The sequence below is a fragment of the Triplophysa dalaica genome, chromosome 13 (genome assembly GCF_015846415.1).
Source record: "Triplophysa dalaica isolate WHDGS20190420 chromosome 13, ASM1584641v1, whole genome shotgun sequence".
Lineage (NCBI taxonomy): Eukaryota > Metazoa > Chordata > Actinopteri > Cypriniformes > Nemacheilidae > Triplophysa > Triplophysa dalaica.
Window position 1 is genome coordinate 12,921,947 of NC_079554.1, and position 119,541 is coordinate 13,041,487.

Consider the following 119,541-nt stretch of genomic DNA (forward strand, 5'->3'; position numbering starts at 1 on the left):
TTCTGTTTTCTGTTTAATTTTAGAAAATTTTCAAACGAGCAATGTAGCGATTTTAACAAAACAGCAGAACGTCAGTAGAAACTGTGGATCTCTATTATTGTCTGAGTGTAGGGCCTTACGTCCTTTTAGTGAAGGGTTGTGTTAACGTATAATTGTGCTGTTTTCGATATAATATAAATGGTACGATTAAATCAGATTGCGCATGGTCAAACGATTTAGGCCTCATGTGAATCGAGAGAAACAAATCAATAGTGACAAAGACAGACGAGATCAAACGAGAATTTAAGAAAAAAATACAGAAAGAACAGAAAAGAGAAGAGTGAAACCTAAATAAAAGTCACACAAATACGTCTCTTTGTGTGCAAGGTCAGCCCGAGGCGACTTGACTCTGTATGAAGGGCTTAAGTGCCAAATGCATTACAGGTGCGTGAGTGCAGTGTTAAGGGCTCGTGCCAGTTAAAAGGTGTCTTTGTTGCCATCAACTGCGTGTTTCAGGCTTAAGTTGCTCGAAAGGGGAATATGATATAGCAGAGAAACCCTTGTACGTGTCGAACACACTTTAACCAGATGCAGATTTCTCAATATGCCTCAGAGGTGTGTTTATTTTGTTTCGTATCTTGCGTGAAATCCGGTGTGACATACTTAGCCGTCTTTGTGTGTGCACAAATATAGCCAATTTAGTTTTCATTACTGACTGATAAAAAAATCTGTTTTGTCAGGTGCAAAGGAGTAAGCACGCGCTTTCGCAGGCTAAATGCAGGAAGATGCATTTCGATGCATTGTTGAATATTAATTTAATTGCTCACGCGATGCATTTCTTTTTTAGGTGCAGTATATTTTGAGAGGATAAAATCCAGAAGGATATAAAATATAGCCTATATTAAATAATAATTAAAATAGTAACAGTAACAAAAAGATCAAGTTGATTTGATGAAATAATGCATTTATATCTATTTATTTTTTGATATTTTAAACCATTGCAAATCTTGTTGTAAAATATTTTTTATAAGATCATAATAAAAAACTGGTGCCTACCTGGCCTAAACCAAAGTCACACAATGCCGACAATGCAGTTTGTAATTGGCCTATATCTCAATGTTATTTAGCCTACGTTACGATAATTAACCTAGCACCTGCTTCATCTCTTTTCTTTTACACGCCTAGACACACGACTACATAAGTGAAAAATAAATATGACAATGAAAGGTCCATGCAGCAGTTGAGGAATAAACGATCCGCACTCACCAAGAGGATTTATTTTAGTATTACATAATACGTCACAATATTTATCCGATACATTCAAAGTCACCATTGAAAACCGTATGAAAATAAAATACAAATCTACTCCCTATATTGCTGATACCGGACAACAATTAATTCAATACTGCACTAAAATATAAATGTCAGCTTACCAACTTAATAATATCAATCTAGTAATAATTATATTTAATAAATAATGTCATTATTTCCGAAATTACAATTAGCAAACACAATCCGTCGGTCTTTCAAAGGGGTCAGAAAAAAGGCATTTTTGGGTCAATCTGATTTCAAATGAAAAACAAAGACGAACAATACAGTTTATGATACGTGTCTAAGTATGTAATTTTCTTCTCAATTCTCTTTAGCCGCCTTTTCAAAATAGAAAATAAAATATGAATAGTAAAATATTAGCTGGTGGTAGAGCCTACATCTGATCAGAAAATTGTTTAGGATATTTATTAAAATTAACGAATAAAATGATTGCAATCCACTACATGATGTCACATTTACAATAATTAAACAAGCAAATCATTAGCCGCGCATAAATCTACATTAATCGATAAGCTTAAATATTTTAGAAATGGAAAAAGGAGGAAGGAGAACCACTGTTGATAAATTAAATTTGCCTCCATGAAATAGTCTAAAGCTGTGCGCAATACTTTTGTGGCTCATGAATAATTTTTGTTCGTATGAAAGAGTAGTTGTACGTCTCTATTTTATTTAGCGATTAAATGTGTATTTGACAATTAACAGCGTTTCTTTTTCTTCAGTTTTTGTATTATTATAATCAGATGTCGCGCGCATATGATGCCCTACCTGAATTCATTTGAATCTTACTGGAAATCTAATGTTTCACCACTGCTTTTACGGGAACTTCATCATAGTTGTCAAAGCAAAGACCAGAAATTTCCTCGCTCAAATAAATTTGCTAAGACATATAACGCAGTTAGTGGCTGCTCGGCGGCCCGTGCACCTGTATGTGGTAGAGCGCGCGACCCCGGCCAGTGGAAAAGTGCTTTATTCGCTCGCGGAGTATCTAGACACGTCTGGCTTCAATCAGGCCTGCGCACACTGGCGCGCTGTGTAAGGAACTTAAATGCCACTCTTGATGGACAAATACACACACATCGACCGCCCTCACTATCGCCTCGCCTGTCTTAAAAAGGCAACTCATAGACCCCGCTTTCTTTAGACGTCGGTGTCAAATGATCTTACCAGGAATTGGGCACTTGAATTAGCATGGAATAGGCCTAGTCGTTTAAGTGACTGATCTGACCGCTTTTCTCTCCTCTCGTGGAGGATACGAGCCACGCTGACAGAGGTCCTTTGAAGCTGTTGTTACGTTGATGAGCACGAACGCGTCACCGCTGTAAATAAACACACCGGAGGATTTTCGCACGACGAAATTTTTCGCTGTCAGGCTTCAGTGGCCCAGCTGCGCCCGACGTCAGAGGTGATTTAACATGAGCCGCTTTACAAGGCCGAATTACGGCTCCCTGAGCTGCTCACGGTGGGCCGTGCAGGAGCATCTGGAATAGACGAGGCCTCGCGGACGCGCGATCCTCTCAACACAAGTGAGCGGTTGTGCTCGGCGCTAGATGACCGCCAGGCAACCCGCGAGAGCTGGCACGGGCCGGTTTCTGCGCATTTAGCACTGCGATAGATAACTGAAAAGTACTTAAAATACAACGACACAGGCCGATATAGTGCAATCTCCTTATTATATAAATGGTATCTTGTTTGAATGTCCTTTGGTTGATCTACAAATTATACATTTCAGACATTTAACGTCATGGTTGATTTAAAATCATTTGGGTGTGTAAACAAATCGCAGGGTAAAAATACGTTCAATAAGTATATCTGAATTAATAGAGCCATTATGCTTTACTTCAGAATTATGTCACAAATTATAAGGAAATTGTTACATTCAAACTGTTGATTGTTACTTTGGATCAAGGGATTAGGAAGAAAAACAACAGAGGCCTTTGAAAGATCTAGAAAATCTTTTAATTCTTAATTCTTAAAATTTTCATCAATTATAATAAAAACACCTTCATAAAAATGGACAGAAAATAATTAGACAAAACAAACAAACAATTCATACACATAACCTGAAACATGACAGCAGAAAGGCCATACCAGGGTCCCTCATAAAATAGTGGGGTAAAAAGGCTAAAAATGGGGAGAAAAATTAAAGATGAAAAGAACTGCAGTAGATAGCTTCTTCCCGTGGCCGAATCACAGACACACAAACACATGAAAATCGCTCCTTTGGCAAGTGTGGAGGCTTAAGGCGTGTGAGCTCAGGCATTCGGGTTGTTCCGCATGAGCTCAATATCTGCGTCCACCATTTCTTTAACCAGCTCCTGCACAAATACACAAACGCACCGGTAAATTGATCACATTTCGAGAGCGAATGAAGCGTATGGCTGAAATTTTGACAAGAACGCTCACCTTAAACGTCACGCGTGGTTTCCAGCCCAGCAGCTTAAAGGCTTTGGAGCTGTCTCCCTGTAAAAAGTCCTAAAAAAGAGACAAACAAGAATGAAGGGAAGAAAAAGTAGAGGGGGTGGTGTAGTTCTTCTTTATTAACAGGACCTCCCAACCTGTACGTACCCCACCCCATGCCCCCCCCCCCCCCACCACTCTCTTCTTCACTCACACACACCCACGCAATCGCCAGCACCACACACACAGGTGTCAGGGTTTGTGTCTCTGGGGGAAGGTGAGGGCAGAGGCAGGCCATCCATCCAGCACCCCCACTTTCCAGCCCTCTCCCATTGCCAAAGCATGATGGATTATGTGACTCTTGTAGCCCTTCTGTTCTTCTGGAGGGACTGCAACACTCACACACACTTAGACAGAAGTTGATTTTTAAGGGGTGCTTCTTGGGGTGGCAGTAAAAGGTTTGAAGGTGTCCTGATTACACTATGGCTCTAAGGGTTCTAAGGAACCAGAACACACACACACACATTCACAACCCGCTTTTGTGTCTTGACTCGCATGTAAAACATCAGCTGGGAGATGTCGTTCCAAAATATTTTTTGAATCCATCCTAGAGAAGTTACAGTCAGTAACTCATGGTTCCATTTTAACTCCAATTAAATCATTTATAATACATAACGAATTATCCAAATAGTGTTCATTCTTCAATACATGAAACAGCACGCAACCATCATAATCAAGGCCCGCATTGAAGCAACAAATTAATCATAATTAGTCGTTCTGAAAGCCAAATTCATCTCAGCTGCTTCTGTCACACATCCAAATCTTCACATGCAAACTACCACAACAATGCAAACGGACAATTTAAAGTTACAAAATGAAGCATTTACCAGCGATAAAACTAGAGTTGTAACAATTTGATGAAGATGACAGAGGCATTGCCCGTGCGTGTGAATCGTCTTAAACAGAAAGTCAAGCAAGTCAAGACAAAGTCCAAGAGCAAGTTGACATGCAAATATTAGTTACAAATCATGGGATTTTTTTAAAAGAATTATATGTACAGCACGGTCTGGGTGGAAAGGAAAATCAGTACCTGCATGAACAGTATGTTAAATAAAATGTAAACAGACAATAAATAAAAGCGATAAACATCATCTGGGTAGAGTTTTATTGTGTGTGACTATGTACTTAACGTAAAGGAATTTAGTACTTTTGGTGGGACAGACCTTGACAAACATCAAGCAACCTTTGTTATATCTCTTCTACAAAGAAAACCCACAACATGACTGAGCATGACGTTAAAAAAGTCTGTAAATACGGATAAAATAAGTTTCTGATAGGGCTTTTAATATTTTTGGATAAAAATAACATCATCTTCGGATGTTCAAAGGGTCAAATCCACAAAAATATGACCTAATTTAGAATATGCCCAAAGTGGCTGTTGGATGTCCTGTGATAAACAGATCTATTTAGAAATATGTGCATGACGTGTCTCTTCGCTCCTTTTAGAGTTGTTTTTAATCTAGATTCCAATATATCATGTTATCTTTATAGCTAAATAAAATGTATTTACAGTGTGACAATGAACTCCCAACAAATTACAAATACACTTTGCTTTAAACATTTTCATGTGTAAAGAAGACAATGCAGAACTCTCTGATCTGTATCAACACAAGGGAGAACATTTCTATCTCAGATTCTTGCTTCAAGCGTTTAATAAATATTTATATGATCATGTAAACCCACTCCAGTAAAGAGACACGGACCCTAAGTGTCAGACACTTTATATGCAAACATGTGCGAGACAGAAAGAAAAATGAATTCAACAGCATACATTAAAACTACATGGCAAATTTAAACCTAAAATCTGCGACGTCGGGTGAAGCGCTGTGCGGTTCTGTCTGTGTGTTTGAGTATATGTGTGTTGTTTGCCCCGAGATGTTGTAAACTGTAGGAGGGATCAAAGCCTCTAATGATTTCCCTTTTTAAACAACAGTCAGTCACCCACAGAACAGGAAAACTATATAAAGAAAACAAAAGATAGAGAGCAAAAGTCCATGTGAATTTTAAAACAATACGTTATTGAACTTTGTGTTCACGTTTACTGCTTTAAAACAATGAAACGCTCAACATGCAGTCTGGATATTAGCGAGGATTTGTGTGTGCCTATGTAGGTATGATGGAGATTTGTTTACGTGTTTACAAACATTAAAGAGCTGTTTCTTCTCGGGCATGTTTTGGCAGGGTCATCGTCACGGAGACGAGCCTACGAGAGTCCTGCCTGCCAAGCATGCTTATGATTCACCTCATTCAATTGACCCAAATACAAATTCATTTTTAACCTTTATTTTCACTTAAACATGGGTGGGGAGAAAGAAGAGCAATGACAGAAATGCTCAACACACAGACAGCCTCGGAGGCAATAGGTTTTCATGCTTAGATAATATTTCCTAACTTCCACAGAAACCTAGTGACATTATAAGATATAAAAAACGAGATTTGCCCAATTTTTGAGTTTTCTTTATCTTTTTTGGGACATTTGTAAGTGCCAAACTTACACAGACAGAACAGGAGGCGAGAGAGTGAAGGCAGGAATGACATGGAGAGAAAGGAAAATGATGATAAATTGAAAGCTTGGCGAGACGAGCCGAGTTAAAGTTAGAGAGCGAGAGGGCAGAAAGCGCGAGAGAGCGAGCAAGGAATGCGAGGTGTCAGGAGTTCAGCGGTCTGACAGAGTGTGGGTAAGAGCGCCGAGAGCCAGAGTTAATTACTCAATCACGATAACCAGCCGGGGACGAGCCATTTACAGAGGGCAGCCCACAATTAACCTCCCCTCTCCCGCTACACACAGCCGTGAAAGTGCCAACACTTACGAGCGCGCACACACACGTCAGCTAATTATGACACATTATGGCTCAAAGAAGCCAATTGAGGGAAAACAAGTTAGGTTTTTACATTTACGTGTTTGTCAAGCAACTTACAGCGTATGCAAGCTATGTCATTTATTATCGTGTGTTTGTGTTCAATGAGAATCGAACCCATGACCTTTGTGCTGCGGACACAATGCTTTACCATGTAATTACAGTCAAATATAGTTCAAAAGTATGGTACATTTATATTCTTAGAGACACTTGCCTTACAAAAACAGCAGATTTAGATATTACATAACAACATTATCTAATGTGACATCTTTTTGCACATTTATGCACATTTATGCACATTTATGCACATTTATGCACATTTAGCTAAAACCAATTCAACAAATTTGAATCAAATCACATTTCCGCTGTTTTTCTAAAGTAACCTACACAAATGATAACTCAACAAAAGCTTAGAAAATGACAAAAATTCACCTGTTTACCAGGATGCTTTACATCTGACTTGCTTTTTAAGTTAAATTCTCAACTTTCTTTTATAAAACCTCTTTCTCGCTCTTTCCCCTCTGTGGGGCCCAGGGTGGTTCCGCTTAGTCAAAGTCCTTCAGGAAATACCAGAGAGTAGGCCAGGGGAGAACATACACCCCACACTCCCTCTTTATTTTTTTAGTTCTGTACTCTCCCTCGCTCTCTCTTTCTCTCGCTCTATCTCTGATGCACCTCTCTCGCTGTCCTACATCTAAAGTCACAGCAAGACAAAGTAGCACGGTTAAAGAAAACGTGCAGGGGCGCGGGGTAAAAAGACACCAAGTTAAAATGTGCCACGAAACATTATGAATGTCACATTTAAGCTTTACCGTAAGGCGTGATGTATATAAAAGTGGATGTATATACGACCGTCACGAGGAAAGTTTGTACGCTAAGCGTGCGGCTTTATTGCAGGCTTGAGTTCCACCTGGCCCCCGGCCAGAGTCTTTACAACATCATTCACACTCAACTTTAACAACTCTGACCTATTACACTGCATATCACCGTAAAACTGTCACATAGAGCCAGCCTCTCAAACCACAGCTACAATACACAGAAAACCCACAAGACTGCATTACCCATAAAGCATCACGACAGACAACGGAGGCTATACTCTGCTGAAGGTGGGAGACCTGCATTTCATGCACATAAATCCAAAAACACAGCTCACGCTTGCAAACACACACACAAAACGGGCCAGTGATGTAAAGGAGTTCACATTTTGGCCACCAAATCTTTCATTCAAATTAAAAGGCAAAGCTGCAGGTAAGTGATGATGCAGCTGTGTTTTGCATGCTGGTACTATGACGCCCAGTATGGGTCAGATAAGACAAGCTCCTGCATTGATGGGGTGAGGGCCTCCATTTGTGTGTGTGTGCTGCTCACTACGGGATGCTTTTTATCTCTCTTCTGACCTCTGCCATGAAGCAGATAAGATCAGCCCATCCTGATCCTTGGAGTGAAAGGTCAAAGCCGTCTTTCATTCTAACAGAAACCAAAACGCAAGCACTTACATGTTATGTAAACAGTAAAGAAATGTTCTACTTAATGTGCCTGTGTCACTTATAACATATATTGATTTAAGTGATTATCACATATAATGATGCAGACTGTCAAATTAAATTTATTAATATCTTAAATAAAATATGTTTATCCATGTATTTATCAAATATCACATATAATAATTTATGTGTTAATCAAATATCAAATATACTTGTTTAGGTATAAATCAAATAATGCCTTATTTACATAAAGCAGTTTTGAAAGTCATCAAAAGAAAAAATTAAATATTTAACATTTTAAAGCGTGATAAAATGTTGCGAGAGAAAAACATTTTTGCTTTTATTGCTGGAAATTTAAAGAAAATGACGTGGTACAGACTTCAACTGGTAAAGCTTTGCCTGCAGTCAGGAATTTTATTTATTTATCTAATAAATAAAATAAAGGAGCTAATGTTGCGGCACTCAAAGATTTGTAAAATAGTCATCATCTAAAAAACATTATATAATAATATCATCTTGATATATTCAATAATGAGTGAGTAAAACCGTGTCAAATATTAAAATCTAAGTGAAATCAATGGTTGAAATTAAATTAGCTCATTCTCAAAATTAGATTATGTGGTGTTTTCCCAGACATGGTTTAAACCTAGTTTAAAATGTTAGGGGCGTCTTGATCGAAAACAACTTGCAATGACACATCTTTAAATATATCAGTGTAATTTGTTTTGTCTCAAGATGCACACTAGTCATGTTTTTTTTTTAAGTATATTTTAAAAAATGATTTACATAGTCAGGCCTAGTCCTGGTTTAACTTCTGTCTGCTTATAACTAGGTTAACTTCTGTCTGGGAAACTGCCCCTGTAATACTTTAGCCTGGTTTGCACATGCAGGGTCACAAATTCTCTAAAAGAGAAGAGCGCAACATGTCTTTGAGATGCTGGAGTGCAATATAATCCTAATCCTTCATAATCTGCATATTTCCATCTGTACGTGAGGGCAAAACCTCAGAGTCAACAAGTTTTGATTCGCTAAAATACCCGCATGGTGAACTGTACTCCGTGTTGCCTGAGCATTTGGTCAAACTCTCATGCACACTCACACGCATACTTATGTACTTTACGTTACATTTATATCCTTGGCAAGCGTGTCCTTCCTAAATTAAGCAACTTGCATGCACTGTGTTGTGACTGCTTCATTTCAGAAGGTAAACGAATGCTCATTTATACACAATGCTACTGAATTCCAATAAACCTTGTTGTGTATTCCTCCCCACACCCCATATTCAGTAATACATTCTCGAATCCTGTAAAAACACAGTTAAACGTTAATTTATGCGGCAGCTGAGGTTACACCATATAACAAAATGACCACAGCACTGTTTACGAAGGAATAAATCTTAACGTGTCCTTTTGAGAAGATGTGCACATAAGTTTAGCAGGGCAGGATATAAGCAAAGTCACAGAGTTACTAAAATAAATGAGTGCTGCAAACTCGCTATGGAGTTTGTTGCATTAATCAAAACTTTTTTCGAGTTCAGCCTTCGTTATGCCCCCTCTCTCACTCTTTAAAATGAAAAACGAAGAGAAAAAAATGATGAGGGTCTCCTAGGGACTGTCTGGAAAATAAAAAATGAAAAAAGACCCTTTGGCAAACTTTGGTCCTCCTTCCCCAAAGAGCCTCCTAAAAATTGTTTAATTCAGCATCCGCACAAATGAAATGGATGTGCAAAATCACATCCACTGAAGGCTGAGCGGAGAGCGCCGGGTTCACGCAGCGGTCTGAGGCGGCTGTCTGGGGCCCACATTCATCAGAACCTTCTCTATTAAACCCCCTCGAACAGCTAAAAGTGAAAACGCTCAGTTTTGATGTGTTCTTCTTCTGTTCACCCAAACTGTAACTGACTATATATGCGTGTGTAAAAATAAAAGAAAGAAGCAAAAAATGGCCACTATTTACTTTACAACCAACTCCTTCTAGAAACCGTAAAAGTTACTAAAATTCACAAGAATATTTTAGGCTTCAATTAAATCTCTGCATTTCTCGGCCTTAAAAAGAAGTCAGCAAAATAATTCAATGTGCACACACATCCCCCTGGTGTGTGAGTAGATGGCGTGTGACGGATAGACAAGGCCAAGTAGTTACCTGCTTTTCTCATTGTAAAGCTAAGACTACGCATACCTCCTGAAGCAATGCGAGCGAGTGTGTGTCAACAGCAGGATACGGCATTTTCTTTTCTTTTAATTTGCGCACACAGATATGCTTGCTATGAGATCTCTAAAGGTTATGCAAATAAGGAATGCCGAATTTGCGCACATCCAACCACTAGCTACGTATGCCACGATACCCATCACCCATTGCTTTCAAATGTTGATTTTGGGAATGATAATAATGCGTGCAGCCATTCATCCAAAACCATGTTGGGTGTGACGGATATTTTTAGCAGTGCTGTGGAATTTTTCAGTCAGAAGAGTATTAGTCAGTCAGTAATTACTTGCTTTTATTAAAATGCAAGAGTTAATTCAACAAAGAAACGATAAATAAGTGTGTGTTTGTCAAATATTCTCTCATCAGGTAAAGCAAGCATGCTCATAAAGAGCACTAAAAAACATAATAATGTACGAAATTAAAGTAGATTCATGTTATCATGATTTGGAACAACTAGAGGATGAGAAATTGATGACAGAATTTAAATTTTTGGGTGAACTGTCCCTTCAACCGAATGGTTATAAATATGTTGAAGTGTAACCTTGCAACAACACAATTGTAAATTTCTCTTCCTCACACACACCCACTCGACTTAAGTCCCGAAAAGCCTTGATTTACTTCCTATCGCAGAGGTTAAAGGTCAAATTCTCATTTCACCTCTCTTGACGGATGACCCGCGGTCAGTTCGTGCCATCTAAAGTATCTTAATCTGATGTTATATAACTGATGCATGTTGAAGTCATCAGGTACCTGATTCCACAACTATTTATTAGCTCGGTTCACAAATAACAAGCGCGTGAGTCTGCAGGTCAACTCAGAACCTTTTCACACCGGTTCTTCCTAATCCCTTGATGTCACTCATCTCCAGACTAACCCTAATCCTGCATCTCACTCGTTGGCCATAACATGATCCTTTCTTCTCAGTGAAAGAGCTCCTGCTGACCCACGCTAGGAGAAAACCTCTGATCTGTCAACAATCATTTAGTGCACATGTTTTCTTAAAAGATTTACTGGCCTTTCTCATTCCGGAGTGACCACCCACCATACACAGACACTCAAATAATCTATATGTTTGAAAAAGAGTAATGTTATATAAAGGTTAGAGTGGGCATGGGAGTTTTGATCTACTTTTTTGTAGCTGAACTGGTAGAGCAGGGTGCTAGCAATGGCAAGTAAAGGGAAAAAAAATGGGTCGTGCCTGCCAAAATACATTGCATCACATTGTATCAAGCAAAAAAAATATTTAAAAATCCATAAAACCTTATTAGTACTTAGACTTCTGCTATACACAACAAAATAAACCAGGGTTGATGTTAACAAGGACTTGGCGATGAATTATTATATCTGGATGAAATGTAATTCTTGGTATTAGAAATTCAATACAGTGAGAAATGTCCAATTTCTTCCCTCCATCTTAAAGGGATAGTTCACCCAAAAAAGACCCCATGTCATAACACTTCTGTAAGGCTTTCTTTCTTCTGCAGAACACAAAAGAAGATATTTCGAAAAATGTCGATAACCAAACTACATCGGCCCCCATTGACTTCGATTGTATGAACACCATTTCTCAAAATATCTTCTTTTGTCTTCTGCAGAAGAAAGAAAGCCTGTAATGTAAGTTATGACACTGGGTCTTTTTTGGGTGAACTATCCTTTTAAACACAATATAAAAAAACACAATTTTTGCCTTTAAAAAAAGCTTTGAATACACAGCAACCTGCAAACACAAAAACTCACCACTTCAGTTGGCCGGTAGTACTTTGAATCAACCTTCACATGGATGGTTCCTGTCTCCTGACAGCGGCCCACCTCCTTCTCATCCTTCCCCTCCCACCTGAAAGACAGAACAAGACCTCTCAACACATTCCTTCATCTTTCTTTCTCCGCTTCGCAATTCAGCTGTCTGCAAACATTACAGATTTATAATATTTATGGTGTGTTTGTGTGAATCAAGACCAGATGGGCCATATTAATCAGATGGGCTAATATCTGAGGTGTACTTGTGTGTGTGTGTGTGTGTGTGTGCGCTTGATCTCTTACACTATGGTTTTGCCCACGTGTTTAAAGGCGTCGACCACGAACTCCCTCACGCTGTGCACGTCTCCTGTCGCTATGACGAGATCTTCAGGGGTCTCATGCTGCAACATTAGCCACATAGCCTGTGACAAAATGACACAAAGATAGATAAAGTTATTAAGTCATTTGCATTTCATTACAACTAGGTGACACATATGATGTCATGATGACATTATAAGATGGAGATTGACTTAAGAATGCACGCTGTAATACAGTAAAGCAGTGTTCAGGCAGCTTTGTTTTTCTTAGATTCGTATTTAGAATCACAAATCAAGACTTGAGAAGATTTAATGCAGACGCATCTGGTCCCAGCAGTATGCGCTTTTATGTGGTTATGATCTTACACACACCCCGACACACAAACACACGTCCATCCCTGTCCTGACGTCAACACAAAGCCTCGCGGGATATAAATTGTGGGAATGAGGCGCTGGGTTCCCAGGTCCATACAACCACCACACAACGACCCAAACACAGATTACATTTACATGGTCCTTGTGGTGATCCAGATGAAAGAGAGAACGAATTTCTAAAGCTTTCTGAGAAATAAATAGCGAGATACTTAAAGCAAGAGCGCTTGCCAGCAGGTCAATGGGTCAATATCATCAGACTCTCTTGTCTCCTTTCCCTCTTCGGCTTTAGCTCTCTCTCCCCCTCTCTCTTACACACACATATTTTTGACTCCAGCGCTTTAACTTTCAGCCAGTTGGCTGGAGAATAAGTCCAATCCCTCGATAGGACTTCACTTTATTTCTTCCCGTACGCTTGATGGAGGGATAAAGACCCCATCAGCACGTTTTATACGCTGCAGTGGGAACGCAAGACTTGGCCGTCCAATTGATTCTTATATCACTCATGCTGCAGTCAATCCAAACCTCTCAAATGAGATAACAGACACATGGAGAGCTTTGGGATTTTAGCACAATACAAACAATCAAACTGAATCATGAATATCCAAGTTAATAAAAAGAGTTGAACCAAAAAAAATGCAGTCGTCATTTATTCACCCTCATGTTGTTCAGAACCTCTATATGACATTTTTCTGTAGAGCACAAAATATATTTTAAAATAGGTCTTAGTGGTTTTGTGTCCAAACAATGGAAGTCAGTGGGGTTAGCAATGTTGTGGTAACTGAGGTTCTTCAAAATATCTTATTTTGTGTTCTGTAGAAGAAAGTAATTTCTATAGTTGTTCTATATCGCACAACAAACATGTAGAATTGTTGCCAAACTATCTGTAGTGGCATCTACAGGGCTGAAAAGATAACACAAAAATAAAATGGCTACAATTTTTGATGTTGAAACATCAGTCTCAAGAGATTTTGGGTATTTCTTGCGGTGCGTTAAAAGGAGTTAAAATACATGCTTGATATGAAAACTATTACCCTGCTTTATTTTACACAATCTTTACATATAATACTAACCCATTTTTAAATGACCACCATGGGATGTGACAATAAAGAAAGGTTAAATGGTTAAGCTCAAGCTTTCAAATTTCATCAGTAAAAGCTACCAAATGATGAAACCTACGGGTGACTGAGGTGACCATGTGTGTGTGTATAAGAAAACAAGAGCCAGACATAGCAAGAAAAAGAAGTCAAGCAAAGTAGAAGCATTCTCTGATCTTATTTTAGTCCCAGCAAATGGCATTCTTTTTCACTCTTTTGTTTCTCACACCCACACAGGGAAGTGAAGCGCAGTATAACGTACGTTGCTGAAATCTCAACCTTTACAGACAATGTTCACTTTCTGGATGTCTGTGTTTGGAAAGTGAGGTGATTTAGCGCCACAGTAAACATTCGACAGGAAAAATATTCATACTGGAAGCAACAGCTCTGGCTGCGTCTAACATCCCTCGCGTCTCCATTTCTTCCTCTCTCCGTCTCTCTCTCCGTCTCTCTCTGTCTCTTACTCTGTCTCTCTCTCTAAGGATCATTAGCGCTGTGACGGACAGCTGAGAGGCCTGCAGCTCGACTCCCTTCCCCTTCCTTCCTGTTCACACACTCCACGGCTGGAATGGGAGGAGTCTGGTCGCTCCAACGCTGTCTGGAGCAAATGTAATGCTATGCGTCTTTAAAGTACTAAAGTCAAGATTTTATTATTGGGTTTTAAACGGACTACACGGTTTGGCACCACTGATCTGAAATATTATTCACCTGACTACGTTTCCAAGGTCTACAAACAGTGTTTGATGATCGATAAACTTAAAAGCAGCATAAAGCAGCTATTTATATACCTTATCCAAGAATGAACCCAAGACGTCTGCATGAAGATCAGGAAACGCACACGTACATCTGTTTTACCAATCCCTTTAAAGCCCACTAGACAGGTCAAAGAGGTAAATAATAACGGAAGGTTTGAGGGCAGATCTCATGTACATCAGTTTCGACTATGTAAGCAAATGTAAACTTCATCAAGCCACAGGACGAGGGTGTTTAAAGACACATAAGGTGAAATTGAAAACAATGGATAAACTGTTATGACATCCTCTTATGGGTGTCAATGCCTCTTTTGTTTTTGTGCATCAGGGTATATGTGTGACTATATTCCCCTGCAGGCTCTTTAGAATGAAGTATCTTGAAACATTCAAATCAGTTTGGCATGGTACACTACCAGAGATTACACAACTGCTGGTCATGTGACTGCACACATCCAATCAGAATTCTCAACTGGAAGGTTGATTGTGTGGAAATGTGATGAGCTTGTATATTATGTACACTCCCAAAAGGTTAGAAGCGCAAGCACGTTCTATCTTATTGGTTTTTCCCAATTTTTGATTAAAACATATACATATAATAATTATACAAAAAAAATTATACAAAAAATACAATACTCCTGCAAAATTACTAAAATATTCCAGGAGTTCCCATGTATGCCGGGCTGCATTTGCTTCATTTCAATTGTAATATAAAGAAAACAATTTTAATTTTGGGAAAACAATATAATACATAGCCAAAGATTTTGTGGGTGCAAAATGTATTACTTGATCGCTATTAAATGTAGAATAATAATAAAAGTAATAATAATAAATCAAAATATAAAATAAGAATAAATATAAACAAATAAAATTAAAATACATTTAATAACTAATCAACTTAAATAAAAGAGGAAACAAAACGCAGACTCGCATAAAAGAAAACATAAAATAAGAACGTCAGACTCATAAGGATGTATTATAGAAAAAAATATTGCAGAACAAAAGACTGTATAAAGAACCATATATCGCTTCTGAATTTTTGTTATTTTCATTTTTCCTATAAAGCATTATTAGTTACCCTTTATATTTGTGACTGGGATTTGCAAATATCAATCCAAAAGCAGCATCCAAAATTGTTGTCAACTATTTAGAAAGTACAGTGTTTATTCTATTTCCTGGAAAACAGCAAATTTGGACACCCATGGCTTGGAAAGGACAGCGACGATATACAAACCCTTATATAAAAAAAAACACTTTATTAAAGCATTGACAGTCCTTTCTTTACGCCCTGTGAGGTAATTGAGACAGCCCCTGAGACTTGTGACCCCAGCAACACTCTTCTGAGACTGGTTTCATTAACCCTGTCGTATTATTTCACATAGATAAAAATCTCAAGAAAAAAAGTCATGTCTTTTTAAAACACAAAATTTCCTTTAATTCAATGATGGGCAAACATGGAGAGGACGGCTGGACCGCTTCACTGCAGCAGTTTACATTGGTTTTAGGTTTTTTTTCTCTGATCCAAACAGTCCTGCACATGCTCCGTTTCGACCAAATACACGTTTACGACTGTGACACAAAAACTAAAAGACACTGTGCCCACACACAGCAACTTGCTTCATGCCATGTAAAGAATTCCTCACCCAGGAACTGGACAAGTCTTTCAGGTAGATCCTGCCCGGTAATAATAAAACTATTCATAACCATCCACCAACAAGGGCACATACACATGCGCACGCACGCACACATACCCTGGAACTGACTCTATGGCTCCAGGAATCATTGGTTTCTAAGGGGGCCTGTTTTTAAAAGCCTATTTTTATTTTTGGAGCTGCTGAAAGTTTAAATACTCCCCTCTACCCACCACAACACACACACAGACACAGTGTTTTTTTGTCCGGAGCACAGAAGTACTCTGTTTGAGGCAGGTGGTTTGAATTAGGCAGAGACGGCCTGTCATAGTGTGACACTTGCTCACACACACATAGACGGAACGAGAAAGAGAGTGTGTGAGACAGGGCAGACAAAATACAGGGAGTGTGTTTTCAACTGCAGATCACCTGGTTACTTTATTAACCATATTTTCAAGGGATTTTTTCCACAAGGGTCATGTTCCTGCAGTCACTCGATACGCGGCACACTGATGTTATAGGAACAATTCAGCGCAAAAATTCATTTATCCATCCTCATGCCGTTCAAAACTTGTATACGACTCTTTCTTCTGTTGAACACAAAGATATAGTTTTGTCTCTACACAATAGAAGCCAATGGGGGCCAATGTTGTTTGGTTACAAGTGTTCTTTTGTAAAATATATTTTGTGTTCTGCAGAGGAAAGAAAGGCATACACGTCTGAAATGACACGAAAAAATGATGAAATCTTCATTTTTGGATGAGCTGTCCCTTTAACACGAATACATCTGTCTTTTGGTCAATATTGGCATTACTGGAACACCTCATAATGCATTGTTTCGTAATGTGTTGGTTCTTTATCAATATTTACATTTGGCAGATGCTTACATTCTTAGTGCATAGTGATACAATATAGGAATCAATGTACAAACATGAAACTATAATTTAACCTGACAGAGGATGAAGATGCAGTTTATTGACTTCAAATTATATGCATCCAGACAGTGGAGTGTGTGTGTGAGAGAGAGAGAGAGAGAGAGAGAGAGTGAGAGATAGATAGAGAGAGAGAGAGTGAGAGATAGATAGATAGAGAGAGAGAGAGAGAGAGAGAGAGAGAGAGAGAGAGAGAGCAGTCGAGATGGTTATCATGGCCGTTTAGCCCCTCGTTGAGAGCAGATTGGTTACAAATTGGAAAATGAGGAACAGGTGTGTGTGCAGGAACACACACTGTCACACACATCCATTAGCAGCGCACACAACTTTGGGACCGCAGAAATTCTGCAAGCAGGAAAACAGAAGAGTTCAACACCGCCTTCTATAAATGTTCGCAATAAACACAGATGCAACGACATGCACACTCTCTCACCCCCTCTCTCTCCCTCTCTTTTCTGCTGTCCGTTTCACAGGTGGCTTCATTTTGTGTGGTCATATAAAACTGAAAGGTCAAGCCATAACACTGACAGGACATTTTTCTCGCATATTAGGACAACTTTAATTGTATCTGTGTGTGTGAGAAACGGGAGAATGAACCTTTACGCGGTGTGTGCGTGACAGAGTGATGACAGTTGTATTCGTGGAGGCATGCTGTGCTGGCGAATCTTTGTGCTGATGTTTTCCCCAGGTGAGTTTTTACTGCCTGGAGTACAATGAACAAAGAGAGGTGTGTGTGTGTTTCCTGCCTGTTTTAACACACTCACAATGACAGACGTACAAAAGTCTTAAAGAATCTGCCTTCACTTGGTTAGAGGTGCTCCGAAATGCAACGCAGCAAATGCTCACGAAAAATAAAGCGAGTCTGATTTAATCTGAAATTAACTATAAAACAGAAACAGCCATTCAGAACTCTGTGTCAACTTTCTATAAAGCGTTCATATTTTACTACATTATAAAACGATTTTTCACATTCTTTTAACGTAGAATTAACAGTTACTTCACTTTTAGTATAATATTTAAGATTTTACTAAATGCATATTAATTAATATTTAATGGATATGTTTAGCATTTCCTTCACTATACAATTGTTATTTTCAACCCAGCATTGGGTCAAAAGGAATGAATGTAACCACTGGGTTGTAAATTAATCTATACTGTTTTGCTTCAACCCACAATTCTAGGTTGTTTTAACCCAATGTTGAGTCAAATATAAACATTTTCTGGGTTAATTTAACCTAACAGCTGGGTTGGTCCCATTCTGACCCAACACTGGGTTGAAAACAACCAGAATGTTGCTTTAATGTCACTCATAATGTCTTGCAATAGACGTTCTTGTCAGCTGTGTACTCTCGTAGACAACGATAACCTTTATTTTAACTGTTAACTGTTTCATTAATAAATATGTATTTTAAATAATAATCGATAGATACAGGTTTCATTGTTGATGTGCTAATACCACTCATCTCATTGTTACATGTATGGAAAACTTTTGCTGAAAGGAAACAAATACACAGAATTTGTCATCTTTTATGTCCACACTTTTTTTTTTATGTTTATGAATTTGCCTCCCATCGCTCTTGGAATGTTAAAAAATCCACTTCACCCAATCAAAAGTTATTACGCTCTGCTGACGGCCTGAAAAAATATGAATCAGATTTCAGGAATAAAATTCTAACTCAAAATGAACTTCCACCCGTATGTGTGTCAAGGTGTGTATAAAACCAACAAATCGCTTATTTACAAAAGGAATAACAGCAAGCTGGCATGTGTTTATACTGGATTAAAAGAATGGCGACCATGTGAGTTTAATGCTCGTATATAAACAAATGACACAGTGAAAATGTTTATCTGAAGATAATCACGTGCATGTACACATATAATCATCTTACTTTAACAACAGCCAGGCTTACACAATCACCGGCACACATCCACACCTAGCCAAACCTTTAATCTCCAGATTACCAGCGATATTCACAACACAAAAGAAGCCTCCGAAAGGAAGCGAGAGGAGATGAAAATGAAAGGTCTCTGTTTCAGGTGTTTACGAAAGTTGCATGCAGGTAGAGAGGGAGCTGGTTCCTGACGAACGTTTGAAACCGCCTCGCGAGAGGGGCCAAAACGTGTCGCCAACCAATAAGCTGTCAAAGACTTTCGTCTGAAGAATAAGGAAGAGAAGACAAAAGCCTTGTCAGTCTTCTGCACTTGGCCTGAGGTGCTGGCAGGAGAGAAGGTATGTACAGAATGTGCTGTTTTGATAACTGTTAAGATCAGCAGCGTGGCGAGGCTGATGCTCGGATACCTGTTTGTTTAATTCGTTTCTAATATCTGCAGCGTTTCAGAACCCGATAGAAAGGGATCTGATTTCAGTAGGGTGGAGTCAGACATCCGATCCGGGACGGTTTAACTTCTTGTCATTCCACTTCAAATATACAGCTTTAAACCTTATTAAAACCTTATTAGCCGAGCAAAAACAGCTTAAGTAAAATAAGACGCACATGTAAAGCTGCTGCACTGGACTCCTGCAGACTCCAATGAAATCGGAGAAGTAAAAAGAAACAAAGCGAATGCTAGGAAGGAGCTCCTCTGGAGGTGTTTTCGTAAAATATGCTGACAATTCCCAGGGTCACCCGGACCACCTCTGAGATCGTCATGTGTGTATTAAAAAGTGTTTAACAGTGTAAGTGAATCAGTGAGGAAATTTGCTGTGTTTATGTGAATGCGGCGGCTTTGGTGCACGTTTGTGTCTGTAGACCACAAGGAACATATTTTTGTCCAGTTCATTATTCTGTGAGATTCAGCAGTTTTTTAAATTAACTTATAAAAAATGACAACAGCTAAAACGTGGAATGTGCGTATGTGGGTTTGACGGCATCTAATCATTCAAGCAAAATGGTCATCATGAAAAAGGATCAGCTGTTATCCATTAACACAAATAACCATCACTGTCAAACACACACAGTTTTACACGAATGCCTCAAGGTTATTGCTGAAAATGTGTGTGTTGCACAATGAAAAATACCAGGATTTTATAAACATTTTATATTTCATATTTATATTTAATTATTATTTTGTCTATAATACTATGAAAAAATATTTTTTTGTTATATCCAACTAAAAAGAAAGAAAAGAAAAAAAAGAAAAAAAAGAACAACAAAAATAAAATGACACGCTCCAAATTAAATCAGTCATCAAAACCTCAAAACTCAAAGTACAAAAGGTGAACATCTTGTATAAACAAAAAATATACTGTTGCAAATTACACAAGATAATATCCTAATAAAAGTGATACAATCAAAAATAAAATGGGTGATAAAAATAATTATGGCTGATACAGATATGGTCAGCGGTGCAATGAATACATGTTTGTGTGGACTTGAATGCATGAGGTTGTGTGGCAGGAATGCTGAGTAAAATTCGACTCTTCACTTTTAAATAGATGTTGGTCATGGAAATCTGGAATTCAGTTATTTTATACTCCCCGTGTGTGCATGAGAGGATGTGTATCTCAGAAGCTAATGCATTCTTAATAAAAAGCAACAATTCAGTTTTTTTATTTGAATAGCAACATAAAATAACGTTATCTTATCTTCCAATAAAATATTTCTGAAGTCAACAGGTAACAATGAAAGACACAATTTATTAGAAAAGGCTGCAGACTACATTAGCAAAAAACGGCATTAAACGTTCATTCAAAGTTAAAACAAGTAGTTTTAAAAAGGTTCAATAGTTACTGACAACCGCTGAAAATCTAAAAGAGAATCCTAGTGTTTATTCCACGCAAACTATATGCTTAAACATTCTGATACCACAAAGACCTATAAACTCACATTCCTGCCGAGACAAACCTTCATCTCAACAATCTGAACAGAGAGGAAATACCATACTTAGCAACCTACACACACAATCCCATACAAACCCAATGCTCTCCATTCGCCTGGTGAGAAGTAAACAAACACATTTAACGAAGCATCCAACCTTATGGCCGCCCTTCAACAAGCGTGTACGCAAACTTAAGTCAAAAATATATGAAGCTATAATGAAATACATTTTTTTCATATTGGATTTGAAGGCCCTGAAATCAAAATCATATGTTGCAATTTCAGCGAGACGGACCGTGATATGTTCAACCTGCAGGGAGGTGTGTGTGAGGCAGGAGTCAGACAGCACGTGTGTGCGCGTACGAGTGTATGTGTGGATGGCTGGAGGAGAAATACCAGACTGTATACATTGAAGAGGCTATAGATCATGAACATGATGGTGTGTGTGATTCCTCAACACCTGTACTGCATAAATTCTGATCTACGGCAGCAGTTAAACAGAATTCTAATAACCCAGAGAGAGAGAGAGAGAGAGAGTGCGAGAGTCGGCTACTGTAAAGATCATAACAAGAGCCAGCTGTGTGTGTAGTATGATCAGGGTTCCTGCATGCCCTACATGGCTTGTGTGATCAGGTTTTGATTGCGTTTGGCTGCGTGCGACTGAAACGAGACAAATGGCTTTTTGATTAAACATGGAAAAGAAAAATAAAGAACCGGGCAGTTATGAAGAAATCATAATGATTATTATGCTGATAATCATAGCAAACAATCTTAAAACGCAATAAATCCACAGAGGACGGATTCCAGAGTACAAAAAAGACGTATTTGCTATTTAAATATATGCTCATTTTCATAATAAAGGCCAACACATTTTAAGACACACAACTACACATACGTGTGTGTATTAATATATTATGTAGATATCAAGATAACACACGCAAACACTCACACTCTTGTTCTAAATGACCTCTCTCTTAAAAGCCGGCACTTCCTGTTGAGACAGGAAGCACTCACTCGGTCCAGCAGCCAGTCTCTACTGATTTCCTGAGATTTAAACAGAGGAACCATTCAGTCCATTTACACAAATGTTAACATTCTTTCTCTCCCTTGCTTTCTTTATCGCACACGCTCAACACAATAATGAATTGTATTGGTGTGACAGCACTTCTGTCAAATACTGAATCAACTACTTGACACCATTTATCAAATGTCATAATTTAGCATTTCCAGATTGAGAGCGAGACCAATAAAACAATAAAATACGGTATGAAGTTTGTTCAGTATAGCAGAGATTTTGAGAGAGAGATAAGTGTGTGTGTGTGTCAAGTAAAAAAAAAAGAAAAGTGCATTAAAGTGAGTTTGTTAACCCGCTCTGTGTGTGAATTTACAAGTAATCATAGAACCTGCCATCCACCGAAACGCACGCACATACACACACACACACACACACACACACACACACACACTGGTCAGATTTAATGGGCAGAGCAGTGTTTGACCTCTCACCCCTAAACCCTAAAACAGAAACTTTGACCATTAAACAGTCCCAGCAAGCCTATTATCCAATCAAACGCATCAGCGCTCACATCTGGATGCTGCGTGAGTGTGTGCGAGAGTGTAACGTAAGAGTGCAGAGATGATTAATGCTGGAGGTGCAGGACAGACTGCTGTGCCATTAAGATGTTTAAAGCTGACATGAGAAAGTGCTCTGGTTTCACTGGCTCAAGATGAACCTTCAAACTACTGTGTGTAGCACTGCGAGGCTTGGTGGAGGAGCTGTTATTCACAAGTGTGTGTGTGAATTAAAAACGTAAAAGAGCAAGAAAATAAGGAAAGATATGAGAATAAAAATAGGAAATGTAAAAACAATAATGAGGAGGCAGATATGCAGAAAAAAACAATAATGAGGAGGCAGATATGCAGAAAAATTAAGAAATGTGTATTTGTATGTCAACTATTTTTTTTAAAGAATTGTAATTTTTCTTCAATTAAACTCTTTTGACAAATTCAAGTTATTAAAGACAGACAGAAGTGACGAATGGGAAAATTTCCGAAGAGTAGGAAAGAAGCGAATACAATGCTTTGTTACAAATTCACAATTTCACTGTTGTCTGTATTGTTTAGTGCAAGTTTTCATAAATTTTTACTATGCATAAGTTTTGTTTAAATTCATTGTTGGATTCAAGATTTAAAAAAGTATCATAGTCATATGTACTTTCAATGAAGTTCCTGTTTTGTTTATTCCTTCCCTCACAAGAAGTTTATTACAAGTAAATTTAAAGACATTTGCTTATAAAAAAGAATATGTAATTAAGGACAAATGGTAACACTTTAAAATAAAGCTGCATTTATAATGCATTAACTAATATGAACTAACAAAAAGCAATTTTGTTTTTAAACATTTATTAATTTTGTTAAAGTAAGTTAGTATTGATGTTAATTCATGGTGCATTAACTAAAGTTACCACTTCATATGTATTGCTAAATGCTGAAGTTAACTAAGGTTAATAAACACTGTAGTCTTGTTCATTGTTAGGTAATGTTAGCTAATACATTTACTTACTGTATGTTAACAAATACCAGACAAAATACAAAATACAAAAAATAAGCAGAGACGATAGCAAAAGGTACCTTTTCATTTTGTGCACCTTACTAAAAAGCTAAACCTGACATCGAAACATCACTTGAAAACACATCAAAAGTGTTTCCCTGTAATGACCCCGAACCAGCAAAATCATACAGACCCTCCAGAACACTAAGTAGTTGACAACATTGCGTATTTACGTTCAAACATGGAAATCCAGGACCCTGCGTGAAGTTCAGAGTGGGTCCTGCTTCTTCGTGTATGGCCGTATTTGTTATTTCTCTTATTTGAGACCAATGTAAAAGCCAAGAGACAAACAGTGGTACACCTGTGAAACGTGCCCCCAGGGAAACACATGGCTCTTCAGCTATTTCCTGGCCCTGAGGGAGGGGCAAAGCAGAACCAGATGACAAGGTGACTAGATCAGCCGGGTCAGATCGGGTTGAATAAGTACGTGCGCGTGAACCCACGTGCATGCGCATTTAGTAAGGTCACCGCGTTCGTTTCCCTGCCGTCTCAACAAGAACTACCGAACCCAGACGTGCAACAAACACCCCACAATCTACACACACAAATGTGACGAAAGATCACAACGGACCATGGACTCCTAAAAACATCATTTATAACATGTCTGTTAAGCATCTGTGATGCTCTATTAGATGCAGCGGGTGAGAACAAAACTCATTAAGTCACTTATCACCTCCTCACATACACACACGGGCACTCAAAGGAAGGCCGCTTACATTAGTCTGTAGTCATCGTAGGGATGCTATCGAGTTCTCGAGGCGGGCACACTGACAGACATACAACAGGCCACGGTATCACCCACATGTCTAAACATACTCGCACACGCAAATACACACACAAACGCACACGGCATGTCAAGGCCCCACCAAACTTTTTTCTACATCGTGACGCCGGTCTGGTGGTCATCGGCATCCATCACACTGTGTGAGATATTAGGGTGAAGAGTTAACGTGGCTGTGCGTCGCCATGGCAACACGATCCTTCGCCAAAGCCTGTCATCGTGCAGATTACAGAGGCTGACTGATGACTAAACAGCAGGCCGCGCAAAAGCGCTCAGCACACACACGCTCTCACAGGGGGAAAGTTGAGCTCGGCTGTTTCGGTGAATGTGGGCCGATCAGTGGGGAGCAACTTCAGGATTTATTACATTTTACATTCGTTCTGCAGAATACAGAGCACACACACACTGATGTTCTTTCATCACACCTCAGGCTAGATAACTCGAAACAAAAGCTCTTTGTTGTTAAAGTTACATACATGGGTTTAAAAGAGGCACGTACTGGGGTTGAATCCAAAATGTTGGTGTTGTACAATAACAGCCTTTGACACCTCCGTAGTGATATTAGATCAACTTTTTTGTCATTGTCCTTTTTGTCATTCTAGACAACTTCTTGTCATTAATCATTAAATACATTTTTATGCTTTAATTACAAATATGACTATGATTTCTATAAAACAGTGTGCTCCGTCTTTGACAACTTTCATTTTTTTTGCAGAAAATCATTCAAAACGTTCATCAATAAGGATCAATTCTTTTTATGACGCCATTGTGGACTTCAGCATCCAGGTCGTGAGGTAAACTAAACGCTACTGGCTGCTTCAAAAGCAAGCAGAATATTTCCCCCCCCTAACTTCCCGTTTCAGTGGAAATTAACTGATCAACTCATCCAACAAAGCAGTGTATCATAAGGTACTTCAGTGGGTATATTAACAAATAAACAAAGAAACTGATGAAATGGGTAATATGCATACAAATAATTTAATAATAATTAATCAATAATTCACAATTATTTTTTCATTTACAATTTAAAAGTATCATACTTTTTTCTATCACACTTTAGAGGTGCAGGAAAACTACTTAGAAAAGACAAAATACAACTGCACTCACGTTTAACTTCAACTACAATTAAAGTTTTGTTACACAAAAAGTGCAACAAATTTATATATTGTTAAACATTTTATTTGGATGTTTATACATAAATTATATAATAACCAATGACCAACAGAATTAATAAATATAGTCATGTGACAACAGCATATCATAGAAATAGACAGAATTGTTTATTATTATTGTTGATTATTCATTACTTCACATATTTTCATAGTACGCTGTGATATATTGTACACACTGTGCAAAATACTGCAGCAACACTACGCAAACCCCTAAAATGTACTGTAAACTGCAAACTTAATATTCTAACAGTACTAATAGTGTTTTTACTAATAGTAAATATAGTATGCATCCCTGCAGTAGGCAGTACATTTAGACGTACAGCTCACAGTGAGGTCAAGAGTACAGGACACACACACTATGTTCCCTTGATGTTTCCAAAATGCTGCATTACAGTACTACTCTGTTCTCTGCATACAGATGCTGTTTGGCAAACGGCCTCTTTCTCTTGACCACAAACACACACTGAACCTCTCTTCTATGTCACTTGTTCGCCCAGTCTTTTATAAACCGAGGGCGACTTTGTGTGCGTGTCCGTGTGACATATGCTGCCCTAACAACCGCTGTTTTCCCTGGTAAACCCCGGACGTTACCAAGAAAAGTGCGCTTATGTTTTTCCATCCAATAACGTACAGCATAAATGGTCTTTCCTGCTCATTAATAATTTATGACAGATATAGAATGTGTGTGTGTGTGTGGAAAAATAAATGATGAAACAGGTGTGACAGATACAGAAACATCTGTCAACTTAACAGGATAAAACCCAAAGACACAGGCGAAAAAGAGGGAGAGGGAGAGAGAAAGCAAATATGAATTATTTATAAGTGGAATAACGTGACAGATGTGGGATATTTTCATTTCCAGTAAGTAAACGCAACTCACAAACACACGTACACACACAGAATTCTGCATCACTTCAAACAGCGCGGTCTGGACTTCATCTCACGCTCTAATGGACAAACAAGACCCGTCTCAGACCTTCACATACATACAAACACACACACCTGTAGCTGTGGGACTCTGAGAATCTATGTCAAAATGTTTTGTGATTTGGGATTAAGTTTTAAGTACTTCTTTTTAATCCGTCTAAATCCCTAACAATGATGGCAGAGCACAATATAAACATTACTAACTAGATGACATGAAATGTCAAGCAGTGTCATTCAGAACTTTATTTAAAACTATTTAAAACTTTTTTTTTTAAAAGCATCTCTGTTTCCACACACTTTCAATTACATTGAATTAAAAGAAATGTAACACATCCCATTTGGTTGTTATTTAAAGCACAGTATTTTATTTTTAAAACCCGTCTTTATAATAAAACAGCAGACGCACGGCAAACAGAAACTTGAACAGAGCTTCTTTCTGAGAGAATTAACTTTGCGGTAATGTTGTGTCACGGTTCGACCCGCCAGTGTGGAAAACTGCTGTGCTAACATGGAGGCAAGAGGGAAAATGTGGGCTGTTACAAACCATGATACACATGGTCATGAATGGCACAACACACACGCACACGCTGTTGCTTTCTGTGGTAAGTCAACAGCGGGTTAGATTTACTTATTTGGTCCGAATGTTGCAAAAGACAAAAACTCAGCCGCTTAATATAGAAGCTGTCAGTGGAAATATGTGACTGTGCTGAATGATGGAGTGTGAATAAATATGCGTGTGCGTGTCTCCGCTGTAATGACAGACTTTGGCTGCTGACTGCGCAGAAGAAGAATGGAACGGACAGAAATATGGAGCAGCCTTGGAGGTCTGTAACTCAGTGAGACAAGGCAAGGTGAGAGGTGACGGAGGGGTCAGCCAGGTTCGGGATCGAGAGCGGTTGTGGGTGTGACTCGGCGCTAAGAGAAAACAGACGTCAGCTGAGGCTGCCTGATATTACATTGGTATTAAAGTTGGTGGCGAGTCTTCATATCTATTCCAGAGAATGAAGTGACCGCAGACCATTAGACTGGATATGTCCCTGGAGCCATTTATTTGAACGAAAAAGAAACTTTGTGTGTGTGTGAGAAGAAAGAGTCACAAGTTCTGTTCCAAAATCCAGTGAGCTGCATCACTGCCTGCTGGCTACATAATAAGCTGCCATTAAAGGCCAGAATCATATTTCACTCGAGTTTGCATGCGCAAAAATGCGCTTTTGCGGTATTCTGATATAACCTCCAGTAGCTTTATTGCAAAAAAGTGACTTTGGTTAACTTTTTTTGTTCAAACTTCAAAATTAAACTATGACATAAGCTGTCATTTGCTTAAAAAGAAACTGATCATTGACTAATGTTTGTTATAGCTCCCCTTGTGGCAAAACTGAGAATGCACCTCTACCAACATTAAATCCAAGCAAAAAAATCTTAAAAGTGAACAACTTGAAACTAAATCAATCTATAATTTTACCGACCTTCTCTGGATAATTCGCAGCATTTCATAAAATGTATGTGTTGTGTTTGCTTAGGTGGGTTATATTTAACAAGAAGTGGAGGACAAACACAAGCATTAGACATGCTGGATATTACAGTATGTCAATAAACGTAATTCATGAATATTAACAACCATGATTAGGTATCAATATAATCAGAATTTTGCAATGCATTCTGGGATTGTTTTTTCCACAAGAGACACGTGTGATGCTTTTATCTTAAACTAGGTGTCCTTGACGGCATAAGATGTGTAATTCCAGTGTTATGGATGTGACATTTTCAGTCTGAACTTTTCTTTACTAATCCCCTGATTATAGAGACCAGGCCAGAGGTTTCTATTTTAAAATATTCATTATTGATGTGACAAAACATTTTTAAGAGACAACATACTTTTTAAGATTTCTTTGAATTAAAATTCAATTAAAAAAATTAAAACAAGCAATAATACCCAACAAATGGAGAATGGATGGCTTTTTATAGAAAAAAAACACGCTTTATTTCAATTTTCATGATTTTGAGGAAGATGGACTGTTATGGATGTGACAAATCACTTACCTGACTATGGAAAACTTTAAGGGAATTTATACAACAAGATATTGAATTATGACAAATCAGTATGGTGAAAACCTTTGATAAAAGGAATTGCACAAATGTCTCCCTTTTATAATAGTCTGTGCGTTGGGAGAACTTCAACTGTTGCATACTAAGTAGTACGCAAGGTACTAGAAGAGTGTCGAAGGGAAGGAAAAAGCCCCTGTGATGCATATGAGGAAAAAAAACAAGCCGAGCCAAGGCCAGTAAGACAGAGACAGAATAACTCAAATCACTGAGGCAATACTGGCATGTTCTTCTTCTATACTGTACTGCCAAAGCACAAAGCGATAACGGAATAACATGATAAACTTCATCTCTTTCATGCGCTTTCTAAGACTCCTCTCCACTCAATAATTCTTTTCCTCCCCTTTCTTATCATCGCTCTCCTTCTCTCTCCTTCTTTCATATCTGCAGCTCTGCGAGAGGCTGAAAGTTGAGGGTTCTGGTTACAGAGGGCATGTGAAGAGAGGGGAGAAAAAAGGGAGAGGACAAAACAAGAGCATCTGCTTTCATCCTCAACACAGCGGGGAAGAGCTCAGCCACGTCAATCACACAGACAGTCAGCTGCCACACACACAGATGCGTAAACATGCACACACACATATTTTACAGTGGAATAAACCCACATTATTTACACAGAACCAGAAGCACACAAACCTACAGACTCACAACACTGCTCTGACGCAATGACAATAAGTTCAAAACAAATTTTTAGTTAGCGTGACAATAGTTCAACTGGTTCAAACATGTCTTGGTGTGACATGTTAAAATAAAGTTGTTAAAACTATGTGACCCTGAAAATATAATCAAACTTGCTCCATTTAATGGTTCTTTCTCACATGTTGCGTTGGGAATAGGAGTGTCACAATTTACGGTCAATGTTATGGTCAATAACCGTGATATTAAGGAGCACAATTATTTATAGATTTTGCTATTTTTACACATAATACATAAACCACAATAATTTGGCACTTGCTTTAACTTTTGCCTTAAGAGCATCAATGGAGACAAACTCTTTAACTCTTTCTCTGTCTCACTAAACCCATATTTTGAGTGTAATATTTTGGACATAAAAAGAGAAAAGACACCAAAAATTTAAAAAATGAATTTGACTGATGTGACGTGACAGCCCTAAATGGGAAATGTTGTTCATGGTGAATCAGTAACTGGACAGTTTTAATAAATCAAGCGATTTAACTGTTAACCTCTGGATTTACATAGAACGCCTATTTTTTGAAGGCTCACATATAAACACATGACTGTGTTACATACGGCAGGCCTAGTTGTGTGTTATACAGTTTATTCGTTTTATTTTATGACTTTAAATTATTGTTTTAGAAATTTAGAAGCGTCACAAACACCAATTGCTTGTAATAATTGTTACATTTTCTGGTATACTTGACATTTATTTAAAAAGCTTCCTTAAATAATTATCCCGTAAATAGCGTCACATTACCCACTAAATTTAGGCAATGAAATGTAGCTTTTTTAAGAGCATCTCAACTGTAATTGAACTAGTGTCTGCTAATAGAAGCATGTCGATTGGGACATACAGATTCAAAGCAAAACCCAACAACTGTCACACACACACACATAGAGAGAGAGAGATAGCGAGAGAGAGACACTAAAGAGTGTTATAGTCCTGATCTCCCCTTAACACAGAGAGCTTTACACAAGCTCAGGAATGCCCTGTGTTAAATGCACTGCTAAATCAACCCTAAAATCAGCCCTTTCCCTAGATCACCTTACATACTGTGGTTGTGTATACGTGTGTATATGCGCATCTGTGTGTTAGCGGGATTTAAGTCTGTAGTCCAAGTTCTCCCACATGAAATGAGGGAACATACGCACACACGCATTAAGGTGGTCTCAGTTTGCAGCTGTGTTTATTTATTCTGCTGGATGCTGGCCACTGGAGTTTAAGACCACCCCCCCCACAAAAAAACACACTGCACAAAACCACCCACTTCATACCAAAATACCCCTCAGAGTACCAAATCCTACCAGCCCGCAACAGCCACCCGCCGCCTGTCCCGAAACACCCAAGTCGGATATTTTGACAACCACTCTAACTTATAAATGTGACTTTTACAACTCGATTTACCCAAAACATTTTAGCAAATAACAATTGTTTTTTGACTAATATTTTTTTTATTCGAGAACCAATCTAGTGGTTTGTTCATCCAGTTAAAATGTATACACCTTAACCGCAGTGCTGCCAATTCAGCTGCGCTGCACCTGAACTGCGGTGCAGGAAACCGTCACACACAATTTTTTTTCAAAAGATCCTTCTTTATTACTTTAACTACATCAATCTGAGTTGGCGGGCGCTCCGGTTAGCTATTCACCATTAGCAGGAAGCTGATATGCGCTGTAAAATTCCCCCAAAACTGCGTTTTAAAATTGCGATCTGCTTTTAGTCGGAAAGTTCCAGATGGCTTCCCAGTCGTCTCTGAAAACAATCTCCTCATCTTGCTGGAAAATCCTATGCAGCACTCTTGCAAAACATTACAACCATGAAATGGAGTCTATTGGACTGACGGGTCATTGCAGGTACAACTGGTCAATGAGGTACAGAGTGATTTGATTGGCCATTGCGTTCTCATAAAGGGCATCTCTGAGCTCTCTTAAGTACGCGATTGGTCGGCGGCGTGGATGGATGTAAGAGGTGAGCGAAAGGGCAAAATCATTGTGTTGCTGGAGAAACAAAGCAATTCGCAGTGAAATCATCTTTACAAAAACAAAAACATCAGCAACCTCTAAGACCCCGCCGAGAGCTTCACGCTATCAGCCCGCTCTGTGTGTTTTCACAGGAATCTTTGAACTTCGCTTCATTCGTGGCCTGATTTTATGTATGTTTGTAGTGGAGTTCTGAAAGTCTGAAATCCATAAAACTATAAAGCTTTGAGTTTCAAAGGGCTCAATCATTTATACAAACAGCAAACCAATTAAAACTATCCGCGGGTTCAAACGTTTACACAAACATGCAAATGTTCATCTCCCACTGCCTTGACTTCAGTCCATACAGCAATGTACTCAAATTCACACATATACAGTACACACACATGGACGCAGTCCTGCAAGTACTCTCAAAAACAACACCTAAAAAAAGTAATTACACAAATTCTTTTGTAGTACAGAGGACAAACTCAAAACAGCATCTACACACACAGTGACAGGCAGCTGCTTATAAATACTAACATGTGTATCTGCACTCAGCTGCATTACTGCAAGGTGTGAGTTTGTTAGTAACAAAAAGGCAATTCTCTGTCAAAAACTTCCATTTTTGTTAAGTTTTAATATGAACAGCCGGTTTGAAAAATGTTCATGTGAACAGGTGGTAAAACAGAAAACGTGTGGCTAAAAACAGATCATTACACCTTAAAGTGTGATAATGGACCCGCTACTGTCCAACATATCAGAAATATAATCAAACAACAAAATCAGCAGCTGCTTTTATTTGTCCTTCAATACTTAAGTATTTACTTGAAACATCTAAATGTATTTGTATGCAACTGTGAACTACTTGAAGGATACATTGAATTAAGTTAATTTGTAAACATTTACATGGATTTTTAATAGAAGAGTGTCTTATTTGCATATTTTGAGAATCATGAAATTCCACTGTTTATGGTGTCAAATAGTGGCACTTTAATGAAAATTCAAGATGCTTTCTTTCTGAATCTTTCTGAAGTGCGTGAAAATCATTAACAGTCCAAACAAACAAAGGGAGATTGACATTTAGTCCTTTTGGGAAAATGAATGTAAACAAACCATCTTATTTTTTTGCATTTCGCATGGGAGAGGGAGTAGAAGACACGGACTGTGTCCACGGCCAAGCTATTCCATCCATCTACGCATGCAGGCACACACAAAACACTTAAAAATATACACACTCACAGCTTTGGTCCGATTTCCCGAAATCTGCCTAGTCCTGAGCCACATAAACCTGGCTGCATGATTCAGCCGCCTGAAATACCAGCATTCCCACAGGAAACCTGGAGCAGCTCACACACACACAAAACTAAAGCTCAGAGTCTGGCAAAAGCCTAAAGGAACTCGGGTCGCTCTAATCCAGGATAAATACAACAGCACGGCTGTGCACTCTGAGGGTAATTACACAGCAAATTGAAAAGAAACTACAAGGTCAAAACACACACGCTTACTATTTGTATTCATATATACAGTATACACAAATTTAAGTTTGCCCATAGTAAAGGGGTTACGTACAGCAATGCAAAATGCGATGAGCTCACTTAAGTGGAAACGAGAGCTATTTAAAGCCAACAACTGTCAGAATTACTTCATTTTTGGTTAACGTTATTGGCGACATGCGACTTTGAAAGACAATAGTAGTTCTGAAGTCATGCAGAACTGTTGACAGATTACTGATGTAAGTAATAGTTTATATGGCGTTTGAATTATGGGACCTTCATAGTCCAAACAATCACACACATGTTGACACGTGCACAGAATTTTTACCATGTAAATAAATGAATAAAACATCTTATGTTGCAATAAAGGAAATACTATACAAACAGGATTTAAGAATTAACACTCGCCAAATTAGGGTAAAAATATCCGCCTTAAATGCATTAAGTGAAAATGATGAAGGATGAGAATGAAAAGGTAAGAGAGAAGATGCAAGATGACTGTCATTTTGAATATGAAATACAGATTTTACTATAAATATATAGAGTGCAGCGAAAGTTGTAAACAGCGGTTCAGCAGCACTTCCGTATTTTTTTTAATTTCCTTTAAAACGTACACAGTGTCTACACCGGGCGCGGCGAAACAACGGCTTGTTCTTAATAGATTTGTCATCATTTTGGTGATTAAATAGTGACAAACAGTGTGAATGGAAATCCAGCCAATCAAAATATAGAGGCCAAGCAGCATTTCAGACACAAAACTAAAAAAGACTGCTAAGCCAGTCAAATTGAAGACAGTCTGCAGGCGGGCACTAATGGCTGTGACTGTGTAGTAAAAACATAACAAAGCCAACGGTTTTACAATAAAAATGATAAATGGTAAAATTTCAGAGACGCAAACTGCTTATCTTTTGCAAATTATGCCGTTTTAAATGAAAACTTGGGTGGTTTGTCACATAATGTATGGCAAAACGACTTGAGATGAATAAAAAAAGAAAATAAGTTTAAAGCATATAAGGCATTAGATATGACTGTGTCTTGTGTTGGATTTAATTAACATAAGAATTCAATAGACAGCAGAACCATTATCACAGGTAATGAAATGACTACTTTTGGTCACATTTGTCTTTTAACATTATTATATCAGTTGTTTGGCAAATGGTTTCTGTTGTAAATAAATATGCTGTCCCAATAAAAATTGTCCTACTAGAAAGTTGAAATGTGGTAATAATTTGCATATGGCAATGTGCAGAAGAGAGTACCAGAACTTTCTTCCCACTTTTGGGAAATGATTTCTTCATTTTTATTTTTTGCTAGTGAAAGTTCTGATTGGCGAATAACTGGCCAAAAATGAAGTGGCCAAAAAGTTCCTTTCAAACCCTGTATACACATATTGTCAAATGTCATTAATTATGAAGAGACTTTAATACAAATGACGACTGTATAAACAACAGTTTGTGTGTTTGGGTGTTGGTTGTCTACTTTATCACATTATGGGGACAACTTTGTACCCAAAAGTGGGAAAAACCTGACAAATCGGACCAAAACCCTTTGACAACATCACCAACACACAAAAACATCATAAATATTTTGTTAACCTAAAGAAATGCAGAACGTTGTGTGTGCATGTGTACCTCCACATAATCTTTAGCGTGGCCCCAATCTCGTTTAGAGTCCAGATTACCCAGACTGAAGCACTCCAGCTGGCCAAGGTGGATCTTCGCCACAGAGCGACTGATCTTTCTAGTTACGAAATTTGAACCTGAAACAACATGCACAAACATATATATAAAAAAACAGTCATCAGTAAACACCACTCATTTTCCTTTGTCAATTCCTGATCATCTTCCGGTTTCCCCTTTTTGTCATTTCTTCCGTTTGGTATCAATCAATGTGTCAATCAACATTAATGGCTCTTCCTCGAAGTGAATCCAGAACCACCTCCGTCAGACTCTTTCTTGCACACAAACAGAAACACGCTACCATTCACACACAGGGATAAAATCAGACTCTTGTCTGGTCACTGGACCACCCTGGAGTATCAGTAAGCCAGTCCAAACTCCTACAGGGCTGCCAGACACACACACACATATGGCTCATCTGTGGGAAATCTTGGATGGTCTCATGTCCCGCTGGTTTGTGCTATAGCTTGAATCCGAAAGAGGCAGGAGTTGTAGCCGAAACCTCCACCACACAGCCAGGCCAGTAATACCAGGACTCAGGTCAGAGCAGATCTTGGGAACACACTTACACTAAGTGTGTAAGTGAATGGCTGCTATTAAAGCTCTTGAATTGAGCAGAAGCCTCTGCTCGCTGAGTTTTTTGTCAGAAAAGCTTGGCTGGGAGAATCAGTGTTGCCGGGAAGATCATCTCTTGTAAGTTCAATAACACAAAACCTCATAAAAACGTGCTGTTTTTAAGCACACATACAAAGCTTGCTGATAGACACAATTGCTGACTGGGGAGGAATGATATCGCTGGGATCACTTCCAGAGGAATTTTTCCAGCTTAAACGTCAAAACATTGACACCCAATCAAATTCAATTGTATTTAAAGGTGTAGTTCACTCAAAAAAAAAAATCCGGCATACTTTTTTAGAAGAAAAACGTGACCGAAAAGTATCAGTACCCTTTGACTTGCATTGGTTCTGTGTCCATACAATAGAAGTGAATGGGTACCACCATTGTTCAGTGACAAACATTCTTCAAAATACCTTCTTTTGTGTTCTGCGGATGAAAGAAAGTCAAGCAGGTTTGACAAGAGGGTGATCAAATTATGACAATGTTAATTTTCAGGTGAACTATCCCTTTAAAGGGATTGTGCATTATATGAATATGAAAGTTCTAAAACAGTAAGGGGGCCGAGTCCTTCCACTTGCGGGATCTCTGGCACGGGCCCCCCGGGTCCAGTCCTGCTGCCATCACAAAGGGCTCATTCTAATCCCTGCTTACAGCCAGGTGCGTGAGCTTGGCACGAGAGGAACGGTTTAAAATACCACACTGTAAACAGCCAGGTCAATCTGTCGTCACGGACAAACCACAGAGGAGGATCCGATTTCTGTTGGTTCCTTCGGGAAAAAAACGAAGCCGACTGACCAGACCCTGGTCCAGGCAGGCTACCCGTCTGTGAGCAAGTGTGTTTAAAAGTGCAGGACGGGCCATTTCCGCGCACTGGCTCCTGTTTCCAGTCGTGGTGTAATTAGGCCGTCTCTTAGCGCACGTCGGGAAGCCCTGACGAGGAGCAGAGTCGCAGGGAGTTGACCACAGCCCGCCCTCATCAAGTCTAAAACAGGCCAGTTTAGGGTCGGTTTCGACCGTGATTATGCGTAGAGAAGCACAAGAAAAGCCACAAAACAGGCGGCGGACCCGCAGGTGTGCACGTTGGCGACAGGAGGTGCCCGGGCGCTGTCAATGCGCATTTGAAGAATAACGAACGTGTGTAACGTTGAGTATCTATGCAAAGTTTATAATGGATGGAAAGACGCCCTGCCAACCCAGGTGGAAATACACCGTAGTCAAGATGTCTGGTCTATCAGTCAATGACACTAAGATATTTCCAGCGTGTGAAAAAAACGACTGTCAGAACGAGGTACTGCTCCTGACACACGTCTTGAGACACATAAGCGCAGGCACGCACACACGGTTAAACGCTCAGACGCGAACACGAGAACTCGTTTTTTTTTCCTCCATATGTGCATTTAAGTGAACGAAAATAACCACACGCGCCCAGACCTCTGCACTCTTTCAAGACCGAACTGGCAAAAAACAGTTACTCTACCAGCTTATGTGAGTGTGTGTGTGAGAGAGACAAAACACACAACAAGAGATACAAGGTGAAGATTGATGTTTAATTTAGGACATTAAAGGAGAATCTCAGTCATTTCCCTTCTTTGTTGCCGAGACGACGGGACTATACAAACACAGGTGTGTGAGGAGGGTTGATGAGGATTGAAATGACAAAACACCTCACAGCTTGAACGTGTGTGCGTGCGAGATAGGTGAGAGGTCTATCGACACCTTCATACAGGTGTAGCTCTTCTCACCTGGAGAGGTTTAACTTTTTAAAACGCTCTTCTTTCAACAGGAGAGAGGGAACGTGAGAAAGCGAAAAAACGAGAGATAAGTGCGTAATGGAAGTCGTCTGATTGACTGGCACGGCTATTTCTTCTGTCTGGAACGACACAGGGTTATGGAGACAATATAAAACCTGAATAGTTGTCAAAGTGCAACTGCTTTCACATGCGAACACACACTAGCACATGAAGCCAGGTTTCATTTTGTACGCAAGTATCCGTTACAGATTTATTTTGTTCTTCTCATCTTACGTAAACTTGCAGCTTTGTTTATTGGTGGACTTGAACGCTAGCTGAGGGGCGAAAATACCAAAGTGAATTCCAAACCAGATTAACTCATCTTCGCCGGCCCGCACAACGACGGGAGGCTGTTTTACTATGCCGATAGGACAGGAAATGAAGTTGACTTCCCTCACACTACGCAATCCGTCTCTCCTCCAGTCTAGCAATCTCCATCTCTCCTCCACCCTCTTCTGACACACAAATTTAGATACTAGTGTCATGCGGTCAACTTTCAGACACGCAGGGCTTTGCTTCGGTCGCCGAATTAAAAACCCTCACCGCATACCCAGAGATGGCGATAATACTGGTAGATGACATCACTGCTCTTAGTAGTGCTTTAGGGTGGTGGATGTGAGGGGACGGTGGGGGCACAGAACAACGGTCTGTTGTTGAGAAGATGTCATGGCTGCACCCTTTACCAAATGTTGTGTCATGATACGCCCCCGTAGACTAATCAGATTGAGGCACCACTGGCAGGCCACACACACAACATTCTCACTGGACTCTTGCATCACTTCCTTGTTGTAGCCTGCGGTACTGCTGTCGTATAATGCAACCCTGGCTGTTTGACAAAACCTAGTGAGTTGTTTAAGGCATACGTGAGCAGCCATCTATGAAAATAAGAGTCTAAGTGAACAGAAACTAAAATGAAAGTTCACAAGCGTATCACTTATGTTTGGCAAATGACTAGCATTTTAATAAATTGAACAACTTAAGTCAATATGTCGATGCCTTCGGAGTTGTCTGTGTAGGCAGATGTCTTAGATTTGATTGTGTGTGGTGTGTCTGAGGCTCTGACCTCTTCTAGGACTCTCATGGTTGAACAAGATTCCATTCACAGCAAAGAGGTTATAGGCTTCCCTGAAGTTCACCACTATCCAGTATGCATAGAGCTTAGCAGCACCTTAAAACAAAAAGAAATTTAATTCAGAAGATTAGCATGAAGGTTATTGTAGTTTATAAAAGTAAACTATTCAAATAATTCTGTTATTATTCTATTAATCAAATTTAATATCCGCGTAAATATTAGTAGAAAAACTTGAAAATTTCCATTCAATTAATGTCTGAAATAAAACTGAAATTAATAATATATTCTTACAAACATAAGAAATAACAATGTAATTATTATAAATAATACATGTTATTTTCAAAAAACAATAATAAAATAAAGCACAAAATTGCAAAATATTATTTGCATGACAACCAAAAATATAAAAATAATAGCCTAATCAAAATATTATAAAAAAAAGTAGACATCACAATCTATTGATTAAATTATAATTTAAAGATTATCATCTGTTATCAATTTTATTTATATAGCGCTTTTCATAATTTCATTGTTGCAAAGCAGATTTACATATAATATAATTAAAAAATATTAATAGTAATAAAAAGAAAAAATAAAGACTATATTTTTGCTATGCAAGGTGCATTAATGAAATTAAACTGAAATAAATACCAGTTTGGATTTCTGTATGTTTTATTCCATAACTGTAAGTTTCTTTGGATAAAAGCATGTGCTAAATGGAAAAAAGTAAATTTAAGACATTGGGAGTTTAAAAGTGCTGAGTGTCTGCTATACCATAAGGAGAACGGGGGTAGAACGGAGTGGTCTCTTTCTGGGGAATCTCTTGTACTTTCCCGTAGAGTTCGCTGGTGGAGGCCTGGTAGAAGCGGACGGTTTCGGTTAAACCGCATGTCTTCACAGCGTCCAGCAGCCGCAGGGTTCCCACCCCATCAACATCTGCCGTGTACTCGGCCAGGTCAAAGGAGATCTAATCAGTACCAATGCAACATGAATGCATGAGAAACACATGACTGCACGAAGACATTTAATTCAGTATTATATCCTAAATTAGCACAGAAGTTGCATTCACAAACATTAAATAAGGAAGAAAGAATAAGTTAAGGAACAGTACGCAGACAATACAGAAATAGGACCAAGATATCTATATGAATAGGAGGGTATGTATGAAAGTATATATATGAAATTAAAGTAACAGAAAGAGTAATATAACATAGCACAAAGAACTTTAATCTTTTGAGGAAAGGCTTACTAGATAGATTTATAAGTTAATTGATTTCAAGTGTCTTTGATGCCATGTGCATTCATGCACGAAACAAAGTTTGTGCAAATGACATTAAACAACTCAAAAGTGACTTAACTAGATAGTTCTGTGCAAACAACACCAACAATCCAGTTTAACCAGCCACTATCTGTGCAGCCATAGCATTGCACGATATGAACAGATCTTAACATTGCCATGAGTTCAGATTATTGCACAGTTAAAGAGTATGTTTGAGAGTGAAAGGTCTCAATCATTAAATAAACGAGTTCAGACACAATCGCCCCCCAAACGCCATAAATCTGGAAAATCCCTGATCGAAACCAAGATGTTTAAGATAAGGCACGAAAGAGGGATCAAACAGGTAACACGAACAAGTCAAATAAAGAGACAGAGAGCTAACTCATCTGACCTGTTTCTCAGATTTTCAGAATAAACACCTACACATTTTCCATAGAGACATGCCCTCAACAACTGGCATGATCTGAACTAGTCCCAAAATAACCAAGTCCGAATCTTAAACCACACCTCGCAACAAAAAAAAGTGACTGACAGCTGATTATCGTGAGACAGAAACTATATTTAAATGCGTTCGCAAACACAAATTCATATCGTTTTCAAATAATCCTTTTATTGCTTTGTGGACTGACTTGAGTTGTGTTGCTTGGCGCCTTCCCAGAAGCTATCATTACCGTTGCAGGGATAATTAGCTTGAAGATTTTTGGACTGTGCAAACACGTTTCCAATGCCGAGCCAAGACATTCAATCATGCCAGTTAGAACCAAGAGAGACATGTTTCTGTCAAGTGCAGGTAGATTTATGGCCTCAGATTGTGCGGTAAAGTGTCATGGCATATGGCTACGCCCTGAGCAATTTTCTTTTCCAGGGGGGTATTGTTTTCTGCAAACGAAAACAGCCACGACACAGATCTAAACTGTCTGATTGATTGATGGGGTAAATTCGCCAAAATAGAGCGATTAGAGCACCACAGATACCGTAATCTGGTTGTTCCAGCTGTTTCTAGCAGCGGTAGCCCAGCGTTGATGCGGGAAAGCGTGAGATCTGCACTACATGAACTTTTGTAGACTACGAAGAGAGAAATTACAAGGATTTTGTTGTTTACGTAAGCGTGGCCACATTTCTGCATTATCCAAAGTCACTGGCTGACTCTAAGATTGTTGCAAAAGCGTTTTCTGCACGTTTCTACAGCAACTTGGAACTGTCAGGGGGAGGATTTATATCTGACATGGGGAAAGTTCCCGGCCTGGGGGCGACAAGCGAACACCATTTCTCTTTTTGCTCTCTCTACCTTGCTTTCTTTCTTAACAGAGCAGTCCTCACCAAGTCCCCATACCCCCCCCCTCGCATGTCGATACTACTCCTCCACTCCTCAGCATGCCAGGATCGGAATACACCGGCAAATTAAATCTATGCTTAAATTAACACTCGCTTTTCTCCCGGCCCAACCAGACACGCTCACCTCATCATTCACTCGTTCCCTCAAACATAAACACACATGTAAACATGGCAACAGGCTGGATCATTATGGGCTGCGGTTGGGGTTGCCCCAGGCGTGAGTTGACTGTGGCAATGGCAGAACACATACAAGCATGTGTGTTAGATGAGAGGGTGGGGAGAGATCAAGTATCTACGAGTAATGAGGGAATCGTTTAGCGTGTTACAGATGTCCTTAAACTGTCTCCATCCTTGTAATAACAAAAGCTCTATTTTTACCACGAATAGAAACATGCGACTGAACAGAAACAGAATCGGCGGATCACACTGTCAGCATTCAGCACGTCACTACTCACATACACAAGATGCATACAATTTCAGCCATATAAAATTGACACAAATCAGTTGACTTGAGCGTTATTTACTGATATGCTTACTAGTTATAATAAAGTAATCCATAACTCAAATACTGATGCTTCCTAACCTTTTTGGACTAGTGCAACATTAACTAAACATGTTCCAAATGACAATTTTAAAGAAAGGAATTAAAAGAAGGCGGTTAAATAATAAATTCATTTACTTGTAATTGTAGTTTCTAAAATTACTGAATTATTGTTAGAATAAACTAGGTTTTATTTCTACAAGTGTTTAGTTGAAGTCACCTTTAGGGTCCCTGTTAAAGCGACACTTCATTCAGAAATGAAAATTTGTTTATAATTTACTTATCCTTCTGTCATTTCAAACAAAAGAAGATATTTTGAAGAATGTTGGTAACTGAACAATGGCGGTACCTATTAACTTGCATTGGTTTTGTGTCCCTACAATAGAAGTGAGTGGGTACCGCCATTATGGGGTAACCTTCATTCATCAAAATATCTTCTGTTGTGTTCTGCAGAAGAAAAAGTCACATAGGTTTGAATTTGAAATGACAACAGGGTGAATAAATGATGACAGAATTGCCATTTTTGGATGAAATTTTCATTTAATTCAAGCAATTTCTGCTAAATTTACCGTATAGGATGACAACATGAAGTGAAAATGACAACATTTATTATACGAGATAAAAACCTTGAAGTTTCATTAAATGTTTTTAAGTCATTATAGAGAGAATACAGTGCATTTCCTTTCAAAATAAGTGTGTTTAATAAGGCAACTGGTCTGCATGCTTTCAAGTTCAAAGGTCAAAAGCACTATTTCCAGTTTACAGCGTTGGTTTACTATCTCATTTCATTAAATAGAGAACAATACACAAGGTTCTGTTCAGTTCCTAAAGGTTAACCTTGTGTTGACAGTGACCAACATCTACCACATGTGAGCGATCCCTGACTGCACCCCCGTTTCGACACAAACCGCATGCGTGTCTTCTCAGTTGACATGTGCTGTCATTCAGGAGCTTGAAAAAAGGACTCAAGGTATTGTGTGCACTTTTCTGTGCGTCAAGAAGCCTACACACATACTAAACGGTGTCGAAACACTGACACCCCCTAAAGTGATGTGCCAAGATTCGCATGGCTGAGCATCTACCTCACAGATTCTGAGATTCTTGTAAAAATGCTGATCGAGTGCCCATCAGGTTTACAGTAAAAATCCATGATAGCGTGAAATATGCGATTATGAGAGTACATGACAATGCTTTTAGGTTACAAATAGATGTAATTATATATTGTGTTGTCTGGTTGACATTATATGCAAACATTTTCAACAACATAGCTCATCCTGTCTATGTAAGTCAGTCTTTGCAACTACATCCAGATAGTGTTCTTAAACAATGCTCGGTGACAAAGGATGACCCGATTTAGGTAAGCGTCTTAACAGACCAGTGATATTTTAAAAGTCGGGTAAAGGTTTTTTAAATATTGCATTTGCTAATTCAGTTTAAATGGGTGTATCTAATTATCTATCTAGTTACCGTGAATGAAGTTTTGCCAAAATTGCAAAAATGACTAACAGTCTTGGGGGAATAAAAATAAATCTTCATTAATTAATTCATTATTTATTTATAAAAAAAATTGTGAAGAAATGACACATGAAAATGTTCAGTGTTCATTATTTATGCATCATAAAAATGTTGGGAGGACAAGTGCAAAATCTGAAAAAACTATTAAAAAAATCCTTATTGTGAAGTACTGCTAACTTCTCTAAATATGTCATATATAAATAAATTTGTATTCACCTGGACAGTAACAAAACTTTTGCAAACACACGCCACCAGCAGTGACCACAGGGGAGTTCAATGATTTTCACCGAAAATTCAGCTGAAGCTGATGCAACGCAAATATCGACATGAAACTGAAAGCTGGAAATAAAAATATCAAGTCTTATTATTCACTGTATAATGTAATACCTTGTGGCTTATGTTTTTGGGGGATTTAAGCACTTCACATTAGATTTATCATAATTTCAAAGGTCATTTATCTTTTTTAAGTTTACTTTGGAATCACACACTACTATACTAATGAAATCTAAGCTAAATCTTTACTGATCCTGGTCTTCCAGTGACTTCCAACATCTCTACTATAGCGATCCAAAAAACCATCCTGCATTTTTACCCTCTTTTCTTTCTTATGTTTATTCTGTGCAAACGTCATAACCTTGTTTAATTACCATACTAATTATAATGATGATAATAATAATATTCACCATGTTATTTTCAAAACAGTTCTCTTGAAAAAAACATAAGACCTCCAGGGCAGGGCATGAGACAGGAATGTGTCGGTTTATTCCCGCACAAAAGAAGAATTGTTTCAAGCAATACCTGCTTTATGTTGGTAAACGGCTACTTTACGACACTCACTCAAGCGATGGGTGCTCTTGTGAGAAAACCGACATATTTCTTAGTATTACTTATATGTATCAACCCAATTTTTATTTCTAAATCGCCCTGATAGGTTGAATCCAATCTTAACCAACTTTATTGAAATACCGCTTTAACCATTTTCCAGTTATTGCATTTAAATTGCCTAATGTAAAACGTCCATGGCTTCCGCGAGGTTGGCAATGTCCGGACTGCTATTGTTTACTGACAATCTTAATGCTCTTTTAAGACCTGGTTTAACACTGCAACTGCTTAATGCACTTTAAATGGCCAGTTGCCAAGTATGACACACTTGTATGATATTTTTTTAATGACTCATACCTGAACAAGACCAAGAGCACAATTGTGTTGCCACTCAATAACTATGAGAAGTGTCAAACCCAGGTGCAGTAGTCTACTAAATGCTGAAACTGCCCAACACAATGGAGCATAGTCATAGCTCTACTTAGCTTTTTGTTCGCCAATTATTAAAAAAAAATGCCAAGCTTTTCTCCAGTGCTCAGTCTACACAAAACAAACATGTTTAAGGTTGTTTAAAATGCATCTGTATTACAGCACCAGAGATATTTATCTCTCATAATAAAATGAAGTGTACTTTCCCAGGTGTTATCATTCAGATCAATCAAACCGTGGTTTAAACATGATGTAATGTACTTTAAAGAAAGCCCCTTTTGTTGGCCGTGACATCAGCCGGTGAAGGTGACAGGAGTGGAGTGATTTACACAAGCAATTAACTCTAGGTCAGTGTAAAGAGCCTTTCAGTTCTCTAGACGACCAATTAACTAACAAGAAAACTTTTGCTCAATTTTACACAAACTCCTACTTCCCAACGACCGCCTTGATAAAAGATTTTACGTCATTTGCGTAAAATCTTCTTTAGTTAACTTTCACCGTGTCATGGACTTCTGCCTTCTTAATGCTGTTTGCCTGCTTTAATCCGTTTACATACATGCATACAATGTTTAGGTCTTACAGGGACAAAACATATTTGTATACTTACACATACTGTTCAAACACACTCACAAGTAAACACAAAACATGACACACTTTGACTTTCCCTGTCCAATATAACCTAGCTATGCGCTAATCCAAACACAAACACAAAGCTTACGACAATCACACCCGGCATAAAACATGGGCAAACAGCACATCTGAGCAGAGTAAATAAACTTCTCCCTGTGTCGAGATGTACCTGCACAAACACTTCTCAGACGGAGGCAAAAAAAACATTAATTTCTCATACTAGAATAAATACTTAACAATGTGTTTTGTGCAATAATAAAATTGGAAATATCTTTAAAGCTGTAAAGTGCCAATTTGTGGTACCGAAAACACCAAAATAAAAATCATATAATTTACATTACATTTCCACTAATTCATTTGGCAGACGCTTTTATCCAAAGGGACTTACAAGTAGGAGAGCATATAAACATTTTGTCGACACGCTAAACAGTACCGTTAGTTTACAAGGTCATGCTACTAAAGGAATAAAGCTGGAGTAAGCAAAGAAGAGAATGAACAACAATATATATTTTTTGGTTAGTCAAATAGATGCGAAACTGGTATGTTGTGAGACTTTTTTTTGTTGTGAAGGATGCTGCAGTTTGGGTGGAGGCTGGCAGTTCATTCCACCACAGGGGAACCGAACGAGTAAAGGTTTAAGCAAGCGATTTGGTGCCTCGCTGTGAGGGAACAACCAGGCGTCCCTCATTTTCAGACCGAAGATGAAGAGAGGGCTTGTAGACCTGGAGCAGTGAGTATGTTTTTCAAGCACTTCAACGGTGAGCCAATGTTGTCATGTCAAGATTCTCAAACAATGCATAAAAAACAACAAACGAAGAGTTTGCTTACAGTATCTCTGCATATTAATGAGATAGAAGACTTTAAATAGATACTTGGACAATCTAATTATTCTTTTTTCTAGCTTTTCTTAAAATTTAACTTGAGTGTCTGTGTTTTGTCTGCCTCTCAATCTCAGCTTTAAGTGACAGTGTCTTCTACTCCATTGAATGTGATCTTAGTTTGATGTGGTCTAATGTGACTAATTGTGGTGAAGCTTTTCTATTTGCAGTAATCTGATAATTACCGCAAGGTTTAAAGTTTGTACAAACATCAACATGTAAAGTATGCTGCGCTCTTTTTTTGTAAAGCCGTGGCTGCGAGCTGACGTTGAACCAACATTACTGCGTTCAAGCTTCTCGTCGTTTCTGTCATCACCAACCAACACACTAAAGACAAAGTCCTGACAGGACTCTCAAAATAACTCACATTCATATGTAAATGCACGCCTTTCTCTCCCTCTGTTTTGACAAATGGACCAACCGACGCTGGTATATCCCACCTGAATAATTTAGGGTTTTTTGATGTTGTTATCGCCATATATTTAATATTTTATTTTTATGTGACTAACAGGTGTTCCCCTTGTAGGTTTTGCATTTAAATATCAAAGATATGTTAAATTAATAATTAGATTTAAATATCCTGACAGGCGACTGAACAGTTGGTGTTTTATTGCAGATAATAATTAAGACATCTTTGAAGAAAATGATTAAAACAAAATAACTTTATTTTCTCTGTATATATTTTCTAAGATATAACTTAAATTTTAAACACTATTTCACCACAATCTATTTAAATGCATTCATGTTCATACAGTATAACTATTAAACTGCTTGTTTTGTACTTGCATTATATCTCCACCTTCTTTTGCTGCAAGTATTTTCATTAAAAAAAAATCATTATTGTAATGTGTATTCAATTCTATTTTCTATTATTTTGTAATGCATTATTGTTTATATTTCATTCAGTAATTTAGATCTGCTGTGCTGGCTTAATGTCTCCAATGAGATCCAATGTAAATGAATATGATACAAATTTAATAATTATTAAAAAAAAGGAACAGGACAACTCTGTAAAACTGTACTACAAAAACAAACCCTGAATTCTTTCTTCATTCGAGGACATCATTAAACCTGAAGTGATCCAGATTTCAAATCACAGCTTATTGCAGACTTTACACTTGCCTTCCTTCGAAATCATTTCTTACATTCCATTTATTTGAATAACTCAAACCAAGCTTTTGATGTGGATAAAAAAGCAAATCTTCTCAAAGAAACTTTCTTGTAAACACAAACAAACCAGCCAGATTGCAAACCGTGAATGAATAAACAGCACTCTGCTGCCCCCTATGTTTGATAACTGGTAACTGAGCATGTGTGTGTCTGTGTGTTTACTCTTTTTGCCTAGTGTGCTGAATAGAAAAGTAAACTAAAATCAGTAAGTATCCCTGATCTTCCAATTCATTATTTCAGGCATGGACTACAATTCTTTTTATTAATGAACTCTCCCTATAAGGCGAATACAAGTTACAATGCTTAAACTATGTTTAAGGTGCAAATAAAACAAGTTTGGTTATTTTTCCACAATGTAGTATGACAACATTTGTCTCTGGTATGACAATGGTTTCTGAAATATATACAACTCAATCTACGCATAGCAAATTTGTTTTTGCATCTAAAAGGAACCACAGGCAACGTTTCTATTATCTGTCATTGCCAAAAAATTAAGCTTCCTCATTGGACACCAAGTTATGTATATTTAAAAGGATTATTGCCTTATCTTCAATGTTTTTCAGCGAGTTTCCATCTGAATAATTTAGGTTCATTTTAACACAGATGCTGTCTATATCTGTGTGTGTTTAGCAGGCCTGCAGGTGCTGTGGCATCTCTTTCAGTTCAACTGACGTATAAACCCACATATACAATTGACTCCAATATTCTACTGCTCCAAAAGGTCAATTTACTCTAGAACCACACAGAATAGACTGAACAAATAACTATAAGGCATATGCATTTATTTTTTATTTTTATAATCAAAAACTTTCAAAAAATAAGTCTGTAAGAATTGTTGTAGGCTATTTGTAAACATTACTAAAAGGATAAAATAAATGCTGCATTAGTTTATCACTATTTGTTAATGTTAGTCAATTTCAGTATAATTGTTCCTTCACGGTCCATTAACTAATGATAACAGATACAAATTGATTTTGAAAATGTATTAGTACATGCTGAGTTGAACATTAACTAAGATTTACAAAAGTATGCAAAATACAACCTTTGGAAAGCGTTCTATACTTTCTAAATAAATATTGTTATTGACAACTTATCACTTCATGCAGTTCATAAAACTTTTCTACAAAATCACAACAAATAGGAATACCATTACTAATCTCTAAAATGGCTTTTCGAGCACAAATTGAAAGTACAGTACTTTATATTCTTTACAATCTATAGATTCTGTCATAGTCTTTTGAAATTTAAACAAATCATGACAGATAAAATCAAGCCCTCACATATTTATGATTTTACGATACTGTTCACTTTATTTAATTAATTTTGTTTTAACACCATTGTATTAAGTTTTATGTTCTGCCACTATTGCATTTTGTTAAATGGATTCAAAACAGTTATGCTTTGGCTTAACTAAATGTTTACATTTTGAAATAATATGTTTAAATCAAGAAGATCCAAAATAAACATTTGATGCTTGTTAAATTTACTTAAATATATCAAGTTAACACAACACAATTATTTTGAAACAAATTTACTTAATCCATTTGAGTTGAGATACATAAAGTTCATCATAGATTAAGTATTCGAGTAGAGATAACTTATTTCTGTTATGTGGAACCACTGTCCATAATTGAATTAAGTTTGTTTAAAGTATCATTTTTTGAGTGCTGCACTATAATATTATGGGATTGATAATGTAGGTCAATGTGTGGAAATTTAATGTTGAAACACCAGGGATGACGCTAGACCCCTTTTACAGGGACACGTGCCCCAGTCTAAGTCTTCTGAGACCCAGTATAACGTTCAAGTTGAAGTTTTAACAATTTTGTTTATTTGTTAGTGTAATCATTTACATTTAAAATAGTGGCAAAAAAACAGATCTGAATTCAACGTAGTAACCTAAATCACGTTTGTAAAAGCGAAGCAGTTGCACATTTTAACCGGTCCGGTCTTCATAGGCTATGAAAACTTGACAAAACTAAAGTACGTTTCTAAATAAATCGATCATCTTATTCTGACTCGATCATATATAGATGGACATCAGAATCTGTTTGTGCAAAACAGGGAAATAGAAGCAAAAAGGAGAGATGATGATTTTGAGGGAGGAAAGACTTGATAAACAAACTACTGTAAAACCCCAGCCAGTCAGGTCTCAGACATTAGAGGAAAATGTCTCAGGAAAACCTTTGTCAAGTTTGTGAAACTGCATTGTTGCTTAGCAAAACATTTGTGTTCTGTACTTTCAGAAGAAATTATATTTAATTTATAGCTTTATTTAGGACATTACATAAAACGCTGCTATGTGCTATACGCAGTACAGTTTAATGCAGTATAGTTGGTTCAAAAAATGATCCCAACATTGCTTTCACCTCCTAGTCCACATAACTATTCTGAAGAAACTCATCTTACTATTGAAACTGTTGTTTTCTGTGTGGTTGAAAAATCTTTAATACCCATTTGAGCACATTTCATTGGTCAACTCAAATGTTTCCTCTGACTGGGCATAAGAGCATCATGAGTAACTGTATGAAGCATCATCAATATTCATGCCTCATTTATATCCCCCTGCAGTATCTCTGTCTTGTTATGTTTGTGATCTTGTTTCATCATCTTCCACTCCCTCACTTCAACCAGCGTTTCAGCATGTTTCCCATAAATTACCCTGTGGAGCACCCACACAGAAGTTCACACAGAGCATCTGATGGCCAGCTCTCTGACTAACATCCCCCTGACCTCATCCCAGATGACTGGACATTAAGGGTGGGTGTAAAGGAACAGAGAGTGAAAGGACTCAACAGTCTTCTGTATTTGGTTAACAGTTTTTTCCTTTCCGAACTATTACTGGCTTGGGTCATTTGCTCACCTCACAGACACTAAGAAATAAACCACTTTGAAACTGTGTGTGTGTGTGGACAAATTTGGCTGCACTTGTGAGGGACACATATTTGAAAATGTCCTCACGAATAAAAACAAAAATTGGTTGTGACTATTTGAAAGGCTCCAAATAATGTTTAACTTCAATCTAATAATGTCTATGAAGGTTAAGTTAAGGAGAAGAGTATGGTAAACATAATTTTCTTAGTATGAAAATGCAAGCAGAACAAATTTCAGTGCAAACCACACATAAAATATTTTGCACCTAAACTGCATTTGATTAAGGGTCCAGTGTATGAAACTTAGCTGCATCTAGTGGTGAGGTTGAAAATTGCAAGTAACGGCTCACTCCACCCATCCCCTTTAAAGCACTACAGTGGCTGACACAGGATTAAGATGTTGTCACGTGTTCGATTCTTTGCCACAGGAGATAACATATTTATGAAACGCACTGTAGTGCCGTTTGTCCCTTTAGGGCTACTGTAGAAACAACATGGTATATTCCATCCAAGGGGACCCATGGTGTATGTAGTTAGAAATAGCTCATTCTAAGGTAATAAAAACATGGTCTTTATACACCTCTGAAGACATAGTTATGCATATTATATTGCATCTCTGTCAATAGATCCTCCAAAAAATTATACACTGGGCCTTTTAATGGGTATTATGGCAAGAATTGATTTATGAGAGAAAGAAAGACAGACAGAAGAAACACAGAGAGAAAGATAATGTTTTACCTTGACATGACTCTGTGCTCCCAGGTTATATATTTCAGTGGGTTTGACTTCATTGATAATCTTCACCAAGCATGTGCTGTCAGTCAAATCACCATAGTGCAACTTCATGTCTATGAGCCACAAGTATACGTGAGAAAAAAAGCACAGGTACAAATTAAGGAATATTTACTTATAGGCATTTTTAAATGTGAAGTTAAAGAAGAGATTATGACTATATGTCAAGTCTGCTTGATCCACCAGATCTGATGAGAAAAACTTGCTCTCCCTCTCTCTTACAAGCTCTCACTCTCTTTCTCTCTCTCACACACACACACACACACACACACTTAGGTATAAAGGCACAGCCAATTATAAAAATGAGAATTCTGTTATTGTTTATTCATCCTCACGTCATTCCAAACCTGTAAGACTTTCTTTATTATCTGGAACACAAATGGGGGACTTAAGCAAGAATAGTACAATCACTCGTCTTCATAATAAAAGAGAATTAGACTGAGGTTTCAAAATTGCATTGAGTATCATAAATGCCCAAAATGAGGTATATGACACATGTTCTGATGTCATACAATAAATATAATAGGACAAGGTTAAGAAAAGGCCAAAACAGTTCGCAGTTATAATATTTCTCTCCAGTGAGCCGTGACCAGATCATAAAGCAACTTGAACATGGGAAGTCATGATTTATGAATAAGTCTGATGATTCTGTGAAAATAATTGACTGAAGAGTCCTTAAATCAGGAGACTAGAGTAGATTTCTAACAAATAATATTTTGAATTTGAGTCCGGTGCAGATGGACTCATGACGTTGTATAGATCATTTGTGATCATTTCAGAGTGCTTTTTGTAATTTAAGAGCTTGATGGTCACCATCCTTATTTACTTTTATTAGAGGTAAAGATGGAAAACTGAGCTTGTGTTCCACAAAAGAAAGAAAGTCAAATGGGTTTAGAAAAACATAAGCGTGAGTAAACAGTGAGAGACTTTTAGTTTTAAAATTAGCTATTCCTTTAAAAGATAAAAATCACCTTAGCAAAATCAACCAACGCATCAGTGCGTTTAACACAGAATAAATAAAGGTCATAATCATATGAAAATATTTATAAAATGATTGAATGACAGAACTATGGCAGCCACCCATCACCAGCTTTACTAAAAGAAAAATTTGTCTGTTTCTGGATTTTTGTGCAAAACGTTATATTTCATTCTAGGTTATTCTAGACTTTGTACCTTTAAAAACCAGATACAGACTTAGATTTAGACTACAATTATAAAAGAAAATGCCTCATTAAAAATACTGAATAAACAACTTACAACTTTTACAGGATCCAACCCCTAGTGATATTTTAAATTGGTTAGAGACCATTCATGTGTTTACAATTGTCATAAACATGATCATTAAAGTCAGATGTTTGGATGTAAAACTCACTTCCTTCTGTGTGGGTTTGAGGGTTATGGTAGAGGTGCTCGATTCGGCCTGTGTTAAAAGAACTGGATCGGCGTAGGATACCATGAACCTGTCCAGCAAGAATCAGCAAAAACACAGATTCATAATAATAACATGAAAACCGATAAAGTGGCAGTCGTGCAGAAATATACACAGCCCAACATGTGTATGAAAAGGATTAAAGGGATAGCCAAAAATAAAAATTCTGTCTTTATTTATTCTTTCTCGTGTCATTCAAAACCAGTTAATGACTTTTTCTTCTGCGGGACACAAGAGAAGATATTTTAAGTCTCAGTGGTTTGGTGTCCATACAACAGAACCCAACGGAGATCAATGTTGTTTGGTTACCAACACTCTTCAAAATATCTTATTTTGTGTCCTGCAGAAGAAAGAAAGTCATACAGGTTTGACATGACTGAGTAAATGTAAATTATGAAATAATGTACATTTATGATTGAACATTACATTATTATAAATCCAATACATTAGATACTTGGGAATGAATTACTTTAAAATACTTAAAAAATCTTTTTTAATATTTTGATGTATGACAGTTTCGAAAACTGGACTGGGTCAACATGAAAATGATTTGAGTTTGTTGAATGTTATGAAGGGTCATTTTGGGTCACCCACCTCATAACCTTTAGCCAGCAGAAGCTCAGCCAGGTAGGAACCATCCTGAAACCACAAAGAGGGAGAATTATTTGGAGTCTTTAGGACCCACACACATTTACAGCAAGCATTTCCCAAGAGAGTACCCAACACAATGACCATTTCTTTCTGAATATCACATGCGAGCCAGACCACAGCGAATACACGCCTACATTATACAAATCCACACACTCTCTTGTCGAGACTCAAGCACCGGTTTCTCCTTACAGAAAAAGATGAAATTCACAAATAGCTAAGGAGGGCCTACACGTTATATCACACCATAAGGGTCACACCCATCTGGGTGCATCTTATACACACACAATAGAGTATAAAACAAGCAAACAAGCGCACAGTGTCAGTTAGTGAATGCTGCTGGATCTGTTTAAACTGCCGAATCCACCTGACTGTCAAAAAGTGACACGACTCGCATACAACGTAAACAACGTTCAAGGTTGCAGAGTCTCTCTCATTTTTATTCTCCTCTCTTTCTCGTTCTCCCTTTTACCCTCTCATACTTCCCGACCGCACATTCTAGAACTCTGGAACATTCCGCCCCAGCCATGGCATTCCGCCCCCCACTTCCTGCTGGGGTGATATAGGCAAAGTCCCAAAGACCTTTGGGAAAAAATGAGAAAAGAGCTCAAGCAGTGCTGTGAGCCTGTATGTGGATCTATATGTCGTGGACGTACTGTATTTGCTTACAGACTCACAATGTTAAAGGGATAGTTCACTTAAAACAAAATCTCTTTTATCGTTTGGCCCCCCATTGACTTCCATCGTATGGACACAACATATCATATTTGATCTTAAAGGAGTAGTTTACATCAAAATGAAAATTCTGTAATCGCTTACTTAAAAGAAATGTTGGTGACCAAAACACAAGCAGAAGAAAGAAATGAAAAAATTTTTTTGGGGTGAACTACTCTTTTAGGGAAGATTCACATTTCGGCTCTTTTGCGTGAGCAAGTTTACTATTTTAAATCTAGACACGCGGCGCTGCATCAAGATGGAAATAGTTGAACTTTTCATAGTGCCGCGAGTGGACCGCGGGTCATTTGACTAGAGAAAGCGACGTGGCTCGCGTTATAGACGCGAAATGTGAATCGCCCCCTTAAAGAGTAAATATTACCATGTCCTTAAAATTACACTTCATGCAGTGATTAATGTTGCTGTGTGTAAATGTAAGTAGTCTGCAAAGTTGTAAAGTAACGAATAACAAAGTTATTAGAAAAAAGAAGTCGAATGATACTAACTGTTTGTCGTTCTAATTTAAGTTCCGGCCCCGGGTCAGATTTGCGTCACTCCATGTATTGCCCGTCTATGTTCCAATTGCGACACCAATTGCGACACTGTACCCTACAGTATGGGGACAAAATGTCCCCACGAAGATGACAATATCCAAAATCCTTGTGGGACTTTTTTGGTCCCCATGAAACAAGTTTATTAATCATACATAATTGACTTAAGTTAAAATCTAAAAGAGTGGAAAGTTTTGTGTGATTGTTAGGGTTGGGGAATATGATACACAGTTTATACAGTATAAAAACTGTTGCGTCTGTGGAATGGCCCCATAAAACATGGAAACATCTGTGTGTGTGTGTGACACACAATCACTGCTAACTGCATGGATTCATAACCCACTGTGATAAAAGCCGCTTATCATCATGCAGAGACTGTTGGGAAACGTTGCCTGTTTCCCGCAGATTGCGCTCACAGACAGGAAACTTAGATGGACACGACATTCCAACCAGTCTGCACACACACACACACACAAACACATCCACCTTGTAAGCCAACATCTCATTCAATCACTTTCTGCCTATAAACTTTCTATTCCTTCATCATCTCTTCCATTAAATTAAACCACATGTGCGAAACATCTCAGAAATGTGGGTTAATTTGGAAAAACTTCCATTGCAATCATCATCATCACCCTCAACCGCTATGTAGAGACGAATTATATGAATATAGATGAATAGACACACACACACTGATTGCTGCTGAGTGCATTTATTCACAGAAAACCAGAATGGTGAAGGAAAGAATGAAAACTAATCAAGAAAGACCACACTCTTCGTGTGTATGTGACTGTGTGTGTGTGTGTCACTGCATCTGTGATGTATCGTCTCAGTTTGTGAGCGTAATACATGTCGATTTGCCTGTATGTGAAAACAGGTCCCTTATATTTGCCTGCCACCGCAGTTGAACAGTCTGTCTCTACTTACCGCATACAAGCTCAAATCCAAACAAATGTCTCTGTGTTCCCCCATAAACCACAAGTGGATGCAACAATTTCAGCATAATTTAAATCAACTAAAAGATGCACAATTACAGTATTTTGATTATTCATTTCTGTTGCTATGGTAACTGCTCATCCAAAATAGCATAAATGCTTAATTATTCATTTATGGTTACTTTTCTATAATAGTATATACAATTCTGCAAGTTGCGAACACTGGTACAGCAGCACTTCCAGTTTCTTTTTTAATCTTACATATACAAGATATAAGTTAAGATATTCGTCTAACATTTTGATTCAGTTATAAATGTTCTGTTGGTTGTAGTCAGTTCAAACATATTCACAGTGTTTAAAGACTGAAACAGGAAGTTTTCCTGTACCAGCGTTGTTTACATTTTCCAAAGTAGTCTAAAGAAAACACTGTTCATTTAACATGCATATTCTTAAAGTGATAGTAAACCAAAGAATTGAAAATTCTGGACGTTTTTCAGCGGTCTTGTGTCCACGTGTTCTCGCTCTCCGGCATCAATACCCGTCAAAGTCCGGTTCCAATACTCAAGAACACAAGAACACAAGAACAGAGAACGCATGAAAGTACTCAGATGTGTTTTCGATATCAAGAATGCATAGTATGCAGCCATGCGCGCCTACGAAATCCGCTTGAAGTCCCAAAAGTCCATGCAAGTTCGTTCTTCTGAGGCTGCCTCGCAAGACCGGTCTCAACAAGAACACAAGTCTTTTTTTTGCGTTCTTGGAATTGAGAAACGGCCTCTGTCATCATTTACTGGCCCTCTTATCATTTCAAAACTGTCTGACTTTCTTACACAAAGCACAAAGAAGGTATTTTGAAAAAAATTGGCAATCCAACAACACCGGCACCCATTAACTTCTATTGTTAGGACACAAAAGCAATGCAAGTGAATGGTTGCCAGTTAACAACATTCTTCAAAATAACTTCTTTTGTGTTTTGCGGAAGAAAGAGATCATACAGGTCTGACATGATGGTGAGTAAATGATGACAGAGGGAGGAATGCCATGCGTAGACTTGACACAGAGTTTCCCAATTTTGTATATTCCATCGACACGTACTATAATCATGGGACCCAGACAACTTTATTGTGAAAATATGAGGGAAAAAATATACATTGAGTCTCTTTTAGAATAAAGTTTTTATACTACCCTGTCATAGTATGTCCTAGTAACTGCAATACCCAAATAGTTAATGGTAAGCGATCAAAAAACTATTATTATCATAAATACACTTGACCTATTTCTGTACCGTTGCATCACAAGTGTCTTTGCGCGACCACAAATGGGTCCAGACTCACGTATTGAAAACCCCTTGACTAGCTTATTTTTGTCATTTGGACGCCCTCTGCTGTTCATCCACCGAACTGCACCAGAATGTTCCATTCTTTTTTCTTCACTTTAAAGATTTTTTTAATATTCTTTGCTTATGTGACAGGAACAGTAAAAAGTTAAGATGAAGAAAAAGATTTTATTGCACTCATCTTTATTATACTTGACTTGTTTTATTATCTTTAAGCAAAAATCAACTTCCTGGTGTATTGAAGAAATGTGAGGATCTCACAGCGATTCCTGTAATGAAAGTAAACAGATAAACGGTGTGTGTAACTTCGCCCTTCTCGAAGAGGATAAATAAATATCAATGGCATGCTTATCTTTTTCCTGTGTTTGTCGATACCAGCTGCACAAAAGCAAATGTTGGTTAAAAGCAGGTATATCCTGCCAAACAAACCAGTAAAAGGAGTATTAATGTTTTGTAAGTGTCCAGCAGTTGTCACTTCCTCAAATGCAAATCAGCCACGTTGGCATGCCGGTTTCACAGACAAAGTTTACCTTATCCCAGAATAAAAGGCGTGTCTGATTTGTTTTAACTGAAAGAAACCAGGGGCCTGTACCATGAAGCCGGTTTAGGTGTCTAGCCAGGTAAATTAGGGATTAGTTTGCGCCAACACTGGGTTTTAGGCACCATGAAAGTAACTCATTTACATTACATTTACATTTAGGCATTTGGCATACGCTTTTATCCAAAGTGACTTACATTGCTTTATCCTATACATTTTACATAGGTATTTGCAGTCCCCTAGGGATCGAACCCACAACCTTGCGTTGTTAACGCAATGCTCTTAACACTGAGCTACAGCTTTAAACTCAGCTTTAATCTGTGTTCATCGCCATGGTAATTTACGCTGCACGCCATGATCTAGATTATAGATCTCACAACGAAAGTGAAGCGATCAGCGGCGAGCAAATTTACATATAAGTGACACAACAAACTCACAGTGCGTGTTACAATGACTAGTTATTTTTAATAATGTTTAATAAAGTAAAAATTATTTAAGAAAAAAAAGATGAAAATATATATTACAAATATAAAATCAAATAATGGTTAATATATAGGTAAAATCTGATTTTAGAGATAACATTTGCTGGCTTTCCTTACACTCACATGAAATTAAATGTATTAATATTCCCTTCTTATATTGTACTGCATAGGCCTACAATATGTATTTCTTTGCATTGCATTTTTGACTCTCTTGTCTGTGGTGCAGAACATCTAGGAACAGATTTAGTTTCACTGAGTTGGGACATTGATCTTCTTTGTCCACTAAAGAAACCTTCTTTTAAACTGCTACAGTAAGATACCTACACAACAATAAAGACAGGTGACATCACATATCTTTTAACACAGCTATTTTAATCTTTTTTTATTAAGTTACACTAAGAATTCACCTAATAATGTATCATACAGTATGCCTACATTTTTAAATGTATAAGATGTTTTTAATACTTTAATGCCTACAAGATTACCTAATGCATCCATGTTGTGTCAGTGCTTTAAGGAAGGTAAAGTAAATGGGGAACAGTACAAAACCCTTTAAATTAAATAAATATGTGACCAAAATTTCAAACTTCAACAAAATCTTATCTTCTTTGTTCTATGACAGGACTGTTTGACAGCCTGTTGGTGTGAGACAGGGGTTCCTATGTATGCCAGAGGTTTTTACTATCCTGACCACAGAACCGCTTCAGCATGGCCTTCAGTCAAACCATTGATTGAAATGACCATCAGATTTTTAAAGAACACTTCAACTGACTACTAAGTTCACATACTTATGTGAACAAAGAATCAGCTTTGTTCACATTTCTTCTGTAACCTGTGGAGGTAGACACTTCAGTTTCTGGGGAAGGTTCTGAAATTTCCTGAAATAATTGAGACACCAGTAACGTGAAATATAATCCTCACATTCACACGTGTGCCATATTAAATGGAAGTCTACAGTACATTGCCCTCTTTAACTCTGTCAGAGCGCACAGATAGTTTCTCTTCATCATGTGCTTCATCCTCATTATTAAAGGTAAACTACATGATAACTAATATAAGGAAGGATATTTTCATCCACTTTGAGGACACACGCATACATTACACAAATATATCTTACATTACTGTAATTTTTACCTTACTATAGTATACTACACTAAATGTGAGTACTTTATAATCGTTTAGCTAGCGCATTAACTCAATCAGAAGTGTTTCTGAAACACTTCTCTCATGCGTAGACAGTATAAACAGTTTTACTCCATGGCTGAAATACATTTTTGTGTTACTAATATTTATATATATATATTTATACAGTTACTAATTATTTCCTAGGAAACATACAGAACTCCCTCCATCCATGTTGAACGCGATTGTTTTTGCGTTGCCGACATCACTCCTTCATGTGTGAAACTCCATGAGCTGCTTCATGGTACCAAAAAGATCGATCACGATTGTTTGGTTTTGTCAACCCACAACTAATCCTGAACCCTAAATTTGTTCAGCAACATCCATGGTACAGGCCGCATAAAACTGAGTCTTAAGCAAGACAATGGCACTGACTTATTTAATTCAATGAATTTCACTAATTCAGCCAAAACAGACTATTTCCAAACTTGTATGACTTGTAAGTCTGGGATGGTTCAACCCCCCCCCAAATATGACAATTTTGTCAACATTTACTCATCCTCTCACTTCAAACATGTATGACTGTTTCCTACAAAAAAATAAGATATTTTGAAGAATGTCGGGTACTGTGTAAATGATGACATCATTTTCATTATTGGTTGAACGATCCCTTTAAGCCTGGTCTGTGAAATCAGGACATTGAGTTAAGTTTCCATACAAAACACTGCCTAATAACGTTCAAAGTCCTTACAAATGGACTGTAGGAGAGGGTGTATTCTATTTGTCAACTGAATAACAACATTTACCACACCCTGTTACATCGTGTTACCAACTTTTGTGACAGGAATATGTCACAACTATCACATTTCAAACAAATACAAGGGCACAGAAGGAGAGGCCATAATTGCATCCTAAAACACTCCCACACAAACACACATACACACACACCTGCAAACTTAGAAACGTTCAACAAAATAACGTCAAACTGAATCTTCTCCACTGTACAAGTACTGCAACGTAGGCTTAAACAAAGTTACTATATTGTTTCCATAGCAAAGTTAACATGCAAACACACCACGAAAGGACGCCGGAAGGTATGTCTTCCATCTAAGGTAGCATTTACATTTAGGAATTTGCCAGACTAACATTGCTTTATCCTATACATTTTACATAGGTATTTGCAATCCCCTGGGATCGAACCCACAACCTTGCTCTTACCACTGAGCTACAGAAAAGGTTAATGGAACTTATTGAACTACTTTGTCTAGTACAACAAAGACTCGCAAACAAACAAATGATAAGCAAAATAAATATAAAGGCTAGTTGGATATTTGTGCGTGTTTATCTATATGGTTAAATTAAGTCAGCTTCACATCAAGTCTCAAGGGACACATCTGATCAACCAAACGCTGTATGCGCTTCAACAGCTCACTGGGACAGACTGTACAACTGAGCATCACCAACAACCTGCTTTACACCAGCCCTGACTCATCTTCTAACCATTTCCTTACTGATGTTCTTCTAACCATTTCCTGTCTTCTCTTTAAAGTTTGTAAACTGCCACGGTAGGCAGCTCACTATAAGAGTCGTAACTAATCTGTCCATCTAACGTTACCCAGCGAGTGCACATCGCACATATGAATGACGATTCACGTTACCTGGCCGGTTATGCCTGTAATGATCGCCACTTTCCTCTTCGTCTGTCCATCTTCGTTCACTTTACCGCTGGCCGTCGCTGCTGTACATTGAGCCATTGTGTGTCGCTGGTTTAGTTTCTGTGTTAGTCGGCTCCTGTGTGTGTTTCTCTATCATCGGATGATGGGGACGCATCCGAAACTACAGCTGCATTAGCGACACATCAGGAACCTGCGCTCAGCGGCCAATCAGAGAGCAGAGCGTGTGTGACGTGTGGGGCAATAGGAGCAGAGCCATTGAGAGAGAGAGTGCTGCCAACGGAAGACCAAACTGCTTGAGCGTCACGTGATTCGTGGAGCCTTCAGATAGATCCGGGAAGTTATGTTTTTTCTTTGAATGCTTTACTTATTTCAATTTGTATTCATTAAATGGCTTTCGTCTTTAAATGGGTTAGAAGTGTACCTCAGTTGGTCTGTTACGTCACAGCTCCATGCGTTACAAGCAACTTCCGGGAACTACTGAGAGCCTCCATGAACCTTTCCAAGTTGACGCAACTCTCAATGGGTCTGAATAGGAGGTAAGAAATCCAGTGACATTTTGGTCGCAGACGCGTCACAGCGCCAACTATTGGTCACGGAATTCAGGAGGAATCAAAAGAAAGCTCAAAACAATTTTGTTCATACGTCATTTTTATTTGACAATCTTTTTGAGTATGCCCACTTTTTTCAAATGAATTCATCAATTGACAGCTTCTGCATGCATTAAAACATGCATAAAAACAACAAGACAATCAAATGTTTAACTTTTTATTTTCATATATTTTTTGTAATATTATATTTTCATGATTATATTTTTTTATTAATTATAACCTATAAGTTCCAAGGCACCTACATCACAAGACACATCTTTTAAATGCTGGTTGCAACATTTACCTTTAGGCATTTAAACAACTATTTGTTTTATTTTTCTGTTTATGAGTCATTATCTTTTCATTCCTCAATTCAGGTCTAACAAAGATACAGACAAAACCATTCATCATACAGTTGCTATTTCCAATCAGAAATTAAAATCAAACACATCAAAGATAAATAAAGATTTTCTCTTAGTTATGTGACATAAAAATCCAGATTCATCAGCATTCTCTTCCTAGAGTATTTCGAAAACACTAATTTGTAAGCCAAACCTGTACATTTCTCTTCCTCACCCGCCCACCCCACACCCAACCATCCATCACCCCCTGCGCTGTTTTGAAAGCATTTCAAGTAAACTTTAGACTGAGTATATATAGTATATATAATTGTAGTGTTTTTCATTGGCCTTCATGGAAGGTGAGATGTCTGCCAAGAGAGAGCAAGCAACGGCATAATGTTGCCTAAAAAAAACAGTGTCCCTTCTCAAATTTCAAGCTTAGAAATAAAAAGACAATAATGTCTAAAAAAGGTCTAAAATCAGAGCTCATTGGATTCGGAACATATAAAATAAAAGCATCAATTGCACTTGAGGTTGCTGCATGGTTGCATGCAGGTGAGTGTCAGGTAAAAGTAGTTACATGCAAGCAAACAAGACTCCAAGATTCTGTGACATTTAAGTTTTAAACCTCCTAATAACTGTCTTAAAAGACATAACATTCAAAACTCCAAGACCATTCGCAGGATTGGGATGTTAAAGGAGTTCACTTCAAAATGTGCCCCCATTCACTTCCATAGAAATTTTGTTTGTACTATAGAAAGTCAATGAGGGCAAATTTTGAGGTGAACTACTCCTTTAAGGGTGCAAAAGTTTCAAGTCTAAAATACAATACAGTTTCTTTGTACAGAAAGTTTCCTGTAGTCAATGAAACCGAAACCAATGAAGTACAGAATATTACCATTATAAGACTCATAGGATGACGACTAAATACATTTGTGCGTAGAGCTTGAACCAGCATTTTTTTGGGGGCCCTTTTAGCCATAGTTAAGTATTTTCTCTAGTCGATGGTTAATTACAAAATGCACATATTCCTGTATATTACTATAAAAAGCCCAAGAAAAGTAAGCAAATGATCCCCCAAAATCTCCAATTGGCATATCGTCCACCTGAACGGGTCTACACCACAAGACCAAGACCATTTTGTGATTTGCCACGGATTGCCATTTTATAAAATGGTGAAATATTCTTGTACGATAGCTGGTTGGCATATTTAATGTGTTGAAAGTGGTTTAAGCACTGAGCTGTTGTGTTGAGGTAATCAGGAAATAGTCCTTACAAAGCAAAGTATGTAACAGATGTAGCTGTTCAGGAACAGCATTATTGGTCCAGTTTGTTGCCATGGAACGACCAGAGTTTTTGAACACTCCTGTAAATGACAAAGTCATACTCAAAGAAGATGTGAACATTAACCACACGTGTCAGTCATTGACTTGCAGGTAAGTATCATCATAAATGCAAATGTCTATTTACTTTAGATAGACGGGAACAAGATAAATGAATTCCCAAACGGTGGACTAGAGAGGTGTGTATTCTTGTGAAACGTTTATGTTTGTTATCATGTTAACAGATGGTACTCACCTGTGTCTAATCCTCTAGGGGAGGTGCATGTGAGGAGTGACACTTATTTTTCTGTAAGAGACACAAATTTTTCGCTATAATCTCAATGTCCATTGGTGTGGTAAAAATTTAGCATCAAACCTTAAGTGTTAACAAACCTTTTTGTGAAGACGGTAGTGAAGCTCTCGGTCTGAAAGCCACGGGTGTTTCAAAGACTGTGACGCACTCATTCTCCAGCTAAACAGACACGAAAATTTGCATCAGCATACAGGACACAGGAGGGAGGAACACACAGGAAACCAAATGATGACTTTACATACACTTTAACCATTCTAAGAACAATTTTCCCAATTTAAACACAAGCACGTCTTTTCGAGTGTGGCACATTAGGTAAGTTTAACTCCAGTAGCACAACAAGCAAAAGACTAGACTTAAATAAAGCTCAAAAGTTTTAAACATATTTCATTTGTGATTTTCATTTGTTACTCTCACACACCTCTTGCTTTTCAAGAGGAGGCGCGAGATGAAGTCTTTGGCCTCCTCAGAGATATCGACAAACTCCGCCTCTTCAAAACTCCACTGGCAGGCCAGAATGTTATTTAAAGTCTCATTATCATCCTCACCCAGGAACGGAGACAGTCCACTGAGCCTAAACCAAAAAAAGTCAGTTAAAAACTAGATGTCCTTTTTCCCAAATGTTGTATTTTATGACTGTTCTTTAATGTTCACGGTACAGACTCACAGCATATAAGTGATAACACCTAAACTCCACATATCTGTTGGGAATGAGACAAATTCATAGTTGATGACTTCAGGAGCAAGAAACTCAGGTGTACCAAAGTTAACCCTCAGCTTTTCCCTGGGTTTATATCTAAACAAAATATAAAGTACAAACCAATAAGAGGAAGACAGCAAAACATTATAAAAGCAAAATTCTTTAATTAGACTTTTCTGTGGATCAGTGGTAATAGCTTGGTAATAGCAAAGTCAACGTTATGGGTTAGATCCCAGGCAATTGCATTTAGTCAGAAACAAAATGTATAATATAATACAATGCAATGTAAGTTGCTTTGGATAAAAGTGTCTGCCAAATGTGTAAATATAAGAGGGGGTCACAATACTTTTGTTTATACTGTGTATCATACATACAGACAGATGAAAAAAACTGACCTCCTTGCAAGCCCAAAGTCGATTATCTTGACCTTGTTTGTTTGTCGACTGATACAAAGAATATTCTCAGGCTGTTGACACAGTTAAAGTATTTCAAACATTAAAAACAATGGATTTCAAAATGTACCATGTGTGCAAATAATCTTGAAAATATTTGCCAAAAAAATCAACAATTCATTTTAAATGACTCATCATTTACCAAAATGCGTTTCATACCTTTAAATCAAGGTGCAATATGTACATCTTGTGCATATATTGGAGGCCTTCAGTGATCTGTCTGATGAACAGCACTGTGTCGAGCTCTGTCAGTTTATAGTTCTCATCTATGATTCGGTCAAACAGCTCTCCACCATCAACACTAGGAGTTACACACAACACATTGTATTTATTGTAAAATCTTAAACATGAAAAGAAAAACAATACATAAAGCATTCATGAGTTTATGATTGTTGGGTTTGTTTGTGAATGCATGTTTGTGTACAGTATGTGAATGAGTCGGGAACAAATTGCGTGAGCAAATGTATTTATATTTGAGGGGAATATAAACTAAATTGACCAGGAATTGAGCTACATCTGACTATTTGGGAACTTTTGGGATGTCTTTATTTGTAAAACCCTGCGGCTGCAGCATAGGTCATAAACCCAACCCTCTCCACATAAACAAATTGCTGGGTAGATTCCACTCATGATTGGCTAAAGATAACCCAGCAATTAGGTTAAAAATAACCCAGCATCGGGTAACTTTAACCCAGCAGTGTGTTGTGGCCATTTCTTGGCCATTTTGGCAACATTTTTCACAGTGAAAGCAAATGGAGACACATTGTTCATCTTTTTTACAGGTAACGGTAAAACCATTGATAAAGAAATCTATATATTTAAATACGGGGTCAAAACAGCATAACTCTGGTATATCCATGTATTGTGTGTGCATAAAACTATAATGTGTTTGTGGGTATAACTCACTATTCCATCACTAGAACAATTTCGTGGCGAGATTCGAAGGCGGCGTAGAGTTGAATTAGATTGGAGTGGTTCAGCTGGTTCATTACTTCAATTTCACTCTTCACCACCTCCTGACAACACAAACACGTAAAGTCAAGAGTCTATCGGATAAGTCATGGTACCTCTGTCTTATAATAAACTTAAGACTGGCATTTACCTTCTCCTTTTGACTTCTAGCTTTGATGATCTTAGCTGCTAATATGAGCCCAGAAGATTTCTCAGCACATTTGTGTACCACACCGAAGCGCCCACTAAGAAAATCAAAATACTATAAATACCAAATGACAAACCATTTGCATAATGTAAATTCCCACACCATTTGTGAGACCTCAGAGGAAATGAACTTTAATCTCCTGTACTCTACTTTTACTAAGGGCTAAAAATATTCATGTCCCTCTCCGTCGTTCTTTCCCACACACACAGCTGTCCATCATTTTAATGCCAGTGTGTATCTTGTGTCCTGGAAGCTGTGAAGATTCTTAGGAATCATATGATAGGGTTTAATATTGCAGGCATTCCTGTTACAATAACAATAAAAAATTCCTTTGATGTTAAAGGGATCTGTCATCAATTCATCACTGTATGTTGTTTCGTAAGATTTTCTTCCCTCCATCACAAAAAGATTTGGCAGAATGTTAATGTTGTTTTTTTCCATGCAATAAAAGTGAATGGTGACCAGAGAGTGGTATTTTTCTCTCGTTTATTAACTCTGTGGTCTCTGGTCCCCATTCACTTTCATTGTATGGAAAGCAGCAGTGTCAAAACATCTGCTTTAGTGTTCTAAAGAGAACCGAAAACCATACAAAAATCAAAAAGCACTGTTCAGTACTGTTCCTTTAAGAAACCCGAAATGATCATGTCAGTGTCTATCAACATTAAAAATGAACTTCTCTCTATAACTCACCCTCCAAGAACTTCTTCTTTATTGATAGTGTAGTAGCTGGTGATCTGGTGGGTTTTGGTTGTGACCAGACGATGCTCAAAAGGAGCAGGTGGAGGAGAGGATGCATCTGTGAACACACACATGTGGATTTAAAGAAATGAGATTCATCATAGTTAGAAGTTCGACTACAATCATTCTCAGACCATTCTCTTACCAATGACATACTCGTCAGTTACTGGCTCTCCATCTTGTCTCTCGGCCGCTGTTGCCTCCTCTGTTCTCTCTGGTCCCGCCTCTGCAGCTTCACCATCTGCATCTAATGCCTTCAGGATCTGTAACTCCTCGGACGCCTCCTCCACTCTACTTTTTTTAAGTTCATCTGACTCCAGATTCTCATCACTCACATGCCTCTTAGGGCTTAAAGGAATTTCCTCATGCTCCACAGATCTACAAAAATACATAATATTAATGAGAAAGATATATATGTTATATATATTTACATCAAATAAAATACATTTTAGTCTATTTTACATAAAACATTTATAGGAATGTCCTTTATTTATGTTATGGTAAAATAAATGGAAGCAGCTTTAAATTGTTATCTGACAGTCATTTGTTCGAAAGAACAATCAGGTCTCACCTGTCCTCTGTAACTGTAATTCTGTCATCATTCTGGCTGAATGAATTTTGCAGGATCTCTGTTAGATCTTGTGTTTTCTCTTCTGGTGGTTCATCTTCTTTTACCTGCAACAATTCAGCTACATGTTTTTCTTTTCTTGGCTCTTCCTCCACTGCTGTTGATTGTGAGTCATCCTTTTCTTCCCTACATTGCTCTGTTTCCTGCTCTTCTTCAAAAACACTCAGAGACGCTGATGTGCTGGATGTTGCTGTTGCTGTGCATTGAGATATCTGAGTGTTCTGTTCATTCAGCTTCTGCACCTCTTCTAAATCAGCCTGGACCAGGTCTGAAGAATGAATGATGACAAAAATGTAATTACTGCTCTTAAATCCAATGAAATGACTTCGTTATTACTTTAGATGTACAATCATTCATTCACAGTATAAACTGAGTTATAAAAAATACGAATGTAGCCCTTTTATTAAATATATACTTAACGATATTTATACATATTGGATTTGTCAATATTATCAAGTTACCTGTTGCATCATGTGTTTTTTTTTTATTCTGGGTTTTTAACCCCTTCGGGTACACTTTAGATGTTTCCTTTCCATCCTTATCTTTCAGCTAAAGAAAGAGATAGAGAGGGAGGGAGAGAAAGAAAGACAGTGAAAAGCAAATTAAAATAATGCATTAAAAAGAAAGTAGATACATTAAAGCACGAACTGTGAATTAACGATTAAAAAAATACATATAAAATATAAAAAATTCGAATAATTGACACACTAGGTTTACTGACTAGATTTATGGACTAAATTAAGCTGGGCAGTGTGATTATGACAGTAAAATAACCTAAAACAAGAGATTCTCTTAATTTGGTTATAATACTGACATCATCCTTCATAAACAACATAATGATTATTTATTAACATCCCTTTTAATAAAAGCACCTGCTTTTATGTCATGTAATTCACACAAATGCATCAAGCTGCTAAAATGTAATAAATCTGATATTGCTGATCACATGCACACACTTTCCTATATATCTACTGTGAGTTAAATGAGCAGTTGCATCCTTGAGCTGCTTCTGAGAATCGTTTATCATGTCAACAGTCAATCTGTTTTAGAAATGACTCAAGCCAGCGATAAGCCACCTTGAAAGCTGTGTTCTAGAAAAGCATGTCTAAAATGCACACTAATTTTGCTAAAACATTTGTCACTCTCTCTTGTAGTCCATCATATCTGATGATGACTTCATATATTGTTTGTGGGTTCTTTGAGGACTGTACAGTGGTTTTCTTGGGGGAACAGGTTCAAGTAAGGTTAATTTTCTCCTCTGTCTTCTAGCCATTTATTTATATATAAATATAGTACAATTTTAGAAGTTTATATGTTCTTTTCACATTTTTTGTGTTTCCACATTGCAGAATAACAGCAAACTCAAAAAAAACAAGTCTGTGTTATATTTTATAGCATCTATAGCCTAATGATCCTTACATTTTGGAGACATTTTTCTAGGTTTTGCAGTAATTTTCCTGCCATTTTATAAACCAGTTTCTTAAGGTATCACCCTGAGAAGTTTTATAAAAATATTGACTCTCATCGCCTGCTTTTTTGTCCAAATCATCCATTTAAAAATAAATGAATACATTGTCTAATAGAATAATTATGTAAACAAATTTTAAATATTAAGAAATATAGAATGCTTTCAGATAAAAGGTTGTTAAGGTGATGCAAACATTTCAGTCGAGTGACCTTAAACTTTTAAACAGTCTTGTATTTTTGATATGCAAATTTGGAAATACGTGTTTAAAGGTTTTTGAGTCATTTTTTCACTGAAGAAAGACCATTTCTGTACGTCACGAGACATGTTTTTGCACGCATTTAAACTCACCCTCCCGTTGGATTTTGAGCGATTTTTAGTGCATTTGAAGATATCAGCCAACTGAGAGTGCTTCACCACTTCAGCAACAAAATTAACAACCTGTTGAAGTCCACCGACCAAACGCTCCAAGGCATCAAGCCTTTGATCCTGTTCCTCGGCCTTCTCTTTAACGGTTTCTATGACAACACGCATATCTCGCAACGTCTGCTCCACGCTCCATTCATTCTCTGACGCATTTTGCCCCTGACCAATGTCATCCAGTCTTCTTAAAGCTGCTTCCTCTAGCTCGAGGAGTTCGTCCATTTTAACGCTTAAAGCATTGACCCGTCCTTCAAGAGCAGAAGACTTCAGCTGAGAAGAAGCAAACAGTGGAGGAGATGAAGACGGAGGGGACAGATGTTTGTTTGGTTTGGAGAGTGAGGATTTTTTGGCCCCAGCTCGTCCACCGTTGGCACGCTTTTGAGCATGGAGCGGTTTGGGATCATAAACCCATGCAAGAGACTTCACAAGATTGGAGCTTATGATGACACTTGGTTATAAGATTAAAGTCTGTCTTCCTTCACGTCTTCTTAATGGTGAAAGTTTGCTTTCCAACCTACAGTTCATTAGCTTTGTATTCGTGTCTGGTGTCTTTGGATTCCAGGCTTTAAATAGGGAGCAACATGCTCTCTCTGATTGGTTGGTGTGTGAGTGGTCAGCATAGTGTAATGGTTATCATGAAGGAGTAGCTGTTACATGTTATCAGAGAATGAATTTTCGAGCCAGGTGTAAAGAAATTGAAACCAGAGTAGGAGCAAAAAAGAAGATTGACGCAACAGATGATACATTGGATGGACAATTTTTTTTTACTTTCAAATGAGCTTTGTTTTGCAGTGGAACCCCTTTGTCAACTGACTGTGGAAATAGTCAACCTGCTTTAGTACCTAATCGTCTCAATATCCCTAACAAAAATTATTTTGAGTTTAAGTAAAATTATCATTTTTGTTTCATTTTGTAAACATTTCTTCTGAATTCCAAATTTAATGCATATTTTTTTCATTTATTTGCAACAAATGTAAACTGGACAAACTGGTCAAAATCACCAAAAAAAGATGCTATGTTTGCAGATGTTGAATACTGCCAAGTTTAAACAACACAACAATAATGTTTTACATGTATTTTGAGATCAGTTCAAAAATGAGTATAAGACAAAATAAATCAGATTTTTTCACAACTTTCAGTCATCTTTGCATTCTCTCAGTCTTCCTCATTGATGTTGAGTGACTTTACGCCATGCCTTAGGTTAGTTTGTGTGTTTCTATAAGGGTAAACATGCAATAATATAGAGAAAGTATAAAAAAGTCAGCCTATTATATACTAAGAAATATGACGTGTCCAGACAAAGGTCTTTGTACCTTTTCCATCTTCATTCCAGGCACGTGATCACAATAAGCCATAAGAGTGATTGTGTGACTGAATGACAGGTATGTGAGTCTATTCTAAAGAAAACAGACAGAAGCCCAATGCCACGGGCACAGACCTCTTTTTCCAACACGATTCCCATTGTCTAGGAAACTCTATAGTTACTTAACCTATACCAACTTGGCAAAAATGCTGCATTAACAATAACAAGTTACAGACTTCCCTTGTATAAGTTTCAACTCGACAGACGAGTCAAACTTGTTTTCTTGGGTAACTGACAGAATGCCACAGATGGTACCGAGTCATTTTCCTGTAAACTCATTATACCAGCCCATCGGAGATCAAATAAACTCAGTGACTTATATCGCAGTAAACTTTTACACAACATTTTATAGTTAACATCTGTAATCCAACAATCATATTTAGGCAAAAACATTAATTTAGCTAAGAAAATTTATAAATCTACTTACCAAGAGTTTTATTTTTATCAGCTGTGGCATCTTTACAAGCTCAAGGGTGATATACGCATGAAGGAAAGAGTACAATATGGAAACGAGACCCCAAGTACAATTTATCAAATGAGTGACAAACACACAAATGCTACAGTATGTTTCACCACACTTATATAGTCCTGCTTATTCCCTTTTCACATGCTAACCTGCAAACCGATATCTTAAAAATATTAGCAAAACAGCAGCAGATGGGCTAATAACATAACTGAGCACACATTGATCTTATTTGATGGTTTGTTGGAATATTCGATTCCGATTGGATGCAGGGTGTTTGTTAAAAGCGTTTAATTTGATTAATTTTGATTTTGTATAATAAATAGACCATTGTATAATATAGACCATCTCATTATTAACCAGCGGTTGGTTGGATGGCGGAGTAAATGTTTGTTTTCTCATTCATATATTAATAGCTAGCCTCTGAACATCGAGTAATCTCTGAGGGATTGGTGACGCCTTTGGAATGGAACTTGATAATGTGCGGTGAGCTCCCCCGTTCTGACAACAAGGACATATAATAAGAGACTAAGTGTTCACATTCCTTCCTGTGTTTTTGTACGCACAGGCCTGACAGTGTGCATGGATGATTTAATTACGGAATAATAAACCGTCAGACCTCACACATGGAGATGTACTGCTGTCATATTCACGAGAAAATGTCATTTGCGAACACATGATTCCATCAGATTGGAATGTATTGCTATATGCAATGGAGATATAGTTTTCGGCCAAAAGCCAAGACATGAATGTGAGCTTTGCTTACTGACGCAGTAAGAAAGGGCTGAACGCTTATGTGATGTTTCCATAAAATTATGTATCGTTCATGTTCCATTGACAAGTCTTGGATATAGGCTGAGTAATAAACAGAAAAAAGAGAAAGAAATGACTGGAGTACATAATAAGGATATATGATATGACAGCTCTGAGGAGTTGATCACAGATGGACTTTGAGCTGGGGATTTTAAAGAGTGTATAAAATGTGTAGAATGACAAACAGAGGACACACACAGAGATATCATTTGTACATGAGCAGCTGTGAAATCGTTTAAACGGTCTGACAGGAGATGACACTTCTCTGTAACTTCAAACGTGCAAACACTTTTCAATATTTTACAATAAGGTTGAATTTGTTAACATTAAATGCATGAAGTATCAATTTTGCAATATAGTGTTTTTCTTGATAGTTTATGGTGCATTAACTAATGTTAACAGTTATTTACTTCAAATATTATTACTAATGCATATTGCTATAAATTTATAAATTTTATAAATTATAAATGTATAAATTCTGAAATTACAATGAACCATCATTAATAAATACAGTAGAAGTGTGGTTTATTGTTAGTTCTTGTTAGTTAATGCATAAACTATACTGTCAACAAACATAATCTTATTGTAAAGTGCTATCTATTTTATTTTGTAAGGCAAACAACTAATCACAAAACATAAAAATGTAAAAGCAAAAATTGTATCTTTTGTTATTTTACATACTATTTAAAAGAAATTTGACAACTTGTCAAATATAAAAATATTCTTTGTCTGTTCATTTAGTTTAAAATCAAACTTATTTATTTCATTGTTCCTAAATATATGCAAGTATGGATTTACAATAACTGAGATAAATTGTGGAGTTCATTTGCAAAAACAGATTTTGCATTCCACGTAATATCAATAAAACTGCAGATCGGTTGTTTTGCTTAAGTAATACCAAAACAGAAAAAGTACAGTTAACTAATACAATAAAAAAAATAACACTTTTGTAAATGATAAAAACTTGTTTTTGCAAAAGAATTGTTTCTATAAATAATTATGGAATTTATATGCTCTTGTTGGTTTCATATCAGTTGTTTTGGTTTATTCATACATTTACGTTTAATTAAGTACATTCAGAGCCACAAATGTTTGAACAATCTGTATAGACTGTGTATACAGCAGCTAATAAGCAATAAAAGTCTATTTTACATCATATTTAAAAATCTTGCATGTTTATACAGCCAGATGACTTACCATCTTTACAAATTATGAAAATAATTAGTTTATGACAAACATTTACTGTAAGTCTATGTTAAAAACAAACAAACATGCTACAAAGTGCTGCAGTATTTATCTACACCTTATGGTTATTATTTCTACTAACCAAGGAATGAGCCTATGAAAATTCCCCCAAGCTCGACACTGCTCTGATCCACCACAGGAGGGCAGATATTACACACTGTATATGACATGCTTAATGCCTGACATTTACTTCTGCAAGTGTCAAACCTTTTGAGGAAAACAAAGGCATCAAAAGAAAATAAACATCAATGAATGATTTAAAATTTGAGTACATGTTGTTTTCTCCATACGTCTCGTGCTGAACCTCAAAAAAAACATTCTGATGACAGCCCATAAAAACGGATTGGTGCTGAATGCCTCTTTAACTACCTGTGCCAATCACCTCTTTAATAGCTCAAAACTAATCCTCTTGTAAATGCGTTAGATGTGTTGGCACAAACATGTGTGTTTGCTAAAATGGCCAGAGAATGTGTGTTTGTGTGTGTGTGTGTGTGTGTGTGTAAGAGAGCGTTTGTAGAGGTATACAGCAGTAAGTGTACACCAGAGCCACAATGCAATCCTAACTTACACACTGTAAGCCGAGACATTTAAATGTGACAAGTGTGTCTAGGATTGTCTATGTTGTGTGCTTCATTGCAGGATAGAAAATCGAACCTGCATAAAATTTGCTTATTTGATTAGAAATCTAGAAATGATTGCCAAATGTAAACTATTTTACAGTTTCTAAATTTTTTAAAGCCTAAAATTTATTTTAGATCAACTTTCAAATCCCATCTAAGTATCACAAGCATGTTACCGTGACTCAATGTCAGTGTGTGCATATAGACCGAGCATGAGCAGGATGCTATTTCAGGGTGGGAGGTAACAAAATGCCCCCCCCCCATGGCCTGCTCCATTTCTATCCTTTTAACCCTTTCCTTTCTCCTCATTTAAAAAATCCTGGATTGGTTTCAATTCACTGTCGGGTTTCCTTTGGACAAACCCATTTGTTGGTTTAAATTAACCTTCCCGTCATGGATTGAAAACAAGAGCATTTTATTAGAATATTTAAACATGCGTCCCAATAAAGGTCAGTGAGTAGCCTCCCCACCCCCCCTTTTCTGTGCCTATCTGGCAGTTAGTGTGGTTGGCATCTGCACTGAATGCGACGTGCATCTGACTGCGCTCATGTTGCTGTGAGGGAGTCCCAGGGAAATACTGATGAACTCACTGCAGCTGGCTCGTGCATATTAACAGAGGATCCAGCACTTTGTGACTTCTGTAATAAAGTTAATTTATGCAACGAAACAGGATTTTAATATTGGGATTGCAAAGCTGATTTTAAACAGTTGAACCATGATCCGAATTAAAAGAGGATACATATAAATGCATACATATTAACAACGTGAAACTTCATCTATCACTTAATAAATGCAACTGCATGGAAACACATAATTAAAGTTATTTTTTAGAACATTACAATTACAATTAATTTTATATGTAAGTGTTATAAATAAGTTTGACTTTAGCATATAATTAATCTTCAATTCTGTCTTGGTAAGATCTGATGCAGTATTTAGATCCTAACAATTTAGAAAAACTAAAAGGAAGGTTTATGAATCTGCCTGAAGAATTCTACAGAAAATTCAAGAGATTTCCATGAAGGAGAATGACGGTCTACACATCCCCTGCATGTTTGCTTTACATATTTGCAATGCTTTCGGCTATTTTTAAGAATGTAATATTATCAGCTTCTTTCAACACATTATGTAGCATATGTGGGAAATGTGCATGAGCAAATATGGGCATATGAATGTATCTATATTCTTTACATCACGAGAGTAGTTTCTCCACTTCTTTTTTCAAAGAAAATCAAGTGGGATAAAATGTGATAAACTCAAATGTTCTAGTGAATGGATAGAAAAGTTTGAGCTCAGTTAAGGGGGCGATAAATTGATCACTTGTGGAACTTAAATGGAGCCTTCTAATTCTTTTTTAGTTGAAGATGTCTGAATTTTTTTACAGTGTTTTTAACCCCAGCTAAAGCCATTTTTATATATTTATATAAAATAATACAAAGTATAATGTATAAAAGTACACTGTTAAACTTTGCTGTAGTTTTTGCAGAAGGTTTGCCTGTATCTTACTGTAGATTTAATTACTATTTAATATACTTTCCAATTAGTACTGTTTTCAATTCCTTTTTAATTAAAATAATAAAAATTAAAATGAGCAAGAAGAAACTGGCATTAACGCAGCAACACTGCCAAAAAATCTACATTCTTCCTAAACATTTTTCTCTTGTTTTCTCAAAAAATATTTAAAACTTCTTAAATTGCGATACATTTACATAACAAGAAAAGTGACACGAGATATTCAATCTTGTTTTATGAAAGAAAAATATATAAACTAGATAAGTTTATGCTTAAAACCAAATTTTACATTCATTCTACAGTAAGTTACTGGCAAACCTGCTGCGAAATTACAGCAAAGGTTTGCAGTGTACATACATTTTATAAATGAAAATCTAAAAACTTTGGAGCATTTATGATGCTCATGACCGTTAAATGCGTCGTCACAGTCTTGTGAAAAAGGTCCATTTAGTGTTTTATATATAAAATCATATTACATAATGTAAAGAATAATCAGTGAAAATATTGCCTTGTTATCTATATTGAGTGAGCAGGGTATAAAGGATTAACATCAAGGTTTAGGAAGCCTACCAGTTCTTTTTAGTGCAAAATTATAAAATGTAATATGTAAAATAATTAATTTCACAAGGTTAAATAATTAATTTCAGTATCATATCAACTTAGGTATTATTATGTAAAATATATATAAAATCATATTATCCATCAGTGATAAAAACTGTAATTTTGTGCTATGAGAACTTTGATGTTCAATATCATATAACATAATGTGACTTCAGCCCGGATTTTACAGACAGGTTGCTGTACTATGAATGTAGGTATGAATTTTTTTATATAAATTCAATCATCTATTGGAAAGTAACCATTCAATTAACAGTTCAATGTACACTTTTCTTCTAGGGCATGACACAGATCTGGAGTGTCAAAAAGATGTAGTGTTTTTCTACTTTTACGTGGACTTAAACACTGTTTGACACATAGAAGTAATCCATGATGTCAATGAATAAATGTTCAAGCTGCTGTACTGACATCATTGAACACAAGAAAAAGAAAGCAAGATGCCAAACTCTCTCTCTCTCTCTCTCTCTCTCTCTCAGTATATTCACAGTCACACAGTCACATGGTGACACCTGACACTGAATTATCATGTCTGCAGCCTCTCATAATGCAATTCTATCGAAATGAAACTTGTCCTCTATGTGACTCTTACGAAAGAACACTTGACTTAAGCAACCATTTTAACATTGCACATGCTTTTTCAAGCCTCTAGTTATTTAAGGTAAAGGCGTTTTAACAACATTACCGACTTGTGTGTTTGTAAAATCCTGTTGATCAGGAAGACTCAGCTCATAGGTAATAACTGTAGGCTTTAGAAGCAAATAGCTGTCAGGCCTTTATGAAAGCCACTAATGAATCACTTATAAAGTTTATAATTACCTCATTCACTATATAAGCAACAGGAATATTTGTGGTTGAGGCGCATGTTGTTTCAAATGCCACATACATTATATGCCATAGCTCCTTGAGATCTTTATGCAGTCAAATGCTGTCAAAGCTAACACTCTTTTGACATTTACTCTTTTATGCTCAGAATAGGATTGATGTATTTATTGTACTATACAAATTGCTGCTGTCCTTCCCAAACTTCATATCTCCATATTGCATTATTTTAATTTTACAAATTATAAGTCTAACCAAAAAGTATTAAAAGGTGTTTGTCAACTTTGACAATGCTGTCATTTAAAAAGTATTTCTTCAAAAGAGTAAATTTTGACATCCAAGGTTCTGGAAGGACAGTGATGATTTACTATTACTATTATATAACATACTTTACATGTGTGCTATGGTGTGGCATAGCCAAACAATGTAAAAACAAACTTAATAATATATTCTTTAATATTATATTTTAAGTAATGATTAATTAAACATTTGACGGATTTAGTTCTTAGCAGATGCAGGTAACTTAAACAAAACTTCCTATTTGCTCTCTATTTATATTCATTTGCCATCTAAAAATTTACTGAGATTTAAAGAATTCGCATTTGTGTTTTTTTAATACATTCACATCGCAGTTTAGTTGGGCCTATTTGTAATTCTTTATTGTGACCACAATTTGTGATTAGCTGTTCAAGTCCGTTAGTCTTATGTTCAGACTGTGTGCTAGTCATTCATGTCACGTATAGTATAAGATGTGTATTAGTTTATATACTCCTCATGTCAGATGTGTTAGGATTTAAACACGGATTCAATATAACACTCATTTTGAGAAACCTGTTTAATTAGCATCAGACAATATCAGATTAAATAGGCTATATGAGTCTAAACATCTATGTGAATATGAATATTACACCATTGCATAATTAGTTTGCTTGGTTATGTGATTCGTTTAAGACCCATTACTGCTGTAAATCATCAGGTTATTTCGTACAGGAGATACAAATTAGCTTAAGAGATTTAAATCATAAAGTAATATAAAGATTAAGATATTATGCAAATGTTAAGTGTGAGTAAGTAACTGGAGCTAATGAAAATTACATTTTTAATGTGGTCAGATTTGGAAATAAAAGTCAATTAGAATTTTACCTGTAACTCAAAACATGGACTTTCAGGTGAAACTTCTCTTTTTCTCTTGTGTGTAAATAAATTCCAAAATGGCCTCCATAGAATTGATGCGACTAAACACACACTGCCCACAATCCAGAGGTCCTTATCCTGGAAAAAGTTCTCCATGGCAACAACATTAACACCCTATAGCCCTGATCGCGTCTTTCACCTTCACCGTTTCCTTCTGAAACTCTTTCTTTTAGTCTAGCTCTGTCTATCTCTATCCGTCTCTTTCTTTCGTTTAATCCTGCTCTGGTTGTTGACATCAGCACTGCAGGAGAGCTACAGATGACGAAAGGTGAACACATAGAGTGAATGCTGGTGTAAGGAACAGAACGCCCCCCCCCCTGCCCCCTCATCCATAAATGGAGGAAAACATCTGCCAGTCAGCAAGACGAGTGGTTAACAGGTGGATCTCTGGCAACACGGCAACGAAGGGCAGTTAGCAGAACTCGGTGTATCCTTTAACATTAGACACAGCACTTAAAGTTCTCACACACACAATAGTGTATATCACCTGACACATACACAGTGGTAGACAGCACACTCTGTGTTCTAGGACACACAAAGGGCTAGAACATCAGAAATGCCATTTTATCACGGATTCTGCGAGTGTGTCTGCTATAAACAGACTGGAGATATGTGCACGTGCAGGCTGACATTAAGACAAACACTCACAGCTATTCACAACATGGATGGCTGATCCGAGACTGTGTAATCAGACTCACACACTCAAAGTGATGGGTTGGGGCGGTACAGCAACAGTACAGGTCTGATTTAAATAGACTAATGCTCTTAAGTTACTCCTATCTGGATTCACTTTTGCACCGATAGGTCATCTGGCTTACAGTCATGATAGTGTAATAAAAAAAGAAATACTGGATACGTTGGCATTCCAGAGAATAAGAGTAATTCTAGTGGAAATTATGTAAGCAATTATAGTAAAAAAAAAATGATGTGAAGTGAAAATTTTGTAGCATTTTTATTTGGGGAAATAGTAAAATACTTTAGTTCTTAATGTATCATAAACTTACATATCTTATCTGAAATATCTTAACTACTTTTTCTTTAGTTTTACCAAAATATTTTCTTAATATATGTCATAATGTACTAAAAAGTTAGATACAACAGGGCAAAAGCAACTATATTTTTCTTCTGTTCTTTTTTATTTAGACTAATAAACAGCAACAGCAGTATGTTTACTGCTAAGTAGGAAATGTCAACGGAAATGTAGTAAGAGCGTTCACAAAGTTTTGTACGTTCTGGTCTGACTAAAGCAAGTAATTAACTGGCGCCCCCTGCCGTACAATCAGTGCGTTTACACATTGCCATTCGCATGTTCGTATATATATGACCTTTTTGTAAAGGTGTTAAATGTATTTGAGCGTGCAGGCATGTGTGTGTGTGTGTTTGTATTGTCGAGAGTGTGTTAAAGTGTTCATATTTAATGTCAATAAAAATAGACCAGAAGTATTGCGGTTCATGTGGAGATTGAAAGTAGCTGATGAACAGTATTTGAAGAACAGCATTTAAAACTCAACCACAAATTTCATCTCTATACTCTAAACAAGAACAGGAAACTACAGCATTTACAGCAACAAAAACAACAACATGGTGATGCAATTCCCTCTGTGGAAAGGTACTAACAGTGCAACATAATCACAATCTATTGAAAACTAATCACTTTTTCCTTTATATTTAGACTGCGGTGATGACATTTAGAAAATACATAACATTTTTAAGGATAACAATTGCTTCATGCTGTGGATGAAATATTAACGTGCGTGTTCTAGAGAGTTACCTGTTCTGGTTGGACATGTTTGAGTTCCCAGTAGCAGCGCATTGCATCTACTCGTTCAAGATTGTGAAAAAGCGTCAGTCGACTCATGCCAAACTTCTAGATTCACTAGATTCTTTCCCCTCAGTGGCTCTGCTGTCAAAAAAGCAAGACATGGCCTGTGTTATTGTCCCTTGACAAACTCCTTCTAGCATTAAACGTCGTGTTCTTTGGGGATGGTATTAAAAAACTGAGACGATGAAACAATTACAACATATTTTTTATAAGACGTATAGCAGGTCGTGTTATACATGTAGCACAAGTAGGAGGACACTAAATGATGTAAGTAGTCACAAAAACACACAAAAATATCAATTGATGTTTTGTCAAATGTATGTAGTAAACAACATTACATTACACTGAATTTTGAGCTGGTAAACAACATCCAAAAATGGAATATCTTTCCTTATTTACTCACCCTCATGTAATTTCAAACCCGTTTGGCTTTCTTTCTTCTTTCTGTAGAACACAGAAGGAGATATTTTGAGGAACGTTGGCAACCAAACACCGTTGGCCTCCATTGACTTCCACTGTGGGGATGCAAAGACCACCAACCCCCCCCCCCCGAGAAATTTTTCAAAATACCTTCTTTTACGTTCTACAGAAAAAACATACAGTCATTCAGATTTTGAATGTGAGTGAATAAATGATTTGAGAATTTAGATTTTTGAGCCTATCCGCTTTTACTTGGGTAGGCTATGTGAAGATTCCTTAAGGTGCCTCTCTTGTCTTCTTATTCTTAATTGTTTATCTGGTTTTACTTTAGGATAAATAAAAAACAATTGTGGGTTTTGCTGAGCTATATTAAACAAAAGAACGGACTGAAGTCGGTTTAAGTTTATGGCTGTGTGTGTTGGGTCAGTGAGCAGGTGCAAGTCTAGGCTGAGGTCAGGGTGGTGTGATGTTGGGGTCAGCAGCTATTAGAAGCTTTATGGGGGTCAGATGGTCGTTTTGTGTAAAACTTGAGTCAGGTGCTGATCTTCTGTCACTATGGTTAAGTTAACTGTCTTCTATTTGTTACAGGAAAAGTTTTCAAAAAATTGTCATCATCCATCACCCTCAAGATGTTCCAAATCTGTATTAATGTCTTTCTACTGATGAAACTGTTGATCACAATTTTATTGTTCCTACTGTGGTCAATGGTTGCTAAGAACTGTTTGGTTACAAGCATTCTTCCAAATATCTTTCTCTGTGTTCATCAGAACAAATATTTGGAACAGCTTGAGAGTGAGTAAACAGGATTTATATTTGGGTGAATTGTCTTAAAAGTCTTATTGTGTGTCAGCAGAACCCATATATTAATTTGCATGTGATGGAAAGTGGGAGCTAAATCAACCATGTCTTAAAAACAGAAATAGCTAATTATTTAATTTTAAATATTCGACAGACTGATAATATAAATACTGTTTTGTTATAAAACTGGCATAGCAAGGTGAAGGTATAATCTTCAGCAACCTTCACGCTAGCATTAACTGTAACAAGAGAGATGCCTTTGTCACTTCACATACCTGACCCTACAATTTATGCGCTGTATCTTTAAACAATGATCCAGGCCTTTTTTAGACATCAACTCATCAACCTCAATGTTCTCTGATAAGATCTAAGCGTGTTGTACTGTTTCCAAGGGATCAGTTTAGATTCCATTCTGTGCTTAGTATGCTGATCCATGTGAATACTCTGGGGTAATAGTAAGTCTGTATCAGTGGAGTGTGATCCCCTCTGGTCTGGGACACCCCAACAACAAGAACTTTGCTCTATTTTCAAACCAGACATAGTCCTGAATCTAATCTGTAAAGTAACCTGGCGCCTCGGGTGGGCACGCACAGTCTATTCCATGGAATGAAATAAGAATGTTGGATGCATTGTGTTATATTAGCATGTCAGTCTCTATAAGTTTGTCTCTTTATATTTCTGTAAGGTCAGATACTGATACTATTATAAAAGGAAAGGGGAAAAAATAACTTATTCCAACAATGTGTTTTTGCTTCTTTACCTTTATAATGGCCCACAGAATGCAATTTGTGTTTTGTCCAGCGTAGTGCCCCCCTAACTGTACCGTGTGCTGTGATCTTGGCTTCAAATTTATCGGTGCAGTATTACAGAGACTCAATTAAAGGGCTTTTAATGGCTTATGCTACGCTGATGAAAGACCCTGGCCGACTATCCGTCAGCACATCTCAAGATACACTTAGTTACCTAACATAAACGTCAATATGGAGTTGTCTGTGTAAGAGATTATATATTAGTAAAGTATAGTGCACATGGTAACCATGCTGCATGTCACAAACACTTAAAAACAAATACATGTGGTGTTTGTTTGTCAACGTGCGTCAGCCTGTTTAGACTTCAGAGTTTGTAACAAGATTTTAAACAACGAAACAAGAAAAATAATGACAATTTGACATCAAACAAAAAATCGCGGTGCACTGTTTTTTTTAGTACATTTTATTTACTTTTTGGTAAAGTTTTTTCACACTGTTTTTTAAAGTAAATTTTACTTATTATTTCTTTTCAGTAAAATTGACAATGTACTTAATTTACGAAACCTTGCACAAATAGTAAATCTAGTTTTCACGGTCTTATGAAGATATATTTGATACCTTACTAAGAATGTCTTAGGAAAATAATCATTCGAAAAAAAAATCCTATATATTAAATCATTTTATTTATCCTTACCTTTGAATTATAATGTTCTGTCTGCATTCAGAGCAGTTTTGACATATTAAGCTTCAAAGTGTTTTGCATTCCATTTGACTTTTTACATAAAACATTTTTGTTTTCAAAACAAATGTATCAAAATGTAAACAACATAAAGAAAAAACACATAATGATTATGTAAATAAGTTTTCACAAAATAAGAATATTTGAATTATTCCGTTTTGAAAAGAAGTCAGATATAACCTTATCTTATTCCAAGGTGACTATATATTTGAAAAAATATATAATAATATATAATAATAATATGTATTATAATACATGTTAATATATTAAAATATATTGAATAATACATGAGAAACCGGCCCTTTCCATATATTGAAAATATAAGCACTTTTTTGTTTTGGAAATGTGCTATTACTTAATAACATAAAGTAAGAAAAGTTTAGACTTTGATGGACAAATAATTCTGTATCTCTGCTTCTAAAAAACAAGACGTTGAAGTGTAACAACCAGAAGTGTACAAACACAAATTTAGCACAATGTTGGATATTTCAGTGATTTAAAAATGTGTTGGCCATTAACCCATTTACATGTTGTTAAATTAAGAAGGATGTTCTTGATAAATGGAGCTGTTTGAAGTTATATTAAAGCATGTGAAGCTATTTTGTCCGCATACACAGAAGCACCAGGGAACATTTAATATCTTATCTCGTATCATCACCATCAGTGTTGCAGATGCCTAATGCAATAGCTGAGCAGTGTACAATTACACATACTTCAATGCACTTTCTACATTCAACACAAGCATTTAGGCCAAACTCACACACACACACAACAAACACACAAATGCAGTTGGATACAGTTAAAGCATTTCATTAATTAGGAAGTCTTACTTTTTTACTTAAGGTGCTGTACTCAAAATACAGTGATTTGATAAAATCAGATTAGATAAGACACAGATATAGTTTCTACTTACATTTGATCAGAGAGCTGGACAATTCCTCTCCTCTGTTTCTGTTTCCTCTTTTCCTTTTGCTGCAAAACACAGTATGCATCAAGGGTTTTGTGTTGTAAATCTGCGTCCAGCCTGAGACATGGTTTGCTGTCCACACGGTGTAAACTGTATCAGTGACAGACGTTATAAGAGTAAGAAGAGATAGTCTGTGGGATGTGCCTGTGGAAACAAGTCAGCAATAGATGAGTCAACTGTAAATGTGTGTGTGTTTGTGTGGTGGGGGTGAGAAGCCCTGTGAATAGTGATGGTTTGGTGTGGGTGAAACATGTAATTGTGGAGGGTATGGGTTTCAGCACCATGTGTTCCTGTATGTGTGCAGGACTGGCTACTTGTGAGGGCCAACTTTTTTAAAGACCCCCATAAAGTGAGACTAATAATGTCAATAGGTTTATTTGAGGGTTAAGTTTTGGGCATAGAAAATTGTTTAGGTTTCAAGCGCCTTGCCAATTGGGACGATGGAACTCAGTATGTCCTCATAATGAAACATAATTTGAAATCAGCTAAATTCTAGTCCACATGGAGATAATTTGGTACGAATAATCAGCTCATTGGCTTTGTCTAGTCACTCTTTTATTTATAACCATCAGCTGTGATTACCTCACAAACTACGTCTATAAAACTCAAGTCTGGACTATTTTTGTTTTAACAATGCCAGACAGTTGGAATGGTCAAATTCAGGTAAGATGGCAAATGCATGTCTGGACATATGTTATCATTAAAAGAAATGCTATTATTCTGGAAATGTCCTTTTAAAAACATTGGTTATGGATTATTTGCTTCATTGAAGAAAATTTAATTAAAAAGATGAAGAAAATGGGATGTAACAAACAGAGAAACTATGTGCCTCTGGTATTTTTACATGGGCATATGAGACCTTGAGAGCAGGTGCTGAAGTCTTTGTTCCTCTCTTGCTAAATGAACCTATAAAGATTTCCTTTATTGTGTTAGAATATAGGTTCGCTATGCTGTGACCTCATAGTTGTGCTTTTGTATATGACGGATTGTGCGGCCATTAAAAGAAACAGGATCAAAGCCAAACTGCACCTGTTCCTGTCCTTTCCTAAATGCATGTCAAGCTTTTAAAATATTTTGAATGTTTCTTTAATAAGTTTTACAGTAAAATCAGCTGTTAATTATAAAAATTGCTAGATTTATTCGATTATAAGTTAATTATAATTTAATTTGTCACACTTGTAGCATCATCATGGTAACGAATGAAGTCAACAAGTCAAGTTGTGGGTGGGGGGCATTAATAAATTTGCAGATGTTTGATACGATTAGAGATCTGATGTGTGCCTGTCTGTCTGTCTGTCAGCAAAAGTGCAATGTAACATATTAAGATTTCCAGTCTTCCCTAGACCTTCTCCTTCCAAGTACCCTGGGACTCTTTCAGTCGAATTCTCTCCCTCACAGACAAACTAGAGAAATTAAGCATGCAGTGTGAAGTATGGAAACACCAAACCAGGGTGCTGACATGAGTTTTATTTTAACCTCAATCTGACCTGTACGTTTTGCCGTCTAGGTGAAATTTAAGAGCAGCAGTGGTATCCGGGTGTGTGTTTGTGTGATTGTCTGCCAATTAAATTTCTGTAATTATTTATTTACCCCCAAGTTGTTTCAAACCGGTATGAGTTTCCTTATTAAGCTGAACACACAGGACGATATTTGAATAATGTTTGTAATCAAAAAGTTCTGGGGCACTATTGACTACTACATTATGAAGAAACTACTAGTTAGTGGTGCCCCAGAACTGTTTGGTTTCCTACATTTCTTAAAATATTTTCTATGCTGTCTGTCAAAGAAATTCAAATAGGTTTGGAATAACTTGGAATAAGGGTAAATGGCCTAAATGATGACATAAATATTTTTTTTTGGGTGAACTATAATGCCTATATATTTTTTTCTGTCTTAATGACTATATTTTGTCTGCTTAAAATAAATCTTGGTAAATCGTGTCATAAATCACAGTCAAACAAAATTCCATTTTACATAAACTTTCTAAAATGATCATTACTCTAGGCCAGGGTTTCCCAAGCTCAGGTTCGCGAACCCCTGGTGGTGCGTGAGGGAATTGCAGGGGGTTCTTGAGTTGTACTGCATTGTCAGTTTGTGTATATACAATATACCATTACTTTGGAAAAAAAGTTAGTTGCAAAGACATGTTACAGGTTAAATAATAACAAAAGTTATGTTAAATTCTGCTGATAGAAACTTTAACCAGATAAATATTCGAAAGTGCTATTCAATTCTTAAAGTAGTTAGGCTACTTGAAATCTCTGGGGGTACTTCAAGTAAAAAAATGAGATCATATAGTTTTAGCTGACAAGTTTTTAAACCTCTATGCATTTGCATGTCAGAAAAACATGTATTTAACAAAAACAATAGACCTATGCCACCTAGTGGCTAAAAGTGCCATTGTAAAGTTAAAAGGTTGCAAAGATAACACACAAACTAGCACATTCAATAATTATACTTCATTTTAATGAATACAATAAATATATTTAATTTAATTATTCTGTAAATTTAATCACAAGCAATTTATCTGTGGGCCTTGTTCATTTAAGCTCTTCAAGCATTGAGGCAGACTCTTTTATCCAATGATCCCTGTCTTAGTTAAATCTTCTCTTTATCTTTTGCAGAAACTGATACTCTGCACTCACTTATCAGTACTACATCAATGACAAGAAATAGCCATTCTGATAAGTTTTAAAATAAAAGGGTTAAAGAAATATTCAGACAGCATTAAAAGCAGCATGCTTCCTACACTAACACAGACCCTATTGTGCAAGGCCTTTGTCCAGGTTTTATGGCCCAGAACAACAATGTGACTATCCCTTTATGTACAAAGTCCAACTGATTAATCCAGAACTGTCACATTCATTCACTGCATCTCATCTGCTGACAAAACATAAATTGGACTTCCTATTGTCAATCACCTCCCTTTCAAAAACAAGACAAGTACAACAAAATGTCAACATGCGTGTTACCTTCAACATTTACCTTTGGTTTAACACATAAAAACCTGCATTATGAAGTGAAATAGGGAAGTACATGAAAAGGTCATAAACAGGGTGTGGGGTTGTGACATTGATATACCCTGCCATACGTTTGTTTGTCAGGCTTGTTCAGCTCATGTGGGGCGTTACTTGTCCATTTACAACGCACGACTCTGTGGCTGACATCTCTCTGTCTCACACACACACAGACTACATCTGGACAAGCATCATCCATTACACGTAAGTAGCCCATTACAAAATCTCAAACATTTAACATTCTCCGAAATATGCGCTCTAGAGAGCTTATTTAAGGTTGCTTTGTAACTTCCGTCTTGCGATTTCTTCATCAGATTACCTTGCATGCAAACTCAACCATTGTGCTACAATGTTGCGTAAAGCGCAACAGAAATTGACTTGTAGCTGACTTTTGCGCGTTCGCCCATATGTTTCATGAGGCTAAAGAACGAGATATTGACAATCCTACCTTACGGTAATTTATTCACTTACATTGTTTCTGCTCTTTTGTTAAAGCAGTGATCACAGTCATGGACAGTTTGGCTCGTGCTAACAGTTTGTTCGCGCTGGATCTCTATCGGGCTCTGAGCGCGAGCAGCAGCGCGGATGGAAACATGTTCTTCTCTCCTCTGAGCATCAGCGCTGCGCTTGGCATGGTTTATTTGGGGGCACGAGGAGACACGGCCAAAGAAATGGCAAAGGTGATGATGGGTGTCGAGGGACAATATATTAACTGTATAAAATACAATACATTGCACACAACTTACTTAAAAATAACGGCCAGAAAACTAAAGTATTTCTCGAAAAAGGAAAATGGGGTGGGGCATTTTGCTGTCAAAAATAAACACTTGCATTGCATGAGCTGAACGCAGACTTTGCAAAGCACGACCACAGAGATATGTCGCTTTGATAAATCAGAGATATACTTGCTTGTTGTTTGTTTATAAGCAAAATTCAGTATAAGCCTCTATTCTCATAGCAAATGAGTCAAGTTGCTGTGCCAAAAATATTTTCCAACATATCAATAATATTCGTTTTTTTACTTTTACTTAAGTTTAGTATTTAGTTTTAGGTTTAAGAAGTATTTTAGACAATGGACAATAGACATCATATGCAAAGCAAAACTTAGATAAACTTCTTCGGTTTACACCTTGCAATAAAAATACACAGGGTTAGTTCGTACACTCCCTGTGCTTAAAAGCACACATAGGCCTACTGATAAACTTCACCTCTGAGTCATTCCATGGCTCTTGATTCAATACTGTACATACTGTAGCCTACTGCAGGTACTTTAAATGAGTAAATACCCTACATACAGAAGGACAACGATTAATACTTAACAATCCTTTATATTAACATCCAACGTGTCTTTCGCTTCACAGGTTTTGTCATTTAATTCTGTCTCTGATGTTCACTCCCATTTTGAGTCCCTCACATCAGCCATCAATAATCCATCAGCCTCTTATATACTCAGATTGGCCAACCGCCTCTATGGAGAGAAAACCTTCGGCTTTGTACATGTAAGTCCATTCTGCTTTTACTGTAAAGATATATTGTCAACTTCAAGTGTTTTACCAAATTCAGTATAATATATATATCTTTTTTAATGATTTTATATTTTTAATATTGTGAACAAAAAAAAATTACACTTATTTGAGAAAACTACAGTTGAACCAGATAAGTTTGAGCAGTTAAACAAATGCATGTACAGGCATATCTCGTTTTTTCACAAAGTGATTGTGTAATTTTTTTATGTATTTTTGCTCTGCAGGATTATTTGGACTCCACCCTGAAGCTGTACCACGCTGAACTTCAGTCAGTGGACTTCGTTGGAGCATCTGAAAAGTCTAGACAGATCATTAACAAATGGGTCGAGGAGCAGACAGAGAGTGAGAATAGTTCCATATAAGATTGAAACATTAACAATAATAACTTATAAACTTTTTAATTATAAAAGTATACTGTAATTTACATTTAGCATCTAATGACATATATTTGTTTTCAGATAAAATCAAAGATCTTCTCAAGCCTGATATGGTGACAGGAATGACCCGACTAGCTTTGGTTAATGCCATCTACTTCAAAGGGAACTGGTTGCAGAAATTTAATGCCCAGGAAACCACGGAAATGCCGTTTAAAATAAACAAGGTGTGGATAACATTTACATTTCAGTTCTGAAAATTAATAAGCAATAAATTCATTTTAGAAATCAATCTTATCACAATTAACACCAAAATAAACATACTTTATATAATATTTGAGGCCATATTGAAGTAATACTGTAATTTTTTTTGTCAAACAAATTGGTAAATTATGTTTGTTATCCTGATATCAGAACGAGAGCCGGCCAGTTCAGATGATGTTCCAGAAGAAAAAGTTTCCCTTTAACTACATCCATGAGCACCGTTTGCAAGTGCTGGAGTTACCATACGTAAAAGAAGAGCTCAGTATGTTCATCCTTCTACCTGAAGAGGCTCAGGATGGCTCTGATTCTCTCCTAAAGGTGAAGAAAACTGATTAAAATGTGCTTTTCACACAGTCATTCCGTCTAGAGTAGCATGTTGAAAGACTGAATATTTGTGTGTTTTACAGCTGGAGCGCGAGTTAACCTTGGACAAGCTACTGGAATGGACAAACAGGAACAAAATGGATGTCAACACAGACATCATGGTTCATTTGCCCAAGTTCAAGCTGGAAGATGAAAGCTCCTTAGCAGAAACATTGGCAGGGATGGGTATGATTTCTGTTTTCCAGGGTTCATCGGCTGATCTGACAGGCATGAGCAGCGCAGGTGGTCTCTACCTTTCATCAGTGGTACACAAAGCCTTTGTGGAGGTTAATGAAGAAGGCACAGAGGCGGCAGCGGCTACAGCAGGCATGGTGGCTTTTTGTATGTTCAGAGAGGAGCATTTTATGGCGGACCACCCATTCCTGTTCTTCATCAGGCACAACCCCACCAACAGCATACTCTTCCTCGGGAGATTCAGAGTCCCATCTTAAAAATTCACACCAAAAATAAAGAATAAAAACTAGTATTTTATTTCAAAGTTGTAATGTGTTTTATTTCAATGTTTTAGATTTAGTTGCAGCAGATCTGTTTAGTTATTCTTGAGACATAAATGGCCACAAAATGTCAAGATATGTGTTCAAATTACTAAAATAAGGAATATTTCATTCAAAATAAAAAACACTTTTTATCATAAATGTCCAGCCTGTTCTTTTCTGTGCAACAAAGTTAGATGAGGGCTAGTGGATGTAAAGCTTCAAAAATGGAAAAATAGTGTATTGCATGAAACACCATGCCGAACAGGTGAATATATGCTAATTGCATTTTGCAATCAAAAAATAAACATGTATTATATAAAACATGACAAAATTTGCACTTCGTGATTCAATGGACATGTGGGAATCTGATATACAGTACATACGGCAGAAGCACCTGAAATCCAAGTTCTGTACTTAAGTTATTTCTGAAATGAAAGAATTGACCATTCAACATCTTTAGTTTGTGAATCTTTGTATTAATAAATAAATAAATAAATAAATAAACACTTATCCCCCAAACACAGAGGATGCCTACCCGACGAACCCAGTGAAACCTCGGACCTCCGTTCCTCTATTTATGTTCTTGACTGCTCCCACTGTCATGCATAAGGCGTTGTCCTATTTGGGTAATTTAACTGTGCTTACATTTTGGGATCATATTAATCGAATCTTATAAAAAAATCTCAATATGATGGTTTGGCTACATACATATTTCCTAAACTTCGATTTTTTTGTTCATCTTTGGAAAACGTTTGCGGGTGCTTTAAACGACGGTGCTGCTTCCTGATTCCGATCATTGGTACGGAAGTAGAGAACCACGCAGTTGAGTCATGCGCAATTCTAACGTGTTGGTTGGAGTAACGTTACATTACTAACTTATATATTTGTGAGTTTGTAACTTTCAAATTAATCGTAGATAAATACAGAATAACACGCAGATACCAAAAGGACACGGTAAATAACATCCATTTGTACGTTTATATGAAATAATAGCGATCACAAACGACTGTGTTTATATTTTTTGATCACAGTCATGGACAGTTTGACTCGTGCTAACAGTTTGTTCGCGCTGGATCTCTATCGGGCTCTGAGCGCGAGCAGCAGCGCGGATGGAAACATGTTCTTCTCTCCTCTGAGCATCAGCGCAGCGCTTGGCATGATTTATTTGGGGGCCCGAGGAGACACAGCTAAAGAAATCGCAAAGGTTAAAATAATATATATGTTGTGCAATAGATTCGTTTTGATAATTTCTGTAAACAAACGTAATAAACGACCGTTTTTGGCATCATTTGGCATCTTCCATGCATAAGAATATGTTCTTGACAGGTATTCCTCTCTTTGAAGGTTTTGTCCTTTACATCTGTCTCTGATGTTCACTCCCATTTTGAGTCCCTCACCTCAGCTATCAATAATCCATCAGCATCTTACACACTCAGTCTGGCCAACCGCCTCTATGGAGAGAAAACCTTCAGCTTCTTACATGTAAGCCCATTCTGGCTTATGGAACAAAAGAATACGGATCTTCTTTTATACCCTCTCTTATACCCTTAATAACTTACTTTGTCCTGTAGGAGTATTTGGACTCCACCCTGAAGATGTACCATGCTGAACTGCAGCCGGTGGACTTCACTGGCGCATCTGAACAATGTAGACAGATCATTAACAAATGGGTTGAAGAGCAGACCAAGAGTGAGTTAAAAAAAATCCCAAATCACATGTCTGCATGTGAATGAGAAACGATGTGTAATAGTAAAATTTAGTACGGGATACCATGTGATATTTAAAAAAATGTTTGCAAAAGTATATTAACTGTTATTAGGTTTCAGAACTGTATAAAAAATGAAATATTTGCTTTTTAGATAAAATCAAAGATCTTCTGAAGCCTGGTATGGTGACAGGAATGACCCGTCTTGCTGTGGTTAATGCCATCTACTTCAAAGGAAACTGGATGCACATATTTGATCCTCAACAAACTAAAGAAATGCCTTTTAAAATAAGCAAGGTTTGTGCATACCCATCCTGAAACATGTAGTGACATGGAATCAGAACTACAACATGTAATGTATAAGTAGTTCACCTTTTATATGCATTATTCCATTTATGATATTTGTGTGTTCATTTGTTACCAGAATCAAAGCAAACCCGTAGAAATGATGTACCAGGAAGATGAGATTCCTTTTAGAAAAATTCCTGAAGAGAAACTGCAGGTTCTGGAGCTACCGTATGTCCAGAATGAGCTCAGTATGTTGATCCTTCTTCCTGAGGAAACCCAGGATGGCTCAGACCCTCTTCTAAAGGTCAGCAAACCTAGATGCTATGAACTAGTTTGGTGCTATGTACTGTATGTTAAAAACAACTCATTTTTGGACTTGGTTTGTTTTACAGCTGGAGAGCGAGTTGACCATTGACAAGCTGCTTGAGTGGACCAAAAGTGAAAAAATGGTGAGAAGGACGGATATCAACGTTTATTTGCCCAAGTTTAAGCTGGAGATTGAGAGCTCCCTTTCAGATATACTGGAGGGGATGGGTATGACCTCTTTGTTCCAGGGGTCTAAGGCTGATCTAACAGGTATGAGCAGTCAGGGGGGCCTGTTTCTTTCATCAGTGACCCACAAAGCTTTTGTTGAGGTCAATGAGAAAGGCACTGAGGCAGCAGCAGCAACTGCAGGCATCATGCTTTGTTGTTTAAGTGAACCAAAATATTTTAAAGCAGACCACCCCTTCCTGTTCTTCATTAGGCACAACCCTACTAACAGCATTCTCTTCATTGGCAGATTCAGAGACCCAACTTAGAAATGTGATGTTTCTAAGCCTTCAAAAAGATGCTTTATTGAGTGTAATGCTTTAGACCATGTCATCATTCATAACGATTTTAATGTAAGGGTTGTTAAGAGACCATTGTTAAGTATATTATTCTGGTCATACATGTGCTTTACTATCACTTACTATTCATATTTATGAATATAGTAAATTTATGAATAGCTTTTTGCATTCGAGTTATCTCTACCAATGAAGCAAGTTTGAATTCTACTTACCTATATGATGCACACGCTGTTAAATAAATATTTAACAGGTAAAATGGTCATTTTTTTGCAGATTTTTTTGTGTGAGACTTCAGCTCTGAGTTAATAGCAGTCCATTCACATTTACTTTTCCTATGTACTTCACAGTTACAATTTATTGATTAAAGTTTGGTTAAACATTTGCAGGCTTTATTTAAGGGTTTTATATGTTTTTATTTTAACACATTAAATTACATTTTACACATAATGCCACACTTTATGTAGTGTCTTTATTTCAAGGTCAGAACAGGTTACAAGGTACAGTCAAACTGAAGTCATACTGAGTTTTGACAAAGATGCAACACAGTTACTATGAATCAACGGCCTGTTACCCATTCTAGTCTTAATTTGATACATTTCGCAATTTTTCATTCATACTTGTTATAGAAATAAATTTAATGTCACAAATCAGTGTTTAAAAGATATTTTGTAATAATTATTTCAATTATTTTAGATAAAAGCTTCTGGTAAATGAAAATATGTAGTATGGTTCACATAAAAAAACGTAGTATGGTTTAGATCCATTAAAAATTGGGGGTGAAGGGTCAAGCCCTGCAACTTAATTTGTTCAACTATATGATTTGAAACCCCTGCAATTGTATTTACTCAACACAGCAGCTCTTGGGTCCAGTGTTTATCATAGAGCCTCCATTTCCGAGATAATGCCATTCCAATTAGATTGTCTAGGAAAAGTCACGGTCACTTTGGTCCCATCTATAAATTTTATAGTTTAAAGCAGATTAAAGCATTGTTATTACTAAATTGTGACATGTTTATATTGAAGTTTTGATAATACCTGTCACATATATTTCAAATGGATTATTGACACTAGTTTAGAAAACATATCAGCAAATTTTTACATTTAGCTTCTCACTGCGTACAAATTGCTTGCCTCTGACAACTCCAATGCAGTCCTTGGTGACATTTCCCCATCCATGTGCTGGAGTGCTGATGGATGATTTAACACGGACCCTTGCTCCAACACTTAAACTGTGGGCTTCTGCATGGTTTAGCAACATTGGCAAATGTACAATGTTAAAGCAATAAACTCCAAGACACAGTGGGTTACAGCACAACAGCTAAGGGCGTTGTGGCACAATGCGAAGCGGAGCCATTATATATCGGGGTATTTTATAACGGCTTAGAGCTCGGCTCAGCCAATCAGAATTAAGGACCAGAACTGACCGTTTTATAAATAACTTTATACCACAGTGCTTTTGAATTCTTTAAGGAAATCAATTTTCAATTCCTTCACTTCTTCCTCAAAAGCTGATACTTTGAATAATAATTAGTACAAAATATCATGCAATATATGGAAAGATACAATTACCTTTGCAGTAAAAAAATCATGTCTGCACATATGGCAGATAAAATATGACATTATGACACAAAGAGTTTAATACTAAATGTTTAGTGTTTTTGTCTTAAGAGAAGATTTAGTCAACTACCTGAACCAGAATCCAATTCTGAAACTTCCCTTCTCCAAGGTTTGAAATCAAGGGTCAACTAATGAGTGAGTTACGAATGTGTAGCATAATATGTCCCACTAATATACTTGCAAGATTGTTAAAATTGTGTTTATTTTAGATTAAACCATGGAGTTCCGTTAATGCACACCAATGAAGGTGTTTCTGGTCTGCTGACCTCATTGCAGTTCCATATCATTTCGCCAAGTTTAAACAACAAAAAGGTTATAGTGTAGCCTACAGGCCATCACCTCACAAAGCACCCAGAACTTGATCTGATGTTTATAATTTCAAACTTTACTGTTAATAAACGTGTGCAGTTTCGTTTCAATAAACATACCATTTCAAAAACAAGAAATACATATACTGAAATCAAATATATAGAATAGCTAAATAGAAAAACAAACTGCATTAATAAACACTGATGGCCTACTGTTAACAAATATATTTTGATAGACCTAATCTTTTAAAATTTTGCGTGAATTTTTTTACTGCTGAAGATAGAAACAATACGAGGAATAAATCATTTATTATCACTGGCTTTTCCTGTCTTTTTCGAGTCTGTTCGCTTTAAGAAAGTAGAACTACCTTCATCAGCATTTTAAAGACGATAAGATGACAAACTTTGAAATTAAACATTATTACAATGTCCTGTGGTGTGGTAACCGTGATATAAGCGGAATAATTGACGACGGGCTGTTCAATTATTTGAAAGTTAATGCACACCCTGAGGTGGTAATTAATCCCTAAAGTCTTGCACAACATATAAACATTCTGTAAAATTAGTAGGCTAGGTAGTCCTACTTTTAATGACACCAATGCTGTTGTGAGTGACGCCTCCACATCCAGCATTTAACTCCAATTCGGAAACATCACCTCTCCAAGCCTTTTGCTCCAGGAAATCTACTTTCACAGTCTGGCCCTGCACGTCTAGAAAGAAGAGAATACATTTGGATGCCCATTATGTGTGATTATAAAACATGTAAATGCAAGAATTGAATTTAAAAATCTTGGCTGCGTTTTCAGAAACCTTCTTAACTCATTGTCATTCTTACGTTTTACCTTAACAGAGGTAGCAATATATAGGCCTATAGCTGATCTTGCTCTCTATCTACTACACTCACCATCAATAGTTCCTAGCTCCATTTCAGAGAGAATTCCTCTCCATTGTAAAGAGGTAGGAAATCTGAGGAAATCAGGCTCTCAGGAGTTTTTTTATAAAGTTTGTGCTATCCCTATATTCACATATTAGATTCTTTACCTTCCATATCATGCACAATTGCTATGAAAAAAATGAGATCATACTTTGTACCACACCCACACTCTTTTGTGTTATGTTTCCCCATCCATGATTTGGGGTGTGAACAGAAGGTTTTATTCTGACTTTGTCTCCTATCTTGATGAGACTGACTGGAGTGTTCTTTGTGAACAAATCTGAAACTAATAAAATACCAATTTCATTACTCACACAGATGTTTAACAGTGTCCAGTTGCTAGAAACCCCTTAAGTTAATAAAACCCGTAATTCTCATGAAAAAAACAATGCTTCAGTTTACCTTTTTTGAATGTTTTGTTTATTTTCTCATTGCAAACAGTCTCCAGTCGCTCTTTCAGTTCAGTGACAAGTTTGCTTACATCTGTATAAGAATTCTCATAAAACAGGCTAGGCAAATCATTAGAGCAGAAGAGGAGGGCACAGAATCAAAATTCTGTAAAAATATAGGCATTTTTCTTAAATGTGTCAAATACTACAACAGATTCAAAGTCCAATAGGCCTATTGATCTTTTTTTTTAAATACATTTCCTATATCTTTACGGCTCTCGATGATTATTAACTTAATAATTGTTCTTTATGTAGTCTTTATTCTGACATCAAAATAATTGTACCTGAAGAAAGTAGATGTTGTCTTCTGTCTGTAAAAGTTTCTCTATAACTCCACACCTTTTCTTCAGTTCAGTGATTTCTTCCATCAACCTCTTTTGATCTTTTGCACATTGAACTAGAAAAGCCTTTTCATGACATTCAATCTTTTCAATCAGCTCTGTGCTTTTCTTTTCAAATAATCTGGTTAATAAAGTGAAGACTTGTTTACTGTCCTCCGCCGCCTTCTTTGAAGAATGCTAAGAATTAAAATAAAACAATAACTGTGAGGTCTTATAACAGTTATTAATCTTTTGTCATCTGATTCTCCAATATGATTTCTTTACACAGATTAAACTTTACCACATTCTTGGACTTACTGAAGGGTTTGTGGTGTCAAAAATCTTCTGCATCTCTTTTGACAAAAGTATCTTAGTATCTGCCAGATTTGAGATGAGTTTTATCTAAGGACAAAACACGGTTTAAAGATACTGCATATAAGTGAATAGTAGAGGTGCATATTTCAAGTTATTTAAAAAGGAAAAGAAACCTGTTTCTCATTTCGCTCGTCTGCGGATGGCACCAAGTTGTGGCCTTTGTGGTCATCCAATAAGCAGTGGGTGCAGATACATGTTTGGTCTGTACGACAGTAAAATTCTAAGAGCTTATCATGTTTGGAGCAGGTCGCCATCATTGTAGGGTTAACCCGCTTGTGTTTGTTCAGGGCAGGAACATTATAGTGAGGATGTAAATGGTTTTCATAGTAGAAGCACTGACACACCAGACAAGATTTGACAGCTTTTAACTTTCTTTCCTGGCAAAAATCACATGCGATATCTCCAGGACCAGCAAGACTTTAAGCAGACTCTGACACCTTAGGTTTTGTATCTCTTACTCTCTCCATTATTTCAGCAAGTACTGTACTTCTGTTGAGAGAAGGCTTCGAATTGAAGACATGCCTGCATTGGGGACAGCTGTAGGCACTTCTCCGAGTATAGCCTCTGCCATTTCACCTCGTTTTTATTAAAACATTTATTTTTGACAACTAACCTTGTCAAAAATAAGTCGCGTTGTGAAACCTGAGAGAAAGTGAAAGTAAAAGCGAAGAATGCCAAGGATTTTTTCTTCTAAAAACCGACCGTGTCTTAAATAAATCGTGTGCGATCTGCAGGATAGTGATAGTGAAAGTAAAGGAAATGAATGCTTAGTCATAGCCTATAGTGTAGATAGCCTACCCAAATATACTCATACATTTACAGCTTAAAAATATACTTGACAGTTGTGTTGTCACGATACCAATTTTTTGACTTCGTTACAATACCTTGGATACGTATATCGATACCAAATACTAAATCGATACCACGCAAAAAAGAACATACAGGAAGTAATTAAATAAAAAATGATGAAACATAACATAATCTGTTATATAATTTTTTACTCTTACAATTTACACTGTGTTCCTGCTTTGCTTTTTGAGCATGTCTTCCCACTTATTTAAAGTGTTTGTTGTCTGTTTAAATGAAATGAGAAAATAAATACATTGCCAAGCTTATCATTTCGGCACTTTTGGTCCGCAGATTTTGCACAGACAGACTCAGCGGGTAATAACCGTCGATCAGCAAGTAACCGAGTGAAATCTAATCGCTCGCCGTACCGTGAAAGTGATAAAACTTAATTGTTGTAGCTTACTAGGACTAAAATCTGTTCTTATAGACGCCCCTGTTCAAATTAAACCATTTACTCCATAAAACCAAACAGACTTTTTACATAAGAATAAAAGCTGATTTTCATACAATACAAAAATTGCAGGGTTGCCAACTCTTATGGAACGCCAGGAGGGCCAAAAACTTGCGTATTTTAACGTATGGACCGCCAGGAGGGCCAAAAACGTGCGTATTTTAACGCGTTGTTTGCGCGTAGAGTACTCGTAGTATACGCGTGAAAAATCGACGCGTACTCTACGCGCAAACAATGCGTTGCAGCCTTCACGTGTCACGTGGTAACCTGCCCATAAATGCCCTAACACGAAATTATAGGTTCATGTTCAATTTTTACCTACAGGAAAATTCATATTTTTGATAATTCCGGAAGCAAGTGAAGGCAACATCAATTTTACGATAAATATCAAAACCAACGTAAGTACAACAGGAACAAGTGCAGAGTTTTTTTCATCAAGTGGTTAAGTTTTAAGATAAAGTGTAACATAATGTCACGTTCTTTGTTTTATTTCTTTCTAAAGACCTCTAATGGTAATGTCACCTCGTGAATGTTTTTTCTTAAAGCGATATTTAGTTAAGATACAAGTTACCTCAATGCATCAATATTATTCATGAAGTTAAAAATCATAATTTTACCATAGTTTAAATTAGATTTGTGTAGTTAAACCACAGTATCCACAAGGCTACCATTAACCCCTACCACCTCACTACAGTAGCCTTACTAGTTTTACTATTATCTGTAAAATCATGGATCATTTTCTAAAAGGACAATCTAGGCTATTTATGTTCATGTTGATTTAAAGGGAAAAGAATCGCCTTATGTTGACTTTTATACTCAATTCTTACAAGGCATGCCCACTTCTTATGAAATCATCTTACAGTGGCATTTTAGAAAGACAAGAACATTTCTACTTTAAATATCCATAGAAACAACTTTTCTAATGAGTAGGAATGGCCAGCTCTATACACACGGTGGATTTGTTAGCACAAGAACATAAGGAAGATAAAATCATGAAAAGGATAGCTGTAAAAAGGTGGTGCATGCTTTTATTTACTCACCACAAGCATTTATTGGAATATAAAAACTTCATTTTTATATAATTTGTTTCTCACTGACAGTAAATTAAGAATTTTAAAAATTAATATTGTAATATGGTTAAATAGGTCAAATTGTATGGTATTTAAAATAGTTAAAAAAACATAAGGAATGCTGTGACTACTCTGTGAAAACCAGGCTAATTATAATTATAAGATAAGAAGCGTCAAAGTTCGATTTTTAACCCTTAATATCACTAAGAATTCAATTATAGACATGGTCTTACACAGTCAGTATTAATTGTATCAAGGTCACTTTTTCAAAGAATGTTCTTTACATTATGTAGGATGATTTTATGTAAAAAACAGCAAATGATTTTACCTGGTTTATCATACACTAGATCACATATATGTAAACCTTTGCCCAGTGACAGTATGTTTAATCATCACAGCAGCTCTTGGGTCCCATGTGTCATGTGAGCTTCAATCTCTGAGACGCCAGTCCATTCAGATTGCTCTGGTAAATTCACAGTCCCTTTGGTCCCAAATACAGCTGTTTAGGCAAAAATAAAAAAATATTACCGTTTGTTCCAGTTTGGGGCACTTACATTGTTAGAAAATATGTGTTCATACCTTTAGCTTGTCTCTGTCGTTAGTATCCAGAGAGGTCTACCTGCTGTACCTTTGAACACATTAGGGTACACCTTATCATGCATTGTTTAAGGGTGGATAAGGTGCGTCAACATTTTGAATGATATTAATCGTTTGTTTGATGTATCCTTTGAGTGTACTAGTGTTCCTGCATATTCCCAAAAATGTTGATTTTTATGCGTATAATAAAAGTCCTTGCTATGGCTTTTTGTAGCTTGTCTACGTGCACATTTTAAATAAGATTAATGACACTTGCCTTGAACAATCTGCTCCAAGACTTTAATCCAGATGATCTGCATTACATAGAACGATTTACAATCATTCAGAGAACATGCAGGCATTGTTTATGTTATACTGCATATTGTCAGCATGTTTGCACAACATTACATGTTCTTGGAACACTTGTTTGATCAGCAGAGCTCCATCTCAGAGATCATGCCAGTCCATCCCGAATGTTCAGGAAAATCCACAGTCAACTCATCACCATCTACAGCTTCTCAGGTTGGAAGAGGAAACTTGTTTTAGTACTGGTCAATATCAAGGCCATTTCAATTAGAAGAGATGTAAACATTTACTGCATATTGTTATAAAAATGTCTAAATATTTACATTTCACGATTCCAACGCTATTCTTGGTAACATCTCCCCATCCATATTCTGGAGTGTCTACGGAGGTTTTCACACGTACTCTTGATCCAGTTTTAAGCCTAGAATGATCTAAATCACAAAGATAACCAGTTTTCTTATGTAAAGTGTTACATTTTTTATGTCAAATCACTTTTAATCTGTTAATTTTGAAGGAAAAAAGTAAATCAGCATGAGAGCAAATGTAATCAGTACAATGTGCTATGAAGTAGCATCAAAACACTAAGAAAACCCTTTAATAAATCAGCTTAAAGGAAGGGTGGGTGATCCAGTCCAGAATTGTTTTTTCATGTTGGTTGGAAATCTCTTAACATCCTGATTGCAATGAAGAAGTATAGTGGTCAAATACTCCTTGTATAATTATATATCATCTGGGAAAGGCGTAGAACCAAAAAACATTTGCCCAATCAAAATGTTCTGGCCGAACGCTGTGACTGGTCATGTGTACATTTTTAGCCAACGTATTTTGCAATCCAAGAGTCTGTGTTTTAAAAAGCAGCAACGAAAAAACGTCTAGATCATGAAAAACAAAAAACTTGTCGGTTCTGAACATTGGTTCAGCTTTTACACGATGGAGACAGCTCCGACAAGCAACGGTCTGAAAGACGATACCATGGTTGCTCTCTTTCTTTTGGACAGGTATGTACAAGCTTCAAGAAATATTGAATGGATTGAGCTTCTAAATTGTTACATGGATTTACGAAATACTTTCATGCGTTTGGAGGCGTGGTTTTGGGCGACGAATCGCATAGAGCAGGGGTGTCAAATGTCGGTCCTGGATGGCCACAGTCCTGCAGAGTTTAACTCCAACTTGGCTCAACACACCTGTTTGGGAGTTTCTGGTCTGCTTTGTCAGACCTTGATTAGCTGTTCAGGTGTGTTTGATTAGGGTTGAAGCAAAACTTTGCAGGACACAGGCCCTCCAGGACCGACTTTGGACACCCCTGGCATAGAGGGTGCGATTATAATTTCAGTGCTAGGAGGCTAAAGTTAGCACCCTTCCAAATCAACCACTCCACCTTTAACTACTTATATCAGTAAACACAAGTAAACTAAAGAATTGAAAATGAAATATGGGTAATCTTTTTATAGACACTTATAGGCACCTTCTCAGTATTATCTTTAGTATATATTATGTCTGAATTTTATTAATCACATGTCGTCATTAGAAAACAAAAGAAATGGGTGTCACATCAAAATGTTTACGTAAAATTAAATTTGGATCACCTGTGTCATCCGTAGGTTCTAGCTCCATCTCAGAAATCATGCCAGTCCAGCCCGAATGTTCAGGAAAATCAACAGTCAACTCATCACCATTTATAGCTTGACAGGGTGGAAGAGGAAATATTTGCAGTGCACTGACCACTAAAAGAGATGATAGTTGGCAAAAAAGTATTATAGAAATGTCTTATATTTACCTTTTAGAATTCCAATGCCATTTTTGGGAACATCTCCCCATCCATACTCTGGAGTGTCAACTGAGGCTTTCACACGTACACTTGATCCAATTTTAAATCTGGATTGATCTAAATCACAAAGATATACAGTTTATTCATGTAAGCAGTTGTGCAATGCTCCTAAGCATGTTACAGATATTACCAAAATGAAAGACAATAAAATATACACATCGATGTTTGCAAGGTATCTGCTACTTCGATGTCATGCTTTCTATATTTACCAAACTCATTATCAACAGTTACTAGCTCTATTTCTGAAAGAATTCCTTTCCAGTCCGCATGTCCAGGGAAGTCGACAATCAAATTTCCATCATCTTTGATAGCTAAAAAGAGAAAGTGTTTATATTTGTATTTGATGTTTGTGCTACACATATTCGCATTTCAAATAGCACAATTTGTATCCATGACAAAAACCCTACATTGTAACACGCCCACACTCTTAACTGTGACATTTCCCCAGTCGTGTTTTGGGGTGTGAACAGAAGGTTTTACTCTGACTTTGTCTCCAATCTTGATGATACTGACTGGAGTGGTCTTTGTGCCCAGATCTGAAACTATTAAAAGAGGAGTTTCATCACTAACACATACAATCAGATGCAACAAATGCTTAGCTTAAAATAACCCCAGAGTACTTTACCTTTATTTAATGTTTTGCTTATTTCCTCATCGAAAACCTTCTCCAGTTGCTGTTTAAGTTCACTGGTGAGCTTGCTGACATCCGTATAAGAGCAGCATGGCTTGAAAGAGAGGCTGGGGAAATGGTCAGACTCAGAAGACACAGAGCCACAATTCTGTGGAGAAATCATTTATGCAGAGGTGTATTTTTCCACATGTATCATTTTGTAATACGTTTATAAAGTGGAATATATAAATTATAAATATACATATTAAAACACTTCAAATTTGATGGCTTGTTTTTGTTGCATTGTCTTACAGCTAATACTGGTAGAACAGAGGTTGTACCTGAAGAAAGTGGATGTTGTCTTCAGTTTGTAAAAGTCTCTCTTGAACTCCATCCCTCCTCTGCAATTCAGTGATTTCCAACAGCAGCTTCTCTTGAAGTTCCGCACCTTGATCTAGATCCGCGTTTTGATAAGCTTCAATCTTTTCAATAATCTTTGCGCTTCTCCTCTCAATAAAGCGGACTAATTCAGTGAAGATTCTCTTGCTGTCCACCACCACCTTCTCTGCAGAATTCTGAGAATTAAAACAAAAGTTGTGATGTCTGATATCACAGTTATTAACCTCTTGTTGGTTTAACGTGTTCATTGATTTTGCACATAAAAAGGACATACTGAATGGGATGTGATGTTTGTTGTCATCTTAAGCAGCTCTTTCTCTTTTGTCTGGATAGTTTGCTTGACTTTTTTCTGATTCTCTTTGAGTTTTTTCTGAGGGCAAACAGTCATATTTTATTATATCATAATATAAACATAAATATGTCGAATTTGGTTAAAGTTATTGTTCATGTAAGAATGTTAATTCTGTCATCATTTACTCACCATCTCACTGTTTCAAACCTTTATGACATTCTTTCTTATGCAGAACACAAAAGAAGATATTTTGAAGAATGTTGTTAACTTGTCCCCATTAGCTTGCATTGGTTTTGGGCCCAGTGCTGTTTGGTTACCAACTTTCGGTTCGGTTACCAACAAAATATCTTCTTTTGTATTCGGCGGAAGAAAGAAGGTCATTTTCTTTTTTTGGTGAACAATCACAAGTTATTAAAAAATTAAAGAAACCTCTTTCTCAATTCGCTCCACTGCTGATGCGACCGTGTCATGGCCTTTGTGGTCTTCCAACAAGCAATGGGTGCAGACACATTTTTGGTCTGTACGACAGTAAACCTCTAGTAGCTTGCCATGTTTGGAGCAGGTTGATATAATGGCAGCTTTAACCAGCTTGTGTTTCTTCAGGGCAGGAACATTATAGTGAGGCTGTAAATGGTTGTCACAGTAAGAGCACAGACATTCCAGACAAGATTTGACTGCTTTGAACTTTCTTTCCTGGCAAAAATCACAAGCAATATCTCCAGGACCAGCAAGACTTTCAGCAGACTCTGACACCTGTGGTGTTGTATCTCTTATCCTCTCCATTATTTCAGCAAGTACTGTACTTCTGTTGAGAGAAGGCTTCGAATTGAAGACATGCCTGCATTGGGGACAGCTGTAGGCACTTCTGTGATCTTCCGTTTTCCAGCACTTATCGATACATCTCATACAGTAACTATGTCCACAAGGAATAGTCACGGGGTCCTTCAACATATCCAAACATATCGCGCAGGTGTATCGATCCGGTTCTCCGAGTCTAGCCTCTGCCATTTCACCTCGTTTTTATTAAAAACTAACCTTGGCAAAAATAAGTCGAGTTGTGAAATCTGAGAGAAAGTGAAAGTAAAAGCGAAGAACGCATAATTGTATAACGTTTACAAATACACTGATAAAAATATGTTTGTTTGTTTTCGATGAAAAGTTTTAAAGGGTGAAAATAAGAAAATGTATAATGGTAAAAGTATAACCATACTTTACCTGATCAGCACTCGGTTCGGGACAGTGAAGTGGTCATGAACTTTGAGTTTTGTTCAGTAAAACCACTAGGTGGAGACTGCTGTGAAGTTCAGCCTGTGTGTTTTTTTAGGGGTGGAAACTTTAGGTGCTGCAGGCAAGTTAGCATATCAGCTACATTTCTTACCAGCTAAAGAGAACTCACACTTGTTTTAACGCAAATTTAATCTCCACCTTATGTTAGAAATGCGCTTTCTCCATTAGTTGTACGGTCACAAAATAACGTCCCAAAAATGTGCGGCATCATGATAATAACAAAAAACTAACTTCACGTTTTCGTTATTTATAATTAATTGGTCTAAACATCCTGTATTGAAGACTATGTGAACAAAACAGACACAGCCCATTGTACAAACGAGTATAAAAGTTGTATAAACATAGACAACTCGTAACAACAACGAAATTTAAATAACAATTACATAAAATTTAACTTGTGGTATCATTTGAAAAGAATAAAAAATATATGTCGGGGGTAAAAAATTAAGTATATAAATTAAAGTGATAGTGCTTCGTAAGACTTTTTTGTTTTTATATTGCTTAAAGTTTGTCCATATTGTTAAATTTCTCAATTGTTCAAAATTTGTCTAAGCTTTAACCCAATTTTTTTTTTACATGAATGTGATATTTACCAAGTAAAAAAAGTTTTAAAAGATTGTACTTTTAGAATCAATGGTGCCTTGTACAACAAATTAAAGTTAAAGTTGAATTAAAGTTGTAAATAATCTAGAACAAAAATTAGAGAATCAGAGCAAAGATGTCTCACAGATTCTTTTGTAACATCACAAAGGTTGCAAGAATTCTCCATTTCAAATTTGGAAGAATATTTTGAATATGGCATAGCAGTATGCTTAAAGACATTTATAATTTATCTATTGTATTTGTCTTTAACAATATCACTATCACCAACAAATATCATATTATCACAAATAATTGTTCTTGGTCTACACTCATAGGGACAACAATAGAATTACGTGACAATGATACAACTTTACTTGATATTGCACCAATGATAATGGCACAATCTTTTAGTTTCACAGGGAATCTATATTTGTTAAGGAATTCATATGATAAAAGCAACCCTTGCTCATTAAGTAACCGACTAACAGTAGTCATTCCATCATGTCTGATTAAAGATAGATTTATTTTTATACAAGATATCTCTATTATTCAATAAAAGGTACTGGTGGGGCGAAAGCAGTTTGCGGTGAGTTGGGGACTTTTGAAGTCATGATAAAAATTTAAAAACACTGCTATACAATGCAAGGCAGGTAGGTAAATAAACGGTGATTTAAATGAAGCTCAACCATTACCATCTGTATTACCATAGTTTTAATATAAATGTCATTGAATTTTTGTTTAATTTATAAAATACATAACATCACTAGATCGTTACAAATCACGTGATTTACGTTATCATTGCAATCTGCGCATGCGCACTTGAACTTTCTGCTTGCGTAATCCGTATGCGTTCCAAGGGGATAAGGGTAGGGGTTGGACCAGCCATTTGTAAGTTCTTCCTTAAATGTGAACGTAAACTCCACACTAGAGGCTTTGTAAACAACTAGCTAGTTTGAAACTAACTCTGTACGTTATTCGGTTGCACCATTAAGACAGAACGTAGCTAGTAGTTCGTAAGCTCTCCGTAAAGTAATGCGTAGTCGCATAATATGACGTGTACCTTCAATAGTCCAATAGCAGCATTTGAATTCGTGAGGAAAAGTTGTGGTGAAATGTTGTGAATTTCAAAACGTTTTTGAGTTAAACTTATTTTACATAACATAATAACGGTGAAAATAAGTTTTGATTTAATGGAATACTATTTTATTATGAAAAACATAATATGTTTTAAATATTTATCAAATTGAACAAGATTAATAAACAAATACTAATTAAAATCAATACAGCATCATAAAATCATAATAAATTACATGTACGCGATTTCATTTTTCTGCCTACCGCCAATGAAATAAAATAGATGATTTTATTTTAACATGCACGACACACACACGGAGGCGCGCTAGTTCAGTGGTTCTGCTATTTTATTCCCACGGTTACTCCTGACGGAAGGCTTCCGTAAGTACTTAGTTTATACGTAACGTTACGCGTCAACTAAGTAGAATGGTGCAAGTCAAAATTATTTAATACTACGTAAATTGAAAGTCAAAACTAGGCAACCGGCCCCAGAGCACCGCTTTCTGAGTTAGGTATAACACCACTAGATGGAGACACAAAATAGTCTAAGCATTGGGATTCTATATCAATCTTTTATGTGTAAATAAGTATTATTGATTGAACATAGTGTACACTAATAAAGTTTTTTAATCCTTTACTCTTCTTGTAATTGGCTTTAATGCTAAAATACACCACAAGACTTTTGCTTGGATTTTCAGTCTGGACTTGTTGCAGAAAGTTTGTGCCAGTCTGGACATTTGATCAGTTAGTCTGTTTCTATCTGAAACTTAATAAAGTCTGCAAGTGTATGATGTCTAGTTAAAAAAAAATCTGTTCATATTTAAAAGTCTTGTAGTGTATTCAAGCCATTAGTAGTAACTGCCTCATTATATTGAAGTGCCATATGCAAATATTCACGAATAATGTGATCAATATCTATTAAAATTTCAATTTTTATAAACATACACGTAGATTAATGGAGGTTAGAAAATGTTAAAATAATAAGTAAAGCATTTAAAAACATCCTTAAACAAATACACTTATAGCCTAAACTTAATTTTATAAAGAAAAGCCAAGATTAGCGTAAAAACTTGGTCTTGGTACATGTCAGAAGTCTGGCAACAGCATTCTGAATAAATTGCAGGCAGGACAGATCATGGCGCTGAGAGGTTCCCAAATAAAGAACATTTCAATACATGTGCACTTTTAAGGGTTTGGTAAAAAAGGGGCCAAACTACTTTAATTGTAACTGAAGTTATTACATTGACAACCTAATTCTGATTATAAGAATGGAGCTTTAATGGTTTTTGCCAATCAAGATTTGCAAAAACTTCACTAGAAGGTTATATCTGTTAACGTTAGTAAATGCATATTTAATCCTTGTTAATTGTATTTATTGTCAATACAACTGTTCATGTTGCAACGAATGTTAACAATTACAACCTTTATTTAAATTTGATTTAAATGTATAAGTAAGTTAACATAAACCAAAAATACGCTGTAGAAGTATAGTTTGTTGTTGGTTCATGTTACCTAATTCAATAATTGTTACAAATACAATCTTATTGTAAAGATTGACAAACACAATACTCATGCAATCGAAAGTCAACATTATGTTATTGGTTAGCTATTGTCCATAATACATTATCAATTTAACATAGCCTAAAGTTACATAGTTTAGGAGCACGTGACTTAATTGTTTATTATGATCTTAAAAAAAATCTTAAAATGTATGTTTTAACGTTTGAAATTCTTATTGAAATGATTGAATTACGTTGAAATTGTTTTGTTGTTTTATAGATTGAATTGATCCCCATCGCTCGAAATACACATGTGCACTAATGTCAAATGAAATCATAAATTCGGGCGCTAAATTCGGATAATTTTTTAAATTCTTCAAAAACAAGACGCGCATTGTTGAAGTTGGGGCCCAGGGTAGAACCATAGACGCTTTTGTTCGGGTCTCCCCGTTCTTGCGATGGCCTGCTGTCGATCAAGATGCAAGCGTCCGCCCCCATCGGCCCTTTCACTGCTGCAGCTGGCTTTTCACCGTATGCTCACTGCAATCTGTGCTGGAGAGGCCGACGGCGACGGAGCTACACCTTCAGTATTAAACCCGGCCTATGAAACGCTTATGACGCTCGCCGCCAAAGAAAAGAAATAACACGAGGTAAGTTTGAACGTACTGTGATGTGTAATTTCAATACATTCTGACTATGTAGTTTTACATATTAAGTTCCGCGATGGTTAAATGCGCGGTCGATTTCGAAAAGTGGCATGTTTGCGGAAGTGACCGCGCGGTCCACGATTAGCCGCCTCTGTTATTTTCCTATACATGTATGTATTTTCAAAAATATACTTTACTCTCACGTACATTTTGTCGACACGTTAAATTCTTGGAAAAGTCGACGATGCTGTTTGGGTTGGCCGTAAACGATGGGAAGTTGACTAGCCAAGCGGACCCGTATGAAAAAAATCAAAATGGCTTCCATCTTTGTCGTCTCGGCAGAAAGGTTTATACCTTTGTTTCTCCGTCTCACGTGTCAGGGAGTCTGTGAGTAATTCCCTTTTTATATTTATGCAGTGGATTATTGTGTAAAGAACCTTCGTATTAAGAGTGAGTTGCTTGTTTTACTGGTTTTTATTTATTTTATTACTTACCCAGTAGCGCACTTTTTGACCACGTCAGTGCGGTGGGGGAGGGGAAGTGAGTCTGGCTGGGTGGAGCCTGTATGAGCAATGATACATTCACTGTGGATGAATGACCGAATCCTGTAAGTTTGATTTAGTTTAGACCACAGCTACTAGAAGAATTGCATAGTCTAGCACTGACAATTTTAGTTTAATATTCTTTGATGATCACATGTAGCATTAAATAAATTAGTTATTTTGATTAGGTGCTTGTGTAAATTGATATACAAATGGTCACCAGGCGATCTGCACAACCTGTAATAATTTAACGCAGTGCTGGTATGATGGTTGTAGTTTTAGTTGCAGTGGATGTGTGTCAGCTTGCACTCTGGTCTCTTTTTCAACAGTGCTGGGATGTCACCCATGCTTCAGGTAGGCAAACCACCATGCCATTAATATATCTGGTTAACAATGTGGTTATGGGTTTCAAATTCTTGTGTGTGATTTTTTTGGTAACTGACTGTCAAGCAAATCATCTCCATTATGTTAAGTCATCCCTCTTAACATGAAACAACTTTGCAATTTATGTGGTGGTATTTGTGTGCTTGCACTCAATGGATTTGTTGGTTTGCTTGTTTTGCGTAGAGTTTGATGTGTCAAATGTTACTCATTACCATTGTTTAGCTATCGTCCTATGTCTTCCCCACCTCTCACCTACCCACCAGTATTTGACAAAAGTAGCTGATCAGAGGTTCTTGTGCCCCCTCCCCACTCCTCCCAAAATACACGCACACAAACTTGACCAAGAGCTGGTGTGATGACGGATTATGTGCTTTGTCATGCTGGTTGTGTTTTTTCCTATACTGGATGCATGTTTGTTACTTTTAGGCTCCTGTAACCCTGGTTGGCTGGCCACGGAGACAGGGAGTCCTCGTCTTAATACTGTCGCTCTCCACATTATACTTACTGTTTGGGGTATCTACTTTACACTCAATTTTTATTCATAATCAAAGCTTGAAGCACAATTCCAACATTTTGTTACCTAATTCATTTGATGTAGTGTTTGAAACAAAGACCTGAAAACATCTTTCGTGCTTTACTCTAGGTTCCTGTGGATTGAGCATGAACGCAAGATGTGGTCTGTGTCTGTGACCTTGAAAAATATACATAGATTGGTTACTTTATTGATTTTTAGACTTCAATCACCAAGGTCCCTATGAAATTGCAGGAACACTATACACCCTTATTATATACAAGTCATTCTTCACACATTTATAGTTCAACTGACCATACATTTTTTAAATAAAATAATATATTGCTACCATTTTCTTCTTTTTTAATTTTACAAAAATGATATTTATTTTTCCATTTCTCTGTTAGGCTTTGAATGCATTTTACATAAACAACAGCATTTTGGAATGGGTTAATTATATATATAAAGTTATTTTATATCTTTTTCAATACATGCAAAAGAAATTTGCAGAAGGGAGAAACACGGACAATGAACTGACCCACCCTTTCCCCTTTCTCTTCTGTAGGCAAAACATGTTCTCCAAGGGCACCAAGCGTAAGTTTTCTGATGGTGGAGAAGAGATATCAGAAGAAACCCTTGTAGGCGCAAGGATGGCATCTTCGTACAGCTTGCAACGGCAGTCGCTGCTGGACATGTCCCTCATCAAGCTCCAGTTATGCCACATGCTAGCGGAGCCCAACCTCTGCCGCTCGGTTCTCATTGCCAACACTGTCAGGCAGATTCAGGAGGAGATGACCCATGATGGCAGCTGGCAGGTGGTCACCGAAGCATTTTGCAGTGCAGGCCAGAGCCCATCTGAGCGCTTGGTTGCCACTGAGGTTCTCTGTCGGTCGCGGGAGCAGGATGCAGAACCTAAGCTCTTTTCTGTCATCAGCTACGAAAGTTGCAGAGAAGAGGAGGTGGTAGCAGACGACACATTGTGCTCTGTTTCAGTTAGCGATGCGGTTTCCAACGTGTGTTTGACAGGGAGTATAGGGCAGTGTTGGGAGAAGAGTGATGTAGAGACGGACGAAGAGGCCCTTGAAGACTCTAGGCTAGGTGGCTCAGGAGAAGACGAGGAGATCGATACAGATGATGAGCCCTCCAGGGAGGGTCCGAAGACCATAGGACAAGTTTTTGGGACATTTGAAATAAAAAACAGTTCCCCGGGTCCTGACTCTGCACTTGAGGAGTTATTCTCAGATGTGGACACATCCTACTATGATCTGGACACCATGCTTACTGGCATGCAAAGTGCACCCAAGATGGGCCCTTATGACCTACTTGACAGCTTGGCACCTTCACATGGTTCCTCTTCTATAGTGTCCGCCCCAAACTGTCGTTCTGATCTAAATGAACTAGATCACATCATGGAAATCATTGTGGGCTCTTAGGTTAAACCTTATTCTGAGATTTACACATCTGTCTTAATGTTACTGACTTTTCAGTTCTGTATGGAAAGCGAGTTAAATAAAGCGAGTCCTTTCAGTGTCAAGAGTTAAAGGATGGCTTTGATTTAACAAGCTGACCATAGACCATTTATTTACATACCCTTTGTATGTTTTAATGTTTCTTCTTCTGTATGTGTCTGTCCAGACATGCTGTTTTGTTTAATTTATTTGTTATACTCATAACACTATGGAGTGCAGAACAAAATGTATACAGAAGTTGTAAAGCTTGGGATATTTTCATAAGGAGACAAATGATTGTCTAAAATTTGTACATAAATATATATATATTTTTACCATAGATTCTGCTTGAAATGTTACTGTACATTATGTACATGTTCTACAAATTGATTTTAATGAAAGAGATTAGATTCATATGTGCGACAACTCTGCATTCTTCTGTTTTTCACAGTCCATAAAAAACTGAAGGAACATCATTAAGGACTAGATTATAGTAAAGGCAGGTAAACTTTTGACACATGTTTTACATTTATGTGCTCATTTGCACAGTATTTTTTTCCTCTCATGATTTGATTGCAGTGAGCTGTCAATTTGTTGTTACACGTCAAAGTTCTTATATTTGTCTTATCAACAAATGAAAAATAATGGGCCAGCCCATTCTATATTGTGACTTAATTTATTTAATTTATTTACAGTGAGTGTTGGCTGTGGTCAAACTCGGGGTGGCTTTTTTGTCTCTAGAGAAATGAATTGTCTTGGTTAACCAAGGCCTTTGCTCATTCAATTTGGAACATGTTGGAATTTGTCACAGAATAAGGGTTTGATCAGTTAATTTGCATCAATTATTGGTTTGTGTTAGACATTTTATTACTGGCAGGTGGCTAAAGTATATCTCTCTTTTTAGACCTTTGGACCTCTCATAATAAGAACTGTTCTATGCATTGAGTGTAAAATCACACTTTCTATGCATTAAGTGTTCAACAAGCATGTAGTACAGTATTCCTTTTATATATGAAACGAGCCATCATGAGTTGTTCTTATTTTATCGTTAATTTCCCTTCCTAGGACATACTGTATAATATTTGGTCTTGTTTAAAATTAATTTTGGCATAAACTATGTTTGTGCAAGCCATACGTTTTTACACTTGGATAAATGTTTTCTTTTACATTCTCACACTTAAAGTCCAAGAGGAGAAATGTTTTATTGTATGACCTTAAACTAGTATAGAGTATACACATTTTATATGAGCATTGTAGCTTTTTTAACATTTTTTAATAAAAGGTACAACTTTTAAAAGATGTATTGTGTGATTTGTCATGTATTAACCAATAATAAGATCCTAGGACTATCGTTAATACGCTATACGTCGTCAACGTATGTGTAGATGAACGTTGAGCTCCACTGGGGATTTAAAAAAAAGTTGTATTTGTATTAAAATAAGTTGAAACAATAAAACACGTTGGAAAGTGGGAGTCATTTTCACTGCAACGTCAAGGGTTTCATTTTTTCGAAGCGAATGCGCTCGTATGTGACGTCAGTGAACGTGACGCAAAGAGCGTCACCGTTTAAATCCCACGTTCCAACTACTACGTTTTATTTAGATTGCAGATCAGAAAGTCTTTTTATTTTCCAACCCACGTAGTTGTTGTGATGGTGAATTATCTGAACGTAGCCTGTTACACGCAAAAGCATTTTTAAGCAACCTAAAGAAAGAAAAATTTATAAAATAAAAAAATATGTAATTTACATTAAATCATCTAAGGATGCATTCAGGTCTTTTGCTTTAAAATTGACATTGGTTTGGTTGAAGAAAGATAAGAAATTCGACGTGCCATTTTCAGTGCAACTATGTGATCGCGTTGAGGAAGCCACAGATCCTGAAGTAACTCACGTTTTTGGTCTGTGGGCATGTCAGGGGGATGAATGCGATAGACTAAGGAGGCGGGGGAAGAACACGGCCTTCACCAATCATGTGCAGTTACTAGGCGGGTCTGAGAACGCATTTGACCAATTACTGCCATCCCACCTGACGACCGTCAATCAGCTGAGTTCTTTTCCCGTTGTTTCTACAGTGTAGCTAGAGTTCTGTGGTCGTGCCTGTGTAGAGACGCGGACAGTCGCGTAGTTTTGCGTAGAATAATGTTCAGACTTTGGACTAACGTTAGATGCTCAGCGAGGAGGTAGCGACCGATTCAAACACGCGATCTTTTTCTATCGGTCAGAAGAATGTAGCGACCGTTCGTGGATCTCGGGTTCAATTATTTTAGTTTAATTTAAACGGAGTCCGTACTTCACCAACTACGAACTAGCTAACTGGCTAATTCACTGCGCATCTTCGTCATCAGGCTAGCAGCGCGCGTTCGTGTCTACTGAGTAGTTGCTTTTGAATAAACGCTAACAAAGAAGCAACTGGTTGAGCCAAACATAATGGTATGGGTCAACGGGATATCACTCAGTTCGAAGCGTCCATGAAAAGAAGAAAAAACGTAATTTCCGCCGTCTCGATGTGTCGACTGGATGTGGAGTCCGCTGTTGTGAAGAAGGAAGTTGAGCCCGACGGAGGAGATGGTGCCCTTTCTTCGTCAAGGTAACGCTAACGTTACTTTTAGTCAAATACTCATTCCGAATTAAAGTTGGCCTGAGGTTTTTCACAATATTGTCTTGATTTGTAACATGTTTTATACAATTGACCAGTAATGAACCATTCCATTCTATCATCGTTCACGTAAATTAACGATTTGAGTTCGTGTTCATGTTACTTGGGCTTAAGTTAAGTTTACTCCGTATATGCTAAATGAATTAGTAAATAGTCACCAATAGTAATGTATGTTTGTTGATTGCTATGAGCGGAGATTATAGAATCTTTGATACTCCGTGTTTTCCTATGTAACTGTTTAATCGTGCGTGATTGCGTAACGTGGTCGATGTTTGGACCCTACGGACGTTCATTTGAAACGTGACCGACAGTTTTCTTCAACTCTTGTTCTTATTCAAACTTAAAATGTATGTTTATGCCATTTTCATGATGCTTTTTGCATTTTTCTCCAAAAGTATATAAAGAGTGCAAGAAGTTATGCTCAAAGGTATTTAGATTTCGTAAAGTTTATTATTTCGGATGATATCATGTTTGCTCGTGATGCAGATTTCTCTTTGACTAAATGCTATATATGATGTGCTGTTCACCTGTCGTCATTCGTGATTAATCTCATTAATCTACACCTGTAATTGAAGTAAACTTTGTAAGTGTATGAACTTTTACTTTTAACGTTATTTTTGTGTAGTTCCGGTTGTGTAGACCTTTAACTTTTTTATTATTGAATGATGGATTGCACGTATAATGCATAGCTGATTTGGAATTAAACATTTTTTCCTGGATAACTTTGTGCAATATCAGTAATCCAGAGTATGGTGTGAATACTCGAAATACAGTGAAAACATTTTTTTTGAGTAAATCAAGTTTGTGATGTTATATTTGACACGTTCTGTGTACTGCAGTCTATCTGTTGAATGTGTGCTTCAAAATTTAACATATTTTGGCCTGCAGAAAGATCTCAGTTGTCTCGTGCTGTTTGTTTTGGCTTAAGGAAATACCATTGTTTAAATCCTCACAATAAGAGTTCAATCACATAAATACTCAGTATTTTCCATCCATTTTACCACTATACCTGTGTTAAAGCAAATCTACAAACAACTAGGCATTGGCAATCATTGATTCATGTAAGAACATACTTCAGTTTGTTTTACCTGTGACTCAAAGACTGACAACATTGATAAGGCAAAGATGCATCTAATGAGCGTCTCTTTATGACTAGTCTCTGAGTCACATTTAGTCAGTGTATTTGGAGCCGCCCAGTTACAAAGCTGCCCAAACTAAGACATCCGGCCTGTCAGCCTAGTGGTTCTCTTCGGGACTATTCAACTTGTTATTTGCTACCTACTCCCTCCCGCTAACACTCAGTTCCCTGTCAATTTCTTGCTCTCCTCAACTCCCTTCTCAGTTCCCACTTTATCTCGTGCACTAACCTTATGCTCGTGAGTAGCAATCAATCTGCTGTTTTTCCTCTCTTTTTTCCGTCATTTTTAATGTGCCTCAGGTTGAGGGCAGACGCCCCCTTTGGAGCATTGCTTATTTGTCCATTGGAATGCTGCTGGATCTAAAAATAGCGGTCTGATGTACATTGTTGCTCTTCAGATGATCAACCTCTTATATGGTGACTTCCAACTCGCATAAATACTTTGCTTACAACAACACAAAATAATGGTAAAATGCTACAGATTGCCATCACTTATTGTATTGTTACAACAATACAAGCAGTGTCATTAAAGGGATAGTTCACCCAAAAATGACAAATCTACAAACAAATACTCATCCTTGGGTTGTTTCAAACCTGTATTAGGGTTAGGATAAATTTTATTGTTACACTGTTCACAAAATAAGATATTTAGAAGAATGTTTGTAAACAGATTGTCAACAAATTGAGGGTGAGTAAATGAGGACAGAATGTTAGTTTGGGGGTGAAACATCCCTTTAAATTTAGCTGTTAAATCTGTGATTGACCTTACACCTGGGCATTTTTCAGTTAATGAATTAAGTCCTTTTTACAATTAACATTTTGACTGTCTTGGTCCAGTTACGCCTGAGTCTCCGGTAGGCAAAGATAACACGGCCTAAACCTGAACTGATGCAACATGGTAAACTCTGCTGCAAAGCTGCCTTTGTCTTCTCTGTGCAACCCACTTTGATGGCCATCTCCATAGTTGTGCTTATTGTCTTTGAGCTGTAGACCCTGTGTGCCACTCAAGCCCCAGCCTCTCATCCACCGCTGTTGCCATGGCAAGGAGACCACAGCGGCCAGTCTAACCAGAGGGGCCCGATTAAATTTATGCCTTGCTGTTTCACAGTCCATGATTTAAAACTGGGACACTTTATAGCGACAGAGCCAAACTCTTAGTTGTTCGACCTTTGAGTTTTCTTGACTAAAGCCATGCAAGCCTCTTTTCTCAGAAATGAAATTCATTTTTAGTTTTATTATTTAGTTTGACGAGTCATATTTAATACGAACGCTTTCATGTACCTTTTCCTTCTGTCATATTCTTATTGATTGTATTATTTTTCCATAGTCTTCGTGTTTTGCTCGCTCACATTCCATTTATAGCCTACTGTTGCTGTTCCTAGTGTACCGTGTACCCCTGGTGGATTCCACTGTGAAATCTACAGGAATACAAAATGCCCCTTTTGAAGCCTTTTGACTGCTTTGTAGGAAAGGCACCTATAGGGCTGAGCAGGAGTGAGCCAGCATTGCTCATTGGAGGGTTATATAACAGCTAGCCTTAGCGTGACACACTTGAAAGCTACAGACCATGCATGCGCTCGTACACACAGACTGATGTTCAGGAAGTTAAAAATGTTTAAAAAAACCTGTTTGGTCTAAAGCTGTTGGTGGCATTTTCATATGATAAATTGTCAAGATATTCTCCATCATTTCGTTTTCAATTCATTTCAGATTTCATGACAAGTTATGGTCTCCATTACCCAAACAGAAATGTAGACAGCCTTCTAATCTATCCGTCTCGCTTTTGAATACTAGAGAGTCTTCTTGGCTCCTGGAGCTTCCTGTGCACCCTGCAGTAGAGAAGAGCAGTCACTGACCAGACCTGCGGGGGATGTCTGCCTGCGTTCAGCAGAGTGATGGATGGGGGGGAGCCGCCTACACCGCTGAGAGCGCAGAGGTGGATAGACGGTCTCTCGCATTTACAGCCTTTTCCACTCAAACTCCAGCTCTCTAGATCCGAGGCGGCTGTCTGACTGAGCAGTTACGCTCGTGATTAAAAGAGCAGAACCACAGGCCATACCGTTTCACTCCTGATTGTGCAGATAGAGATGAACCTCAGAAATATTGTGATTTGGAATTTGAATGCTCCAAAATAACAAATTGTTCTTCAAATTTGGTAATCAAGAAGTTCTCGGCTTATAAGCACTTGATAGAAGGTTTTGACAGCAGCAGCATAGGAGTTGTGCTCATGTGCTGCACTCCTCCACTGTGTGAAGGGAGTGCTAATGAAGCATGAGCCTATTCTCAAGTGTACTGCAGTCGCAGGTGGGAGGAGCTACAGCTAATGCTTCCGCCTCTGTGGAAGCTTCTCTCTAGGGGGAGGAGAAAGAGCCTGTCAAGTTAAGCTTTACTTTATCTGTCGTATGCCTGATAACAGGAAAATATGAGGTCGAAAGCGTGCGTAGAAAGTGTCTATCAAGTGTGCCAGTGGTCTGTGTGTGTAGTGAGGAGTAATTAGAACCTGTGTTGATGTATTTTGCATGGTAATATAATGTATAAATTGAGCAACACAGTGAACTCTGCACCATTTTATAACAAAATCACAGCACTCTTATTGTGAATGTGTTCAGTGATCTGCTTGACAAATCTGTAACCATCTTTAATTTGCCCTTTAAAGTGGTAGTTCACTAAAATGTAAAATTCTGTGATTTACTCACCTGCTTGTCATTTCAAAACTGTATTACTTTCTTCCGCAGAACACTAAAGAAGATATTTTGAAGTAGGGCTGTGCAATTAATCGAAAATTAATCGTAATCATAAATTTTGAGCTTCAATAATCCATCCATCCATCCATTTTCTACCGCTTATCTGGGGCCGGGTCGCGGGGGCAGCAGTCTTAGCAGGGATGCCCAGTTTTCCCTGGGGTCTCCTCCCGGTGGGACATGCCCGGAACTTCTTCCCGGGAAGGCATCCAGGGGGCATCAGGAAAAGATGCCCGAACCACCTCAGCTGGCCCCTCTCGATGTGGAGGAGCAGCGGATCTACTCTGAGCTCCTCCCGAGTGACCGAGCTTCTCACCCTTTCTCTAAGGGATCGCCCAGCCACCCTGCGGAGAAAGCTCATTTCGGCCGCCTGTATCCGGGATCTTGTCCTTTCGGTCATGACCCACAGCTCATGACCATAGGTGAGAGTGGGAACGTAGATTGACCGGTAAATCGAGAGCTTCGCCTTGCGGCTCAGCTCCTTCTTCACCCTCCTTCAATAATAACAAAATAAAAAGTAATCGAGGTAAAATGATAATTGTGCCGCATTTCATTTTACAAGAATCCTTGCTTTTCTTGTGGTATAAATCCACAGCGCACCTCTTTCCTTTAGAGCAATGCAGCTGTGCTATTTCTTTACATTGCTTTTAAACTGTAAATTCGACTGAAAAATATGTTTTTTTTCCATGTTGTTTTAAAAGTAAATGAGTAATCATGTTAAATAATTGGGATCTCAGTATTGGCCGAAATAATCGGCATTAAGAGGCCTTTTACACGAGACCATTTTCAACTAAAAACTGAAATTTCTTAAGCATTTTGGCTGTTCATTTACACGAAAACTGCATTTTGGGGGACTGAAAATGCAAACTTTTTGAAAACAGTTCTCAAAGTGAAGTTTTTGAAAACTTCGCCAGCATTATTTTCATGTAAACTCTGAAGGCAGTGTTTTACAGAAACAATGACGTCGTACGCATGGGTATGACGTGTTCAGTATGTAGGAATGAGCGAGTTTTTCACCAAACAATAATGGCAGCCTCCATGCTGCATGTTTGTGCAGGGTGACATACTTATTATCATTTCTCCAGCAAAAAGTAGATTAACTGCACCACTAAAACCAGCGGAGACGTAGTTTTTACATGCACAAAACTATAAATACTAGGGGTTTAACGGTTCTTGCCCTTATAAGTTTTTAAGCGCAACACTAAAGACAACTCAATATTTTGCGCCATGTCCGAAACTTTCCTTGTGCGTGCTTCGGATCGTCTCACGGCGCACAAGCGAGTTTTCTTGTGCACCATCTTGTACTTACATAGGTGTATATATACAGTATATTATTTTATTTTCTGCTTTGCTCTGTTGTTTTATTGGTGCTTTTACTTGTAGCTTGATTATTTGTTCTTTTTATTTGTCAGTAGTCCCTTTCCCCTGAACATAGCAAAACAGAACCGAACTCAAACGGTGACCCTAAAACTGTGACACAAACCGAACCGTGAGTAATTTGAACCGTTGCACCCCTAATAAATACATATACATGCAGACAAAGCGTAATAAAAGGAGCTTTTTAGATTAAAACTGTGTATGCGGATGTGCGCAAGCAAGTAGGGTTTCTTTATGGCGCAACTGCGCCATTCACTGACCTGGCATGCATAATAAATCGGTTTTATTTGTTTTCTGGGATCTATGTTAATGCAGATCGTTTTGATAACGCTGTAGTATGTGCGTGAATCTTCTCCATTTTTATATCGTATTAACGTACTCGTAGATTTTTGTCATAATCAAGTAGCCCTATTTTGAAAAATGTTGTTTACTGAACAGCAACAGCACCCATTGACTTTTGTTTCGTCACAATAGAAATGAATGTGTGCTGGTGCAGTTCGGTTACCGACTTTCTTCCAAAATATCTTCTGATGTGTTCTGCCTAAGAAAGTCATAAAGGTTTGAAATGACAAGTGGATGAGTAAATGATGACAGACTATCCCTTTATGTAAAAAACGGTCTTCCTTTACACTGTTTACTTCTCTGTTTTCTAGTAACAGAAATACTATTCCTGCATGTAAACTGAATTTAGGCAGAAATGCTACATGTTCCCTCATTTGTCACATTTGTCAAATGTAAATGGTGCAATAACAGCAGTACAATGGTTCATGCTTGCTGCACAAACATTTTATTGTGTTCTTTTTATCTTCTTGGATAAAATTCGGCTGTGATAATGACAATTTCTCTGAACATGTCTTTCTGCTTTCCTCTGTAGGTACACATTGGGCCGGGGGGTGAAACGTAAACTGAGTTCGTGTGAGGACCTGGACCTGCCATATCCTCAGCAGAGGCAGCTTGTGCTGGACTTATGTCTGGACAAGCTACAAAACTGCCAGCAGCGGGCAGAACCCAGCCTGCATCGTTCGGTTCTGCTGGCCAACACCCTCCGCCAGATTCAGCAGGAGATGAGACAGGAGGGGGAAACATATTTGCCTCCAGCCCCACTTGGCCCCTCGCTCCATGCCTCCACCCCACGTCATTTCCCTGACTTGCCACCCGTGCCCTTAGACTGTCCTCCCTCCCTAATCGGAGCGCTGTCCCCTTTATTTCCCCTCACCAACGCATCGGAGGACGTCCAGTTAGGTGGTCCTGAAAACGAGACCGTTTTACCGTCCTTTGCAGCTGAGGAGAATGCAAGATCGTCGGATTCGCTCTTCGGTTCGTTCGAGATTACGAATTCCACCAGCTACTTGACTGACTTGCCACTGGACGACATCTTTGAGGACATCGACACGTCAATGTATGACTCCTCTGACATTTCTGTTTTGCCAATTCCTGGGCAGAGAAGTGGCGGGGTGGATGATGGCCTCAAGAATGCTTCTTGCTGCTCCTCCAACGGCAGCCTACAGCTCTGTCTCTCAGACCTCAATGACCTGGACCACATCATGGAGATCCTTGTGCGCTCCTGAACCTCTTGCACCGCAGGGTCCTCACTAACACAGCCATCCCGATGTTTTCTATGGGAAGTAATACCATGTTTTTTTAAACAAATGTTTTATCTATTTTTATACAAAGGACTGATATATTTATCTAAGAAACTGCCTGACACACTCTCACTGTAGGATAAATGCACATTTTTAAGACTTTTCGGATGTCGAGCTTACGCCGCCATCATTCATATTTAAGCAAACTAAAATGAATATTCAGGGACTTCAGAAACAAAGTATTACTCTTTATTTATATCGGAACATGACTCGCAAGATGTATTCGAGAGAAAATGGAAAAATAACAGATCACGACGGACACTTTAGCTTTTGATGAGATAAATGACATTTATATTTTTGTGAACTGATCTCCACTGTATTCTAAATCATTACATTTACTTTCAGTAATTATGATTATCATGTCATGCACATGCAGCTCCCACACTACCTCTTCAAGATTCCAAGAGCTCTTTCTATACAAAGACTGTCATTGTTACAACTGTCTTTTAATGGTTTCTTCTCAATAACTTTCAAAACATGGTGATTGTTTTAAATACGACTCTCTCTTCACAGGAGAGCCTGTCCTTAAATGGTAGGATTCAGTCCAAAGCTATCGCTGTAGAAGTTGACGGAGCCTTACGGGCACTTTTCTGAATCATTTGGTATCAAAATCAGCTATGTCGCTTGCGTATAAAGTGATATATATTGTATAATCACTGGCTTTAAAGTTATTTCTACTTTTCACAAACACGATTGTCAGACACAGCCATCGCCGAATCCCTCTTACAAGTATAGTGCCTACAGTGGAGAATGAAGACTGCCGACGATGAACTGCACACACTGTGGACCCGCATACAGACTTGCATGAGTTTCTCGCTTGCATAATGCTTTCTGTGTGGGTTGTTTGCCGCTTTTCGAAAATATAGCATGAAGATGATGTTTCCTCTAAAGAAGCCATTACCCAAATGTGGGTCCACATCACCTTTCCTACTATCCTTCATTCGTGTGAT

The 119,541-nt window shown here is 37.3% G+C and overlaps 7 protein-coding genes and 1 long non-coding RNA gene across 28 annotated transcripts; 4 read left to right on the forward strand and 4 right to left on the reverse strand.

Moving 5' to 3' along the window:
• Positions 1 to 3,244: 3,244 nt before the first annotated feature.
• gmds (GDP-mannose 4,6-dehydratase) lies at positions 3,245 to 59,725 on the reverse strand. Of its 2 annotated transcripts, XM_056765097.1 has the most exons (12): positions 59,529 to 59,725; positions 52,139 to 52,183; positions 51,488 to 51,575; positions 51,373 to 51,393; positions 50,062 to 50,171; positions 38,626 to 38,818; positions 37,843 to 37,947; positions 34,324 to 34,451; positions 12,356 to 12,474; positions 12,053 to 12,149; positions 3,715 to 3,783; positions 3,245 to 3,626 (listed from the first exon to the last, which is right to left on the reverse strand). In XM_056765097.1, the coding sequence occupies exons 1-12, from the start codon at positions 59,622 to 59,624 to the stop codon at positions 3,564 to 3,566; spliced, it is 1,134 nt and encodes a 377-aa protein (XP_056621075.1). In that variant the 5' UTR covers positions 59,625 to 59,725; the 3' UTR covers positions 3,245 to 3,563. The 2 variants fall into 2 exon arrangements, with proteins under 2 accessions (XP_056621075.1, XP_056621076.1); XM_056765098.1 differs by lacking the exon at positions 51,373 to 51,393.
• A 572-nt stretch (positions 59,726 to 60,297) lies between these two features.
• On the reverse strand, positions 60,298 to 76,553 carry mylk4b (myosin light chain kinase family, member 4b). The gene is made up of 14 exons (XM_056764274.1): positions 76,268 to 76,553; positions 66,245 to 66,332; positions 65,727 to 66,051; positions 65,301 to 65,533; positions 65,108 to 65,213; positions 64,361 to 64,454; positions 64,165 to 64,274; positions 63,418 to 63,559; positions 63,202 to 63,272; positions 62,774 to 62,902; positions 62,528 to 62,680; positions 62,190 to 62,268; positions 62,053 to 62,103; positions 60,298 to 61,840 (listed from the first exon to the last, which is right to left on the reverse strand). The coding sequence occupies exons 1-13, from the start codon at positions 76,412 to 76,414 to the stop codon at positions 62,059 to 62,061; spliced, it is 1,722 nt and encodes a 573-aa protein (XP_056620252.1). The 5' UTR covers positions 76,415 to 76,553; the 3' UTR covers positions 60,298 to 61,840; positions 62,053 to 62,058.
• An 8,336-nt stretch (positions 76,554 to 84,889) lies between these two features.
• Positions 84,890 to 88,013, forward strand: LOC130434251 (leukocyte elastase inhibitor-like). Of its 2 annotated transcripts, none has more exons than XM_056764275.1 (7): positions 84,890 to 85,034; positions 85,329 to 85,510; positions 86,192 to 86,329; positions 86,581 to 86,698; positions 86,815 to 86,957; positions 87,145 to 87,312; positions 87,402 to 88,013. In XM_056764275.1, the coding sequence occupies exons 2-7, from the start codon at positions 85,340 to 85,342 to the stop codon at positions 87,807 to 87,809; spliced, it is 1,146 nt and encodes a 381-aa protein (XP_056620253.1). In that variant the 5' UTR covers positions 84,890 to 85,034; positions 85,329 to 85,339; the 3' UTR covers positions 87,810 to 88,013. The 2 variants fall into 2 exon arrangements, with proteins under 2 accessions (XP_056620253.1, XP_056620254.1); XM_056764276.1 differs by having other exon boundaries at positions 84,898 to 85,034; positions 85,326 to 85,510.
• Positions 87,667 to 88,506, reverse strand: LOC130434254 (uncharacterized). Its single transcript, XR_008908664.1, has 3 exons — positions 88,390 to 88,506; positions 88,238 to 88,279; positions 87,667 to 87,804 (listed from the first exon to the last, which is right to left on the reverse strand). It is a non-coding gene; the product is annotated as an uncharacterized LOC130434254 (long non-coding RNA).
• A 155-nt stretch (positions 88,507 to 88,661) lies between these two features.
• Positions 88,662 to 91,124, forward strand: LOC130434252 (leukocyte elastase inhibitor-like). 2 transcript variants are annotated; one of them, XM_056764277.1, is made up of 7 exons: positions 88,662 to 88,808; positions 88,886 to 89,058; positions 89,199 to 89,336; positions 89,426 to 89,543; positions 89,714 to 89,856; positions 89,984 to 90,151; positions 90,240 to 91,124. In XM_056764277.1, the coding sequence occupies exons 2-7, from the start codon at positions 88,888 to 88,890 to the stop codon at positions 90,645 to 90,647; spliced, it is 1,146 nt and encodes a 381-aa protein (XP_056620255.1). In that variant the 5' UTR covers positions 88,662 to 88,808; positions 88,886 to 88,887; the 3' UTR covers positions 90,648 to 91,124. The 2 variants fall into 2 exon arrangements, with proteins under 2 accessions (XP_056620255.1, XP_056620256.1); XM_056764278.1 differs by having other exon boundaries at positions 88,663 to 88,740.
• Positions 91,125 to 96,982: 5,858 nt separating this feature from the next.
• Positions 96,983 to 102,781, reverse strand: LOC130434974 (E3 ubiquitin/ISG15 ligase TRIM25-like). Its single transcript, XM_056765424.1, has 14 exons — positions 102,277 to 102,781; positions 101,491 to 102,125; positions 101,044 to 101,139; positions 100,712 to 100,945; positions 100,386 to 100,539; positions 100,168 to 100,302; positions 99,970 to 100,071; positions 99,710 to 99,817; positions 99,519 to 99,614; positions 98,256 to 98,363; positions 98,035 to 98,140; positions 97,904 to 97,940; positions 97,630 to 97,678; positions 96,983 to 97,549 (listed from the first exon to the last, which is right to left on the reverse strand). The coding sequence occupies exons 2-11, from the start codon at positions 102,067 to 102,069 to the stop codon at positions 98,058 to 98,060; spliced, it is 1,695 nt and encodes a 564-aa protein (XP_056621402.1). The 5' UTR covers positions 102,070 to 102,125; positions 102,277 to 102,781; the 3' UTR covers positions 96,983 to 97,549; positions 97,630 to 97,678; positions 97,904 to 97,940; positions 98,035 to 98,057.
• A 992-nt stretch (positions 102,782 to 103,773) lies between these two features.
• Positions 103,774 to 110,334, forward strand: cdca4 (cell division cycle associated 4). 16 transcript variants are annotated; one of them, XM_056764475.1, is made up of 5 exons: positions 103,775 to 106,757; positions 107,022 to 107,046; positions 107,503 to 107,589; positions 107,720 to 107,824; positions 108,153 to 110,334. In XM_056764475.1, the coding sequence occupies exons 4-5, from the start codon at positions 107,748 to 107,750 to the stop codon at positions 109,018 to 109,020; spliced, it is 945 nt and encodes a 314-aa protein (XP_056620453.1). In that variant the 5' UTR covers positions 103,775 to 106,757; positions 107,022 to 107,046; positions 107,503 to 107,589; positions 107,720 to 107,747; the 3' UTR covers positions 109,021 to 110,334. The 16 variants fall into 16 exon arrangements, with proteins under 16 accessions (XP_056620452.1, XP_056620451.1, XP_056620450.1 ...); XM_056764483.1 differs by having other exon boundaries at positions 103,775 to 106,153; XM_056764486.1 differs by having other exon boundaries at positions 104,699 to 106,757; positions 107,720 to 107,752.
• A 752-nt stretch (positions 110,335 to 111,086) lies between these two features.
• Positions 111,087 to 119,244, forward strand: si:dkey-177p2.6 (uncharacterized protein LOC568712 homolog). Of its 3 annotated transcripts, none has more exons than XM_056764420.1 (3): positions 111,483 to 111,623; positions 114,625 to 114,766; positions 117,823 to 119,244. In XM_056764420.1, exons 2-3 carry the CDS (start codon positions 114,726 to 114,728, stop codon positions 118,514 to 118,516), a joined length of 735 nt encoding a protein of 244 aa, XP_056620398.1. In that variant the 5' UTR covers positions 111,483 to 111,623; positions 114,625 to 114,725; the 3' UTR covers positions 118,517 to 119,244. The 3 variants fall into 3 exon arrangements, with proteins under 3 accessions (XP_056620397.1, XP_056620398.1, XP_056620399.1); XM_056764421.1 differs by lacking the exon at positions 111,483 to 111,623 and adding an exon at positions 111,640 to 113,247; XM_056764419.1 differs by lacking the exon at positions 114,625 to 114,766 and having other exon boundaries at positions 111,087 to 111,623.
• The last annotated feature ends 297 nt before the right edge of the window (positions 119,245 to 119,541 follow it).

What these genes read in the sequence shown, in the direction of transcription:
- gmds (XM_056765097.1), bottom strand. Translation starts at nt 59,624, where the DNA reads ATGGCTCAATGTACAGCAGCGACGGCCAGCGGTAAAGTGAACGAAGAT. An exon ending in GGTTGGATCCTGTAAAAGTT is followed by an intron (nt 50,172 to 51,372) that starts GTAAGTTGTTTA and finishes TGTGGCTCATAG; the next exon opens with ACATGAAGTTGCACTATGGT. An exon ending in AACCACGCGTGACGTTTAAG is followed by an intron (nt 3,627 to 3,714) that starts GTGAGCGTTCTT and finishes GTATTTGTGCAG; the next exon opens with GAGCTGGTTAAAGAAATGGT.
- mylk4b (XM_056764274.1), bottom strand. Translation starts at nt 76,414, where the DNA reads ATGGAGAACTTTTTCCAGGATAAGGACCTCTGGATTGTGGGCAGTGTG. An exon ending in AACTGACGAGTATGTCATTG is followed by an intron (nt 65,214 to 65,300) that starts GTAAGAGAATGG and finishes GTGTGTTCACAG; the next exon opens with ATGCATCCTCTCCTCCACCT. An exon ending in TATTGCACCTTGATTTAAAG is followed by an intron (nt 63,273 to 63,417) that starts GTATGAAACGCA and finishes CTGTGTCAACAG; the next exon opens with CCTGAGAATATTCTTTGTAT.
- LOC130434251 (XM_056764275.1), top strand. Translation starts at nt 85,340, where the DNA reads ATGGACAGTTTGGCTCGTGCTAACAGTTTGTTCGCGCTGGATCTCTAT. An exon ending in GGTCGAGGAGCAGACAGAGA is followed by an intron (nt 86,699 to 86,814) that starts GTGAGAATAGTT and finishes ATTTGTTTTCAG; the next exon opens with ATAAAATCAAAGATCTTCTC. An exon ending in GCTCTGATTCTCTCCTAAAG is followed by an intron (nt 87,313 to 87,401) that starts GTGAAGAAAACT and finishes TGTGTTTTACAG; the next exon opens with CTGGAGCGCGAGTTAACCTT.
- LOC130434252 (XM_056764277.1), top strand. Translation starts at nt 88,888, where the DNA reads ATGGACAGTTTGACTCGTGCTAACAGTTTGTTCGCGCTGGATCTCTAT. An exon ending in CAGCTAAAGAAATCGCAAAG is followed by an intron (nt 89,059 to 89,198) that starts GTTAAAATAATA and finishes CTCTCTTTGAAG; the next exon opens with GTTTTGTCCTTTACATCTGT. An exon ending in GGTTGAAGAGCAGACCAAGA is followed by an intron (nt 89,544 to 89,713) that starts GTGAGTTAAAAA and finishes TTTGCTTTTTAG; the next exon opens with ATAAAATCAAAGATCTTCTG.
- LOC130434974 (XM_056765424.1), bottom strand. Translation starts at nt 102,069, where the DNA reads ATGGCAGAGGCTAGACTCGGAGAACCGGATCGATACACCTGCGCGATA. An exon ending in GAGTGTGGGCGTGTTACAAT is followed by an intron (nt 100,072 to 100,167) that starts GTAGGGTTTTTG and finishes TTCTCTTTTTAG; the next exon opens with CTATCAAAGATGATGGAAAT. An exon ending in AACTGTTGATAATGAGTTTG is followed by an intron (nt 99,818 to 99,969) that starts GTAAATATAGAA and finishes TTTGTGATTTAG; the next exon opens with ATCAATCCAGATTTAAAATT.
- cdca4 (XM_056764472.1), top strand. Translation starts at nt 106,323, where the DNA reads ATGTATTTTCAAAAATATACTTTACTCTCACGTACATTTTGTCGACAC. An exon ending in TCTCACGTGTCAGGGAGTCT is followed by an intron (nt 106,538 to 108,152) that starts GTGAGTAATTCC and finishes TCTCTTCTGTAG; the next exon opens with GCAAAACATGTTCTCCAAGG.
- si:dkey-177p2.6 (XM_056764419.1), top strand. Translation starts at nt 111,469, where the DNA reads ATGGGTCAACGGGATATCACTCAGTTCGAAGCGTCCATGAAAAGAAGA. An exon ending in GGTGCCCTTTCTTCGTCAAG is followed by an intron (nt 111,624 to 117,822) that starts GTAACGCTAACG and finishes TTTCCTCTGTAG; the next exon opens with GTACACATTGGGCCGGGGGG.